This window comes from Musca autumnalis, unplaced genomic scaffold (genome assembly GCF_047663935.1).
Source record: "Musca autumnalis isolate F117 unplaced genomic scaffold, ASM4766393v1 scaffold_1, whole genome shotgun sequence".
NCBI lineage: Eukaryota > Metazoa > Arthropoda > Insecta > Diptera > Muscidae > Musca > Musca autumnalis.
In genome coordinates this window covers 283,735,152-283,879,330 of record NW_027411644.1, presented here as the reverse complement: position 1 = coordinate 283,879,330, position 144,179 = coordinate 283,735,152, and the positions used below count along the sequence as shown (strand labels likewise).

At 35.2% G+C, this 144,179-nt stretch overlaps 14 protein-coding genes and 1 long non-coding RNA gene across 26 annotated transcripts in view; 7 read left to right on the top strand and 8 right to left on the bottom strand.

The window, feature by feature from the left end:
* Positions 1-734: 734 nt before the first annotated feature.
* On the top strand, positions 735-3,158 carry LOC141389636 (major heat shock 70 kDa protein Ba-like). Its single transcript, XM_073961476.1, has one exon. The coding sequence runs from the start codon at positions 990-992 to the stop codon at positions 2,925-2,927; it is 1,938 nt and encodes a 645-aa protein (XP_073817577.1). The 5' UTR covers positions 735-989; the 3' UTR covers positions 2,928-3,158.
* Positions 3,159-7,176: 4,018 nt separating this feature from the next.
* LOC141391314 (rhodanese domain-containing protein CG4456-like) lies at positions 7,177-7,997 on the bottom strand. The gene is made up of 2 exons (XM_073964228.1): positions 7,891-7,997; positions 7,177-7,835 (listed from the first exon to the last, which is right to left on the bottom strand). The coding sequence occupies exon 2, from the start codon at positions 7,819-7,821 to the stop codon at positions 7,285-7,287; it is 537 nt and encodes a 178-aa protein (XP_073820329.1). The 5' UTR covers positions 7,822-7,835; positions 7,891-7,997; the 3' UTR covers positions 7,177-7,284.
* A 9,960-nt stretch (positions 7,998-17,957) lies between these two features.
* LOC141391313 (rhodanese domain-containing protein CG4456-like) lies at positions 17,958-18,592 on the bottom strand. The gene has a single exon (XM_073964227.1). It carries the CDS (start codon positions 18,521-18,523, stop codon positions 18,023-18,025), a length of 501 nt encoding a protein of 166 aa, XP_073820328.1. The 5' UTR covers positions 18,524-18,592; the 3' UTR covers positions 17,958-18,022.
* A 199-nt stretch (positions 18,593-18,791) lies between these two features.
* Positions 18,792-22,555, bottom strand: Xpd (general transcription and DNA repair factor IIH helicase subunit Xpd). The gene is made up of 7 exons (XM_073964226.1): positions 22,425-22,555; positions 21,767-22,355; positions 21,479-21,699; positions 20,498-20,631; positions 20,193-20,440; positions 19,578-20,138; positions 18,792-19,513 (listed from the first exon to the last, which is right to left on the bottom strand). The coding sequence occupies exons 1-7, from the start codon at positions 22,427-22,429 to the stop codon at positions 18,962-18,964; spliced, it is 2,310 nt and encodes a 769-aa protein (XP_073820327.1). The 5' UTR covers positions 22,430-22,555; the 3' UTR covers positions 18,792-18,961.
* Positions 22,556-26,301: 3,746 nt separating this feature from the next.
* Positions 26,302-28,888, top strand: LOC141391310 (uncharacterized). The gene is made up of 3 exons (XR_012409617.1): positions 26,302-26,674; positions 26,730-26,813; positions 26,875-28,888. It is a non-coding gene; the product is annotated as an uncharacterized lncRNA (long non-coding RNA).
* Positions 28,889-33,159: 4,271 nt separating this feature from the next.
* Positions 33,160-33,993, bottom strand: LOC141391309 (rhodanese domain-containing protein CG4456-like). The gene is made up of 2 exons (XM_073964225.1): positions 33,859-33,993; positions 33,160-33,769 (listed from the first exon to the last, which is right to left on the bottom strand). The coding sequence occupies exons 1-2, from the start codon at positions 33,861-33,863 to the stop codon at positions 33,229-33,231; spliced, it is 546 nt and encodes a 181-aa protein (XP_073820326.1). The 5' UTR covers positions 33,864-33,993; the 3' UTR covers positions 33,160-33,228.
* An 18,056-nt stretch (positions 33,994-52,049) lies between these two features.
* On the top strand, positions 52,050-54,695 carry LOC141389635 (uncharacterized). Its single transcript, XM_073961475.1, has 2 exons — positions 52,050-53,734; positions 53,967-54,695. The coding sequence occupies exons 1-2, from the start codon at positions 53,680-53,682 to the stop codon at positions 54,545-54,547; spliced, it is 636 nt and encodes a 211-aa protein (XP_073817576.1). The 5' UTR covers positions 52,050-53,679; the 3' UTR covers positions 54,548-54,695.
* Positions 54,696-63,221: 8,526 nt separating this feature from the next.
* On the bottom strand, positions 63,222-66,464 carry Pisd (phosphatidylserine decarboxylase). Its single transcript, XM_073961474.1, has 2 exons — positions 66,175-66,464; positions 63,222-66,096 (listed from the first exon to the last, which is right to left on the bottom strand). Exon 2 carries the CDS (start codon positions 65,660-65,662, stop codon positions 64,340-64,342), a length of 1,323 nt encoding a protein of 440 aa, XP_073817575.1. The 5' UTR covers positions 65,663-66,096; positions 66,175-66,464; the 3' UTR covers positions 63,222-64,339.
* Positions 66,465-77,241: 10,777 nt separating this feature from the next.
* Atg6 (Beclin-1-like Atg6) lies at positions 77,242-78,808 on the top strand. Its single transcript, XM_073961482.1, has 3 exons — positions 77,242-77,469; positions 77,525-78,569; positions 78,628-78,808. The coding sequence occupies exons 1-3, from the start codon at positions 77,346-77,348 to the stop codon at positions 78,734-78,736; spliced, it is 1,278 nt and encodes a 425-aa protein (XP_073817583.1). The 5' UTR covers positions 77,242-77,345; the 3' UTR covers positions 78,737-78,808.
* Positions 78,748-79,987, bottom strand: LOC141389644 (splicing regulator SDE2). The gene is made up of 2 exons (XM_073961483.1): positions 79,811-79,987; positions 78,748-79,745 (listed from the first exon to the last, which is right to left on the bottom strand). Exons 1-2 carry the CDS (start codon positions 79,898-79,900, stop codon positions 78,993-78,995), a joined length of 843 nt encoding a protein of 280 aa, XP_073817584.1. The 5' UTR covers positions 79,901-79,987; the 3' UTR covers positions 78,748-78,992.
* A 286-nt stretch (positions 79,988-80,273) lies between these two features.
* LOC141389631 (ribosomal RNA processing protein 36 homolog) lies at positions 80,274-81,863 on the top strand. Its single transcript, XM_073961472.1, has 3 exons — positions 80,274-80,491; positions 81,038-81,578; positions 81,646-81,863. The coding sequence occupies exons 1-3, from the start codon at positions 80,435-80,437 to the stop codon at positions 81,774-81,776; spliced, it is 729 nt and encodes a 242-aa protein (XP_073817573.1). The 5' UTR covers positions 80,274-80,434; the 3' UTR covers positions 81,777-81,863.
* mRpL11 (mitochondrial ribosomal protein L11) lies at positions 81,779-83,044 on the bottom strand. Its single transcript, XM_073961473.1, has 3 exons — positions 82,794-83,044; positions 82,447-82,731; positions 81,779-82,012 (listed from the first exon to the last, which is right to left on the bottom strand). Exons 1-3 carry the CDS (start codon positions 82,926-82,928, stop codon positions 81,842-81,844), a joined length of 591 nt encoding a protein of 196 aa, XP_073817574.1. The 5' UTR covers positions 82,929-83,044; the 3' UTR covers positions 81,779-81,841.
* A 2,984-nt stretch (positions 83,045-86,028) lies between these two features.
* On the top strand, positions 86,029-121,841 carry spas (spastin). Of its 6 annotated transcripts, XM_073961467.1 has the most exons (8): positions 90,023-92,082; positions 107,767-108,069; positions 108,991-109,161; positions 109,378-109,746; positions 110,106-110,275; positions 118,894-119,170; positions 120,016-120,772; positions 120,944-121,841. In XM_073961467.1, exons 1-7 carry the CDS (start codon positions 91,041-91,043, stop codon positions 120,759-120,761), a joined length of 3,078 nt encoding a protein of 1,025 aa, XP_073817568.1. In that variant the 5' UTR covers positions 90,023-91,040; the 3' UTR covers positions 120,762-120,772; positions 120,944-121,841. The 6 variants fall into 6 exon arrangements, with proteins under 6 accessions (XP_073817572.1, XP_073817570.1, XP_073817569.1 ...); XM_073961471.1 differs by lacking the exon at positions 90,023-92,082 and adding an exon at positions 86,029-86,047 and having other exon boundaries at positions 120,016-121,841; XM_073961469.1 differs by lacking the exon at positions 90,023-92,082 and adding an exon at positions 89,406-89,971 and having other exon boundaries at positions 107,664-108,069; positions 120,016-121,841.
* Positions 97,069-98,034, bottom strand: LOC141391307 (uncharacterized). Its single transcript, XM_073964223.1, has 2 exons — positions 97,365-98,034; positions 97,069-97,291 (listed from the first exon to the last, which is right to left on the bottom strand). The coding sequence occupies exons 1-2, from the start codon at positions 97,561-97,563 to the stop codon at positions 97,182-97,184; spliced, it is 309 nt and encodes a 102-aa protein (XP_073820324.1). The 5' UTR covers positions 97,564-98,034; the 3' UTR covers positions 97,069-97,181.
* An 11,679-nt stretch (positions 121,842-133,520) lies between the features above and the next one.
* Positions 133,521-144,179, top strand: part of shf (WNT inhibitory factor 1) — a 58,287-nt gene continuing 47,628 nt past the window's right edge. For 3 of the 7 annotated variants that reach the window (XM_073964219.1, XM_073964216.1, XM_073964214.1), the window contains exon 1: positions 141,384-141,515. The gene's annotated coding sequence lies outside the window, so the exon portion shown is untranslated. Of the gene's footprint in view, positions 133,594-140,802; positions 141,516-144,179 lie in introns of those variants that run through there. The other 4 variants (XM_073964221.1, XM_073964217.1, XM_073964215.1 and 1 more) reach the window with 3 other exon arrangements.

Genomic DNA, 144,179 nt, shown 5'->3' with positions numbered 1-144,179 from the left:
AAGGGTGTTTCTATAGACCCTTTTTGAAGGAAAGGGTGCTTCTATAGACACTTTTTGAAGGAAAGGGTGCTTCTATAGACCCTTTCGGACTGAATGGGCGCTTCTATAGACACTTTTTGAAGGAAAGGGTGCTTCTATAGACCCTTTCGGACTGAATGGGCGCTTCTATAGACACTTTTTGAAGGAAAGGGTGCTTCTATAGACCCTTTCGGAGTGAATGGGCGCTTCTATAGACACTTTCGGAGTGAATGGGCGCTTCTATAGACACTTTCGGAGTGAATGGGTGCTTCTTTGGACCCCTTCTTTGTCATCTTCCACACCTTAAGAACTTCTTTCGCTTATATCCTTAAATAATATATTCTAAAGTTCAACCTTTTTGGCTCTGATTGTGATTTCAAAACATCCACATACATATTTCGATTTCTACCTATTAAAAATTTACAAAGTTGCAAATGCATATACTCTCCATTACCCACTCTTTGTGCCTCAAATAAGAGGATGCACAAACATACATACATGCCAATGTACACATACCCATCTACGTACAAAGAAACATTCATTCATGGGCAATGCACTTATTTCATATGATACGAAGATTTTCATGAACTTTCCACACTCATCGAGATACTACCACAACAATTGAGAGCTTGTATTTGTTGCCCAGGCATATATCAACATGCCGGTTCGTCCAAAGAGAATCCAAGTATAAATAGCGGTCGTCGTTGCACTTGGACTTCAGTGAATTACAAGAAAGCAACGAGAAAACAAGTAAAATAAAGTAACAGAAAAGCGGAAGTAAAGCAAAACAAAAGTTAAAAAACAGTTTTTTAAATAAAAAAGTATTATTCAAAGAAGACAGACACAAAAGCAAAAGAAAATAAACGTTACAAACAGCAGAAGAACAATTTGAAAAAAGTTTTAAAAGTTGAAAATAAATTATTTGTAAATTTCATCGTTCGTGAAAAGCAACAGAGAAACACACAAACAAAATGGTAGCAGCAATTGGTATTGATTTGGGTACAACCTATTCCTGCGTTGGTGTTTTCCAACATGGCAAAGTCGAGATCATTGCCAATGACCAGGGCAATCGCACAACACCCAGTTATGTTGCCTTCACAGACTCGGAAAGATTGATTGGAGATGCGGCCAAGAACCAGGTGGCCATGAATCCCAGCAACACTGTTTTCGATGCCAAACGTTTAATTGGTCGCAAATTTGATGATCCAAAAATCCAAGATGACATGAAACATTGGCCATTCAAGGTGGTCAATGACTGTGGCAAGCCAAAAATCAGCGTGGAATTCAAAGGCGAACAGAAACGTTTTGCTCCAGAGGAAATCAGTTCAATGGTTCTGACGAAAATGAAGGAAACAGCCGAAGCCTTTTTGGGTACCAGCATACGTGATGCAGTGATCACAGTGCCAGCCTATTTTAATGATTCACAGCGTCAGGCAACCAAAGATGCGGGAGCCATTGCGGGTCTAAATGTGTTGAGGATTATCAATGAACCAACAGCGGCAGCCTTGGCCTATGGTTTGGACAAGAATTTGAAAGGAGAACGCAACGTATTAATCTTCGATTTGGGTGGTGGTACCTTTGATGTCTCCATTTTAACCATTGATGAAGGATCGCTGTTTGAGGTGAGATCTACTGCCGGTGACACCCACTTGGGAGGTGAAGATTTTGACAATCGCATGGTTACACATTTCGCCGAAGAGTTCAAGAGGAAATACAAAAAGGATTTGACCAAAAATCCAAGGGCTTTGAGACGTCTACGTTCAGCTGCAGAGCGGGCCAAACGCACTTTATCATCCAGCACAGAGGCCACCATTGAAATTGATGCTCTCTTTGAGGGTATTGATTTCTATACGAAAATAAGTCGTGCTCGCTTTGAAGAATTATGTTCCGACCTGTTCCGCAGCACTTTACAGCCGGTGGAGAAGGCGTTGAATGATGCCAAAATGGATAAGAATCAAATCCATGACATAGTGCTCGTCGGTGGTTCAACACGTATACCAAAAGTTCAAAATCTTCTGCAACAATTCTTCTGTGGTAAGAGTTTGAATTTGTCCATTAATCCCGATGAAGCAGTGGCCTATGGCGCAGCCATTCAGGCAGCCATATTGAGTGGTGACAAGAGCAGTGCCATACAAGATGTCTTGCTGGTGGATGTGGCTCCTCTATCGCTGGGTATTGAAACTGCAGGTGGTGTCATGACCAAACTGATAGAACGTAACTCCCGCATACCCTGCAAACAGACGAAAACATTTACCACCTATGCTGATAATCAACCTGCTGTAACGATACAGGTGTTTGAAGGTGAGCGTGCCATGACCAAAGATAACAATCTTTTGGGTACCTTTAACTTGACCGGCATACCACCAGCTCCTCGAGGTGTACCCAAGGTGGATGTTACCTTCGATTTGGATGCCAACGGTATTCTCAATGTTACGGCCAAGGAAATGAGTACCGGTAATGCCAAAAATATTGTCATAAAGAATGACAAGGGTCGTCTGTCGCAAGCCGAAATCGAACGAATGCTCCATGAGGCTGAACAGTATGCTGAGGAGGATGAAAAACATCGTCAGCGTATAGAATCACGCCACAAATTGGAATCTTATGTGTTCAGCGTAAAGCAGACACTCGAAGAAGCTGGCAGCAAGATTCCAGAATCCGACAAAGATCGTCTATTGGCCAAATGTAAAGAAACCATTCAATGGCTTGACAATAATACCACTGCCGAAAAGGAAGAGTTCGACTATAAAATGGAAGAATTGTCGAGGAACTGTTCACCTGTTATGACGAGCATGCATCAACAGGCTAATGGTGGTGGTAGTTGTGGTACCGGTGGCAGCGCGAATTGTGGCCAACAGGCTAATGGCTATGGTGGAGGCTATACTGGTCCCACTGTCGAAGAAGTGGATTAAGTTGAACCTGAATTGTATTGTAGATAAAATGTTTCCTAAAAATTATTTTAAAATTTGAGCTGTGATTTGATTTTGTAAAACGACTGAAGAGAGATCTCCAAAGAGCTATAAATTGTAACAATTTGTTGTTAGTTTAAGTTATTTATTTTTGGTTTAGAAAAAAATTAATTTTGTTTTAAAAATTTTAATAAATAAGTATGTTTTTGTTGTAAAAACAAAAGAAACAAAAAATTTGTTTTTTCTTTTAACAAAGAAATGGGATAGGGATGTGGGCCAAGAAGAACCATTAAGTAGCAATAATATACATGGGACCCTAGAAATATGAACATCAATTTTTGAAACTGAAAATTTGCAAATAAGATTGATTTTATCTTAGTTTTAAAACCTTAGGGGTCGATTATGGATAGCAACCCAACTCCAATTGCGTTGCCCACAGCTAATTTAGTAATTGAATTTTCTATTTTCGCATTAAAATTTATAATTTTTTACAATTAAATTAGTAGCTGAAGGTTCAAAACACTGATATTGATTGAATTTGATAAACATATCCGTCTTTTTACTCATTTTAATTGAATGATTTGCTCTTCTGGCAACGCAACTACAGTTGAGTTGCTATCCATAATCGACCCCTTAAATAGTCTTTCAGAATGGTTATACAGTAGCGCCATTTCTTTTAGAAAGGGTCAATAGAAGCAGTCTTTCTTTCAGAAAGGGTCCGTAGAAGCAGACTTTCGTTCATAATCGGTCAGAAGGGGTCAATAAAAGCAGCCTTTCTTTCAATAAAAGCATCCTTTCTTTTAAAAATGGTCTGCAGAAGCACCCTTTCTTTTAGAAGGTATCTATAGAAGCCCCCTTTCTTTCAAAAATGGTCTACAGGAGCACCCTTATTTCAGAAAGGGTGTAAAGAAGCAGACTTTTATTCCCAAACGGTCTAAAGAAGCACCCTTTTTCCCAAACGGCTCTAAAGTAGCATCCTTTTATTCCCCAAGGGTGTAAAGAAGCACAATTCTATAGAAGAAGCCTTTCTTTCAGAAAGAGTCTATAGAAGCACGCCTTCTTTCAGAAAGAGTCCAGAAGCAGCCTTTCTTTCAGAAAGTGGTCATAGAGGCACCCTTTCTTTCAGAAAGATCTATAGAAGCATCCATTCTTTCAGAAAGAGTCTATAGAAGCACCCTTTCATTCAGAAATGGTATATGCAAGCATCCTTTCTTTCAAAAAGGGTCTATGGAAGCATCCTTTCTTTCAGAAAGGGTCTACCGAGGCAGCCTGTCTATCAGAAAGGGTCTATGGAAGCAGCCTTTCTTTCAGCAAGTGTCTATGGAAGCACCCTTTCTGTCGGAAAGGGTTTGTAGAAGAACACTTTCTTTCAGAAAGGGTCTATGGAAGCATCCTTTCTTTCAGAAAGGGTCTACCGGAGCACCCTGTCTATCAGAAAGGGTATATGGAAGCAGCCTTTCAGCAAGGGTCCATAGAAGTACTCTTTCTTTTAGAAAGGATCAATGGAAGCACCGTTTCTTTCAGAAAGTGTTGTGTATTTAAATTGAAAGTAAGCACGCGTTGATTAATGTTTAAATAATAATGCTTTATTTAATAAATAAGTAACAACAAAGATATAAAAGATTAATAATGGAGTCGAACGGTTTGATCTGTTTGATGGTTGAAATCGAAGTGAACAAGCTAATCATAACTAGTAAGTAAAATGGCAGTAACTAAAAATGTAACGAATACTAATTAGTACAAAAGATACATTGATAGAAAGAGAATTTATAACATAGAAACAGAGTTGCCATGAGTTTGAAATAACTATTGAAATACACCACAATCTCCCAGGCTTAATAAGGACTTGGTCCGTCAGCAGAGCCGAAGGTAGTTTCCTTAGACTTGATCGTCATCTGGCGCAGCATGCACTTGCTGTCTTCCATTTTGAAAAATGTTGATGATTTTGATTAGTTGATGATGATTTTGATGTTTGAATTGATGATTTTGATTTGATGAATTCGATGATTGGTTATGTTGATGATTTTGGAATGGTTGTGTTGTTGTTGTGAGTTCCAGGAATTTGCACGTTTTGTGTGTATGGAGTTTTTACCCCATTTTGAAAAAGCCGGAGATTTCCCTTTGCACTCGGGAATATGCACTATTTCTCCCGGGCTTGAATATTTTTTTGAAAATGATTGATTTTTGAAGTTTTGATTGATGTTGATTGAATTTTCGAATTGATGAATTTGAATTGATTTGATGAGTTGATGTTCGAATTTGATTGTATTGAAGATGTTGATGCTTTTGTTTATACCAACACACCCGTTGAGGTATGTTCAGTGAGTGCCAAATGATTTGCATTGAACAGCTTATTGCACTGATCGTCCGTGTGTGCATGTGTGTATTGTTGCTTTATTTTCTTTTTGATTTTTTTTTCGTCTTCACCTGACTCCGTACTTGTTGTACATGACAACTTCTTCCTCATACCCACATACACGGCACTTTAGCATCGATTTGTTTACTTTAGTCTTCATAAATTTGCAATTTGATTGGAAGATGTTGCTGAAGGTTTTGATGGGTTTTCTTCGCTGTTGCCATTGTCGTAAAGACATCCAGTATTTGCGCCAATTGAGTTGCATCCATTTTAGGTTATGCGTTTATCGAATTAGAAAAAAATTATTTTTTTGCACAAAATTTTATTGAAAACTCTTTGAACTTGAGTTTATCCTCGTCGCCAATTCTTTGTTGTGTATTTAAATTGAAAGTAAGCACGCGTTGATTAATGTTTAAATAATAATGCTTTATTTAATAAATAAGTAACAACAAAGATATAAAAGATTAATAATGGAGTCGAACGGTTTGATCTGTTTGATGGTTGAAATCGAAGTGAACAAGCTAATCATAACTAGTAAGTAAAATGGCAGTAACTAAAAATGTAACGAATACTAATTAGTACAAAAGATACATTGATAGAAAGAGAATTTATAACATAGAAACAGAGTTGCCATGAGTTTGAAATAACTATTGAAATACACCACAGAAAGGGTCTATAGAAGCACTGTTTCTTTCAGAAAGAGTCTGTAGAAACACGCTTTCTTTCAGAAAGGGTCTATAGAAGCATGCTTTCTTTCAGAAAGGGTCTATAGAAGCACCCTTTCTTTTAGAAAGGGTCTATAGAAGCACCCTTTCTTTTAGAAAGGGTCTATAGAAGCACCGTTTCTTTCAGAAAGGGTCTATAGAAGCACCGTTTCTTTCAGAAAGAGTCTATAGAAGCACACTTTCGTTCAGAAAGGGTCTATAGAAGCACCGTTTCTTTCAGAAAGAGTCTATAGAAGCACCGTTTCTTTCATAAAGGGTCTATAGAAGCACCGTTTCTTTCAGAAAGAGTCTATAGAAGCACGCTTTCTTTCAGAAAGGATCTATAGAAGCACCGTTTCTTTCAGAAAGAGTCTATAGAAGCACGCTTTCTTTCAGAAAGGATCTATAGAAGCACCGTTTCTTTCAGAAAGAGTCTATAGATGCACCGTTTCTTTCAGAAAGGGTCTATAGAAGCACCGTTTCTTTCAGAAAGGGTCTATAGAAGCACCGTTTATTTCAAAAAGGATCTATAGAAGCACCCGTTCTTTCAGAAAGCGTCTATAGAAACACCCTTTCTTTCAGAAATGGTCTATAGAAGCACCGTTTCTTTCAGAAAGAGTCGATAGAAGCACCGTTTCTTTCAGAAAGAGTCGATAAAAGCACCGTTTCTTTCAGAAAGGGTCTATAGAAGCACCGTTTTTTTCATAAAGGGTCTACAGCAGCACCCTTTCTTTCAGAAAGGGTCTATAGCAGCTCCCTTTCTTTCAGAAAGGGTCCGTAGAAGCACCCTTTCTGTTAGAAAGGGCCTGTAGAAGAACCCTTTCTTTCTGAAAGGGTCTATAGGAGCACCCTTTCGTTCAGAAAGGGTCTATAGCATCACCCTTTCTTTCAGAAAGGGTCCGTAGAAGCACCCTTTCTGTTAGAAAGGGCCTGTAGAAGAACCATTTCTTTCAGAAAGGGTCTGTAGGTGCACCCGTTCTTTCAGAAAGCGTCCGAAGAAGCACCCATTCCTTCAAAAGGGGTCTATAGCACTCAAAGACTTTCAGCCAAAATTAGCAGTTCTTAACATTTTAACTTCTCCTTTGTATTTGCATCTCCGTTGTCCGGATGTTAAGCGATCATACATTTTGTTACATTCTTATTGGAAATATTTATTTTATGTGGAAAGCGATAGTTGTCTGTTTTTAACTTCAGTTTACATTTAAATTTATTTGCATTTTTTTCTATATTTAACATAAAAAAGTTTAAAAAAATAATCTCATATTGTATTGCAGAAATCGTGAATACCTCAATATCACTTTCATTTAGGTAGACCGTTCTTTTCAGCCCATTCTAACCATGATCCCACGTAGTTTTTAACATTTACATAACCCAATTGCTTTGCAATTTCTGCTGCTTTCTGGGATCTTATACCACTTCTGCAATGGAATATTAGTTCGGTTTTCAGCTCCGGAAGATCACGACCATATTTGGTTTTAAATGCACTGGCATCTGTATCATGGGACAATACAGTAATCACCTGATCCAATGGTATATTTATGGATGTGGGAATTTTTCCAGATTCTTGTAACTCCTGAGGTTCACGAACATCAATGAGCATCTTATTAGGATATTCCTTTAATTGCTTGATTTCCTCGAACTTTGCTATGGGTATGTTATTTATTGAGGTTTGCGAACAAAAATGTTTCAGAAATACTTTTTGTTGGTTGAATTTTCCATTATCCAACGAAGACGAGGTGTGAGTGGCAAGTAGTTTTGTTGTCAAGTTGTTAATGGATCCACCAAAACTAAGGGTTTTAATATGGTGTCTTGCAAGTACTAGAGCTCGTCTGGACATTATGTTTATTTGTTCTGAAGGAAAGGAGTTATTTAAGATTTTTATTTCGTTAAAAACAAAATACCCCACCTTGCTTCTTGTACTTCTTGTAGTAGTGTGTGTAGTGATCTAAAAATATCAGCTGCTTTTGAATGAGTGAAGAAACTACATCAGCTGACGTAAAAACAAATGCTGGATATTATTTTATCCAGAGTTGATAAGGTATGATTTACAGTGAGGGACAAAAGTGTGCATACAACATACATACATATATTTATGAAATTCCCAGTACATATCCTTATTTCATCTGCCTAATAAAAAGGTGTACAATAAAAGAATATTCTATAATACAAATAACGGTAAATTCCACAAAAAATATAGGGACAAAACTATACATACACTCCAAAGAAATATGCAAATTGCCGTACAATTTGTAGAATTATGATCAAAGGTCTTAAGGCCTGCGTACATAAGCTGCCTTGCCTGCTTACCTTGCTTACTTCTGATAAAAGAATAAAAAAGAAAAGGGCAACCCAGTTCGAAATTTCCTCGGCCTTCTTTATTCTTTTATTTTAATTATGTCAAAAATGAAGCAGGAAAGCAAGGCAATCAGGCAGAGCAGCTTATGTACGCAGGCCTTTACATTTTCTTGTTTTAGCGAATGTCTCTGGTCATCTGAGATATGTACCTTTCAGAAGTATGAAGCACATTTGTGGTTAATTACTGTTAATTAAGATCAGACTTCGCTTATAGCTCGCTAAAGAGGACCATCGCAGATTTCTTTGCGTTTTTTAGTGTACTTTAAAAAAAAACATAAATCACAGTTAGGCTGTATATTTTGAGATCCTTGAGCGATTGAAAGCTGTCGTTGTGCACAATATGTATTCCTGGGAGTCGCTAAATGTATGTTATCCTGAAATTTCTCGTGAAGTTAATAATTCCCACGGCTTTCCAAGCCCCAAATTACATACAGAAGGTTTAGAATTGCCTACAAATAAGGTCGGATATAATAGAGGTGTCTTTTTACTTACTAAATGTTGCTGAAACATCTTTTTCAGCAACTTTTCCTTTATACAGCTGTCAAAATCTGCAACATTAGTAAAAATTATTACTAATTATCAGTAAAAAGACACAGCTAATGTTTGGACCTTTATTCAATCAAAAATGTGAAATATTGTTAAGGATTGTAGCAGGCCATACAACTAGGCAATTCAAGGATATCTGTATGTAAAGCTGTGGAATCTATTAACTTCTTTAGAAATCTCAGTGTTCTTCCTCATGCCTAAAACATGGGTGAACACCATAAGTTTTGAATTACGCAATTCAAAACTTACGTTAGTTTTTAATCGATTTCTTACTCTCCAGCAACAAAAATGCACTCAAATGTCAAATAGACGACCTTAAAGTTGTCTCAATAGATTACCTTAAAGTCGTCTTAATAGACGACCCTAAAGTCGTCTTCATAAACGATCTTGAAGTCGTCTTAATAGACGTTCTTTAAGTCGTCCTTATAGACGATCTTTAAGTCGTCCTTATAGATGACCATAAAGTCGTCTGAATAGACGAACCTTAAGTCGTTTGAATAGACGACCTTTAAGTAGTCTGAATAGACGCCCCTTAAGTCGTCTGAATAGATGACCTTTAAGTCGTCTGAATAGACGACCTTTAAATCGTCTGAATATAAGACCTTAAAGTCGTCTGAATATACGAACCTTAAGTCATTTGAATAGACGATCTTAAAGTCGTCTGAATAGACGTCCTTAATGTCGTCTGAATAGACGAACCTTAAGTCGTTTGAATAGACGAACTTTAAGTCGTCTGAATAGACGACCTTAAATCCGTCTTTCTGAATGAAAAGGTGCTCCTATGGACTCTTTTGAAAGAAAGGGTGCTTCTATGGACACTTCCTGAAAGAAAGGTGGTTCTGTAGACTTTTTCTGAAAGAAAGATCCTTTCTAAAAGAAGGGGTGCTTCTATAGACCCTTTCTGAAAGAAAGGCTATTTCGATAGACCTTTTTTGATATATACAGGGGCCTAATTATGTGATTCGATATCGAGTTGTTGCGAGAAATTACTCGCAGCTAAATTGCCTATCGTAAACTAACAAAAAGAAAAATTTCTTAAGGCCTGCGTACATAAGCTGCCTCGCCTGCTTACCTTGCTTGCTTCTGATAAAAGAATAAAAAAAGAAAAGGGCAACCCAGTTCGAAATTTGCTCGGCCTTCTTTATTCTTTTATTTTTATTATGTCAAAAATGAAGCAGAAAAGCAAGGCAAAGCAGCTTATGTACGCAGGCCTTTATTGTCTTTTTGTTTAATATGTAAAAATTGTTGTTTGTTGTCGGTTTATATAAGAGAAAAATAAAAAATAGTAAATAAATCTCAGCATTTTTTTACACAAAATAACAAGAAAATTGGGAAAAGTCCTTTGCACTCGTTTGTGAAATAATGTGTGTTCGTTTACTCAAAATTTGTACAAATTGTTACCGGATGTTGTTCGTTTACTCTACAGTACAATGCAAGAGACCTTAGTCGATTACAAGAACTTACTGGACTTGTACAAATTTGTACAAATTGTTGAGTAAACGAACACACCTATAGTATTAAAATAATTTGATTTGTTCCAGAACCTGCAAGAAGCTACTATTTTTTACTACGATAACATTTTTTCCTTTATGTTATCGGAAAAAATAGTAAAAATTAGTAGATTCTTGCAGTTCTGGAACAAACCAATTGTTCTGTTCCAGAAACTGCAAGAATCTAAAATATTTTACTACGATAACAGTTTTTCCTTTATGTAATCGGAAAAAATAGTAAAAATTAGTAGATTGTTGCAGTTCTGGAACAGACAAAAATATATAAATTTATGCATTCATTAGCCAAAATTTACTGTTTGCAGTCTTTAAATATAATTTGAAAAAAGTAAGCATTTTCGCAAAAAAAAATAATATAAATAGCCTTTTTTATAGGTAAACAACATTTCATAGAATACATCCGCCGTTGTTTACCAAATGAAAGATTCTCTCAGAAGGCTAAGCAAAAACCCACCAAATTCTCTCTCATTTATTTTGACGGAGAACTATTAAGGTATATGTATTAGCAATGTTTACAATGTCAAAAAGGTTTTGAAAACATAGTCAATTTTCTTAGCACTTCTTCATTCCGAAATTATTATTCAATGTATTGTTCAACAAATTCCACAAATATTTACATTTTTTCATTCAAAATTTTGGTTTTTAGTTCTTGTTTTAAAATAAACACATACCTTCATAATATTCCCTGAGGATTACATGGGGCCTAATTCCAGGTCAGGCAATGTGCGCTTGCTGAGAGCAAGTGAGCGAAAACTTCAATGTAAAATGCATTGAAATGTATGCTCACTTGCTCTCAGCAAGCGCACATTGCCTGACTTGGGCCTAATTACAAAGACATAAATACAACAAGATAAGACATTTCTTTTGCTATCATTCTTCTGTGAATGGCTTTTGAATTTAACATAATGTTATGTTACGATATGGTGACATAACATATTTTTCTTTTATACATTTTTACGTATTTAACCGAATAAACCGACCCAATTGACATGGAACTATTCTTGAATAGATCCTTGAATTCTTAAATTTCGTTTCTGATACCATTACATGAAATGTTCCTCCTTGGTTGCGATTTTGAATTAACTGCAATCTGTTAAGGGTAATGTTTCTATACATAGTTTCGTAAACATTTTTTTGTTGCATGCATTTTGTCAGGTCTTTATTACTTTATGTCTTTGCTAATTACGTGATTCGATTCGATCGAGAATTTGCTCGTGAATACGTTTTCGACACGATAAAAAACGACATGACAAGTCTCGATCGAAAACATTGAAGCAATGTTATCGATAGTAACCGGTAATCGATCAAGCAACATTAGTTCTGTTCCAGAACTAAAAAGTTTTTACAATTTTCCGTTCCCGTACACAAAATTTATATGAAAATCGTTTACGACTTTTACAACTCTACGGTGCGTTGAGCGTCGCGCGTGTTTGTGGTACCACATGAAAAATGTGTAAGTGATGCCAAGTTCTTTGAAAAACAACAACATGGCTGACGCATTAAAGTTAAACATAAGCTGTGTTCCAGAACTAAAAAGTTTTTACAATTTTTACGACTTTTACACATTTTACTTGAAAAAGCGTTCCCGTACACAAAAAAGTTGTAAAATGTTCACTTCTCTTTAAACAAAAATGGCGCTGAATGACGCTCTCTTTAAAAACTTTTTACACGACAAATTTGGGCGAGTAAAAAAATAGTAACATGGTTGCCGGCGTCTGATTGGCTGATACGCCGACTTTGACATTTGTTCCAGTTTTTTTGACGTATTTTCCATTTTTCCGTTCCCGAACTATTTCAGAAAACTTGTGTGTAAGAACAAATTTTTTGCAGTTCTCTCTTTTACGAGTTTTACCATTAAAAAGTACGGGAACGAAGCTATAATTTAACTTTTTTGGGACAACGTGTGTCCCAACGTGTCACTAAACGGACCGTATGTGCCGAGGGCTTTACGACTTTTACCACTTTATAAAGTGCGGGAACAGGCCAATTATGAAGGTAGACGCCAAAAACGTTTTTTATGTTAAAACAAAAACTAAAAAAAAACAAAGTTATGAATGAGAAAATAGCTCTGTTCCAGAACCTGCAAGAAGATACTATTTTTTACTACGATAGCATTTTTTTCTTTATGTTATCGGAAAAAATAGTAAAAATTAGTAGATTCTTGCAGTTCTGGAACAGACCAAATGTAAATATTTGTGGAATTTGTTGAACAATACAATGTCGATGGTCAGACTAGCAAGGTTTCTTGAAACCAATTTCGTTAAAGTTTCTTTTCAAGTTTCGTTAGTGTCCACACACGTTAACGTGAAATTTAAGATTTTTTTGGTGTCCCTTTATTTTACTATTCGCATTTGTTGTGTTTCTCATACCAAAAAACAAAGCAAACATATATAAATAAACTAAACAACACAAAATAATTAATAAGGCGTTTATATTAAAGTTTTTTGCAGGGTTAACCTTCTTTATGAGGATTTATTTGAAGTATACACAATGGAAATGACATTTGAAACCCAGACCCACTGGGTTAACCCGGTTATATGTAAACGGCCTATAACATTAATAATTTAATTAATAGTAATAGCTAAATCTCGTCTATTTCATTAATGAAATGTTTTTGTTAAATCTTTTTATGCTTGTTTCGTTGTTAACGTTGGCTTGAGAAAATCACAATGAAAGAAAATGGAAGAAAAAATCTTGCAACGAACAACAAGAAGAGGCAACACAACAAACACAGAAAATCGTGTACATGGGTTTCACTACTTCATACCCCTCGCCTATAAACTTGACGTCGCCATGTTGAAATCGTGCTAGTCTGACCATCGACATTGAATAATAATTTCGGAATGAAGTAGGGCTAAGAAAATAAGAAAATTATTTATGTTTACAAAACCTTTTTCACATTGTTGTAACAGATTGCTTAGACATCTACATTAATAGTTCTCTCTCAAAATAAATGAGAGAGAATTTGGAGAGTTTTGTGCTTAGACTCTCTGAGAGAATCTTTCATTTGGTAAACAACGGCAGATGTATTCTATGAAATGTTGTTTACCTATAAAAAAGGCTATTAATATTATTTTTTTTTTGCGGAAATGCTTACTTTTTTTAAATTCTATTTAAAGACTGCAAACAGTAAATTTTGGCTAATGAATGCATAAATTTGTATATTTATTTTAATTCACTTTTGGCAGTTTTGTTGAGATGTGTATTATTTTATTGTTGTAAAATATTAAAATATTGTAAGTCTGTCTGGTTACTTTCCCAGCAAGAATTGTCCAGCAAGAACTTTCTCAGAGAGTAAGGGGTTTTTATTCTCTTTTGCTAGAAAATTGTAAAAAGTAAACAGACGCCTTCCCAGCAAAAACCAGCAAGCAATCAGCTGACTTGCCAAAACAGAACAATTTGTCCGCCAACAAAGGAAGCAAACACGTTGTATTTTATTAAAAATAAAAAAGAAAATGAAACAAAAAAGTATTTTTCCACTTTACAAATTTGTTTTCCATAAAACAATACAATTAGACTATGTTATTTTCACAATAAAATTGTTTTTAATGTTCACAAACATAAATCAACAAAAAACTAAAAACGGCTGATTGATTGTTTTCAGGAAGAAGAAGAGCTTGCAAGTGCTTGCTAGAAGAAATTTGTCCAGCAAGAATTTGCAAGCTCTCAGTGAAAGAACTGTCAAAATGTCTCTCTCGAATCGCTCTCTTTTGCTGGATTTTTGTGTTAACAGACGACTTCCAGCAACAATTGGTACAAATTGTTACAAATTTTAGGGTAACCAGACACAGCTTGTATTGAAACAAAGAACTCTTCCCCAATTTTATGACGACCAGAGCTCAAGAATAAACGTAACTGATAAATTTGTTTAAATGCGAATTCAACAGAAACATTTAAAAAATCTCGTTGCCACATATGTAAATGAAATAACTACCTCCCACTGTTGTGGACTTTGCATTGCAAAGAAACGCATAACAAATTTTGATGGTTTGTTGTAAACAACAACAAACTATCGTCACCGTGCTGTGTGTCTATGTTTAGATTCACTTTTGGCAGTTTTGTTGAGTTGTGTATTATTTTATTGTTTTAAAATAATGCAGCATAATCTCGGGTTTGTTGTTTTTAAATTTTAAAAACAACAAGTTGTAATTAAAGTGGGATGTAGTTAAAATTAATTTAATTTCGGGAAAGGCAAAGAATACTAGTTTCGTCCAACGCCACTTGGACTCATCAGTTCTCTTAGTTCTTTGTATTGAAATAAAGAACTCTTCCCCAATTTTATGACGACCAGAGCTCAAGAATATTTTTTTTTAAAATTTAAAAACATATATTGTCATAAAAACGCCATATTTGCTTCTGTGCAAGACAATTAAAAACTTCAGAAATTTAAAGTCGGACGATACAGACTACGACTCATATACTCCGAATCCTTCTCGCAGTACTGTATGAGGTACAAAACTCATGTTTAGCTATGCCAAAGCATGGTCGAACAAATATCTCAGAAATCAATCGGCAAACTCTTTGCTAAATCGTGACAAAACACTTTAAGTCGAAAAAATTACATGATTGTTGTTCCGGCTGTATTCTCTATTTTGTGTATAATGTACAGAAGGATCATTCATTTTTTAATTGTACGAGTGGACTTTTTGGACTCGATGATATTAAACACTTTGCTGGACTTAATTCTTGCAACTTATTGGAACTAGAATTTAAATATTTCTTAAATTAAATGTATTGCTTCAAATGTTACATAGTTTCGACAAATAACAATCGACCCTTTAAGAATCCCACATAATTATTCGCTAATAATAAGCAAATTAATCAAGAGTTTTATATTTGTCATAACTTGTAATCGGTTGGAAACTAATTAAAAAAATCGTATTTTGAGCTTTGTCAGGAAGCGTGGACTGGCCACGAAAAATAGGATATCGCAGTAAACAAGACTACAAGTGTCAACAAAAAGAAATGTCCAAAGGATCCTCGAACAGTCTTTAAGCTGCGCTTATTTTGAACTTTTGTGAGGGATATAACTGAAGATGTTTGTACATTTGGAAGTAATGTTACGATATTTGAAGGAATGGACCGATATAACCCATATTAGGCTCGATCTATGTCAAGGAAGAAATATTGCGATGTGCAAAGTTTAGCGAAAATTTTATGGCGGAGGTACCGATATTACTTAAACTTAAAATATTACGAGATTCAAAACTTTCACCAAATCAGTTGATCAGAGATACAGACAGACGTATTGTGCTGAAGGCCCTAAAGGCTGAGGGTACACTAAAAATGCAAACAACTTCTAATAGATATTTTTCGTTTCCACTTTTCATATCCGGTTCGAATTTTATGGTTTTATCTTAACCAATCTAAAACGACCTTTTTCGCTTTATTTATTTTCCAGTCTTTAGGAATATTGTAGCCCGCCCTCAGGCAGCAGAACTTATATGTCATAAAAAAATCGATCTAATATAGAACATTTTACATTATTTCTGAAATTATAGCTAATAGCTGCTAAACCATATTTCTCATATTTGGCAATTCGTGGTGAATTATTGGCTTTAAGATATGGTCCAGGTAACAACCCTCATACATTTTATCCAATAGAAATTTTTTCATGCACGTCCATTGAGTATAATGCCTCGAGACCTCTATATACCTCGAATATGATATAACAAACATGGAGTATATTCATTACGGAATTTGTATTTAATAGTGGAATGATATGACATGAAGAAGTAATTCAGATTTCATTAGAGTATAGGTCCAAACAAAAAATTTGAAAACATTTCTTAAAAAAAACGTGGCGAACAATGCCAAATCTTTTCCACTAATAAACTAGTTGTTTTAAAATATTAGATGTGATTATTAAATGGGATTAAGCCAGACTATTTTGACAAAAAACAAAATTTTCTAATTTTATTTTTCTTTTATAAACCGACAACAAACAACAATTTTTACATTTTAAACAAAAAATCTTTCATTTTGTTAGTTTACGATAGGCAATTTAGCTACGAGTATTTTCTCGCAAATTTATGCTCAATAACTCGATAGTTTTACTCGATAACGAATATTGTCATCCCAAATTTGAGTACTCGCTTCGTACACACGGTCCAACAAAACTGACAGTCATCGAGGTCTATTTCGTTAATATCAAAGTCTAGCTAAATAATTACTTTCCTAATCACTAAATTATACCTTAAATGTTGTATTTCAATCATTTTTAGCTAACAAAAAGTTTTTATTTGCCAGAAAATTGCCGTAAAAGTACGTTGACTGTCAGTTTTGTTGGACCGTGTGTACTATGCTAAACAACAAGATATCGAATCACATATGCTCTGTTCCAGAACCTGCAAAAAGCTACTATTTTTTACTACGATAACATTTTTTCCTTTATGTTATCGAAAAAAATGGTACAAATTAGTAGATTCTTGGAGTACTGGAACAGACCAATAATTAGGCCCCTGATCGATTACCGGTTACTATCGAAAAAATCGATTTTTATCGTGTCGAAAACTTATTCACGAGCAATTATCGATCGAATCGAATGTCTCTAAAGCTGGGTACACATTAGAGCTGGCAAAAAATCGATGGCACTATCGATAATATCGATTATTATTTAAAAATTCAATATCGATAGATAGTTTTGTCTATCGATATTATCGGAATAAAAACCCCTAACCTGAAATTCGTTGAAATAAATAGAAATTTCGCCGCTTTTCGCTTATGTGTGTATAAGAAAGTAAGTCCGCAGCCACACGTACACATTTGTCGGTAAAATAAAATGTATTTTTTACATTTTTTATAAAATAGAAGCAGTTGTTTATTCTCCTTTACATTTCTGTGAACTACTTTTGCATAAATTCAAGAAAACCATTTACATTTCCGCCATTTTCATCTCCAAATTAATGGCGATGACAACTTAACGATAATATCGATATTAATCGATATTTTAAAACATTATATCGAAAATATCTAATGTTGGCAATATCGATGGTTTGCCAGCTCTAGTACACATTGTCAGTTTTGAATGACAGCTTTGTTGTTGCTTGCTAGTGTGGCCGTTAATTTTTGTCAGTTATCAGGCAACCACAAAATATGTATATTGGTGTTGCTGGACAGTTTGACAGTTATCGATATTTTCGAAAAATCGACAGTCAAAACTGATCGTGTGTATCCCGCTTTAAAGCGAGCAAAACTGACAGTCAAAACTGATCGTGTGTACTCCACTTAATTTTGGTGAATATTTTAATGAAATTGAAAATGCATTTTAAAAATATTATACAAATAAGGAGCGTTTGCAAAGCAAAACTATATATGTATATCATCAAGGGCACTCCGACTATATACCATTTCGATTCTGCAAATCGAGTCGATTCGGTTTTCATCACATACCTGATAGACTTGTTCTATAGACCCTTTCTAAAAGAAAGGGTGTTTGTATAGACACTTTTTTAAAGAGACTTTCTGAAAGAAAGGTTGCTCCTATAGAGCCTTTCTGAAAGACAGGCACCTATAGACAGGTTCTGAAAGACCATTTTATAAGCGAACGAACATTTTCCAATCATTTTACATAGTTCAACATTCTATACTTATTTTATTTCAATGTTTAACAATTTCATTAGTATTTATCTACTTTGGTAATCCCTCCTTTTCAGCCCATTCGGTCCATGAACCCAAATAATTTTTACTATTTTCAAAACCCAATTTCTTGGCTATTTCGGCAGCGCTGTGGGAACGTTTGCCAATTTTACAATGGAATATTATTTCGGTGTTCTTTTTGGGAAAATCGCGGCCATATTTTGCTTTAAAAGCACCAGCATCAACAGTGGGAGCCAATTCTGTTGCCACTTGACCCAGTGGTATATTAATCGATGTGGGAATTTGTCCAGTCTCTTGTAGCTCTTTGGGTTCTCGAACATCAATCAATAGTTTCTCAGGTTGTTTGGGTAGCTGTTTAATTTCTTCATAGCTAACAATTGGTATGTTGTTGGTGTTGGAACAAAAATACTTGGCAAATGATATTTGGGAGTTTTGGTGATGGGACAAGGGCCTGGTTTCAGCAAATTTTGTAACAGCTCCATAACGCAAAGCGTTTAAATTTCTAAGTAAGAGTAATGTTCTGCCCAACATTTTGGTTGTTGATACTGTAAAACTTTTATGAATTATGCAATTAACAACACAAATAAATAACAACAGCGGGCCAACTTACCGGTTAATCAGCTGTAGAGTATGAACAAGTACATGTTTATGTATGTATGTTTAGTACATGTTAACCTAAATGCGGCGTAAAAGAGTCTTGGGAAAATTTGTATTTAGTACAGACCGTTAAGATTTTTTTTTTCCAAAATTTAGGGGTATAATAGGGATCCCTTTGGTTACTGATTGCCAAATTCAAAGATTTTATATTGAAATAAGTTTTTTAGTTTTATTGATACCTCTTATAAAGAGCCATTATTCTGAGTGAATTTCAAAATTATTTACACAAAAAACAAGTCCTCATCTTCTATATTCCAATATATAGGTATATCGAATTAACACCCAAAATCAATGTTAATTCCTGCCTCCTCTTCATAGTTCCATAACTTCACCACCAACAGATTCTTTTCCTTGCGCCTGTCGTTCAAGCTTATCTTTGGCAACACTTTCCAGCTGTTCCTTTGTCAGCAAAGATATACCCAATTGATCTTCCCTTGTAAATGGTTGAGCCATACGTTTCAACCATCTTCGTGCCAACTGCATTGCTTCCTCGGTACTTAGATTACAAAAACTATCCACCAAATGTTCTTGTATCCATTTGGGAAGACGGCTACGCTTATCTTGCCGCGAAAAACGTTTATCGGCAAATATCATAATACCATAATCTGTTTTACCTCTTAAGGCACGACCAACACACTGGGCAGCATGGCGCATAGCATCGAATGTGAGGAAATCATTTTCTCTAATTTGAAATTGATCGCGCAGATAGTCGAGACGGGCTTTGAGGATTCTCGATTGGGTAAAGACATAGGGTATACCAAACATGAGTACGGCGCGGCCATAATGGTGATCGAAATCAACACCCTCAGAGACTTTACCACGGGCCACGGCAAGCAGCACTGCTCCTCGACCGCAGTCACAGGCCTAGATTACAAAACACATTTTAGTAAAGGAGCAAGAAAAATGATCTCGCTCCATCCCAACTTACCTTAACATAATTCATAAGGGCATAACTTGTTTCGGCATTATCCTGAGTTTCAATAAACAGCAATTTGTAACGTAACAGGGTATCAACAATACCTTGATCATACCATGAAGCCACAACTGATTCCAAATACAAATATGATGTAAAGAAGCACACAATGCCATCGGGTACTGTTTTAGCCGTCTCCACCAAAAGCTGGCCATAATTACGTATGACGGCAGTATCTTCACGTGTTTCATATTTTGATGAAATTGCCACCTGATCATTACCCTTGGAGACAATCATTGGCAACAGACATGGCCTGGCCAGGGTCATGGTAAAGGAACTCATAACCACGGGATCAAAATTTAAGATTTTCGGATACATATCCATGGGTGACAGGGTACCCGATGTAATAACCACCGATTGGAATCTTTGAAACACGGGAGCCATTGCTATCGACGAGTCTAAACAACTAAAATGTAATATGGGATTTGCCACAGTGGGAGTTTTATCATCAAACGGTTCAATGATAATTGTGAAACCCTTTGTATATGTACTGACCAAGGTGGCGAAGTGGGTGATCTGAAACAGAAAATTGTTAAAAGTTGCCTTTTAAATAAAATTCCAAAACCTTACCAGAGTCAAGGCTCCATATTCGGTCATATCTGTTATTTCCAGTGTCCTCAGCAAGCTAGCCAAACGCTCGGCACAAAACCGTAATGGTTTACGTTCTATGCAAATTTTGGAAGCCACATCTTTAAGGAAACCCGCTGGAGACTCTTGTACCACGTGATGGACTTTTAAACGTGTCTTTATGTATTCAATGAAACGACGCAGGAAGCTAAGGAAGTGGTCGGCATTACGTATGTTACCCGGAACGACCTCTGGAAATGTTAAACAATTGGAAAATTAAAATGGTCCTTAAAATTAACTTTTCTTACCCTTTAGAATATCCGTTGGCAGAATAGGATTGGCCAAAATCATATCTGTATCCCTTTGAACACTGGCATCTTTGAGTCCCTGGACCATACGTTGATATTCGTCGTTTAAACGTTCGGCATTATCATCTCGAATTCTAAGAGGAAAAGACAATTATTAGAAGTTTGAGATAGACAAAAATAAGTTAACCTTTCCTACACATTAAGGCGCAATAAATTATGGCTAACGGAACTTGAATAGGAGCATGTACTTAATTTGAATAGCAGCATGTACTTAAAGGGTACTTTTATAGACCCTTTCTGAAGAAAAGGGTGTTCCGATAGAACCTTTCTGAAAGAAATTGTGCTGCGATCGGCCCGTATCTGAAAGGAAGGGTGCTGCGATAGACCGTATCTGAAAGAAAGAGTGCTTCTGTAGCACCCTTTTTTAAAGAAAGGGTGCTTCTATAGCAGGGTGCTCCGATGGACCCTTTCTGAAAGTAAGGGTGCTCCGATAGAGCCTTTGTGAAAGAAGGGGTGTTTCTATAGACCATTTCTATGGAAACTATCTATGACTATCGTTTTGATTACTGTCTGAAAACAAAGGTTACGCCGGCCACCAACATATAATATTTGGGTTATCTGTCATGAATAATTTAAAAGATAATAGCTTCTGAGTCCGATATAAACAATGCTTTACGACAGTGATCAAACCGATAGTCACACTATCGATAGTTTGCCAGCTCTATTTCATAGACCCTTTCTGAAGGAAAGGCCGCTTCTATGTATATACCCTTTCTGAAGTAAAGGATGCTTCTATAGACCCTTTCTGAAAGAATGTGTGCTTCTATAGACCCTTTCTGAAAGAAAGGGTACTCCGATAGGATGCTCCTATAGACCCTTTCTGAAAGAAAGGGTGCGTCTATACCAAACAACCGTGGCTCAGTCCATAATATCATCTGAAGCCCTAGAAAATTTCATTAAATTTGAAAAAGAAATACTCACTCTTGAACTAATTTCTGTAAATTGTTTAAAGCATTTGTACTTCGTTCCACGGTTCGTCTGTTGATCTTAACACTCATGGAGTCGATGCAAACATTATCAATGTTGTGGGCTTCATCGAAAACAATACAACTTTCGCGAACCATTTCTTTGGATACAACTTCGGCAATTTTGGGATCCAATAGATAATGATAACTGTAGACTACAATATGGGCTTGAGCAATCTAATGAAATAGGAACAAAAACAAAGTCAAAATCCAGCATATCACACAACAAACAAAAAATACCCACCGCATATCTTGCCAAAAAGTAGGGACACCAATTTCGCATTCTTCCAAATTCCTTAAGATCATCCAAACTGTAAATACCAACAGGTAATGACGACTCTTTTCCTTCCATAGAGAATCCTTCGAAATACTGGCATATTGGTGTCTCACCATCATGTTCATGACGCTCCCGCACATAACTGGCAGTTAAACCATAACATTTACCATCTACCGATTTACCTTCACGCTCCTTACTCACTTCCGGATGTATACACATATTTTTACGTGAACTTAATACCAAACCCACAAGGGGTGGTGGTTCCGGAGCATTTTTCTCATAATAAACCATCAGATTTTGTAATTCTGCAATAACCTTTTCAATTTCGGGAACGGTACGTGAACAATATATTAACTTTCTTATTGTCTCTGGCCGCTCAATCATATAAGCCACAATCAGCGATAAAAGGGTTGCTGTTTTACCCGTTCCCGAAGGCATTTCCAGCAGGCAATGTCCCTTAGCATCCAATGTACGTTTAAGCTCCAACATGTAGGCATATTGCTCGGGATAAATATACTCGTATGGAAAGTACACCAATAAACCATCAACACTGATTCTATTTGTGGTATAAAAGAGAGAAACGTTAAAATTATTGAATTATTGTATTATTTAATTATACAAATACTTCATTTTTATCTCCTGTTCTGATTTGTGTTGCTTTCTGCCGGCTTAAAAGAATTTCAATTGTTTACATCGCAGCTGTCATCTAGGCATATCAACATGTCTCGGCTGTCAAATAATAAAGGTAGCAGTGTTACCAAACAAATACCAACATATTGAATTTTTGTCTGGGGAAAACGGGGAAGATTAACCTCCTGTTTTTGTAAAAAAAATTATTCTTCTTACACGAATTGTCAAATTTTTTAGATCCATGGTATAAGTAAAGAGGTAGATTTAAATGAAAAAAATCTATAGAACCCTTGTTTTTCTTGAATTCCTAAAACTTCAAAATAAAAGCAACAAGTGGGTTTGTTTACAATGCATTTTTTTGAGCATTTTATAAAAAACGCGAAAAATGAATGAAGAGTTAAGTTTTCTCCACATAATCGAGTTGTGAATATGATAAACCGATTGTTTCAATGCAAATCTCACCAATTTCTTCCATACAAATGGTTTAAAAACAATTTTAAAAATCATTGAATTCGATTGTTTTTAAAATTGTTTGGCATATTATTCAAACACCACACATACATACACAGTTTGTTTATATTGTTTTGAAGTTTTAGGCATACTCGAATGAAAAAATTTAAATTGACATAAAGCTTTGGCTAACCTTTCTTATTAAACCATGTTTAGATCGATTTACTCGCTTTAGCTCAAATGTAGAGGGCTGATTTTTAAATAAGGAATCCTTTACGATATATGGAACGGGTATACGAAAGATTAGGTATGTATGTCTTCTTGGGGCTGAGATATGGATGGCGAACAAAAATTAGTTACAAAAAGAGGGGGTAAAATGTAAACACTGAACGCTTTTACACTTGCACTTAAAACAGGTGTTTTGGGAGTTTACTTCGTTTATTTGACAGATATTGTATGGAATTGATAACTTAAGTGATGCATGTTGTATAAAATAGTCGATGGTCAGACTAGCACAATTTCAACATGGCGACGTCAAGTTTATAGGTGAGGGGTATGAAGTAGTGAAACCCATGTACATGGTTTTCTGTGTTTGTTGTGTTGCCTTTTCTGGTTATTCGTTGCAAGCTTTTTTCTTCCATTTTCTTTCATTTTTATTTTCTCAAGCAAACGTTAACAACAAAACAAGCATAAAAAGATTTAATAAAAATATTTTATTAATGAAAGAGTGAAAATTTAAATTTTTAATATTAATTTAATTATTAATGTTAATTATTTGGTGTTGTTTTTTAGTTTATTTATGTTTGTTTTTTTATTGGTATGAGAAACACAACAAACGCGAAAGGTAAAATAAAGAGGATACGCAAAAATCTGAAATTGCACGTTAACGTGTGTGGACACTAACGAAACTTGAAAAGAAACTTTAACGAAATTGGTTTCAAGAAACCTTTCTAGTCTGACCATCGACATACGTTAAATGTAAAATGCGTTTTACATCAAACTAGATTTAAACCTAATTTACACCGACACCTAAATACAGAATTTTGAGCAAATACATAATAGCTTTGTTCCCGTACTTTTTAATAGTAAAACTCGTAAAAGAGAGAAAAATTGTCCTCACATAAAAGAGTTTTTTCATTAAGTTCGGGAACGCAAAAATGGAAAAAACGTCAAAAAAGCGGGAACAAATGTCAAAGTCGGTGTACCAACCAATCAGACGCCGGCATCCATGTTACTATTTTTTACTAGAGTTGTGTCGTTCATGAACGAACCTGTTCCAAGGAACGATTCCGTGAAAAGAACGAACGGATCCGTATCTACCACATTCGTTTATGTCGTTCATTTAGATCCCTGATGGCCAAGACATTGCTGCCTACAAAATTAGCAGCAGAACCACCATAATTAGTTTTAACACAAAATCTACTTACACAAGCAGCGTTAGAGCAAGCATCACAAATTTGCACACACAAAACAATCAATAGCTCTGTTCCAGAACTAAAAAGTTTTTACAATGTTTACCACTTTTACACATTTGGCGTTCCGTTACACAAAATTTATATGAAAATCGTTTACGACGTTTAAAACTTTTACCACTTTTTAAAGTACGGGAACAGGCCAAATGATTCATTTAGCTCATATCGTTCAGTAAATCATATCGTTCATATCATTCTTTTAGCTTCTTTCGTTCATATTCAAAACCACCACCACGTTCAGAAAACCGCCACAATTTTTTGCAAACAAAGTGCTGTTTTACATTTAAGCGATTTCTCTTACGATTTTTTGTCTCCTCTTTGTGGTGGTTATTCTTGTTAGGCAGAGTTGCAAAACATAGTAAGAGAAATTGAAACAAAATTTACCCTGTAGGAAATGTCAATAGTGAATCTATACTGACTTACTACTGACATTGTCAACAGTACTACTGACAAACTGTAGACAACTAATGTAATTTCCTATAGACATTTTGTATGAACGTGTCATTCGAAAGTCAGTACTGACAATGGAACTAGTATGTCAATAGTAAGTCAGTAGTTCCTGAGGAACCATGTGTTGACATTGGAGGTAGTGAGTCAGTATAGACATTGGAGGTAGTAAGTCAGTATAGACATTGGAGGTAGTGAGTCAGTATAGACAATGGAGGTAGTGAGTCAGTATAGTCATTGGAGGTAGTGGGTCAATAGTACCAGATTTACAATACTAAATTTTTTAGCTTATTTGGAACTTTTTATAGATAAAACAGCTATATAGTACGTTTAATAAGAAGATGAAGTTACACAATTGTTTAAATACTATATTTCATTAAAGAATAAAACAAATAATATTGAAAATGCTAAAAATTTACAAATTGCGTATTACAGTATTTTTATCTTTTAAATGGCTAAGCCAAAGATTCCACATAAGTAAAAATTAGTAAATAAAAACAATGTTTTCAAGGCTGCTTAAACATTTTAACATATAAATAATAAAAAAGTTTTCGTTTTATTTTCTTGGCCAAGTCGCACTAATGACTTGTCTGCTTAAAATAGTTCTTCTGTTGCACTTAACGTTTTATCAGGCGATTCGCTGAATGTTGATATGACATCTAGGAATTGAAAAGAATAAACATGTATAAATAAACATAAATAAAAAATATGTCCTTAAATTTGCTTGCCTATTACAGCTGTATAACATTGGAAAAATCGCACAATCGATTTTTGCCAAATAATTCTTCAACATTGTAATTCATTATTATGTTTAGTTGCATTCCAGCGAGACGGGACAATATATACATCAGGCTCCAAAATCTTCTCTAAAGGTTCCACATAATGTCTAATTGTCGAAATTTCACCACAATTGTTGTTAGTCGCCTCAGAATTCGTACTTTGCTATAGAATTGTTTATTTTTCACATGCCTTTTATTTTTTCTTTTGCTCATACTTGTTTTTGAAATTATATGCTTTAAGTTTTCACGATATTCTATTGATTTTTACAAAAACACTTTTTTCACCAACCTCAGAAATTATTTTACGCCAAACAATTAAGAAAATTAAAAAAAAGATCCTTCGTTGGGCTATCATCTGTCAATATACACAATGCTTCTTCTTATTAAGGTAAAGGTATCAATAGTTGACAACCTGGTGACAAAGTGTTGACTTTGTCACCATATTAGTAGACAAAGTGGCGACATGTCAACACATGACCCCACACTTCCTACAGGGTAGTTTTGCAATGAATTTTGTGCATAAAAAATCATTTAAAGCATAAAATGATTATTTGTTATAAGCATTTTAAAATTTGTATAACATATTTTTTTTATAAAATACCTTCTTTTTACATTAAGTATTTTTAACAAAATGTACACTTGGTACCACGGTTGCCACAGTTGGTAGAAAGTTACCAAAATTGGTAACTTTTTTTAGAGTTGGTAACTTGGTAACTTCGTTTTTGGTTTGGTAATTTTTTTAAGGTTTGAACAAACTATCAAATTGTTGCTTTTATCATTTTTCGGATTTATATATGTTTTAGAATATACCGTTGTACGATGTTCAAGTTCATTGTTCTCCACTGGAGTTGCGATACCAATCATAGTCTAAACGAGGTATAACTTAACACTAAGAACAGAATCAACAACTGTGTGAATGTACGCAAACTTATTCAACGGCGTGATAACCAAATGTCATAGGCAGGGGTTTTTGTTCGCATGGGCTTTGATGTTATGTTTGTTTATTTATTTATCTATGAAAAGTGGCATAATAAAATAAGTTTGAGTTTGATGTGAAAATTTTGAGCAAATTAAAAATATTCTTCAGCTTGTGTTTTGTAAGTTTAAACAGTACTGTTTTACGACAAATGCATTGAAATGTTTTTCGTTTAGGTTTGTCATAAAAAAGAAAAAAGTGACGGAGGACGTGCCGATTTCGAGTAGCGATGATGAACAGGGAACTTCCAAAGAAAATCGGTAAAATGAATATTGTATGCACAATGCACAAATACGTGATATATTTGTATACTTCTTACAGAAATGAAGAGGAAAATACAAAGCGAACTAGGAAGTTTCGTTCGGATTGGAAACAACAGTTTCCGTGGCTTTTGGAAAAAGCAGGCCAATGTTACTGTTCAGTCTGCGAAAGGACATTGGTTAACCATTTGTCACATTTAAAGAATCACGCAACAAAAAGTGCACATGTCCAACGCTTAGAACAGAAGAAAAATCAAGTTCAACTTGACCATTTTTTTACCGAGGAGCAGAGATCTCTGGACATTTGCCATAACCTACCATTCCTTTTAATGGATTTTTTGCCTTTTTTGTTGCGGGAATGTTGTCCAGATTCTCGCATAGCAAAATTGATTAAATGTGGTCGCACTAAAGCTACTCAATTGGCTGACACATTAGGTGGAAAAGCCCGTGAAAACATAACATCAACAATGCAGTGCTCAAAGTTTTCCCTTATTGTGGATGAAACAACGGACGTATCAGATCGTAACTGCTTGGTATTGGTCGTGAGGTACTTCGACAAAATGTCAAAATCAATCAAGGATAGATTTTTAACTTTACTGGAATTGGTTCGAGCTGACGCCAATTCCATATACGAAACAATCAAAGCATTTTTTGATAAGAATAATATTCCCATAGAAAACCTTATTGGTTTGGCAACGGATGGAGTGAGCACGATGGCTGGAGAATTAAATGGCTTAAAAACGAAACTTAGACGTGACACAATTTTTTTTATATAAAATGTACATGCCATTCATTGCATTTATGTTCAAGCTATGCAAGCAAAAAACTGCCATTGGACGTGGAAAATCTATGCCGAAAGATTTACAATTCTTTCGGGCATAGTTCTAAAAGAATCCACGAATTCAAAGAATTTCAAGAATATTGTAATTCTGAGCCGCATAAAATGTTGCGACTTTCCTTAACTAGATGGTTAGCGCTTGAAGCGGTAATTTCAAGAATAATTGAGCAGTGGATGCCCCTACAGTTGTATTTTCTATCATGTGTAATGGAGGTAGACGGAGATAAGCCAATTGAAATTTCAAATTTATTAGCAAAAGAAGAAATAAGGCTGTATATGATGTTTTTGTCATACATATTAAAAATTATTAACAACCTAAATAAGGAATTTCAATCCGAAACGGTCCGTTTGCATTTTTGTTTCAGCAACTAGATATTAATTTTAAGCTTATTGCTTTCAATTATATTAAAAACAGTTATATAAAGAGCATAGAATGTTTAAACAATTTTGTAACTAATAATTCTAAAAACTTTTTACCTACACTTGAAGTATTTATTGGTAGTGAAGCGGAAAAGTATTTAAAAGACAAACATTTCTCGGAATCGCAACAAATAGAAATTAAAGTCTGCTGTAGAAATTTTTATATTGAATTTCTCGATCAATTAAAAAACAGATTTGATTTTAGTAGAACTGATTTAAAATCGTTGTCCATTATTAGACCAAACTACATAGTGAATCAAACCAATGATTCTTTTTTACAACTTTTGAATGAATTTTCATATCTTAATGACTATAATAACGACACAATAATTACACAATGGAGGCATCTAACTCTATTAGAAAATGATCTCAATAAAGCAGATGATATTCTATCATTCTGGAAAAACATCAGCGTTTTGAAAAACGGACTTAATGAATATAGCTTTAAGGAACTTACTGATTTTATATTTAATTTAATGTGCCTTCCTCATAGCTTAGCAGCTGCAGAAAGAAAATTTTTTAGTCTAAGCTTAATCAAAACCAAACTGAGAAACAGGTTGGAATTCAATAAATAACATAACATAATAACATAATGCTTGCTAAAGAATTAACTTTAGCTAATGACCAACATTATGTTTGGTCAGCAAAAGATTATTTTAAATGATTGAAATATTAATTTATTTATTTAAACTAAAAGCGGATCTCGTAGTTATAATGAATTTAAATATTATTTATGTTCTGAAATGAATTAAAACGTTTTATGTTATGTTTTTTTTTATTAATAAAAGTTGTTTTTTTTTTTATCAACATAACAAAAGATTATTGTATTTATTAAAAAAAAAATTTGGTAACTTTTTGGTAACATTTTGGGAAATTTTTGGTAGACAAATTTTTTACTCAGTGGCAACCGTGCTTGGTACCATGTTACAAAAAAATGCAACCCTGTGTGTGAAATTTACGAAGATGAGCAAAGAGGAGACAACAAATCGTAAGACAAATCGCTTAAATGTAAAACAGCACAAACTCACACAAGCTGCGTTAACGCAATGCATCACAAACTGACGCACACAAAACAATCAATGTAGAAAAGAGGAACCATGAACGATTTTTAAAAGAGAATTAGGGACTAAAATGTTTTATTGAATGAAAAAGAGCCAACGAACGAAGTGAAAGACCTGGATCTTTTTGGTGAACGGAATGAAAAACTTTTTAGTTCTGGAACAAAGCTAATGTTTTCGGCTTTTGACGTTTCGTGTTGCCAAAAAGCAATAAAGGCCTGCGTACATAAGCTGTCTCGCCTGGTTGCCTTGCTTTCCTACTTCATTTCTGACATAATAAAAATAAAAGAATAAAGAAGGCCAAGCTAATTTCAGACTGGTTTGCCCTTTTCTTTTTTATTATTTTATCAGAAGCAAGCAAGGTAAGCAGGCGAGGCAGCTTATGTAGGCAGGCCTTAACTACATTGCTTGCTTTTTAGAAATTTGGCAGCACTTTTGCTGTCTTCACATAGGGTTTGTTCCAGTACTGCAAGAATCTACTAATTTTTACTCTTTTTTTCCATAACAAAGGAAAAAATGATATCGTAGTAAAAAATAGTAGCTTCTTGCAGGTTCTGGAACTGAGCAAATAATTGTAGCAAGAATACGTGCAAGAATCTTTAAGTTTTACCACTTTTTACTTGAAAGCGTTCCTTTACTACTTTTGCCGGTTTTACCATTTTAAAAGTAAAGGAACAGACCATGTGTTACAGAACTAACAAGTTTTTACACACTTATACCCCGTTTATATATAATCGGATTTAACAAACCGACTGGGTTTTAAATGTCAATTTCATTGCTTATATTTCAAACAAATCCTCTTATAGAAGGTTAACCCTGCAAAAAGCTCTAATATAAACAGCATATTAACCACATTTGCACAATTTCTCAAAAATTAATTTTTTGTGGAAAATAGCTTCTAAACAACCTTTCCCGAGGAAAGGGTGCTTCTAAACAACCATTCCAAAGGAAAGGGTGCTTCTAAACAACCTTTCCAAAGGAAAGGGTGCTTCTAAACAACCTTTCCAAAGGAAAAGGTGCTTCTAAACAACCATTCCAAAGGAAAGGGTGCTTCTAAACAACCATTCCAAAGGAAAGGGTGCTTCTAAACAACCATTCCAAAGGAAAGGGTGCTTCTAAACAACCATTCCAAAGGAAAGGGTGCTTCTAAACAACCATTCCATAGGAAAGGGTGCTTCTAAACAACCTTTCCAAAGGAAAGGGTGCTTCTAAACAACCATTCCAAAGGAAAGGTTGCTTCTAAACAACCTTTCCAAAGGAAAGGGTGCTTCTAAACAACCTTTCCAAAGGAAAAGGTGCTTCTAAACAACCATTCCAAAGGAAAGGGTGCTTCTAAACAACCATTCCAAAGGAAAGGGTGCTTCTAAACAACCATTCCAAAGGAAAGGGTGCTTCTAAACAACCATTCCAAAGGAAAGGGTGCTTCTAAACAACCATTCCAAAGGAAAGGGTGCTTCTAAACAACCATTCCAAAGGAAAGGGTGCTTCTAAACAACCATTCCAAAGGAAAGGGTGCTTCTAAACAACCATTCCAAAGGAAAGGGTGCTTCTAAACAACCATTCCAAAGGAGAGGGTGCTTCTAAACAACCATTCCAAAGGAAAGGGTGCTTCTAAACAACCATTCCAAAGGAAAGGGTGCTTCTAAACAACCTTTCCCTTAGGAAACCTTATAAACTTATTAAAGGAAAGAGTGTTCCTAAAAACCTTACCAAAGGAAAGGGTGCTTCTAAACAACCTTTCCAAAGGAAAGGATGCTTCTAAACAACCTTTCCAAAGGAAAATATGCTTCTAAACAACCTTTCCAAATGAAAGGATGCTTCTAAACAACCTTTCCAAAGAAAAGGGTTCTTCTAAATAACCTTATTAAAGGAAAGAGTGTTTCTAAACAACCTTACCAAAAGGTAAGGGTGCTTCTAAACAACCTTTCCAAAAGAAAGGGTGCTTCTAAATAATATTTCCAAATGGTTCGATCGGATACTAAATTTGTAAGTTAAGATGCTCATCGGTTGTATTAGTTAGACCGCAAGGACCACCTTCGGTAAAAAATTTAATAATAATTCATTAAGTCCCGGTCCACACTAGAGTGAATTTCTTTAAAAAATTTCATGAAATTAGGTGTTCTTAGATTGAATTCCTCACTACAACAATTTCATGACTTTACTCTCCTATGGAACTCGATCTAGAAACGCATAATATCACAAATGTCAAAGATGTCAATATTATAAGATAGGAAAAGTCAATTGTGAAAAATTAACTGTAGAGGGAGTTAACCTCTGTTGCTACGACATCATAGCAACATTCTGTTAAACGAAAACTGTTACTCATTGGAATATTGACAAGAAAAACATTAAAACTCAAGTTTGACGGCATTCGCTTTTGATTTTTTCATTGAATGAACAATAAAAAAAGAAAAGAAATAAATTTCAGCCACAAAACACGACGTTAATGTTTTCTGCCGCGAGAAATGGGAATCAAAAACGATTGGCATTGCTGTTATCAATTCCAGTGAGTTGTGTAGCCATCTGTAACCAAAATGTGGAACTATTAGCATATGTTTTTGGAAAATGAATTTGTTCGGGTCTTTATTGGGAGCAAGTTGAATGTAGTGGCTGGATTTGAAACTTTTTCTACAAAAAGTTTTCAAAAATTAAATTTTTGTCGAAAATAGCCGTCCTTCGGCCGGGATTTAAGACTTTCTCCTATGGACAGATGCTAAACAGGGCTAACGCGATCATAATTTTTTCAACATTATTTTTTTTTTCAAAAATTATATGTTTTTTCGGAGCCTATATCTCGGGAAATACGGAATTCCCATGCATGATATACATATTGGCGTAATCAGCATTCTAAGACCTACCTGTGGACAAAATCTCAAAACTTTCTGAGTCCAGCCACTACATTCATCTTATGCCAAAACTTGATGTTTTTATATTTTAAAAACAACAAAAATGAGATTAATACCCTAGACAGACGGCTTCGTTACTAGGCGTTTACACACAGACAGTACTGGCAAGACAATAGCAAAGTACAAACCATTTTCACCAACACATTCATACTTTTCTCTATACATATTTAAAAATTTATAAATGTATTTGTGAAAAAGGTTTGTATTTTTGCTATTGTCTTGCCAATACTGGCATTTGTAAACGCCGGGGTAATTTGCATTAAGAACTGTATTTAATTTCACCCTGACAAACGACAGTTTCTGCATTTACGAAACAGCTGACTGCCGTTTTGTTGTTGTTTGCACTGTAATGTTTTGGTTTTCTTGTGTCTCAGAGCATGAATATGTCCTCATATGAATATAGGCTCTCTTTTACGGTATTGTCATATTGAAATACCTAAATGCCGTTGAAATTCAGTTCGATTTTGTGCATTAAGAATGTGGATAATGCACGAATTAATTTGAATTAAGGCAGTTAATGCAAATTAACGCTGCTGTCTGTCTAGGGTATAAGCTGAATTACCTTAAAAATAATGAAGAATAATACAGTTAAATTTGACGAAAAATTGGAGATTGGCAACCCTTTTCATTTTTGACTGCCCTCGATGGGTTAATTTCTACAGGAAATGTTACGTATTACCTTGTAACTCGTTAAACCGGAACTCATCATCAAGTAGTGTATGCATATATGTATGTCCTATTGCAAAATATATTTTTAGAATAAGAACACAGCATATATACATGCATATGTTGTATGTGTTCCAGAACCTGTTTTTGCATTTTCTCCCTTGAAAAGTGTACCAACATGTTTGTGTACATAAAGACATTTCCTGATTTCCATAAAGACAGGCATCCTTTTGAATACAGAATTAAATTTCAATTACTGAAAATGTTCTTATTTATTGAGGTAATACCTCATGTTTATCCCACTTCAACCATGAACCTATATAGTTTATAAATCATATGTTCCAAAACCTGCAAGAATCTACTATTTTTGAAGATTTTTAACAAATTTATAAAGAAAAAAAATGTTGAAATGTCAAAAAAGTGGACTTCTACAGTCCATTAAAAAGTCTACACTTGACTTCCGTACAGACATACATCTTTATTGAATCCAGTATAAAATTTCACAATCAATTATCGAAATCTCTTACTTATTGTGGTAATCCCTCATGTTTGGCCCAATCCAACCATGAACCTTTATAGTTCATAATGTTAGTATAACCCAAGGCAACAGCAGTTTCGGCGGCTACTTGTGATCTTCTGCCCGAACGACAATAGAAAATAATTGGACTGTCCAATGCTGGCTTTTCTCTGGAGTATTTTTGCTTAAATTCTTCGGCAGATGTTTGTTCTCCTAACGCCTGTTTCACTGTGGCCAATGGTATATTAATACTTGTGGGGATTTTTCCAAGCTCTTGTACCTCCTCGGGTTCACGTACATCAATTAGCAGAATTTCGGGATGAAGTTGTGGTAAACTTTTAACAAATTCATAATCGACAATTTCAATTTTTCCACTCATTGCCTTGGCCTTATCAGCTTGCGTTGACGATGTTATACCCATTGACGCTGCTTGGTTTTCTTTGTCACTGGTCAGTTTTTGACCAAGCGCAAGAGTTGGTGTAAAAGATAAGGCAACAATTGTTGTTATGATAAATATTGACAGTGTCTGGCACTGTTTTTGATAAATACAACTACAAGAAACAAACAATAGATTTTTGTTAGAATTTATAAATTGATGTAGATACATGAAGTGGAAGTTTGTACTTGTTGTTTTGCCTACCTCATATCTTGGTTTTGCGTTTATGTAAGAAGTACGCGTCTAAACTGTGAAAGAAGCTCGCTTAAACTAAACTCAAATGAAGTACATACATACGACAAGTTTTAAGCTGACATTGAAAATCAGTGAAGAGTTGCGAAATGACTTCAAAGTATACACAGCGATTACGAGGGCAGAGATTTGAAATCTGGTTTTTCGACTTGCACGTGATGCGCAAAAAGCTTACGAAAAATTAATTTTTATACAATTGGTAATTAGCATTATTAGTAGTGCAATTCTGTAACATTTTTTTTTTATTAATATGACTGAAATTAAATACTAAAATTTTGAAATAAAAGTTTAAATATAAATTGGCAGTACTTTTGGGAAAATAATATTGGTCAACAGATACTACTTATGTCTAAATAAGCATGGTTTATTGCAACAAGTATTCTTGAAATTGGAAGCAGTAAATAGGTCTGTACGATAACTCAAAAGTTTGTACAAATTTGTACAAACTTTTACAAAATGATGTTCGATAACAAACTTGTACAGTGAAAGAAGACTGGGAGGTGTTGCAAGTGCTTGCAAGAACTTGCAAATACTTTTTACTTGCGATGTTATCGAACAGGCCTAATATTTTCATAGCTACCATAGCGTTGTCTAGCCCTCACTTACTGGTGCTTTTTGCTCAGTAAAGTATCCGAGAGCGTAAGCGTAACATGATAGTCCATTGGATGTGTGTAAGATTACGAAAACAGTTTTTTTTAACTATTGATTATCCATTTTTAAGGTTCCCAATTAAAAAAATCGACAACTTTAATTTTTATACCCTCCACCATAGTATGGATGGTATATTACGTTTTTTTTTTTTATTTGTGACCATATAAACTTTATATGGTCGCAAATGAGAACACCCCAGCAAAATTTGCAGGAAGGGGTTCTATGCGATGACGTGATTTCATGGCATATTTTGCATTGGTTCAAAGCAAGTCGTGAAAGATCCGATCTTTTCATTAGCATTTAAACCCATGCAAAGGAAGTCGTGAAAGAACCGATCTTTTCATTAGCATTTGAATTGCTTGTACAGATCACTATAAACAAACAAGTAGATTTGTACATCCCTACAAGTAGCGACATCAAAACAAAAGAGTATACATTTCCAAAATTTTTGTTATAAAATTACAAATTAAATGTAGGTTCACGAACTAGAAATTCTTGAAGAAGTGTTGTTGGATTCCATGTCGAAATCTGAACTGGTGATGAGAAGATAATAGAAAAGCTTTTGTAAGATGAAACAAAATCAGTGGCTGAGAGTGGACGATGTAAACTCTGTTGCGGTGCAGCGGCGGTGATTAAATTGAAATTTTGGGTGTAGACTTTATGCTGATAAATTAGTTCTAGTTATTTCATGAATTAGTTTGAATTAATAAAGAGTTTGGTTTGTCATGAAAATCATATTTCAATACAGAATTTTTCCATTTTCCAAACAAGACATGAAAATGTCATGCCAAAGGGTTGGTGAAAATGACATGTCAAAGCATGACAATGACAATGAATGTCATCTTAAGATCCGAAAATGAATGTCATCTTATGCAGAGATGGTCTGTATGACGATTTTTTAGGTTTTCGACGGTAAGAAAGTTGTAAACGTCGAAAACGTCATAGACCCGTAGAAAACGTATAAAAAGTAGTAAACGTCATAAACCTCAAAAAATGAATGTTACCATCATATTTTTCACTTAATAATAATTTTGCTAGCCTGTCGTTGTTATTGCAGCGCGTCGGTACCTTTTTTGAAAATAACATAATAGCTGTGTCTGGTTACCCTAAAATTTTTAACAATTTGTACCAATTGTTGCTAGAAGTCGTCTGTTAACACAAAAAACCAGCAAAAGAGAGCGATTCGAGAGAGACATTTTGACAGTTCTTTAACTAGGAGTTTGTAAATTCTTGCTGGACAAATTTCTTCTAGCAAGCACTAGCAATTCTTCTTCTTCCTGAAAACAGTCAATCATCTGTTTTTAGTTTTTTGTTGATTTATGTTTGTGAAAATTAAAAACAGTTTTATTGCGGAAATAACATAGTCTAATTGTATTGTTTTATGGAGAATAAATTTGTAAAGTGGAAAAATACTTTTTTGTTTCATTTTCTTTTTTATTTTTAATAAAATACAACGTGTTTGCTTCCTTTGTTGGCGGACAAATTGTTCTGTTTTGGCAAATCAGCTGATTGCTTGCTGGTTTTTGCTGGGAAGGTGTCTGTTTACTTTTTACAATTTTCTAGCAAAAGAGAATAAAAACCCCTTACTCTCTGAGAAAGTTCTTGCTGGGAAAGTAACCAGACAGACTTAATATTTTTATTAATATTTTAATTTTTTAAATAACTGAAATAATTGAACAATAAATTGGATTACGCACTTAGCACGCCATCTACAATATATTCCGAACACTACCACTACTTTACGTACCCAGCAAAATGTTTGCCTCCAAAGATGCAGTTAAATTATATGTACAAGTAATCTGGAAGTGCATCCAATTATGCATTTTCACTCATGATTTTTACTAGAGCGTGACTACTGAAAGATGCACTCCATAGCACTGCATTTTAACTACCCCTTTGGCACTGCATTTTAACTGACCCTTGGCACTGCATTTTAACTGCAAATGGATGTGATTCTTTGGATTGCATCCAAATGCGGTTAAAATGTGAGGAATGGAGTGCCTTTTTCATGACTCCGTTTGAACTGCATCAAAACATGCCGTGATAGAAGTAGTCTACATTGCACTGCTTCCAATTTATTTTGCTGGGTATGATTCAAAGAATTTGCGGGTGAAATAATAAACAAACATATGCATAATGTCCATATAATATGAAAAAATATACATATATAAAATGTACATTTTAGAGTGAAATCTTTTTATGCCTGTTTTTTAATAAAATAGAATCTCAAAATTTATAATTTTTAGGTTATAAAACTCTTTTGTTTATTCCGTCAAAAACCTTGTTTGTTTGGCTAAGTTTACGACGTTTCCGACGTATGTAATATACGTCAGAAATGTATGTCAGATACGTCATAATTGCAGACAGACCATCTCTGATGTTATGGTGGGCACGGTCATATAAAATTCATGAGTGAAAATGCTAAAAAGATGACATGCCAGATCACTTGCACCGATGATTCAATAGCATCCTTGGCATCGAACATTTTGCTGGGTAATTAATACAATTTTTTCTTTTCCTCTTCGCTTGCTACTTTGGTAACCAAAAACAAAGCACGAAACACACGTCTTGGCCGCATACTCCACCAAAGCTTCTGCGTCTCCTATTACACCATATACACAGCTCTTTATTATAAAACAGCATTCCACAGCTGCGAGAGCCCTGTTGTTACTCTCTTTGACAAAAATCCTCTCTCCACGCATTAAAAATATGTTCTAACATAAAAAATATGTTGGTATACAAACAAATAAAATTAAGATGTTACAAAATATTGCAAACATATATTTGTTTGGATACAAACAAATTATGTTTTGATCCAAACATAAATTTGTTTGCAACCAGGCCCAAAGAAATATTTGTTTGGATCCAAACATATTTCTAACATATATTTTTCTGCGTGTATATACCAGTACATCCTGGTCGAATACCCGAATTGATACCAAATTTCCCAGCAAAGGCGACGGTATTAGCTTCGTCGTGCCAACCCCATTGACCCCAGAGTCAGTTAACAGGTTGGTCGGTGAACATAAGCGGAACAAGTGGTTAAATCATCTGAAGAGTTGTAACATTGGAGCTGGAATAAGTGAATTGTGGGCAACGGTTAAGTAACTCTCGCACCCTGGAAAGAAGGAAGTTAAGACCTCAGTCACGTTTGCCTACATTACGCTGACTGATCCGAAGAGGTGCGCATGTTATTTTATTCGATATTTTGTCGAACAGTTTAGAATAGATGATGTTGCGAATGCCATCAGGAACGCTAAATCATCCAAATTGTTGGATATCCGGGGAGTTGAGTATCTCACCAAAGTTCTCAACCTTTTATGTGATTTCTCTATTATTGGCTTTATATGTTGGGCTTTATCAGTCTTAACATATTTTATAAGTTCTGTGATGGTTTTGTTGGGGAAATCATTCATTCTCAGGATTCCTCTGATGTCATTTTCATTTTTAGAATGAAATTTGTTGTCGCTGATCTTAAAAACTCTTCGTATGAAGTTGGTCGCGGTGTTTATTTTTATCCTTCGAGGATGTTTTGAGTAGTAGTTGATTAATCGCCCGGAAGCAGTGGGCTTCTGATACCAATCCAATAATATAGAGTTTTCTTGTCTAATTACTTTACAGTCAAGATACGGGAGGTGATTATTTGATTCACTTTCCATTGTGAATCGCAGCTGATGGTTATAAGAGTTTAATGCCTTAAGTGTATTGTCAATTTGGTCCTTTTTTATGATGCAAAATATGTCATCGACATTTTTTGTCAATAGTCTAGGTGTTTCATTCAGGTTTCTTGTAACTGAGTCAAGTAGGGTTTCCATAATTATGTCGGCAATTACTGGTGAAATTGGTGACCCCATGGGCATTCCCTTTTGTTGCTCATATATTTTGGCCTGGTACATAAAATATCGGGAGTCCTTGATGCACGTAGTTAATATATCAATAAATAATTTTAATGGAATATTTGTACATTCTTTGATTATGTTCCATTTTTCCTTAATTGTGTTGATTGCCAAATTTACGGGTACACTTGGAAAAAGTGATATGACATCGAATGAAACCAGAATTTCTTCTTCGTCGATGTATTGGTTATTAACCCTGGATTTGAATTCTACAGCGTCTTTGATTTTGGCACTATGCGCCCACGACTTGGCGTAAAAGCAATAAATAATAATAATAATAATAATAATAATAATATGTATGTGAATTCATAAAGGAGCATATAGGTCTTATACCCTAGACAGACGGCAGAGTTAATTTGCATTAAAAATGTCCCAATTTGAATTAACAGCCTGTTTCTGTATGTCGAAAGAAGAATGTGTGCGAATGAACCGCGTCCAAACTCTTGTGTGTTCTTCAAATTAGTTTTTTGTTTTGAAACAAAAGCAAAGGTAAAATTATTTCGAAAAGTAAAGTTTGGGCATGTTTCATTCGCCCACATTCTTCTTTCGACATACAGAAACAGGCGGTAATTTTTCACCCTGACAGACGATAGTATCTGCATTTATGAAACAGCTGTTTGTGTAGTTTCTTTGTACCCAGCAGACCATTTCATAAAGCTTTACAAAAGTTTGCCAAAATATGCGAAACAAATACACTTTCTAGCTTTGATCTTTTCACCACGATGAAGCAAAAATAAATTTAATTTATTCGCGATATTTTTGAGTCTTTTTAATATTATAAAAATATTGCAAAACTTTAAAAAACATTTGAGGAAGATATAATTTTCGATAGAATTGGTATGGTGGGTAATGGCATTTTTTGTGAAAATAAAAATTTGATTTGTTAAAAGGCGTGAAAAACGATTAGCTGCTATTCTACTCGCGAAAGACCACTACTTATTTTGAAGAAACTCGAAAATTGCTGATTTGCTTTCCCTTTTTATTTTCTTAAACATGGAAATTTGACAAAAGACAATTGATTTTCAACAGCATTGCCATATTGAAATTGCTTAATTCAGTTTAAATTTCCTTTGATTTTGTGCATTAAGAAAGGGGATAATGTTCAAATTTATTTGAATTATGGCTGTTAATGCAAATTAAGACTGCCGTCTGTCTAGGCTATTACGGGGATTCCTTCTTTATGGATTTTCGGAAGTCCATAGATTTTTGGTGGCACTGACGTCTTTTTTATTAGTTGAATTTTAAACTCAAACGTGAACACAACATAAAATGTGGTGCTAAAAAAGAAAAATAAATGTAATTATTATAAAAATGTTAACGTTTTTTGCTTAAATATTAATTTAGAACCATTTGTTATTGTTTTTATACTTTAAAGCCAAAAATCCCTGATGACGATCATAGGATATGATCGAAATATTGGAAAAATAAATATTAAAAATCAAAAACAAAATCTTGTTTTTTATTTTTCATATGACCTCGAGCCAAACAAAACTAAAAAGAAGATACATTTATAATTTTTTAAATACCTCCCATACCAGTTGTGTGATATTATTCAATTTTATGTTGTTTGTATAAAATTCCCATTTGCTTTTTTCAAATAATTTCGATATAAATGCTACGTATAATATAAACCAAGGCACATTTATACAAGGTAGAAGTGGCAATCAGTTGTATAATTACTTTTTTTGTAAATTTGGTTTTCAAAATGTAATAGGGTCTACTCATGAAATTTGGAACTTCGAAATTTGCTACCATAAAATACTGTTTTCATCCTAAACGTGTAATAAAAATTGCCTACGAGAGTTCTGAATCCATTATATTACATTTTGATAAAATGTGTTTTATTTTAGAGGATTTTCAAAATGTTTTTATGTTTTTTCCTGAAAAAAATTTGGAACGACCCTAATATTCAATATTTCCTTTGACAATTAATTTTCAATAACAACAAGAAATGTCACCCTGCAGTATGGCTTAAAACGTCAAATGGCATGGTACAATAATAATGGTAGATGTACCTGCATAGCTATCCCGTATTACAAAAACATATGGAACTTAGAGCTTCACTTTTTATATGTTAAAAGTGCCATATAGTGTAAAAACATTTCTTTAGCTAGGTTCCAGAATATTCTTGTTGGAAAAGTGTTCCAAAAATAGCAAAAGTTCTTCCCAAACTTATGACAGAGAAAAAATGTCATTCACTTATTTTCTACTTGACAAGTTTGGCTAATCTGACATCGTGATTGCTGGCATCCGATTTGCAGACAAATGTCAGCAGAATGTTTACAAAAATTGTAATTTTTATATTCCCGTAGTTTTGGAACAAATTTAAATTAATATCAATATTTGATAAATAGTTCATTCGTAAGTTTTGCTAAAAAAATGAACAATTTTATTTTGCCACGCAAATACACATTTTTTGTCCTTGTTTTCAATTTTAAGGTATAGTGTTACAGCAGAAGTTTTTTGTTGGAACAATTCAGCGATACATCTACCTTTATGATTGCATAATGTCAAAAACAGTACAAAATGTCAACCCTGCTTTTGACAGATTAGGCCATAAAAAGAAAAAAAATTGTAATCAGATGTTAGCTGTGGCCTACCTTTACTTTATTCTACCATGCATATACCTTATCATGGTACAATAATACATTATCATGCCAGCTGATGGTAACATAATGTGTCAATTGCATTGAATTGATGTCAAATTTTGACATCTTATGTTGCCAACAATTGCCGATGCGGCTACCTGTGTATTTGTACCATGTACCTTATATCAAGGCACATTTATAGAAGGTAGAAGTGACAATCAGCTGTATTTTTACTTTTTTGTAAAATTGGTTTTCAAAATGTAATAGGGTCTACTCATGACAGAACAACCAGGTAGTGGTATCACACCAGCTGATCGAATATGAAAAGTCAAATCCCTTTATAAAAAAATTATTTTTGTTGTAATTTCCCCAACAACATAAAGAACATTTTGACATAGCAGCAGCATATTCAAAATTTTACGATGCCACTACCTGGGTAATTGTGCGATGGGTCTACTCATGAAATTTGAAACTTCGAAATTTGCTACCAAAAAATATTTCTTTTCATGATAAACGTGTAATAAAAATTAGCTACGAGAGTTCTGGATGCGTTATATTTACATTTTGATTCAAATTTGTTCTATTTTAAATGATTTTCAAAACGTATTTATGTTTTTCCTGAAAAAAATTTGGAACGACCCTATTACTCAATATTTATCTTTGACAATTAATTTTCAATAACAACAATGTTGTTTTTGCAAATTTGTTAGTTGTTGTAATTCATGCATATACCTTATAATAAATATACCTTGCCTTATATGAATTTGCCTTGATATAAAGTCCCAATTTACATTAGGCGAGCTTACTTGCGGCAATTGTCAGTTTGAAGGAGAGAGAGGTGAGGCATATGGTAACCCTTTGCCTCTCAGCCCCCTCTCTCACCTACAAACTGACAATTGCCGCAAGTAAACTCGCCTAATGTAAATTGGTACTAACAATTGGTCTGTTCCAGAACTGCAAGAATCTACTAATTTTTACTATTTTTTGCGATAACATGAAGGAAAAACTGTTATCGTAGTAAAAAAATAGTAGCTTCTTGCAGGTTCTGGAACAGAGCAAATATGTGTTAATAAATGGTCTGTTCTAGTACTGCAAGAATATACTAATTTTCACTACTTTTTTCGATAACATAAAGGAAAAAATGTTATCGTAGTAAAAAATTGTAGCTTCTTGCAGGTTCGGGAACAGAGCAAAAGACAACATAAGGGTGGCTTTCCAAGCACAAGACAACAATAGGTATGTTCGTTTAGTCAAAATTTGTACAAATTGTTACTGGATGGTGTTCGTTTACTCTTCAGTACAATACAAAAGACCTTAGTCGTTTGCAAGAAGTTACTGGACTTGTACAAATTTGTGCAAATTATTGAGTAAACGAATACACCTAATGTTTATAAACAGTTACATATCAAGTTGCAAACATATCAAAGAAATAAAAACGGAAAAATGCACAACATAAACGTCAAAAATGTTTTTCGCCACTATCGTAGAAACTATCGTCATTCATTCGCTAATAATATTATTGCCGATATTCGAAATCGAAGGTTTTCCTGTCACAAACTGAGCGACGAATGAATCGTTTTCAATTCATTCTCGTGTGTCGTTCTCGGAAGATTGTTTTTTTTTTTTCAAAAATCACATTGAGGGGCAATTTTAGAGTCCTTTTGGTGATCAAAAAATGATTAAGTCGCTTGTATGATCAGAAAGGGACTCGAAAATGACTCCCTGTAACGATTGAAAAGAGTTCAAATTAAAATACAACAACAAATGTGTAGTAATCACAAATAAATCATTTAGGCGTTTAAAATGTGACTATTTTTCGTTATTTATTGTCACATTTTGATCTTCATGAAGATTGAAAAATGCTTAATCAAAAAATGGTCATCCAGGTGTTTGAAAAGTGATTATAATTATGTATCTTTTGATCATATTTTGAACAGATAGGTGATTAAATACTGATTGTTTTGTTTTATTTTTGTTTTGTTGAAAATAATTCTCATATACACTTTCTAAAAACTTTGATATAAATGTAACGTATAATATTAAGAGTATAGACAAACATAACACATGTTCAGGTGAAGGGGATAATTAAAAGTCATAGCAAAACAGAAAAGACAACACAACAAAGGAAAGGAACAAAAAAAACAAAGAAGAATAAAAAGAAAATTCTTTTAATGTTTTCGTCTAATAAAAAGACTCATAAATAACTCCCTAAAGACTCATAAACGATAATAAACATGACTCAAAAAATACTCGAAAAAGAGTCCCAAATTAATCAACAAATCACCAATAAATGATTAAAATACGACTCGAAAAAGACTTTATATAGCATCAGAAAATGGGCAAAAATGACTCGAAACTAATGCAGAGGAATGCCAAGTTTACACTTGCGCTCCAAAATCCACTGAATTTCACGAAATCCTGAAATACACCCTGGTATTTACACTTATTTTTTGTTGATTTCAAACATATCACAATGATCAAGGTAGATGCATATGGGCAGCTGATCGAACATGAATTTTCAACACAAGTTGTTGTAAATTGAATAAATAATCAAAAACTATACGACAATATAGAACTTTACAACTTTATTTGGAAAATTATCTATATATCGTATTAATTGTGTATAGTACTAACAAATGAAAAATAAAACATGATTTTATCGTTGAGGCATCGTTGCACAATATTAGTACTAGCTAGTTTCCCGTTTAGTGTTAAAAATGCGTTCCCGTACTCCGAAATTTAGCAAGACTTGCACTTCTCTTTAAACAAAAATAGCGCCGAATAACACCCTCTTCTCCTGTTTTCTGACATACATACAAGCATGTTCATTGGCATATAATATGATAGCTGATACGTTGATTTTGACATTTATGCTGGAGTTTTTGCAATTTCCGTCATTTTTCCGTTCCTGTATTTTTTTAAGAAATTTGTATGGGGAAGCAATTTTTGACAATTCGCTCTTTTTTCTAACATTACCATTAAAAAGTACGGGAACACAATGAAAAATAGCATTGTAACAAAGTAATTTAATATTTTTTTACATTGTTTACAAATTTTGATACTAAAATTTTTTGTTGCAGCAATTGACCATCTACCTTGTTTATTGTGATACGTGAAAAGTGTTGCAACTTTTGGTACTTTTTTAGGCATAAACATGGTTGTATATCATGTGTACTGTGATTTCGATGTTGATTTCGCTGAAATCACGAAATGAGATGATTTCATTTTTGTATGCGAAATCATGATAAATTTAGCTTGATTCCGCGCGAAATCACGAAACGCCTTCGAAATCACGAAACGACGCCAAATGTAAACTAAGCAGAATGCTCATTTGTGATTTGTTTAGAAGAGTCGCCTGAGATTACGTTTTCCTCCCGACAAAGGAGTCATTTATGATCAGAAAATGAGCTCATATTCCAGCTTTTTAATCATGCAGTCGGATCAAAAAAGACTCGAATTTGATTAACGTTTTAAAAAATGCTGGCTGGGTTGTTTTTGAAATGAAAATTTTCAATACACACATTTTTTCCATTACATAAGACAACCCAACAAACCAACATTACTCGAACAAAACATCATATTTGAATTATAAATTCTTGTAGCCACTGGAGAATAAACGAAACTTGATTCTCTTGAAAATAATGAATGTGTATGCTAATTATTAGCTTATCCGTCTAATTGTAGAATGTATTTATACGAATTGTTTTTCGTAAATTTTATAAAATCAGACTGAATGGTATGTTTGGAAACTATCAAAATGTTTGTGTTTCAAAACCAACCCAGTTGTTCAAGAAGTAGCAATTGTCTACTTTGACATAGTTATGTAACTAGTTACTCATTGATCCTAGTTACTTTACACCCAAAAATGACACACAAAATAGCCTATAGCCTGCTTTTGTCACTAAAAATGGCTTCCCTGCCTACCATGTCAATTCACTAGTTACTGGTAATGCGGAGTGTAATATATTGACTATTTTATAGACTACCGATGGATAGTGTAATTAACAATGTTTCTCTCTTGTAATCTCTTTTCAAAATTATTATTTCGCTTTTTGAAAAAAAAAAAATAGAAAAAATGTCAATTTAATTTTTTTCTGAATTTATAAAAGACGTATTTTGATGCTTTGATGTGCAAAAATTGGTTGTTATATTACAACAAACGTAAAGAACAGAAGAATATTTGGTAAGTATCGATATTTTTGGGACAATAGATTTTTTTCTTATCTCATTACATTTTGTACATTTTATTTCAGGTACTTCTTAATTATCTGAAGGACACTTGAGGTGAACATTCCCAGGACCAAATATACAGTTCTAGTTCATGGATCCACACACAAGTTTCAATAACAAGAATCAAAAGATTAACATTAAATTGTCCTCTGTGATATATGTACGTATATACACGTCATGTAATTAAATAAAGCGTGGTTAGCGCATATACAGATTAACTGTTATAATTATATATTTTTAACTGATATAATACACACGTTAAGCATTTACCCATTTAGCTGATCGATTTAACTGGTTACTGGTATTGCAATGATGGGACAATTGACTTTCCAAGACTATCGAATTGCCTGGTTACTGGTAAAGCAGTGAGGGGGCAATAGGCCCCTTCCTATGACATCTGCATGTTAAATTCACCAGTCTATAACATTGCGAGTAGATTGGGCGGTAACTAGGGGTGTTTACCAGTAGCCTGCAAAATTGCTAGTTATTCCCTAGTTACCCGAACAACTGGGAAGCCAATAACAAAATGTGTTTGTATGTGTGTGAGCAGGCCTAGTGTAAACGCCTAGTAACAAAGAATGCAATTCGAATTGTAAAGTACTGCAAGAATCTACTAATTTTTACTATTTTTTTTGATAACATAAAGGAAATAATGTTATCGTAGTAAAATATAGTAGCTTCTTGCAGGTTCTGGAACAGAGCAGTTATAATTGGAATTACAAATGGAATAATTCGAATTTTAAATGTAATAACTTGAATTACAAATGGAATAATTCGAATTACAAATGAAATTCTCGAATAACAATTGAATTGTTTCAAAATACAAATGGGATAATCGAATAACAACATTAGGAATTACAACATTGAATTACATATGAAAAATGTGCATTTAAATCAACTTTCAACTTCCCCATGTTGGGCGCCATATTGACATCCAAATTATTACAGTAGAACTTCGATAATTCGTAATTCAAGGGACCAGACAATTTTTACGAATTATCGAGGATTACGATTTATCGAGATTAGCAAATTAACGAGGTTAAAATAAAATAATACGAATTATCGAGGTTTTTTCTAAAACAAATGAAATTAAACATGAAAAAAGCCTGTGATATGTGGTTGTAATAACAACCAACATTTGAAGCCATTCGTCAAATATTTCAGTTGTCATTCAAGCTTTTTTATTGTGCCGGTATTCTACTTGGAAAGTTCTTTTGTTCTTTAAGCATCTGGGCTTTGCTGACTTTCCAATCAATAGAGGCTTTAGTTTTTCCATGCCATCCATGTTTGCAGCAAATAGTAAAGTCACTCTTTCTTTACTGTTTTTTCCACCATGACACTTTTCATTCTTGAAGGAAAAAGTGCGATCTGGTAAGCATTTATCAAATAGTCCAGTTTCATATGTGTTAAAAATGTCCTTGGCATTATAATCTTTTATGAGATCCTTAAGTTTTTATTTCCATTCTAAGCTAACATTTTCGTCGACGGCAGCACTTTCTCCACTAATTTTTTTATACGTGATGTTGTTTCGTTTTTTTACGTTATCAAGCCAGCCGTTACTTGCTTTAAAATTGTTCACATTTAACTTTTTGGCGAAAAATTGGGCCTTTTTCATTAATAATGGACCTGAAAGTGGCATATTAGACTCTCGACATTGTCCAAACCATACAACTAAAGCCTTTTCTACATCGGGATATTCAAGACAAAACATCATCAAAAAAAAAAAAAAAAAAAAACTAACGGTAAAAGCCATTGACAGCGCTTAGTGATTGTGTAATTTCGCGAGAATTATTGATGCTGTGCATTTGGTGCGTAAACGTTTGTAATAAAAAGATGTTAACAACAAAATTATAAAGTTTTTATAAAATTAGAAAATGTTTTGAAGTGAAAAAATTACGAATTATCGAGGGGACCAAAATGCATGAAATTTTTACGAAATATCGCGATTTTTTCAAGGGACCGTCAGTTTGTTACGAATTATCGAAGATTACGAATTATCGAGGTACGAATTATCGAAGTTCTACTGTACTTCTAAACAAAAGAAACTGCATACACTTACAATAAAATTATTTTTTCATCAACAGTCTACATCCATTCGTGCAATATGCTGACTTAAATCTGATTTCATTCCATTTTTCTGCGGGAGAAATAGGAAATGTATTTATGTTAAAAACTCTCCTCAATATAGGATATAAAAGTCGATTATAACCGATTATAACCGAATAATTTATCGTTTTGGTGGTCAAGTTGAAAATAATCAAAAAAGAATACTCGTTTAGAGTTAAGCTTGATGATCGAAAAGTTTTTGCAAGTGAAAAAGGAAAGCCAAGGTCTCGAACCCACACAGTCACCAAGGTTTCGCTGTTAGATGAGCAGTACTCCAGCATTTCTTCAAAAAAAAAAATTTCGATCATCAAGCTTAACTCTAAACGAGAAAATTAATAAAAATCATCTTCGCCCTAATAGGCACAATTTCGGCTTGGATTTGAACCCGCGTCCTTGAAAACATAGGAAAAAATGTTGTCTCGGCATGTTAGCTTTCAAAGCCATAACTTCAAAGGCAGCGCAAAAAAGCGTTTGTAATGAAGAAATACAATTCAACGGCCAAATATCCGTGAATGTATAAAAACACATTTGCATTTGAAAAACCAAAAGTTCTAGGACAGAGAAGCCATCCCACAGTCGATACGTCTGAAGAGCTGCTCAACTAACAGCGAAACCAGGTCAGGTAATTTGGTGACTGTGTGGGTTCGAGTCCTTGGCTTTCCTTTTTCACTTGCAAAAAATTTTCGATCATCAAGCTTAACTCTAAACGAGAAAATTAATAAAAATCATTAAAAATGATCTTCGCCCTAATAGGCAAAATTTCAAAACAACAAAAAAGAATACGTTTTTTTTTAATTATATTAAACAACTAATACGCAAATCTACATACGTATGTACGTATGTATGAAGATGTACATACAACCATTTGTATGAATGGACATGAAAGTTTATATTTCTTTTACAAATATGTATGTATATTATCACTGTACGAAAGTGCCACGCGCTTCCAATAGTTTATTTGATAAGAGTGTTGGAATTTAGCACATTTAGGGTCGTTCAACTATTGTGGCACATTTTAGCTCAAAAGGGAGCATGCTTACTTCTAGGATATGAATGTGTGTATACATTTTTTTGGATTTCCTACCTCCTAAATTTTTTCTAGGAAAAACTTTATATATGAAATTTTATGGCGATCGGTTAACGTTAACCCGTGCCAACTTTTCGCTCTTTGTTTCCATAACAATTTGTATGGGACCAAAGGCGCATTTGCACCAAAATTCTCTAAATGCCACAATTGTGGTCCGATTGATGAAAAAACTTTACTGTGACTAAAAAAGTTTTTGGTGAAAATGCGCCTTTGGTCCCATACAAATTACTATGGAAAAAAGATTGCTAGGGTTAACGTTAACCGATCGCCATAAAATTTCATATAAAAGGTTTTTGGTTCAAATGGAAAAAATAGGGGGTAGGAAATTAAAAAAAAAATGATTTTTGGGTCATCCTAATATACATGTTCAACACGGTGCTCTTGAAGCAACTTTAAATGGAAGGTGTTTACACCTGGGAAGTTTTTGCGGATTCTGAAATTAGAATCTTCATAGATGGTAAAAATCAAAAAACAAAATAAAATCTGGTATGTTCCTTTACTCTTAAAAGTGGTAACAATGGCAAAAAATGGTAAAAGTGGTAAACTGTTCTCATATAAATTGTATGCTTTTTAAAGTAAGGGAACGCTTTGCGGGTAAAAAGTGGTAAAAACTGGTAACCTCAGGCACGTAAAGGAACAGGACTATCGCCGGAGCGCTTTTTACATAAATCGCGATTCAAGATAGCATTTTTTTTTAGATTTTCACAATTTTGCTTGAAAACCGCAAGTCCTATGGAAATGGGACTAAAGACATTGTTGTAGCTAGGAAAAAAAAAAGATTGACCTTTATGGTATTTTCGTAGGTTTTACCATTATTGAGATATAGAACTTCAAATTGAGACAATGCACTCACTGTATTATCTCCTTATAAAACAGTGTCATGACTGAAAATTCCCAACTTATATAACTTATATATCTCAAAAATGGTACAACCTAGGAAAAAGATACGAAAGGCAATCTTGTAAAGAATTTTCACAGCTACAACATTTTCTTTAGCCCTATTCCGATAGGACTTGCTGTCTTCAAGCAAAATCCTGAAGACCTGAGAAAAAAATCTGAATGATTGATCCGAACTTCTATATCCCAAAACGGAAAACCTACGAAAATATTATGCAAGTCAATCTTGTACAGAATGTTTACTGCTACAACATTTTCTTAAGTCCCATTTCGATTGGACTTGCGGTTTCCAAGCAAAACCGTGAAAACCTAAAAAAAACTAAATATTTAAACTTGAATCGCGATTTATTTTAAAAGCGCTCCGACGATTTTTTTTTATTTTTCTCATCTATGGACATTGTAGTTTCAGAATCCCCAAAAACTCCCCAGGTGTAAGCACCTTCCATTTGTAGATGTTTCAAGAGCACCGTGTCAAAATTTCCATATAACTTATTATGTTCTTAGAACTTGCACAAATTAGGATGGAATTTGCTACTAATAAGTACGGTACATGCCACTAGTGATTGTTTGAAGCCTCGTTTATTACTGAATTATATGGAGAGATTTTTTCTTTCCAACTGCTAAACGCTTTGCGGCTGCCAATCTCAGACATAACATGACGAATATGAATCTATTTGAAACATCCAATACAAATAGAAACACCCTGAAAACATTTCCCTAAAGTCTTGTATAGTACAAAGATTAAATAGAAATCTAATATGCACAAAAAGGTCAGTGACTTTTCGATTGACAAAAAAATAAATTTTTGATTAGATTCCCATTAAAAACCTTGACATTCACTAAAGAACCAACCCCCCAATGAAAATGTGTGCCAGTCGAAAAATTGTGGTTATTTTTAACTGACCCTATATAATAATTGTCACAATTGTTATTGACTTTTGTATATATGTACCAAAGACATAAAGTAATGTTGTATTTATGTCTTTGTATGTACTACATATGTATATACAGACATATAAACAAATTGATTGTTCGTACATATGAATGTACAAATTTCTATAACAATTTATTTAACAAACCATGTGGAGAAAGTGCTGCCGCCTTAGTTTCTTAATCAGACTAAGGGTGATGCTTTGCTGATATAAAAACAGACCACAGCAGACAGGCATACTTGCTGCTGGCTGGCGGATGTTGGCTGAGCAAAAAATCCAGTAAAATTGTAGGTACACATTTGTAGGGAAGTACAATTCTAATCAGATGTTACTACGTCACAATGTGAGTATGGCGTGAGGTCTGGTCAATTTAAGTCCGGGTTCAATTTTATTTCACAGCATTTCTCTTTTTTTTGAAAATCTTTGATAGTTCGCTCTATTTCCATTGTCTGCTTCAATCTAGTTAGAACAAAATAAAAATGCTTAGGTTATAATGTTATGTATTTGTAAACAATTAATGATTATTAATAAAATACATTTTAAATACATTTAATGTTCTCCCCTGCCGGGTCTGGATAACAGATTCAAAGCTTTAACTTCATCTTCATGTACGCGTTGTTTTTCCTCCATCAAGTGGGCCTCACGTATTGCCTTCTGCTTGGATTCTTCCTGACGATTTTCTGCTTCAATTTCGGAGAGAGTTCTATGGCGAAAAGCTCCATAACCAATTCCAGCAATTAGCATGGACCAACGTGCCAATTTTATTAGCGGAGAAACATTAACAGGAGCTTGTGACATTTTTTTTTGAAAATAAATTCAGTTCTTGATTGCAAAATTTTCAAATTCAACTGATAAAATTAGAGATGGTAAATTTCCCAATTTGAAATTTTGAAAACAAAAACTATCGATTACCAAGGATGTGTTATGCGCCCCACTCACTCATCAAGCATGCTTGACTGATAAAAATAAATTTTTATTTATTATTGTCTTTTTAGGACGAGGTTTGAACCTGGGTCCTCTCCAACAAACAGACAATGTTGTCGAGATCTCAGCGTTCTAAGCCACTGCCAATGTATCATATCAACAAACTAGTCGACATGATGCCAATGTATCATATCAACAAAACTAGTCGACATGATATCCAAAACTTCAAAAACTGAAGGCATTACAATTCATGAAGGAAACCCCCCTTCGATTGTATATGTGTATGTATTGAGAAAATGATTCCTAGACAAGACACTAGGGTGACTTGATAAAGAAAAAGACTTCCATAAATACTTCATAATTACAAAATTGTAAAAATGTTTGTATAAATAGAAGTTATCAAAATCAGCCTTTGTCTTCTAGCCATTAGCATTCAAATACGCCTGATGAGCCTGGCTTAAACCACCAGGCGAAACGATCGTAGCGTAATGGTTGAGTGTGTGGTATTTCGCTAGAATTCATTTTTCAATACAAAACTCCTTAGGCCATATTAGCTCGATTAATCCAATAAATTAATTAAAAAATAAATTTTTTTTTGAGTTTTTAAAATGAAAATCCTCCTCATGAATTGAGTTTGTTCAGGCTAGAAATCAACATTTCAAATACCAAGATTATGCCGACCGAACTCTTTTACACACATAAGGTGTTCGATAACTTCGCAAGTAAAAAGTATTTGCAAGTTCTTGCAAGTACTTCTCATATATCTTTTATTTAACAAGTTTGTTATCGAACAGCATTTTGTAAAAGTTTGTACAAACTTTTGGGTTATCGAACAGACAGACCTATAAGCATTGAAGATGTCATTGAATGGAAAGACAAATTCAATTATCTTGGTAGTCTAGTCTCTACAAAGGGTGGATCTGAAGAGAATGATCAAATTAAAGTCTGCTTTCAGTATCCTTTGGCCCATATGTATGTATGTATAGAGACCCGACAAATATCAACTCATGCTAACTAGGCGTTTACACCAGACAGTTTGTCTTCAAATACAACTCTGATTTACTAATGCCGGGCATACACTATGGGCATGCAGGACAGCATTTGTAATAGTATTAGTAAATTTTGAAGTTTTTGTCAATGTATTTGGGAGTAGTTTTGGCAGGATTGAAATCAAAATAGTTTTGATTTTGTAAATGAACCCCTTTCAATCCGATGAATTTTGTTTATTTTCCAAGTAACCAACAAATAATTTTTGAAAACAACAAATATTATTTGTGAGGAAATTAAAAATTTGGAAAACTTCAACCCAAAATCGAGTTCTGGAGGAAAATTCATCATTTTTGCAATATGGATTGAAGGAATGCCACACACTATTCAATCACACACTTACACAAGGGTTCATCGGTTTGCTGTCCTGCATGCCCATAGTGTATGCCCGGCATAAAACATGCATACATTTGTCGTTTGTCTCTCATCTGTCCATCAGTTTTTCACAGACAGAAAAAAAAAAAAATTTACGATGTGCGAAGTTCCGGCTAAATGGGATTCTCAATTCTTAATGTCATGTTCACACGAGCGTTTCAACGCCTGTCGCGAACGACGTACACGAATTAACCCGTTTCCACGACACCATTCGTAATTAACAGAAACATAAACAAAATTTCCTTCATTTTTGTTTCCTTGTTTTCACGAAAATTTGAACCGAAAACACATAAAATATACATTAAATGAATAGGAAAAGCAATAGACTTTCCTTCAAATATATCTTCTATATTTAACTAAACACATTTCATTCATTTTTTTCCATAATTCTGAATAATTTTGTATTTTCAATATATTTTTCATGGCATAATAAGAGAGGTAAAGTCAGGCAAACATATGATTACAATTTTTTTAAAAATTTGTCTTTGACAACACTCAACTTTCAAATGAAATGAAAACATGCAATTGTCAATTGTGGCAAATAGTATTTATGTATACATACTTTTATGACAGTTACCTTTAAAATTAATTTGAATTTACAAATTGTGATTTCAAACGAAATATTTTCAATTTTTCAAAATGAGATCCTGCTTTCTGTGTGAAAAAAAGGACTGTGGAAGAAATAGTTCCTTCTTCCACATCCCAACAGATGAGGTAATGCGCTTGAAGTGGTCAGAAGCATGTGGGATTAATTTCAGTGGTAAAGAATTTATATGCGGAGACCACTTTTTGCCATCTGATTTCCAGAGGATGTTATTACCAACTGCCGTACCATTTGTTGTTACATCCGGATATGACGAGCTTGAGTAAGATTACAAATATTTCAAGAAAAGAAATAATTAAACGAGAATTTTTTGGTATTAGTGAATGTCCTATGGCCGTAGATGAAGAACGTGAAATCTTGGAAAGTACTGAAAATGTTATGGGCTCATATGATGAACTTGAATTCTTGGAAAATACGGAATGTTTTATGGGTATGAATGGGGAACGTGAATTCTTGGAAAATAATGATACCGTTGACTCAATTGAAAATGGGTAAATATTTATTTAAAACATGATTATTTAAGTCGTTGACATTGTCTTCATCGAAACAAACTAAGTCACTATGGCGTATACTAAAATTGTTTTCATACCCTCCACCATAGTATGGATGGTATATTAAGTTTGTTTTTCCGTTTGTAACGCATTGAAATATTCATTTGCGACCCTGATTGTGTACCATTACACTTGTTTATTATAATACATCATTCGTCATTTATTATTCCAGCTCGAAATACAGAAATTCTTCAAGAAACTAAAAATGTTAAAAATGACCCCACTGAATTTATGGTTTTAGGATCCAATGATCAGATCAACCAGAATATAATGAATTCCTCTAATTTCAAAGAGCCTGAAAACGAAGGCGTGGCTTTATCTTCAAATAATCAGGTCAATCCGACTGCAATTGATCCCTTGAATTTCGAAGAGGCTGAAAATGAAGATGTTGCTTTATGTTTCAATGATCAGATGAATACTAGTGAAATTGATCCCTTGCTTTGTGAAAGTTCTGAAAACGAGCTGGTGCCTTCAGAATCCAATGTTCAGATCAATCCCAGTGCAGTTGATCCATTTATTTTCGAAGGTATTGAAAACGAAATGTTGGGCATTGAAGATGTACAAAGAGAACCAGTTGAAGATGTCGGGCAACTCCAGAGAGACGCTCTCGAAAAAATGGCTGGGTACGTTATTTGGAAACTGAATTCGAATGAATACGAAGATCACGAGAAAACCGGCTCATGGCTTGATCAAATTTCTTTGGGCTTCCTTAAAAAACCTAATCAAGAGTTCTTAACACGTTCGCGGACGTGAATGCTATAGCATTCCGATGCAAAATGACGTGAATGCTATAGCATTCACATTGTCAGCCAATTTTTGTTCATTGACTTGTATACAATCTTAAGTTTTGGTGATTAATATAGATAATACGATTTATTTCAACAAGATACATTCTATAATAAATAAAAAATAATAATAATAAACAATAATTAATAAATAAACACAAAAAAAAACTGATTTCAAAAATAATTGGGTGTCATTTTTTTCACCTCTCTGAATTTGCTTGCGTCCGCGAACGTGTTAAAATACAAAAATAGATCATAATAACAATTTACAGCGTAGACTTTTGCAACTTAGCAATCAAGTAAATTTACCAGAGAAGGTAAAAAAATTCTTTTTTAAATGCCGAATGCATTTTAGAATTAGACATTTAAATAACAATTTAGGAATAGTGAAAGCAAAATGCAAATTGAAAGGATATTCAAAATTGGCAAAAATGAAACTATAATCGTTATTAAATTTATCTTCAAACTACTAAAACTTTTCAAATGTACGGTTTAGGATTTTAAGTTGTCATCTAACGCATAAACTATACAAATATCCGATATGAAATACTGCTGAAAATTAAATAAAAATATATTGTTCTAAAATGTTTTATGTATATAAAAAACAAACATTTTTCTGTTGGTATTCATTTTAAAATAATCTAAGAAGAGGTACGTGCGTTTGATAATGGTGTCACGCGGTATTAATTTTAAATACATGTATTTTGTCGAATTTTCATCTACCACGCAATATTCAGACTTCCATTTACACCATACATGTTCGGACATATGGCCTACAGACGTTCTATAACCCCACCATTGAATTAAACTAGTTCTACGAAGATATTTTTATTGAAGTCTCATATAACAGCATATCCATGACAATACCTTGTGTCAAATGTGATTTAAATTTTCAACGTATCGCTCATTCACTCAGTGAGTTTCTTATTTGAAGGTTCTCGAAAATCATCATAAAGAATCGTCAAACAATGCTTAATCTTCTATATATTTAGCACTCATGTCTATTTAGTTGTATGCCATTGATGGCCTGAGTTTGTAAAAGCGAAGTTGTTGTGTACATTAAAACTATAACAAAATACTCTTTCTAGCTCGTTTTCACGTTACCGACATAAACTGGTAAAATTAAACGCTTATAATTACGGTAATTGAGCAAATTCAATACTCTCCAGCTGGAGCTTTTCATCCTAATTACAAAAATAACAAGTGAGAAAAGGCTATAGTCGGGACGGGGCTGACCATGTGATACCCTACACCACTACCCCCGTGCATAAGCTTTTCACTGGTAAACATTTATTTTAGGGAACATAATCCGAAAAATCGGAAAATTGGATGCATTATCGGCTATTGCCATTTCTCTGCTATTTTACCACCTACGACAACCTACTTTACATCGTGGTAAAGGTGATATTTTCTACTTTCCTTGTCAGATTTTGCTTTTGATATACCTCCTAAAGAAACAGAGATATTGGCTTTGAAATAAAACGTTGTCTTTTTATCCACCTAAGTTTTTGGCCCTTTCCGACCCCTAAATATTATTCGACCATCACCAAAATCAATAGGCTTCTTCCCCTCCGGGACCCCCATCAATATCCAAAATTTCGTGACGATCCGATCAAAATTGCGACCTGTAGCGTGATTACAAGGTTTAGATGGACAGACGGACGGACACACATAGCCATATCGACTCAGCTCGTCGAGACATTCATTTTGGTATATTATTTCGATGCGTTACAAACTTTTTGGCCAAAACCAACTTATAATACCCTCCCCACATAGTGGTGTAGGGTATAAAAAGTTCGTCGAATGAAATAATCCCATGCTTCCCGGGATATGGGCCTTTCAAGTTCAGAAAATTCTCTTGTTTATAACTTCGCAATTTTTCAATGGATCATGATAATATGATTACTATCGTAAACTTTAAGGAATATCATACACAGTATAATGTATATCTATATTGTCGGGCTTCGGTCCGGGATGTAAGACTTTCTCCTATGGACAGGTGCAAATCTGGGACATGAGAACAAACTTTTCTATTCCAAGTAAACAACGGAATTTTCGGAACTTCAGAGGCACATATCTCGGGACGTATGGATGGAGTTTTTTGTTGTTTCATTGTCGCAGTTATCAACCCAATAGAGCTACAAACGAAATTATTAAAAATTCAGACTTAAATGCACTAGATTGACTTCAATTACAAACATCTTACCCCCTAAATAGGTAGAATACCAGAATACCATACATTGCTCATTGTTTATCGCCAAACTTATTCGGTGCAAACATATCTACTGGGTTTTTAATTGCTGAAACCACCAAATACATATTTTAGATGCTTTAAAGGCGCTTAATTGCACACCATCACTTTTTTTTACATGCATATATCACATGTCATACTAATGTTTGTATTATTGTTTGTTGCAAAGAAAAAACTTTACTTTTAACGTTATATGACTTGAGCTCCAACAATTTTTATTATTACACACCATTGAAGTAATTGGAGCCAATTTCATACATGATTACATTACAAATTATTTCTGCCAGTATTTTGTTTATTTACAATTGGATGTTGTTTTTGTCATTTCTTGTCATATCTGAAAACGATGACGCATATACGCATGGCTGTATTTGTATTTTTTTTGATTGATGAGTTACAGATTTACAGAGTTGTATTGTCATTATTCTAATGACTTTACCTATATTATTATGCCATGATATTTTTATATGTTTCTATTTTCAAAATGTTTGTGTATACAGACTTTCAGTTATTTGTTTGCTTTTTGTTTCTGATTTTTTACGCGATTTTGAACTAATGGACAAGAAATATGTGTGGAATTAAGAAGGAAACACAACCATCTTCCTTCTGCATCTGTACAAAATGTTTAATTTATTAATTTTCATTCATTTTTTTCCTTTTTTCTAAAAATTTTTGTGTTTTCAACAAATTTTTCAATTTTTAATTTAGACATGTCATAATTAATTTATTTCGATAAATGCTCTCATTTGTTAGAGATGGGACATATTTTATCGTTGTTCGAAGAGTATTTCTACTTGAACAACGTAGAAAAATCGTCGTTCGTTCTCAGAATTTTGTATGGGGAATCAAGTAATTTGTTCGTATTTGAGGGTCGAACAACGAATAGAGAACGAACGACGTACCGTGGGAACGGCATATAAGTTATCCTGTTCATCAGTTGTTGGCAGATTTTTTAGTTGGCTGGTTTTTTCTACTGTTCTAGGAATGTGGCTGCTTCGATGGGTTGTAACCATAAAGCTGCTGAGGTTAGGTGAGTAGAATTGACAAGGCAGTTGAAAAGGTGCCGCACCAGCCTGTGCCGCACTATGTCGCGAATTCTTATAAACGGTGGCCAAATATAGAAGGAGTTGACGTGAGCGAATGAATTTTGCTACAAGTACTTATTGTTGGCTGACAATATCGAGGGCAAAAAATTGGGAATATCGGTACACGTTTTGGTAGAGCCCCCTTATAACAGTACATCCCGATTTTCGGTATTTTTAAGATTTCACCTATGTTTCTCGACAAAATTGGCTGAATTCTTGCATTGAGGGTTCCAACTGATAAAAAATTATGAGCATTGGCCCACGTTTTGATGTAGCCCCCATACAACGGTACCTCCCGATATTCAGTATTTTGAAGATTTTACCGAAGATTCTCAGTCAAATTAGCTGAATTTTTGCATTGAAAGTTGCATTGATTAAATGGCATCAAAATTTTGTCTTTAAATACGATATGTAATTTTCTTGAAAAAAGTTATTTTGACCAATGGTCAAAAACGGACCATTTGTTGATAAAAATCAAATTTCTTATATTGACTGCTTATAATTTTAATTTTAAAATCGATATTTTAAATTTAATTTTTTAATTTAATTTTTTTTATTTGACAAACACAGTAACCTAGCCCATAGGGCCATGAGCGGTTCCAAAAACAGCTATACAATTTCCCTCTTTTAAAAACAAAGATTATTAGATACCTAATAAGCCCCCATGGTAGAACAAGAAAAGGTAATAGTACGTTTATATATAACCAGATTTAACAAACCCACTGGGTTTAAAATGTCAATTCCATTACATATACGTCAAACAAATCCTCATAAAGAAGGTTAACCCTGCAAAAAGCTATAATATAAACATGACTTTACAGCAATACCCAGCTGACTGAACTGGTCTGTAATGTTAGTGTCAAAACTATTTCCCATAAAGACTTCTTCATATCATTGGCAGGTAATCTCCTCCAAGTCCGAACGACATGCCGCACACTAAAACACCGCTTATAGAGGCGGTACAATATTTGTTAATATGCGTGGCATTTTGTTAAACATGAAAAGAATAAAGCCCCAATAAACGTGTGCTATTTTGATTTCATAAACAAAAGTTTGAAGCAGCTTCTCTTTTTTTCGATGAATTACCAGAGACCCCAAACATTTTTGCAAGAATTCTTCTTTCTGCGAGAAATTATGCATTCAGTGGACTGACATGGAAACATTCAAATTAAAAATCTAACGAGTTTTCATTCATGTTTTCAAAAATATTCAATCAAATGCGAAAAATTATTATTTTTTTTAAATTCCAATCATTTATAGACATTTCCTTATTTTGTTTACAGGTCTGTACGATAACCCAAAAATTTGTACAAATTCGTACAAATTTTTACTGAATGCTGTTCGATAACAAAATTATCCAGCAAAAGAGAGCGAGTTTGGAGAGTTTTGTGACTGAGAACTTGCAAATTTTTGCTAGGAAAATTTGTCCTGCAAAAATTTGCAATTCTGATCAGCTGACTTTTAATCACCTGTTCAATGTAAACAACTCGAATTATTAACATTTTTGACCAAGAAAATTTCACAATTGCACATTTTTTTAGATTCTAAAGCGATGTGGATAGGATTAAAGCATTAAATAAGTAAACTGCAATTTTAAAATTTATGTTTTTGTTCCGTTTGGTTTAAAATATCAAAAGAAACAAAAACAAATTTTATACATTTTCGGAAACAGCTGACTTTCTTGCAAGTTTTTGCAAAATGCTGTTCGATAACTTTCTGCAATTGTTCTTGCTTAAGAGAGTAAAATTCACTGAGAGAGGTTGCCGGAACTGACTGAGTAATTATTGCTTGAAAAGTTATCGTACACACCTTTGGTCTGTTCCTTTACTTTTAAAAATGGTAACAGTGGCAAAAAAGTGGTGAACTCCTCCCATATAAATTGCGTGCTTTTTAAAGTAAAGGAACGCTTTGCATGTTAAAAATGGTAAGAAATGGTAACCTCAGGTACGTAAAGGAACAGAGCACTTACATTTATCTTTGGCAGTAACGTTACAAAGAAAAACAAATTCCTATGTGGTTCTTGTTGAGTTGTATTTGTTGTAGTACTTACATACTTTACCTGGTTTGTTCTATTCAAAAGGATTAAAATTCAAAAGTGTTGGGGAGGAGGTACTTAAGGAATGGACCGACATAGTTCATTACGAAAGTTGATCTTATTTTTGATAGATATCGCGCCCACTAGTCATTTCAGTGGGTCATCGCATAAATTTTGGACCAGAAAATCGATATCGGTCATTTTGGAAGTTAAACTAAATTTGAACAACATATTAGGATCGGCTCATCCGTTCGAGAGTTACCGTGTGCACCAATCAGACAGACGGACGGACAATCCTAAATCGACTCCAAATTGTCTGAAACACATTTCGTCCAAACATACTTGGGGTCTAAAACCATTATTTCCATTATTATATACTATATACCCTCGTTAGCATAAATGCTGAAGGTATAAAAAGGAGGCGTCGGCGTAAATTAGCATGTTTACGAAACACATTAGGTGTGTACGATAACCCAATAATTTGTACAAATTCGTACAAATTATTGCTGAATGCTGTTCGATAACAAAATTATCCAGCAAAAGAGAGCGAGTTTGGAGAGATTTTTGGAGAGTTTTGTGACTGAGAACTTGCAAATTTTTGCTGGGAAAATTTGTCTCGCAAAAATTTGCAAGTCTGATCAGCTGATTTGAAAACATTTGTTTTGTTTTATTTTTTATTCTTGTTTGGCGAAAACAAAAATAAACATTGAAATATCAAAAAATTAAACATCAAAAGCTGAAAAATATAAAAAAAAAATCATGGAAAACAAGAACATCAAATTGATGCAAAAACTTTTCTTATTCTTCTTCTTTTTCAAAACAGTTGATTCCTTGCAAGTTTTTACAAATTGTTGTTCGATAACTTTCTGCAATTTTTCTTGCTTGAGAGAGTAAAATTCACTGAGAAAGGTTGCTGGAATTGACTGAGTAATTTTTGCTGGGAAAGTTATCGTACACACCTATTATTTATTCGTCTTTGCTAAATAGAACTGTTCGGTCAATTTGCTTAATTTCCCTCATTATCTGTTCCCAAAGTGTATTCCTTTTTTCTTCTTGGCTGCAAAATCTGACTCATGTCTCAAACGAACTTCCAACATTAACTTTCTTCTTTCGTGACTCCGTCTTTTATCACTAGATTATATATAAAAATCAAATATAAAAGTTTTAACAATTTTTGAAAATAAATGTACTATATTAAATAATTACCACAAATCCGCCATTTCTTCGCAAATATCAGTTCGCATAACAGTACTAAAGAAATGTCAATTATTGTGCAGTCCAAGTGGTAAAACTGCACAAATTTGTCAATTACTGCGCAATGTGACGTGTCGCGCGACATTTATGAAGTCGCGATAAAAAGACGTGCTGCATTTATGAAGTCGCGACGATGTCATTTGACATATCACACTGCATTTATGAAGTCAGCCTGTGTGTATTGAGTTTTTCGAATTTGTACCGGCATGTGTAAACACTGGGTAACTAATTTCGAAATTCCTTCTCCCATTGCATTAAGGATAAGGGGAGCGGAATATTCAGAATAGGACTGAAAATGTTTTTCCCCGTTGGACGTGTCATGTTGGAAAACTTATCTTCGGTTGTTTGACAGGATATGTCTCAATCTAACTTATTAAAGTTTCAGAGGGAATGTGTGTTTTGTCAGCTTGGAATGGAAGATGACAGGATTGACAGGAATGGGAAGATGGTCTGAGTTTAGCGCTAGAAATATGATGCCCACATTTATCCCAAATATAATATACGAAGTACTACAAGCAGGGGCCTAATTACGTGATTCGATATCGAGTTGTTTCGACCCGAGTACTCAAATTTGGGATGACAACATTCGTTATCGAGTAAAATTATCGAGAAATTGAGCATAAATTTGCGAGTAATTTCTCGTAGCCAAATGGCCTATCGTAAACAAACGAAATGAAAGATTTCTCATTGTATTTTTGTTTAAAATGTAAAAAATTGTTGTTTATTGACAGCTTATAGAGGAAAAAATGATATTAGTAAATAATTGTGAGCATTCTTTACACAAAATAACAAGAGAAATTGGGAAAAGTCCTTTTCAGTCGTTTTGAGAAATTGTGATAAAATTAGAATTAAAATAAATACATATGCAAGCCATCATTAACCAAAAATTAGTGTTTGCAGTCTTTAAAATACAAGTTGAAAAAATATGAATTTCTGCAAAACAAAAAATTACTTAATATTAATAGCCTTCACTTTATAGGTGAACAACTTTTAATAAAGTGCATTTTAAACAGTTCATCCCCCGTTGTTTACCAAAGGAAATACTCTCTCAGAGGGCTAAGTCAAAACACCCACCAAATTCTCTCATTTATTTTGAGAGAGAATTATTAAGGTAGATGTATTAGCAAACTGTAACAAGAATGTCAAAACAATTTTGCAAACATTACTAATTTTCATATTTTCTTAGCACAACTTCATTCCGAAATTATTATTCAATGTATTGTTCAAAAAATTCCACAAATATTTACATTTTTCATCCATAATTTTGTTTTTTAGTTTTTGCTTTGAAATAAACACATTTTTTTGACATCTACCTTCATAACATTCCCTGAAGAACACATAGTTCGATTACCGGTTACTCTCGAAACATTCGATCAACGATTTCGATCGAGTCTTATCATGCCGTTTTTTTCTCGTGTCGAAAACTTATTCACGAGTAAATTTACGATCGAATCGAATCACATAATTAGGCCCCTGAGCTCCGAAAACTCGCTCGAATCCCCCACCACCAAACTAAAACTTACCCCAAACCCAAAAAACTTGCCCAACTCACACAAAAAAAATTGTCACCTTCCCCCAAATTTTCACTCGCGAGTAAATCAGAGCTCCGATTACAACTACCTACAAGTTTTAACCAAAGAACTGCAAATTGGGAACAAATTTCCTTTACCGACCTTTCGCAGAAAAAATCAAAAAATTTTGTTTTAAATCGCAAGTATTCTTAATTAGCCGGCCTTCGGCCGGGGATTTAAGACTTTCTCCTATGGACAGGAGCGAATTTCGGCTACGCGAACAAACTTTTTTTTAAATCGTAAATTTTTTCCCAAGTAAACAAGGGAATTTTCGGAACTTCGGAGGCCTATATCTCGGTAAGTATACATTTCCTCAACAAAAGAAATACATTGTTGGAATCGGCATGAAAAGCACTATCTGTGGTAATTTTTTAATAATTTTCTGCGGTGGGTCGGTAAAGGAAAGATATGCCCCAAATTGCATTAAAATAAAAAAAAAACAATTGTTTTTATAGTCGTAAACAAACTTTATTGCCATATTATATTATTTATTTTACAATTGCCTAAAAACAATATGCAAATTTGTAAGACTTAAAAAATAATACAATTAAAAATATTAATAAATTATTTATAGAAAATGTCTTCTTACAATAGGATAGGGACATTTCTAAGTATTGACAGAGTAAAGCAAATAAATTATAATAAAGCTGAGGTTTTTTTTCTAGTATGAAACTCAAAAAGAACATTAGGAGGGTGATTAAAAAAATAATTACAATATAAATAAACATAATTTATACTTAAATATTAAATAATTTAAAATAAGTTTTTTTTCTTATCTCAAGGCACAAAGTGCGGGTGGTATTTCATTACCCACAACAATAATAGAAGTATAAACATTTACATTTTTCTTATCATTGTGGGAAACAATTTGTTTATTGAGGAGGATTAGGTTTCTTTCTAAATCGCCTACCGTATGACCAGCAAGCAGTTTGACGACAAAGTTCAATTACAAAAACTCTAGGGGATTTTTCTGATAAACCGTTCATGTGATAAAAATTAAGTAGACTTTTATGCGTTCGTTTTAAAAGAAAACAAAATGATTGATTTAAAATTAAATTACAAACGATGTGAATTATTGCAAGTGCAAGAAACATATTTTTGTATGATTGTATATGGGTATAATAGCAATGGTTTGTCTTTGTTTCTAAACTAATTTAAATCACAATATACAAAGCATGCTGAATATTCACATTAACTGACCTAAAAATCAAGTCTTTCCACACAAAACAAAATTATCTATCTTCGATTTGAGTCATGACGTTAACTCCCGCAATCACATAAAAAACAGCGCATTTTCGAACGGGGGAAAATGCAAATTCCAAAACTTATTTACATACACCATTTAAAAAATGGCCAAAAAATACATACAAATACTATATATGGAACATACATAGTAGCCCATCATCATCATCCAATCCATCAACATCATCTACATTTGCTGATGTCTGGCATTTTCTTTAGAGAATTAATCTCTCGTTTTCTTTCTTTCAATAAGCAGAACTTATTGAAAATTTGTTTTTTTTGTTAAGACTCTTGGCTTAAATGTTAAAGTTATCACTTCATTCTACTCCAAGTAACCCAACGGTTGTCCAACCTTAACTTTCTGACCAGCCTCAATGTTAAATTTAAAGTTTGTTGGAGCCTCGAATAGCAATACAATGGTACTGCCCATATTGAACAGACCAACCAATTCACCTTTTTTCAACTTGGGTTTGTCACTTAGGGCCAACTCTTCATAACCACGTTGATTTTTCCATCCCACCCAGCGGTTGGTTTTCAATTGTTTATCCATAACAAATTCCATTGAGCCCACATTTGTGGCACCCACTGCAGTGTAGCTGAAGAAGCCATGTTTCCATTGACCCAAATAAAGGGCACGTTCGTTGAGACAAAACAAACCAGGCAACCAAGTGGCAACTTTGGGATTAACTGACAACAATTCGCCGGTAAAGTGTCTGCGTAAGACCGCCTGCCATTCAGTGGGGGAATGGAAACGATGATAGTCGCCAGGAGCCAAATATATTACACATTGATAGAGCGTAGTGGAGCCATCACGTTTGTGTTTGATCATATCAGCATAATCCTCGCCTTCGGCAGCAGTTTTATTATCCACCCACGAAGCTGGACCCAAGAAATCTTGTATACTATAATCGACACCTTTGACTTGTTCAATTAGCGATTTAGATGCAGTACCAAAATGTAAAATTTTTCCATCCGCCGGTGATACCAGCGGTGATTTTTCATCTATAGGCCTTACACCATCCTTTAGCGGCCGCGTAAAGAACTCCGATAAACTTCTATAGTGTTTATAGTCCGGATATAACGCCTCTTCTATGTTCACATTAAACGCATTCGAATACCAGCCGTAAATATAGGGCCTAAAGTTTTCGGGTATTTGACAAGCTGCCAACCATCCCCATGCTCTGCTCAATAGTCTCAATGGCAAGGAACAATAGATTTTCGCCTGGAAATGTGATGCGGTATGGGGTATTTGTTCTTTAACGGCATTCTGTTTGTGTAACTGCCATTCGATGGCACCAAAAACGCATATTCCAACGGGAGCAAATTTGAGCAAAAATCCAGTCCATCTCAAGAAGGCACTGAGGCGTTGTTTCTGCAAATCCTGTTGACGTTTAGCCTGAACCGAGGGAGGAGTTCGTGGTGTCTGTGGTTTGTGTAGCGTATTCGACTTGATCAAATTCTCCACCTTGGCATCAGTTTGGTTTATATTTGCACCAGCCTTTTGTGAAAACGATTGACGGAAATTCTTTATCAATGGCCATTTGCCGGCTTGTTGTTGCGATTGCTGTTGATGTTTTTGATGTACTTGGCGCCAATTTCCAGCCTTCATAAGGAAACGGCCACGGGGTATAAAGTAGGAAACCATTATTACAATCTGCCAATCAGTAATAACAGAAGTCTCTACAAATTAATTCAATTAGGAATTTCTAGACACGCAGCCTAAATACAATCCAATTGCTTTGTCAGATGAGCAAATAAAGACGTCCTCTTCGTAAGAGGTTCCAAAACTAAATGAACGTTTGATTTGATTTGTATTCACAAATAAAAGTTTCAGCTGCCGTGCGCCTCCCGTTTGAATTACTCAATATTCTGAGATTTGTTTTTCTTATCAGTAAATGTTCTGTATGTTATTCGTGTTACTTCTTTGTACGGCTATTCGTAGTAATTTTCGTTTCTGTTATTATTCTTCTTTCGTCTTTAAAGCTCTGTAGGAAGGTTTTTTCAAGGTTAGTTTTTTTCTCGTTTGTTTTGTTCCGTTTTGTTGAGTAACATGTGAATCCAAAAATGAAAACTATTTTTCTGGAGCATTCGAAAGGGAAATAGATAATGTTGTGTATTAATTGCAACATCAAATTGTTGTAAATCAATCTAATTTACCTCTTCTGGTTACTTCATTCAATTTATAAATAAAATCTCCAATTTTTCATAAAACAATTGCAATTTCAATTTTTTTAAAAACACTTTCGGCGAATGACTTTTAAAGAAAGGAAACCAAGTCGGGAGGATGATAAAAAAGATCGGCGCTACTTTTCTTTAATGTTTTTGACAAGCAGAGGCGGGAGTTGTTTTTGTGTTGACCCAAATAACGGAGATAAAAGACTGAAAAGTTCTGGAACACAAAATAAGATTTTGAGCGTTGGCGGCGTTCAGATGATATCTTGCACTTCATTCTTGAATAACGGCGTATGACATTTGTCAACAGACTGTATCCAAATGATATCTTAAGTGGCATGATGACATGTCGAGTCAAAGTTATGGTAATAGTTTGTCCCGTTCCACACTAGTGTGATTTCATTGAAAAATTTCATGAAATTAGGCATTCTAACTCTTGTGCCAGACTATGGAAATTTTCATGAAAATTGTTTGAACTCATGGTTAAGAAGGGAGAAAAGGAGCCCCCTCACCTCCGCTCTCACCTAAAAGCTAAAATAGTTTCATGTGTTGTTTTCAATGTCTGAAACAAGAGTTAAGGCCAGAACAGAGTCAATAGTCGCTTGCTTTGCTTGCTTCCCAAATGTCAAATTAAAAAGGAATGCCAGAGCCTCCTAAAGGAGATCGCAGATGTATTTGCAAAGAGGCTCTGGCATTCCTTTATACTTTGACATTTGGGGAAGCAAGCAAAGCAAGCGACGATTGATTCTGTTCTGGTCTTTAGATCGAGTTCCCCACTACAGGAATTTCATGATATTACTCTACTATGTCCCGGTCCATACTAGCGTGAATTTCATTAAAAAATTTCATGAAATTAGGTGTTCTTAAATCGAATTCCCCACTACAGCAATTTTATGATTTTACTCTACTATGGACGTCGATTTAGAGACGCATAATTTCATATCAAAATTTCAGTGAAATTACTGTAGTGTGGCCCGGGACTATGGAACTCGACCTAGGAAATCAAGTAATCAAGTGGATTTCTTAAATGTTAACCAAGCATTAGCATTAGGCTAAAAACCGTCAAACTTTCCAAAAAATGCCAAATGACGGCGGCGACACTGCGTGTTACCTTTTTAGTGACCCTACAACAAATACAACTCAACAACAACCACATAGTAATTTGTTTTTGTGTGTTATGTTAGTGTCACCAGTATATGAAAACAAAATAAGACAATTCCAATAAATTATTGGAATTTTAAAAAATTAATAATTTTTCACATTTGATTGAATATTTTGAATGAAAATTCGTTACATTTTCAATTTGAATGTTTCCAAATTATTCCACTAAATCCATAATTCCTCACAGATTGTAGAATTTTTGCAAAAATGTTTGGGATCGCTGGAAATTCATTGAAAAAGAGAAGCTGTTTCAATCTTTTGTTTTTGAAATCAAAGAATCACATATTTATTTGGGCTTTATTTTTTTCAAATTTAACAAAATGTCACTCTTAAGCCCTCGGCACATACGGTCCGTTTTGTGACACGTTGCGCGTTGAAAACAACAACCACATGAAAAATGTGTAAGTGATGCCAAGTTTGTTCTTGCAGTTTTAATGTGGTTGTTGTTACGCAACGCTCAACTCGCCGTATGTGCCGGGGCCTTTATTAACAAAGGTTTTACCGCCTCTACATGGTACAATTAGAAAGGTAGATGCCTCAGCCCAGCTGATCGAATTTAAAACGTCAAAAAACTAGGAATTCGCCCTGAAAAATCAAAACAAAAAACCATATGATTCGGTAAGTAAGAGATAGCATGTCTACACTTTATAGACAAACACAAGCGATAAAAACAGACAACAGGAGACCATTTGGCGAAAATTTTGACAGCTTATATTACAAAAAAAGTTGCTTTGTTGTAGCAATTCGCCGATGCATCTACCTTTTTAATTTTACCATGACGGCGGCGACACTGCGTGTTACCTAGACCGTGTTTAGACATTCAAACTGGAAAGAACATTTTTCTTCTCAGTTTCTTTAAAAATTTCCTCGTTGTTTAGACACGGAAATCATGTTTGTGTCAATTTTTTAATTTTTCTTATTCTTCTTCACACTCATTTTCTCATTGCGCCGTTCAAAAACAAATCCAAGGAAAAATTGTAATGAAAAGTAAAAATGGACGTGTGTGATAAACAATTAATTATTAAAGGAACCCTTGAATTGCATTTTAATTTTGATATTTCCACATATTTCGAATTGTTTTTGCTTAAAAAAATAGTTTTTCCTCCAAATGGTTTTTTTTTCAATTGTCTCCGCTGTTGTTTGTTTCTCGACAGAGAAAATAAAATGAAAGAAAATGCAAAAACAAATCTGCAGCCAACTTCAGGTTGTATACGAAGAAAAACGAAACAAAACAGAAATTGCCAGTACAGAGGTGTGTGTACCCCCTCTTGTTCCTCTCTACTCCCTCGCCCATAAACTCAATTTTCTTTCCCATCAACTTTCCCTGTATAAACAGGGACCTATGTCAGAAGGCTATTTAGTGACCCTCATGGTACAAATACACAGGTAGCCGCATCGGCAATTGTTGGTAACATACGATGTCAAAATTTGACATCAATTCAATGCAATTGACACATTATGTTACCATCAGCTGGCTTGATAATGCTACCTGTATTATTGTACCATGGTGACCCTACAACAAATACAACTCAACAACCACATAGTAATTTGTTTTTGTGTGTTATGTTAGTGTCACCGGTATATGAAAACAAAATAAGACAATTCCAATAAATTATTGGAATTTAAAAAAATTAATAATTTTTCCCATTTGATTGAATATTTTGAATGAAAATTCGTTACATTTTCAATTTGAATGTTTCCAAATTATTCCACTAAATCCATAATTCCTCACAGATTGTAGAATTTTTGCAAAAATGTTTGGGATCGCTGGAAATTCATTGAAAAAGAGAAGCTGTTTCAATCTTTTGTTTTTGAAATCAAAGAATCACATATTTATTTGGGCTTTTTTTTCAAATTTAACAAAATGTCACTCTTATTAACAAAGGTTTTACCGCCTCTACATGGTACAATTAGAAAGGTAGATGCCTCAGCCCAGCTGATCGAATCTAAAACTTCAAAAAATTAGGAATTCGCCCTGAAAAATCAAAACAAAAAACCATATGATTTGGTAAGTAAGAGATAGCATGTTTACACTTTATAGACAAACACAAGCTATAAAAACAGACAACAAGAGACCATTTGGCGAAAATTTTGACAGTTTACATTACAAAAAAAGTTGCTTTGTTGTAGCAATTCGCCGATGCATCTACCTTTTTAATTGTACCATGCGCCTCTATAAGTGGTGTTTCAGTGTGCGGCACGTCGTTCATACTTGGAGGAGTTTACATGTCATTAATATGAAGAAGTTTTTCTGGGAAATAGTTTTTTTTTTTTCGAAATTATTTTTTCTCCTCAACAAAATATATATCCCTAATGTACACCGAAAATAGATATAAATATTTTAAATGCAGTATGGAATTTGACACTAACGTTACAGCCCAGTTCAGTCAGCTGGGTATTGCTGTTACCTTATATTGTTATACCATGAAAAACCCCTAACCTTAAATTCATGAAAATAAAGAGAAATTTCGCGTCTTTTCGGTTTTGTGGGCGCATAATGTAAGTCCGTAAGTAAGTCCGAAAAGTAAAATGTATTTTTGGTATTTTATTAAATAAAAGCATTTGTTTTTTCTTGTTTATATTTCTTGAACTACTTGACATTTCCGCCATTTTCATTTCCAAATTAATGTTGATGACAAATTAACCGTAATATCGATATCAATTGGTTTTTTGCAAGGCATATTCATATAAGGTAAATTCATGAATTACAACAACTAACAAATTTACAAAAACCACATTGATGTTATTGAAAATTAAGGGGAGTACACACCATCAGTCAAAACTGACAGTCAATGAACTTTTGCTACAGTTTTCTGGCAAATAAAAACTTTTGTTTAGGTAATAATGCTTGATATACAATATGTAAAGTATTATTCAGAGATTTGGAAAGTAATTATTCAGCTAGACTTTGACATTAACAAAATGGATCTCGATGACTGTCAGTTTTGTTGGCCGGTGTGTACTATGCTTTAATTGTCAAAGATAAATATTGAATAATAGTATCGTTCCAAAAATTTGTTCAGGAAAAACATAAATACATTTTGAAAATCCTCTAAAATATAACAAATTTGAATCAAAATGTAAATATAAAGCATACAGAACTTTCGTAGGTCATTGTTATTACACGTTTACGGTGAAAAGAAGAATTTTAAGGCCGCGGCACATACGGTCCGTTGAGCGTCGCGTTACAACAACCACATGAAAACTTTAAGAACAAACTTGGCATCACTTACACATTTTTCATGTGGTTGTTGTTTTCAACGCGTGACGCGACTCGCAACGGACCGTATCTGCCGGGGCCATTATGGTCGAAAATTTCAAAGTTTCAAATTTCATGAGTACACCCTATTACATTTTGAAAACTAAATTTACAACAAAGTAAGAATACAGCTGATTGTCACTTCTACCTTGTATGAATATACCTTTGTTTTTTGAAATGAAATATCGAAAATATCTAATGTTGGGAATATCGATAGTTTGCCAGCTCTATTGTGTATTTGCACTGTGGTTGCAATGTAGTAAAAGTTTTGAACTGCCATCATAGAATTTATTTTGCATTTAGGTGTAAATGAATAGAATAATAATAACCTTCTTACACATTATTTTTTAATAGCAAAGTGTCAAAAGAGAAAACCGAAAATGGCGTTTTCAGCGCCATTTTTGATTAAAGAGAATTAACATTTTGGTGTCCGAGAATGCTTTTTTGTGGCAAATGTTAAATGTGTAAAAACATTTTACTTCTGCAACACTACTATTATGTCATTGGAACGCTCTTTGATTATGGCTTTATTACACCATATGTATGACATCAGCTGGTCTGTATATTCCCTGTAGGAAACGTCAATAGTGAATTTATACTGACTTACTACTGACATTGTCAACAGTACTACTGACAAACTGTAGACAACTCATGTAATTTCCTATAGACATTTTGTATGAACGTGTCATTCGAAAGTCAGTACTGACATTGGAACTAGTATGTCAGTAGTTGAAATTTGCTTACATTACAGCTGCATAAACATTGGAAAAATCTCGCCATCGATTTTTGCCAAATAACCCTTCAACATTTTAACTCATTATTATGCCGTGTCCAAATATCAGATGTAAGTTGCGTTCATTTCCAGCGAGACGGGACAATATTGTTACGGAATTAGATTTAACTAATCTCCGTGTAGACGTTGTTTTATTCCCCGATACGATTTGTACCAAATAAAACAGGGTTCGTTTTAGATTACGTTTCTACAATGCTTTATTTACTTTATTACACTTATTCAGAACCGACTTTAATTACAAAGCACACAGGAAGTCTCTAGTTAGCACGCAGCTCTTATTTAACCGATCTGTTCAGTTCAACGCTTAAAACACAACTACTCCGTCATTGCCATTTCCCCGGTATTTATACCCCAAAGTCTCCCTGTTCTAGAGTCCTCCAGAACACATATGGCAACATCTCGAATCTATGCAGCGAACACACAGACGCACATTCGCACTAAGCGAACAACCAGACTCACATACATACATGGGGGAATACAATTGGACGACAAGCACAGTAATGACGTAACTACAACAACAAACAAGTGCAATAAAGAAGTAACAAACTAAACAATAATCACATGATTGTGGCAAAACAAAAGCACATTAATGAAAGGTAAAGAACATCTAGAATAATGAAGATAATTCTACATGATAATTGTTGTTGCTTAAATAAAGTAACTGCGTAATAAAACTTTACGTTACAATTCAAATTTTTAAATTAACGGAAATTAAACTAAACTAACTTAAACCTATCAGTTACATTCGTAACAATATTGTTACGGAATTAGATTTAACTAATCTCCGTGTAGACGTTGTTTTATTCCCCGATACGATTTGTACCAAATAAAACAGGGTTCGTTTTAGATTACGTTTCTACAATGCTTTATTTACTTTATTACACTTATTCAGAACCGACTTTAATTACAAAGCACACAGCAAGTCTCTAGTTAGCACGCAGCTCTTATTTAACCGATCTGTTCAGTTCAACGCTTAACACACAACTAACACGTCATTGCCAGTTCCCCTGTATTTATATCCCAAAGTCTCCCTGTTCGAGAGTCCTCTAGAAAATGTCTGGCAACTCCTCGAATATGTACAACGAACACACCATGGCACAAATACACAGGTAGCCGCATCGGCAATTGTTGGTAACATAAGATGTCAAAATTTGACATCAATTCAATGCAATTGACACATTATGTTACCATCAGCTGGCTTGATAATGCTACCTGTATTATTATACCATGGAACACACAGACGCACATTCGCACTAAGCGAACAACCAGACTCACATACATGGGGGATGATCAATGACGTAATTACAACAACAAATAAATGCAAGAAAAGAAGTAACAAACTAAACGATAATTACATGATTATGGCAAAACAAACAAAAGAACATTAACAAAAGGTAATGTAACGACTAGAATGATGAAGAGAGTTCTACATGGTAGTTGTTGTTGCTTAAATAAAATAACTGCGTAATAAAACGTCACGTTACAATTCAAATTTTTAAATTAACGGAAATTAAACTAAATTAACTTAAACCTATCAGTTACATTCGTAACATTGCCTCCCGCTTAAGCCTGTTCGTCCCGAATAGGCACAGTTCCCTCTCTGTGGTATGGGCATTTGTAACACTGCCTCCCGCTTAAGCCTGTTCCTCTTGACTAGACGCAGTTCTCGTTCCGTAGTGGTGGCAACCGATTTAGATGTACCCTCTACTGCGTCAGCTTTGGACTTCTGCTCTTCTGGACGTTGCTTTCTCTCCAGGAATCTTGACGTTATACCTTCTTTCTTTGTGGTCACCTTCCTAAGTGCCACCTGGTCTTCATCGGACTTGTCCTTCCTTGTTGTACGGCCGCTTTTCGATGGACGTTTCCTCGACGTACATCTTCGCTTTTTCCTCCTCGTTGCGAGATTTTTCCGCTTTCGTACTGGCCATTTTTCGGCGGCTTCCACCTTCAGCGTACGGACATCTACAGCGATTTCGTCAGATTCTGCGCTAGGGCGACACATGCTTTTCTTCTCTTTGTAGCCCACATTAATCGGTATTTCCACATTGGACCAAGTCATCACACGGTGCTTTATGTCCATGTTTATATCGAAGGCAATCATGAAGTCTACACCAAGTATAACTTCGTCCATAATACCGGCCACTACAAAATCGAAATTTACCGATTTTCTACCCATGCTCAGCCTTTGGTAGGCCTTTCCATGCACCGTTGTAGTCTCGCCTGTGGCCGTCCGCAACTTGACTCCATTTAACGGCAATACCTTCCCTTTTACCAAATCCGGTCTAATAATGGACTTCGTTGCACCGGTGTCCAATGTCAAGGTACGCAATACACCATTGACGAAGCCTTTAACCGTTAAGTTGTGATTCTTCTGCTGGACTATGGCTATAGAGATTGTGGGACCATCATTTTCATCCTCTGCCAGCGGCGTCTCGTGATTGACGGAATTCATTTTATTTGATTCACCTGATGTCTCTCTTTCCAGATTCTTGGCCACCGGTTGGTCGTCGCTTTTTGAGGGCGGTGAGGTGGATCTGAGCCTTGGTCGTTGCAATATGCATTCTCGTGCAATGTGTCCAGCTTTACGACAATTATAACCAGTCTTTTTCGTTCTAGCACGTTGTAAGCTTTAGGTTTCACCAGCATCTTCGCGGTTTCTTGGGCCAGGGCAAACGACACGGGTTCTGCAAATGTTCCTATCGGTGCCGCATACGTCGCAAATTTTATCTCTGGATCACGAATACCACTTGCAAATGTCTCAATCTTTATGCGGTCCACCAATGGATGTGTCTCTCCTGGATATGCCAACTGCGCCAACCGCTCTATATCAGCCGCAAAGTCTTGTAAGGTGTTTGGCTTCTGGACTCTTCCCCTCAGTTCCATTCGGTAGATCTCTTGCTTGTGTTCACTACCGTACTTACGTTCAAGAGCAACCATTATATCTCCATAGTTGTTCCTAGAAGCGGCGGGAATACTCTGTAATACGTCAGCAGCATCACCCTTCAATGCCATAAGGAGTGATACCGACTTTTCGTTGTCGTTCCAAGAATCTCTAGCAGCCACTGTCTCGAACTGTAATTTGAACACATTGAAAGAGGTAGAGCCGTCGAACACTGGAGGCTTAATTTTTAACGCGTTATGGATAGCTCTCACTGGACCGCCTTTAATTTCCAGTTCCGACATTTTCTTTTCTATGCCCAGAATCTTCTCATCTTGAGCCAGAAATTTCTCGTCAACAGACAAAATCTTTTTATCCAACTCTTTAATTTGTACCTCCACGTTTTCTACTCTCTTTTCAATCACCATCGTAACGAGTTTCTCGTTAATTGTTCTAGAATTTACCTCTAATTTTTCCTTTAATTTCCTGGAATATTCTTCACTTTTTCTGGAATTTTCTTCCATTTTAGCATCTAATTTCTCCATCATTTTACTGGATTTTTCTTCAACCATTCTACAATTTTCTGCTTTCATTTCCATCATAAGTCTGGAAGTTTCTTCATTCTTTCTAGACATCTCTTCGTAACAATATATTCGTCAGGCTCCACAATCTTCTCTAAAGATTCCATAAAATGTATAGCTGACGAAGTTTCACCACAAATGTTGTCAGCCGCCTCAGAATTTGTATTTTGATATAGAATTGTATATTTTTTCACTTGTCTGTAGATTCATTCCATGACACAACTACCTAGGTAGTAGGGATAGGTAATGGAAAGCAATAATCGATTTTTCGACTATTCGATTATGGTCTAAATATAAAAATGCGATTTTTCGGTCTTGCGATTATTTCAGTTGTCTTAAAACTCGACTTTCGACTTTTCATAACCACAGAAAATCGATTATAATCGACTATTCGTCGATTATCGAGTTTTCTTTTGAAACTGTAAAACCGCCAAAAGTGTAAAACCGCCAAGTCAACAATCTATGGTCAAACTCGAAAATCGATCACAAGATAATCGATTATGCGATTTTCCTTCCAGATAAAAGTCGACTACGATTTTTAGATTTTTGACTGCAAAAAATCGATTAATCGATTAACCGAAAGTCGACTTACCTATCCCTACTAGGTAGATGCATCGGCGAATTGCTACAACAAAGCAACTTTATTTCTAATGAAAAATTTCAAAATTTGTAAACAAGGCGAAAAACAAAACAATTTGCCTTGGCACTGTGTTCTAGTTGTCTCCATGGCCCAATTATAGGTCCTCCAGCAACCGAAGTCAAAGAAAAACAAAGATTTTAAATGTCAAAATTCATAAACAGAGGCGAAAAAATGTTTGAGGCTAATTTCTTTTCTGTCAATTTATGTAGATACATACAAAACATTTTCCGAGAAAAAGTTGTTACCGTAATTATTTTTGTTTGACGAAACAAAAAATACCAGCTGATCGAACTTGAACTGCTAAAATAAGTCATTGTAAATGAAATTTTCATACAAAACACAGCAAATGTTGACATTTTACGTATACAACATTAAGTTTATTTGCTTTCTTTTTTCGGGATACATCTACCTGTTTCTATACAGTTCGACATTTCAATACCTCACAGCGAATTCAAATGACAAATATGAATTTTGACAGCTCAAATCGAAATCATCTGATTTTGCTGGAGGACCTATAATTGGGCCATAGTTGTCTCTTTTTTATCGCTTGTGTTTGGTTATAAAGCGAACACATGCTATCTGTCACTTACCGAATCATATGATTTTTGTTTTGATTTTTCATGGCGAATTCCTAGTTTTTTTTTTGACGTCTTAAATTCGATCAGCTGGGCTGACGCATCTACCTTGCATGGTACAATAAGAAAGGTAGATGCATCGGCGAATTGCTACAATAAAGCAACTTTTTTTGTAATGTAAACTGTCAAAATTTTCGCCGAATGGTCTCTTGTTGTCCCTTTTTATCGCTTGTGTTTGTCTATAAAGTGTAGACATGCTATCTCTTACTTACCGAATCATATGGTTTTTTGTTTTGATTTTTCATGGCGAATTCATAGTTTTTTGACGTTTTAGATTCGATCAGCTGGGCTGAGGCATCTACCTTTCTAATTGTACCATGCATGGTACAATAAGAAAGGTAGATGCCTCGGCGAATTGCTACAACAAAGCAACTTTTTTTGTAATGTAAACTGTCAAAATTTTCGACGAATGGTCTCTTGTTGTCCCTTTTTATCGCTTGTGTTTGTCTATAAAGTGTAGACATGCTATCTCTTACTTACCGAATCATATGGTTTTTTGTTTTGATTTTTCATGGCGAATTCATAGTTTTTTGACGTTTTAGATTCGATCAGCTGGGCTGAGGCATCTACCTTTCTAATTGTACCATGGTACCATGCTACCTTGGTAATTGTGCCATGAATCATTAAGATAATTTACCAAGGCGAATTTAACAAGGTGATCCAATAGTTGACGCTAGGTTGTAGTCTTCATTTGCTGTCAAATTTTTTTTGCCCGAAACATCCACAAAAGTTACACCATGGTAATTTACCATCATGGTACAATTAGAAAGGTAGATGCCTCAGCCCAGCTGATCGAATCTAAAACGTCAAAAAACTATGAATTCGCCATGAAAAATCAAAACAAAAAACCATATGATTCGGTAAGTAAGAGATAGCATGTCTACACTTTTTAGACAAACGCAAGCGATAAAAAGAGACAACAAGAGACCATTTGGCGAAATTTTTGACAAATTACATTACAAAAAAAGTTGCTTTGTTGTAGCAATTCGCCGATGCATCTACCTTTCTTATTGTACCATGTTTACCATGAAACCGAGCTATTGTAAAACAGCTGTTTTTAACACCTTATTGTTTGTTTTCATTTTTATTTTTATCAGTTACTTCTTCTTCGTTTCTTTTGCTTGAGTCTGTATTTTTTTCTTCACAATAACAAAAGCGAAAAAATCCAATTCCAAAACAAATTCCAATTAGACATAAAAACAAATAGAAATGAGTCAGTCGGGAGAGGTGGAAAAAGTTCCGGTGTCTTTTGCATGCCAAAGATGTTTGCAACCCATATTATTAGATGAAAATCTGGACAATATCAGTGTTCATGCAAAGGCCGAACTATCGCGTAAGTTGCAATATTTTTGGTTTCCAACAGAAATCAATACATGATTTCCTTTCAGTTCCCATATATGCCAGCAATGTCAACACCCTAGATAATCAGGACAACAGTTTCGATCATTTCGTACCACCCTATCGTTTAACAGATTCCATTAATGGTACTGGTTTTATGCTGGTGTCCGATGGTCGTGACAACAAGAAATGGAGTGCTGCCTTTAAACTGAAAGCCGAACTATTCGATTCGTTGTCCTCCAATTCGGAAATTGATCATCCATTGTGTGAAGAATGTGCCGATTCCATGCTGGAAATCATGGATAGAGAATTGAAAATTGCCGAAGATGAATGGAGTGATTATAAGAATTATTTAAAACAATTGGAGCAACAACAAGATTGTCCAAATATAACAGAATTGGAAAAGGAATTGGCGGAATTAAAGGAGAATGAGCAGACGCTATTGAATCAATTGAATGAGCTGAAGGTGGAAGAGCAAAGTCTCAATGAAGCCATTGAAAAGGAAGAGGTGGAAAAGCAGAAGCTGCAAGAACAGGAAGCAAGTTATTGGCGTGAATATACCAAACATCGTCGTGAGTTAATGTTAACCGAGGATGATAAACGTAGCCTAGAGTGTCAAATAGCCTACGCCGAACAACAATTGGAGAAACTCAAAGATGCCAATATTTTTAATATAACCTTTCATATATGGCATGCTGGACACTTTGGCACCATAAACAATTTTCGTTTGGGTCGCCTGCCTTCGGCCTCCGTTGATTGGTCAGAAATTAATGCTGCCTGGGGACAAACGGTGCTACTATTGTGTGCTTTAGCACGTAAGATTGGCTTGACATTTGAACGTTATCGCATTGTACCTTTCGGTAATCATTCATATGTTGAAGTATTGGGTGAAAATCGAGAATTGCCATTGTATGGCACCGGTGGTTTTAAGTTCTTTTGGGATACAAAATTTGATGCTGCAATGGTGGCGTTTTTGGATTGTTTGACACAATTCCAGCAGGAAGTGGAAAAACGGGATCCTGAATTTCTGCTACCCTATAAAATGGAAAAGGGTAAAATCATAGATCCATCAACGGGAAATTCATATTCCATAAAGTATGTTTTTGTGAGAAAAGTATGGGGATGATTTTCTAAAAATGTTTTACTCTTTCAGAATACAATTCAATTCCGAGGAGCAGTGGACAAAGGCTTTGAAATTTATGCTTACAAATCTCAAGTGGGGCTTGGCTTGGGTTTCCTCTCAATTTGCTAGTAATCAATAGTTGTATAGAAATAGGATATTAGTATATAATCAATTTATTTAAAATTTAAGAAATACATACATTATTAATAATTATTTGTTATTTTGTGAATTTATTACTTAGAATTATGCAAAACTCTCGGAATCATTTGAAATCATAAGTGACGATAACTATAACATTTTGTGTTTTAATAATAATGGTATGGTAATAGATGTATACCATGCTAATCGACGATTTCAAACAATTCCTAAGTGTCTTATCGAGTGTGAAACCAAAATTATTTACTAACTACGGATGCTGCCGATGTTGAGTCATCTGAAGCATTTGCTTCCTCTGGTGCCTTTTGCTGTTTACGTGCAACTGTTTCAGAATCATTTGAAGAACTTGCCTCATCACTCACAATTGGAGTTTTGTCTGTTCCAGTGGCCTTTTCCTGGGCCTTGGAATCTTTCTTGTTCTTGCAAACGTTATCATCGTCATCACTACTATCATCCGAGTCATCAGAATCACCCGATAAATCATCATCTATCCATAAGGCAGCTTTTTTAGCCTTAACTCCTCCCGCTGCAGCTTGTTTAGAGGTAGATGGTTCATGTTTACGTTTCAAATCACCAGCCCCCTTTGCTTTCTTAAAGCCCTCCTCAACAGCATCACATACTTTTTCGGTTAACTTGGATCTTGCTTCCTCATATTCCTCATCTTTGAATTCATGTTTTGGTACAGCGAGTAATTTTTCAATTTTACGTTTTTTCCTCTCCTCAGCTTCACGTTCTCGTTCTCCTTGTTTTTCCAACCAAGCTTTTAGGCGCTTTTCTTCATTTATGTCCCTTAATCTACGGCCACTTAAATCTCGGCAAGCTTCTCTGTTTGTGGTCTTTTCAATTTGGGCACCAATTGCCCGAAGCATAGAACCGAAACCACCTTTACCACCCAAAAGGCGTAGGCGAACATATACAGGAGCATTTTGCTCTGCATCATGTTGCAAACGTTTGCCATTTTGTTCCAAATAGAAGGAGTCGGGGGAAAAGTTCTGAAAGTATAAACATAGGAACACTTAGTGAACTATCCATATAAAATCTATATTTTCACTCTTACCGTTTGATGTGTCACATAATCTATAAGTTTTTCGCAGTTATGTTCGGGAATTGCCACAGAATTACTTGCATTTATAAAAAGATTGACCATTTTTCCAACTTTTCCTATTTTTTCCACAAAAAAAAATTTGTTTGCAAACAACAGACGTCACTCGAAAAATGCGTTTTTAATACGTTGTCACTTCGTGGTGATTAACTAGAATAAAGAAACGGCGACACTGATTTTAATTGATAGACTTTGACATTCGGCAATACGAAACGAATTATTGTTGGTAGTGGACATAAACTGCTTGGAGAAATTGACAATTTTTTCCAATTTCCTCACAATTTGTTTGTAAACAGCAGACATCACTCGAAACATTAATTTTGAATTATAAAGATATCCAATTTATTGTGTTATCATTTCCGGGTGAATAGCTAACTCCCCGTTTGAACAAAGTTATGGAACGGCGACACTGATTTTCGAAATAGACTTTGAGATTGGACTATACAATGCTAGTGTTGGAAAACGACATTAACTTATCATATGTTTTTATATTGGAAAAAAGCAACAACAAGTGTAAACAAATACACGTGAAAGGTCAGAAATAATAGAATTAAAAACAATTAGATTTTTAAAATAAATATGAGTTCCTCCTCTGATGAGCACAACTCTTCTGAAGAAGATGAAGAGCAACAAAGAGTAAGTAAAACATCTGTCTAACGTTTAGAGGCACCACTCGGATAGCTACGCAATTTCAATTTTTACCAGCATAATTCAACTAGATATTAATTCTGGACTAAATATGATCTCCTAGAAGCAAAATCTTCAGCGAATGCGCAGATATATTCCAATCCGGGGAAGCCAGTTCCACATTGCCAAACGTTTGGTGTTGTATGCCGGAAAAAGACTATAATCTACAATGAAATTCTGGATGGTGCCCTTAAACTTAGGAGTCGATTATGATAGAAACTCAACCATAGTTGCGTTGCCAGAAGAGAAAACCATAGAATTAAAATAAGTGAAACGACAGAATTTTTTGTCAAATTCATTCAATATCAGTGTTTTGAACCTTTAGCTGTTAATTTCATTGTAAAAAAGTATTAATTTTAATGCAGAAATGGATGTTTCTATTATTAAATTTGCTGTCGGCAACGCAGCTGGAGTTGTGTTGCTATCCATAATCGACCCCTTAGCCTTTTCCGAACCTCCACATTTTTAGTAATTCTTATTTTCAATTTTCTACAGAATGAAATTCGTGAAGATCTAAAGTCAATGTCTTTTGAAGAAATTATGAAGCTGAAAGAGGAATTAGGCGCTAAAATTTACAAAGAAGCCGTTCTTGGTATTGATAGCAGTAAAAATTCAAAGCCTAAAAAAGAAGCTAAAGACTTTAAACGCCTTAATAAAAATCGACCACGCGAACAGACTACAAAACGTCAAGTTCCATTTTTGGGTGCTGAATTGCGTACAAAACGTAAGAAAGACAATGAATTGCGTGATCCAAGATTTGATGAAAGGGCCGGTGAATATGACGTAAAGAAGTTCAAGGAAAACTATAAATTTGTAAGTGAAATACGTGAAAAGGAAGTGGTGCAATTAAAGGAGGTCCTTAGCAAAACCACCGACGAAGATGAACGTCGTGAATTGAAAAAAACAATACAAAGGTTAATCAATAAAAATGTTGAAGATAAGAGATGGCATCAGAAACAGCAACAACTGAAGGAAGAACAAAGTGAAATACAAAAGGCAATTGCAGAGGGTCGACAACCACATTTCATAACCAAGAGTAAGTTGAACATTTATTGAAGGCCTCAGTTAAGGTTTATTAATATTTGTTATTTTGTCATTTGCAGAGGAACGAAGAACCAAGGAATTGGTTGCCCAATTCGAGGAACTCAAACAGAAAGGCAAACTGGCTAAACATTTGGAAAAGAGACGCAAAAAGAATGCTGCCAAGGATCGTAAGAGGATTGGTTTTGATTAGGATTGTAGTTTTAAATATCTTTTTATTTTATATATACTTTTAAACAATAATAAATTTTAGTACATTTAACCAGTACGTAACATCTTAGCCTCACGTTTTTCTTGTAATTCACGTCTTTGAGCTTCAACAATAGCACGTCGTTCTTCCAAAAAGACAGCATAGTCTTCAGCTTTTAATTCTCGCACAATTTTAATACCGCATGTACGGGCAATACCCACCAGCATTTCACACATTTGCTGAAAAAGAAAAACAAAATTAAAAAAAATGATACTTGGATAATATAAAAGCTACACGTCTTGTTTTGAGGCTTCACTTTGACAAAAGAAAAAAGTTTCAAAATGGTTACACAAACATCAACGAAGGAACAACATCATATTTGCATAAAATTTGACTGAAACTATGATGTTCACTTATGGACAGGTGCAAAACTAAGTCAAATTTATTTCTTTTAATTCGTTTTTTTATTTGACCAGCTTTCGAGCTTGGCACCTATGGACAGGTGTAAAGCTCAGTTACGCTTAAAGTTTTTTTTCTTAAAATTCGGTTTTTAAATTGTTTGGCATTCGATCTTGGAATAAATGATGACTAACATATCCGGTTTTATCGTTGCTAAACATTTCAAACCGATCCATGAAAAGCCCCTAAACCGCAATTACTCTAAAAATCTCACCTGCATGGTAAGTAAAGCATTTGGAGGATCTTGAATTTTAATAGCGGCAATTTCATATAAGTGCTTTAATGTAATCATACCGGCAACTTCACGCCCGGCACTCATAGCACCTCTTTGTATGCCGGCAGCTTGTTTCAGCAAAAAGGCAGCAGGTGGAGAATGTATAACTAAATTATAACTACGATCACTGTTTACTGAAATGCGACAGGGCAATGGGATGCCTTCCTTCATATCAGCTGTTCGTGTGTTGAAATCCTTGCAAAAGGCTGCAATGTTAATGGCACGCTGGAAAACAAATGCAATATAGAATTAGAAGCATAAATACAAGTGAAATTTAAAGTATTTACCTGACCCAACATAGGGCCTAATGGAGGACCGGCTGCGGCCATACCAGCGGGAATATTTGTTTTTAACTTTGTGGTATGAGTTATCTTCTCAACACTCTTCTTTATATTCTTCAATTTGCCCGCTGCCTTGGACATGTTGCTTTTGGTTACTTTTTATTTAAAAATTAATTAAAAATCGAAATATTCAGAGATATCTCGGCTTGATTGTTGGTTATGCAAAATATTGTGTCAGTGTTGGAAAGTGAATGCATTTAAATCGGCCAGCTGATGAGGCCAAATAACGAAGATTAATGATTTTATCGGCGGCGGCGCAATAAGTACAAAGAAATAGGCGGCTACTAGTGGCCAAATATTATAAACAATTGCTTTGTTCCAGAACCCGCAAGAAGATACTATTTTTTACTACTAGTAGATTCTTGCAGTTCTGGAACAGACCATATATTTAATAATTTAAGTATGATAATATAAAACTATTGTAATAATATTCTTATATTTGCTTTTTGGTCGCCAACATTCGAAAATCGAATAGGCAAATAAAGAAGAAGAAGAAGTGGCCAAACAAAAAATGTGTAAAAATATAAGTCCCGGTCCACACTAAAGCGATTTCTATGAAATTGGGCGAGTTCCTCAATACTTTAACAGCAATTTACTAAGGCCGCCATCAGACCATCTGCTTTTTCACATGTATGACATCAGCTGTTCTGTAGTATAAGTATACCCAAAGTGACAACATACATGTGAAAAAGCAGACGGTCTGATGGCCGCCTAATACCCCGGTTACACTATTGAAGGTTAACCCACTGGGTTTAATAGATCCAGTGGGTTAATCTTTGCTGGTTACACTTTGCTTTTCGAGGATATAAACTGTCAGCTGATGTTTGTTTACGTATACATACAAAATAACTAATAAAGTCGTGTTTTACACTTTTACAATTTCTCGTATGAGATATCGTCCCCTCTTTGCTAATATTGGTATATTTTACACACAGGGATACATTTTTGTATCATGGTATCAAGCGTACTTTTTGCTAAAAGTGTCTAATGTAAAAAAATAAATAATTTCATGATTTTCAAATAACTTTAGCTTTATTAACTCCATAAAATCTCATGTGACCAATCGTAAACGTGTAAAACACGACTAACTCTGTTGCAAAAACAGTTGCAACTTTTGGTACTTTTTGAGTAGAGTTGGATTTTTTTGCACATATACCGAATACAACACTGTATTTTTGGTGGATTTGTGCCGGATTTAAAATAAACCCAGTCGTGAGAGGATTTAATTTTTGTATGGCAAATCTGGTCAGATTTGACCAGATTAAGCAATAAATCCTCATGAAGTGGGTTAACCCGGCAAAAAGCTGTAGTGTAACCGTGCTATAAATTAAAAAACAAATTTCCTTGTATTTAATTGTTCTGTGTGACAAGAGCTTTCTCACTTCCCAACATCTCTAACAATGTGAACACCCCTTAATGTGTCATCTGGTAGTTGTAGGGTTGTATTTTGTTAATTACACGATTCAGCGTTGCCAGTATTTTTTAGCCTCTTTTCCCCAACTTGTCCAAAACTTTTCCCCAAAATTCCCCAGATTTTATTGAATTTCCTCAAAAAAATCCCCAAAAATTTTTTAACAAATAATTACAAAAGAAATCAAAAGTAGTCTTATGCTATGTTTACATTTACGAAATCCACTCGATTTCAACTGTCAATTCCATTGCTCAAACGGCAAATGAAATCCAATCGATTTCAAATGAGTTTTCATTTGACGTATACACAAAGGAAATGACAGATGAAATCGAGTGGATTTCGTAAATGTAAACATAGCCTTATTTTACTATTGAAATTCATATCATTAATCTTGTAAAGTATTCTATACATTTATATATGAATTAAAATAACGATACTGAAAACTTCACTTTCTAGTGATTCAGAATCATACACTAGCGGCCATCTGAATAGGTTTGAATTTTTTTCTTTTTATATGTTAAGGTATCTTCTGATGTGTTCGTATTACAGATCCATACTATTTAGTTTTTGAGAACTTTCAGATAAAATCAAGAAATACTCAAACAAAAACGTTTTATAAACTTGCTTTAAATGACTTTGTGATTTCGTAAGATCTCTTCTGAGCTTCGAAAATTGTCTGAAAGCCAATACCAAGTGTAACCATATTATTAGGATCGATAAATTAGAAAGGTAATTGAAAATAGTTGGTATTTTAGTTAAAGTTTAATTTTTTAACTATCCTTGCAGTACAAATTTAAGTACTATCATGCTCACAAATCCACCATAGTGGACCACATGTATCATTAATGTTCGAAAATTGGTCTGGAAGAATGTTTCTTCGACGACAATAAAGTTGAAAATTGTAATTCAAATTTAACTCAAAGGGGCAACTATTTTTTCAATATCTTCTTAATTTTGTTAAAATGGTTTCAATATTTGAGTGTACAGGGAAAAATGCATATTAGCCTACTTTAAGAAAAATAAGGAATAAAGTTCGCATTACCAGGGATTTGTTATTACATCTTCCATTTCCCATCAATCCAGAAATCATTTCTGCAGTTAAGTCCTCTTCAGCAGTAGAAATGATGGAAAATGTTATTTTAATTCAACCCACTGTTTCAGTACGCTGTCAGTCGTCGAACCGCATGATAACACTTCAAATCTGTCATAAATTATTACTGCTGCGACCAGTTAGTATATGATGCACGCATGATGAAATTATAAGGTGGCGTAAAACGGCCAGCTGATTGGTTTCAATCTGTCAAATATTTTGTTATTGTGAATAAATTGTATGAAAACGTAAACAAACATTTTGACATATTGAAGAATTTTCGGCCAAAATAGAGTTGTTGTTGTGCTACTTACGTGACCTGTTAAATAGATCTTGGATGCACGTTATTTGTGCGTCACGCATGCGCTACTACTATTCACGTATTGAAATTAAAAAAGATCAGATAATCTGAAGTAATTAGTCAAAAAAGAAATTCCCCAAAAATCCTCAAATATTTTTCAGATTTCCTCAACATTTTCCCAATTCCCCAAGTCGAAATTTTTTCCCCATTTCAAATAAAAATTCCCCAATTTGGGGAAAAATCCCCAATACTGACAACGCTGACACGATTTATTCTGGATGACAAGTACTCGGTATTTAAATATATATCAAACCGACACTTCAAATGTATAAACAATAAAATTTAAACTATTTTGAGATAGAAAGCACGAAGGAAATGTAAATTCTTTGGTATAAGCTGTAAGTACGGATTTTAAATTAGTTGTTTTGTACATCAGCCATAACGAATTATTATTAATATATAATTTCTTGTGATGGCGCCAAATTATCCGGCTTACATCCGTCACACCAAATTATTCAATATCTTCATAGCACTAGTTGTTGTTTTTTCTAAGGGTTGAAAAAAGGGGGTTTGACATAACGACATAACGCAAAAAATAAACATCAAAGTATGACATATTAAAAAAGAAAGCAAACTATCTGAAAGGAAGAAAAATAAGTTTTATCAATTGATGTTAAGTGATAAGGTGAACTGGTTAACCTTCTTTAGTCCCGGGCCACACTAGAGTAATTTCACTGAAAGTTTGACATGAAATTATGCGTCTCTAGATCGAGTTCCATAGTAAAGTAAAATCATGAAATTGATGTAGTGGTGAATTCGACCTAAGAACACCTAATTTCGTGAAATTTTTTAATGAAATTCACTCTAGTGTGGACCGGGACCTATGAAGATTTATTTGACGTGCACAATGGAATTGACGTTTAAAATCCAGTTGGTTTGTTAAATCCGACTATATGTAAACGTACTATAACTAAATTTTCTTTGACTTAATATAGGCAGCACTTATCTTTGTTGTAAGGGGACTGTAGTTATGAAATATTTACTTTTGTTTCTTTTGTGTTTTTGTTCTTTTGTTTTGTGTTTTGTCTTCTCCTTTCAATCGTAACATCACATCAGGCGAAGAGTTTAATACTCGAGTTGAGAGTTACTAATTCAGGTGTCACCAGTAGTGGGATTCTGTAACTTTTTTTTCTACCGAACCGATATTGGTAATTAACGAAAATTTTCGGTTGAATTACCGAAAGTGCTATTCTGTAACTCGATGTTATCGATACAAAAATTTTAGCGACGAATATCGGTAGAATGACGGAATTTAAAAGAAGATGCACGTTATTTCAAAATGAAAAGCGTATAAGAAGTATATAAATTATTCTAATTTTTAAACGTTTCTTGTTTTAGGAGAAATAGAAAAAATCACACCGTAAACGAAATAATGCTCATTCAAATAATTCAAATTTCTAATGAAATTATTTAAATCACTATTGTATATAAAATAAGTATGTTTCAAATTACATGTAGAAAAATTTATCTTTAGGACATGTTTATATTATATATATATATATATATATTTATATATAACTACGTTTACATACAGATAACTATATCTATTTTATTTTTTATTTATTCCGGTGGATTTTAATTGTCAAATCCATTGGATATACGTATAAATTCTCATAACCCGGCAAGTTCTAATATAAACATGGTGTAATATTGGTTGAATTGTTTGAAACAGAAGATTTAAAATATATGTATTTTGAACAGGAATATTTAAATTGTTCAATATGTTATATCAGAATTACGCATTATCAGGAAATATGACGACCATGGTGATATTCCTCTTTCTTTTAATGTTGATGCTAATCGAAACCACCAATACATTTTTATATGGGTAGCAACTTTTACGGAATATATCCTTCAAAATATTTTGTCTGTACTGAAAATAGTTATTATTTTCTGAGAGATTTTTCCCGCAATTCTGGAGGTTTCCAAATGACCCCCAATTTCATCCATTACTTTTTTTAAAATGTATCCATTTCCAATTTGTTATAAGCTTCCTATTATTTAGATTAAAAGGATCCTCCATATGTCGCAGAATTTTCTTTTTTATGCGTAAAGAAATGTATCTCAGCTTACCTTTTTATTTGCCATGAAATATATTCCAAAATCATTTCTTAAAAATTTGATTTTCATTGATTTTTTGTTTAAAATATGAAAATTCTTTTATGTCGGTAGACTTAACGACTCCTTTTTTTTCGTCGGTAACTGACCGATGATTTACAATAAGTACCGACATAAATTACCGACAAAAATTGGTAAAATTTGTATACAGAATAGCACTTACCTACAAATATCCCTAACTATCGACATTTGTCGTTAATTCCATCGGTAGAGAGTTACAGAATCCCACTACAGATCTAGTTTCATACGCTCTTTTTGCAATGAATCGTTCAATTGAACTAGTTCGTTTATGAACTATACAACTCTACGCAAAATGTCATATTTAATAGCAATTTTTCAGATTATTATGTGCAGTATTCCATTCCATTTTTAATTTTCAAGCAATTCTTTTGGCAAATTTGCGTATGTATACGTAAACAAAGATCAGCTGACTGAAACCTTATATCATTTTAGACTAGTCTAAACAACTAGGATTTGAAAGTTGGATTTAGAAATCGAGTCGATTTAAAATGGCTAGTCTAAACGGGCTATTATTTTTAGAATAAATGATTTCGCCAGCGGTGGGTAGGGATCAACCAACTGTGTTTTTTGTAGGGATCTCTAAAGTATCTGCTTATAAATTGTATCCAACGGAGTGCATTTTTCATAACTCCGTGTAAACTTTTGGTTTGTTCTCATATGAATTGTATGGTGTCTGAAGTAAAGGAACGCTTTTCGAGTGATAAGCCGCTTTTTGGCTTCAATTAACTAAGATTAGGTCGAAACTAATTGCAATATATCGCTTAATATTCAAGGTAGATTGAAAAATCAATACTTTTTGAATGCAAATCAAATGTTATAATTAACTACAACCCTATTATTGAAGATTCTTCCACGTAAAGGAACAGAGCTTTTATCACAAATATACAGAAAATGCAACCCTACAATCGTATACACCATTATATTTTTTTCTTGGTATTCCCCTTTCGACGCGCCAAAAGAATTCGTAAAAGAATCGTAAAAGATCGTGCTACTTATTCTATTCTTGAGTTTAGCTTGAAACGGAACGGAAGTAATAAATAATATATTAATAAATAAATAGAAATATCTATATATATATATATATATATATATATTCATTTTACAGAAAAATTATGGGAAGCTTTTGGACCAAAGTTGGCAGAGCCGCTAAGAAACTCCTTCTTAAGATGCTGGAGAAGGCTTTAGAGGCCGTCAAGAATTGACTGCTAAATTTAATAGCAGCCTTTATTCTAAGAGTAGTGACCAACATTTTGCGGGCGATTGTTAAAAAGTTTTGCGCATTTATTGCCCAAATACTTTTAAAGTTATTTATTAACCGGTGTAACCGATGTCTTTAAGCATAAAAACCGATGTCTTTAAGCATAAAATAAATAAGTAAATAACTAACTAAATAAATGGAATTTCTAATTTCTAATTGGACAATGCGTTTTTTTTTGGTTAGCATCTTTATGCTATCAATGCCAAATACAACCATGTGCATTGGAAACAAGTGGAAGTAAGTTGACAACAGGTGAACAGATGTTGTTTGTTTATGTGAAGAATACATCCAGCAGAGACGCCAGTGGCTTAATTTGTATTGTGGGAAGGAATGTTGGGAAGCAAATGCATTGGCCGCTGATGTGGATAATATCGACACATCAGCAAAGGATGCATTAACAGCCACCGCCTCCTCCTCAACAACAACAGCAACAACAACACATTTTGCAAAGTCCACAACATCAGATGCAACCCCAGACGTTACAGACAACACAACAACTTCCCCAACAGCAAGAACTTATTATGAGGCAACAGCCTCGTGTTGTCTACGGGAATCGAATTAATTTCACACCCCAACAACAACCACAGCAGCAACAACAGCAAGTCATAATGCAGCAATCTCAACCGCATCGACAACAGCAACATATACAAATCCAAACTAATGCATGCATCACAATCCAACGGGCCACATGGTGCAACAACACCAGCAACAGGTGCAGCAACAACATACACCACAACAAACCGGAACTGGGCAAACAAATAATGCCCCGGCCCAACAGGAACAGAGCTCAGGAGTACGACGGGGGCCAATTCGGCCAATTCAAACGTTGCTACAACAACTGCTTCAAGTGCTTTGTCAGCAGTTAGTGAGTGCATCATCCTCAGCGGCAGCGAAAACTCACACAAGGCTTCTACGCAATATGCCAGAGTTATTCAAAATGTGAACGTTGTAAACGGGTATTCTTGGAACCACCTGTAGTGCGAAAGAATTAATGAGGAGTGTACACAAGGTAAACTCTGCCTTATTGAGAAAAATCTTCTTAAAGCTATGATAACATGGATCAGGTTCGCCACTGCTGTGCTTTCGCCAGCGCAGATTTTATTGAAGCTGCATAAAGACCACCAAAGAGAAAGTTGTAGAACTTCGATTAACTCATAACTTTCCCTTGGAGGCTGCGCTAACCTTTGTCTTACTTATTAAAGAGGAAAATCGTAAGCTAACGCTTCAAAAGAACTCAAGTGTGCTACTTGTGCTACTGTTATGTAAGGCTTATACCAATTCCTTAACACTATCTTTCTAAGAGGCGTTCGTTGGCTTTTATGCCATGTGAAACTTCAAAGTTCAATTTTTACATAGCTCTTCTGCGCTGTTCAGAATTTTCGCACAAAGCGCCATTTACGTCCTAGAAGTACTCACTTACACACTTGACGTTTTTGAAGTTGAAGTTACTCCTGGGTTTCGCATTGCAAGTATCCCAACTTGCAGGCACTAATTGTAGGCACCTTCCTTCCAAGAGAAGATATTTTTACTCCTTTGCGCGTTTTATATTCGTAATTGCGAAGAAATAATATTTTTAACATCCCATCTATGGCTTTTTTTAAAAGCCCGAAAGTTTTCCTTGGAGCCACTGTTTTTAAAAAGTCATTTGTCAAAGTTGTCAAAGTGATGAAAAAGTTTGAATGAAAAAGTGAGAATTGAAAAACTGAGAATTGAAAAAGTGAGAAAGTTAAACGTCATTTTAAAACGTCATTTTTTTAACGTCATTTTAAACGTCATTTTGAATTGTTTGTTTGCCAAAGCTGTTATCCTGTTCAAAAAAAAAAAGAAAAAACATAAAAAAGTGTCGGGAGTATTTTATGTATGTATTTAGAAAGAAAACATAACATGAATTACAACAATAACAATGTAATAAATAATGCAATAAGTTAAGTGCTATGCACAATATTTTTCAAAGCCAAACGGCAGCGTTGGCAAATTTGTTAAATAATGTCATAACCTCATTGCACCAACAGCAACAACATCATTTGTTGTATCGCCGCCCCCAGCAACAAAATCATTTGTTGTATCGCCGCCCCCAGCAACAACAACAGCAACAAAATCATTTGTTGTATCGCCCCCAGCAACAACAACAGCAACAAAATCATTTGTTGTATCGCCCCCAGCAACAACAACAGCACCAACATCATTTGTTGTATCGCCGCCCCCAGCAACAACAACAGCAACAAAATCATTTGTTGTATCGCCGCCCTCAGCAACAACAACAGCAACAAAATCATTTGTTGTATCGCCGCCCCCAGCAACAAAATCATTTGTTGTATCGCCGCCCCCAGAAACAACAGCACCAACATCATTTGTTGTATCGCAGCCCCCAGCACCAACAGCAACAACATCATTTGTTGTATCGCCGCCCCCAGCAACAACAACAGCAACAAAATCATTTGTTGTATTGCCGCCCCCAGCAACAACAACAGGAACAAAATCATTTGTTGTATCGCCGCCCCCAGAAACAACAGCACCAACATCATTTGTTGTATCGCCGCCCCCAGCACCAACAGCAACAAAATCATTTGTTGTATCGCCCCCCAGCAACAACAGCACCAAGAACATTTCTGGTATCGCCCCCAGCAACAACAGCACCAAGAACATTTCTGGTATCGCCCCCAGCAACAACAGCACCAAGAACATTTCTGGTATCGCCCCCAGCAACAACAGCACCAAGAACATTTCTGGTATCGCCCCCAGCAACAACAGCACCAAGAACATTTCTGGTATCGCCCCCAGCAACAACAGCACCAAGAACATTTCTGGTATCGCCTCCAGAAACAACAGCACCAAGAACATTTGTTGTATCGCCTCCAGAAACAACAGACCATGCATATGCGAAAAAAAGAAAATTATTCGATCGGTCAACACCTCAGGGAGAGGGGAAAATACAAATCGAAAAACTTGAATATATTTATCCAGAGAGTACCGCTGGTAAGAGTTTTGAATTATTTTCCTTGTAATAGTTAGTTTTACCAAAATAGTTCAGGTTAGGTTTTGTTTAGTCCTGAACTTGTTGGCCTGATCTCATAGTTCAAACCACCGTAAAGAGCCAAACGCGACAAAAATCTTAACAAAGCAAGCAGAAGAAGATGGAAAAAGTCAAACTAGGTCCAATCAGAATTTTCGCTGACAAACAAAATTAATAAAATACAAGTAAGCAAAGGCTATAGTCGGACGGGGCCGACCATGTGATACCCTACACCACAACCTGTAGGTATTAGCTATGTACAACCGCTAGAGCTGGCAAACTATCGATATCGGCCCCATTCGATTTTTACGATATTTCCGTTTCAAAATATCGATAAAATCGATACTATCGTAGATTTCCTACTCCTATTTATTTAGAATCCAAAATTGCCGACAAATGTGTTTTGTTTACATTTCGCATGTCAGTGAAATACGAGGCGAATTAGAAAAGTTTGCGTCCTAAGCAACACGCAGTGTCGACAGTCGTCATTTGGCAATTTTTTGGAAAGTGTGAGCGTACTCAGGACAGTTTGACATACGACCATGTGTTGTGTTGTTTACAGTGACTTGAAAAATTGAATTTACTTGTGAACATTTTCGTCCGATCATTTTTCACAACTTTCACGATCCGAGAGGAGCTCTTAAACTTCACATGTTCCGAATTTTCTGTGGGAGCTACCCGAAGGAGTGAGCCGTGATAATCCATATTCGAAGTCGATCTATATCTGGAAGAAATAATACGATGTGCAAAGTTTGAGACAAATCGATTGATCTCCATTTTACAGAAAAATGTTGAACTTTTGTGGGGTAGGTACTCAAAGAATTGGACCGATGTGGCTCATATTCGAACTTAAACTAAGTTTGAGCAAAATGTTACGAAATGCAAAATTTGGTTCGAATCGCTCGATCCATTCGAAAGTTATCGTGATCACCAGCCAGACAGTCGGACGGACGTCGCCTCGTTTGCCAGAAAATCCCCTTAAGGGTCAACTTACGGATTGGCGGCGCAAGTACAATCTGCTGAAAAAAAACAAAACGATTCGAGAGGACTCTTAAATTTCCCTTTTCCGAATTTTGTGTGGGAGGTACCCTAAGGACCGATATAGTCTTATCCTATCTATATCTGGAAGGAGTAATAATATATGGAAAATTTAGAGCAAATCCATTGCTCACTTCGCCAGTTATCGTTCACACAATTTTTCGAAAATAATTTTGAACTTTTTTGGGGGAGGTGTGGACCGACATAGCCAACATTCGAACTTAAACAAATTTTGAGCAAAATATTTCGTTGTAGAAAATTTGGTTCTAATCGGTAGATCCGTTCGAGAGGGACAGATGAACGGACAGCGCTAAAAAGACTCCAAATTGTCTGAAACGAATTTCGTCCATATATACTTGAGGTCTAAAACCAATATTTCGATGAGACTCATCTTTGGTCGTATTTTGTTTGTATCCCCTTTACCCTAAATCCTGAGGTACAAAATAGGTGGCGAGGCGACCCGTTGTTGCAATATTTGTATAAAAATCCAATTTGACAACTGAACTGAAAATTTCTCTGTCATGATAGAGAGAATTAGTAGCATGGGAGGAAATTGTGGTTCTATACACAAAACACATTATATATCAGGCAGTAGGTGCGTTTTCTAGCTGACACATTATTGCAATTTGCATCAGGGGAAAGGTCAGTAGTTATTTTTCCATATGTAGGCTACTTTGGCGGTATATTTCTCCAGGAATGAAAATTTGGACCAAAAATAAAATTTGTATATTTTTCATACAAAATAATGGTCTATGTCAACCGCTAAATAATATCAGATCATCATGCAAAATTATAGGCATTTTCGTCAACCTAAACTCTTACCTCGTGCAAAATTTCGTGACTATTGAGCTATAATTGCGACTTCTAGCGGCTTTATGATTACACTACAAACAAAAAACTGGAAATATTAGGCTGTAACTCTGTTATCTGATCACGTACATCAACATAATTGACATCAATTAAAAAGTCAAGAGATCGCATTGTAAATATAACTCACGAGTGGGGAATGTGTCTTTCAGGAACAAAGATATAAGCTGTTTATTAAAAATTTTCACAATTTTCACACAAAAGTTGTGGTTCATTTAACCCTCTAAATATTATCTGATCGCCATCTTAAATTGCAAGCTTCAAGTTTGTCATATACTCTTGCTTTATTTAAAATTTCGAGGCGATCGGACAATTATTGCGACCAGCAGAGCAGCTACAAAATCGGATAAAAATTATGTTTTTGGTCCATTTCACCCGCTAAATATTTCACGATCATCACCAATTAAAATAGCGATCTATTCTGATGTGAAACCGACCTCCATACCAAGTTTTGACGATAGGTCTATAATTGCGGCCTGGAGTTTGATTACAATTTATAATGGACAGACGGACGGACGGACGGACACACATCTCAAAATCGCTTTATCTCGCCGAGATATGAAGATTGGTATACCACATTGGGGGTCTCCGACGAATATTTCGCGGTGTTACATGAATTTTTCCCAAAACAAACTTATAATACCCTTTCCACATAGTAGTGTAGGGTATAATAATTTAAATTTTTAAATTTTTAGTAAATACATTTTCTTTGACCTCTGAGAACAAAATTATAGTCAATTTAGGTCGAAAATTTAGATAAAAACTTTAAAATGAGTGAAATAGTGTAGTACCCAAAACCTGGACATATGTCCATTCCCAGCAAAATTTAATGTAAGTGGTTCCATGAGATGCCATGATTTCACTGGATCTTTTGCATTGGTTCAATTGAAGTCGTGATAGATCCGATCTTTTCTTCAGCATTTGAATTAATTCCACGAATGATAAATCAACTCGTGAAAGATCCGATCTTTTCTTCAACATTTAAACCCATTCAAAGGAAGTCGTGAAAGATCCGATATTTTCATCGGTATTTGAACCCATTCCATCGATCCAATTGGGATGAAGTTTATTTTTAGGTATATTTTCTTTTATTTATTACACTGTGCAACAAAATGAATGTGAAAATCTGGGTCACGGGAAATTCCTCTTGGGGAAGAAATGCCTTGATGAGTATATTAAGAACCCCGAAGGACAGATCCGCCGTGAGTTGAACTTCCCCGTTATGGCGTGATGGATTTTTTGCTAGAGGCCCTGTAAGTCATCAGGAATTAGCATTGTATCTTTGTTCACTTATGTTTTAGCTCTTAAAATGAAGGACGATTAGGACATCGAAGGAAGCGAGTTAGAAGGTCGAAGTACTCTACGTAAATAATCCTCATTCGATTTGACTGAAGACATATTATCTCAAAAATAAGCTAAAACAACAGTGAACAAATATATAACGCTATTTCCTGATGTCTTACAGCGTCTCTAACAAAAACTTTATCACGCCATAATGCGAAAGTTCGACTCAGGGCGGATCTGTCCTTCGGGGTTCTTAATATACTTACCAAGGGCTTTTATCCCCAAAGAGAATCGTCCATGCCCCAAAATTTTTGTTCACAGTGTTATTTATAGGAAGTCTGCAATATGGAGTCAAAAAATAGAATCGAACTGCACTCTTTGATACTAAAAGAGTTTCCTTGTCTGTGCTAGGATCTTATTTGTAAATACATAAGTATATTTTATAAAAGGTTTTAATTAGTAGTATGTCCTTATACATTTCTTGCAAATGTTTGCTTGAATCCTATTTCAAGTACATAAATACATATATGCAAAATCTGTCGAATCAAGATGAAACGTTGGATATGCGACTAACTCTGACTTAGAATGAAATCAATCAAATCTTGTTTTCGAAATTTGACCAAAAAGCCCGAATCGAAGAAGAACAGGATTCTGAAAATGAATGGTAAGTGAAGGTCGAGTTAAGCATGACCTGATTATGTAGTATTTTTCTACAAACGTGCCTTCGTGGACAAGGAGGCTTATCCCACATCAATTAATATACCTCGATTCAATTTTAAACTCATTGGTAGTGATGTACTTCTATAGCCGTGATGTACTTCTATGGAATTGGTAAAAATTCCATGCTAGAGGGTTCATCAAGATGACATGCCAAAGGGTTAGTGTAAATGCTATTCTAGGAATTGGTTAAGATGTCATGCCAAAGAATCGGTTAAAATGCCATTCCACGGGGTTAGTGAAGATGACATGCTTAGGATCTGAAAAGGAATTGCATCTTTTGGGGGTCACGCTCTTGTAAAAAGAATGAATGAAGATGCTAAAAAATGACATTCCATATCACTTGTACCCATTCTTGAATAGCTTCTTTGGCATCGAACATTTTGCTGGGTTATTATACCCTATACCACAATGTGGAAAAGGGTATAAGTTTGTTTTGGTGAAAATTCATGTAACACCGCGAAATATTCGTCGGAGACCCCCAATGTGGTATACCAATCTTCATATCTCGACGAGATAAAGCGATTTTGAGTTGTGTGTCCCTCCGTCCGTCTGTCCATTATAAATTGTAAACACGCTCCAGGCCGCAATTATGGACCGATCGTCACGAAATTTTGTATGGAGATCGGGTTCAGATCAGAATAGATCCCTATTCTTATTGGTGATGATCGTGAAATATTCAGGGGATGATAGACAACTTTTTGGTTTTGGTCATAAGTATTATACATTACATCTCTGATATTTGATAATTAATTTTTCACAGTCATTGAAAAGAAGTTCCGTGGAGAGCGATTGTCCAGGGATAGTGGTATAGGGTATCCCATGGTCGGCTCCGTCCGACTATAGACTTTTCTTACTTGTTTTTGATGGGGAAGTTTCTGTACCATTGGGGCTCCATGTGCCAAGTTACAGCAAATTCTGGCTAAAAATGAAGATAAAATCCTTAACCTTAAATCGGACCCAAATTGATTTTGATTTCATATTCGTGTATTGTCATCCAAATCTGAGAAGTGTTCAAACTGCAACCGTGTTAAAAATTAGTTACCAGATTTGAACTAAACACACGCCAAGGCAAGTTAAATAAAACACTTTAAAAATATGCAAATATGCAAAATGCGATGTCTAATAATAATAATAATAATATAATAATTAATTGTTAAACAATAATAAAATCCTCGGGAGAGCTTCTCGTTAGGGCATCTTCTCTGGCATTTTGATAAATTTTAAGCAGGAAAATTAAGGACAACAAAGCCAGCAGCAAGGAAACTGCAACAAAAATTAAACAAATTAATACTCCCTCAAAAATCCTTAAAACATAACCACAAATCAAATCACTTACCCAAACACAAAAGACCCAAACTTGTTAATGCCTCCCAGGGACCAGGACCACTCTTCGACTTATTATGATGCGTGGTTGTTATATTGTGATTTGTTGTATAATTGGGTGTTTCCATTACCATTTCCGGTAAATGTGGTAATTGTAGGTGGTGGTAGCAGGGGTGGTAATAGTTGGCCAAGCCGCGTTTGTGTGCCACCATTATTTGTATTATTTGTTAGTACGATGGATATTAGTGATATCATATTGTATGTGTTATTCTAATTATTTATTTCATATCTAAACTCCTTTGGGAATTCACACTCATTGAGAAACAAATCATATGCGTCTGTAATCATTGCGGTACACTCCACCGAAGCGTCGAAACGCGCCTTCACATAATCCATGGTCTGTGGCGTTGGCGTTCCTTTGGTTCTTTCCCTTATTTCTGCAAAAAATTTTTCTATCGAATGGTGAGTCGATAGATGTTTCAAATTTATATCTGTATACGTTTCCAACAATTTTTGCCACGCAGTGAGTGTGCAATACAGATATTGCTTGTTGGTATATGTAACACTTTCCAAGAAGCTTTTAAAATCTAGGCAAAAAGCTTCCTTACTCTCTGGACTTCCGCCATTTTAAGCATTAAAACAAATCTTGTGGTCATTTCCACAAATTTAAACGTATTTGCCTTGTTTACGTCAGCTTCGTCACGTATGGCCAGTCCTTTAAGATAATCGACAACGTTTTCGTTGAAGATTTCTTCATACCGCTCAATTGCAAAACGCTCATAGTAGTAATCATCTAAGAAATAATTTACATTTTGCGTAAAGTTCAGCACACGTTCATGTTGAATCCTATTACCGTCCAAACTTATTCCTCTAGTAAGGAATAGTTGAACCAAATGTACCAGCAGATGGTACGCGTCGAAAAGGAACAGTTTTTGCCTATACAGTAAATTTTCCGGAGTATAATTAGGCACCAATCCTACATGCTTACTGTCCCCGTCACACACATTGCCAACGATTTCGATACCTGCATTTTGTGCGGCATTGTATATATGTCCAATCATCTCGTCAATTTGGTCTGTATTATAACTATTACGAAATTCTGTACCAATTAAAATTGTCCAGTCGTATTTAAGCCCCTTTAACAGGAAGGCGTATTGGTCACCCCTTCCTCCATTGTGATGTACCCGCAGCGCGTCGAATGACAGAATGCACTTATTAACCTCATGGTATTTAGGGCCTAACATCGCAAAGTAATCGGACAACTTTCTTCTGGTTGATTCAGAGAAGCCCATTCGGCTTCTAGGGTACCATTCCTCGACTATATTTATTGAGGGTGTTCTTGTACGTAAAATCTGTTGGTCTAAAGTATACGCCTTCTTAGATAGAAGGGCTTTCGTCGTTATTACTTTTTGCACCGGTGGACTGTATGGATCTTCGAAGATTCCCTTCGCTACCATGCAGAAATTATCTTGATCTTCTTCCCAAGTCATGTTTCTGTAATTAAAATTTCGCCAAAAAATTGTAAGCAAAGGCTATTGTCGGACGGGGCCGACCATGTCACACCCTACTCCACTACACACGGGCACTACCTCTCCGTGAGATTTCTCTTTAATGATTACGAAATTTTATTGGAATACACAATGGACAATGGACACACATCGAAATTTGCTTTATCTCGTCACCACTTTTTCACCTCTAATTTGATGGTTTTAAATTAAATTAAAGTGAATGCATTTAAATCGGCCAGCTGATGAGGCCAAATAATACCCCGGTTACACTATTGAAGGTTAACCCACTGGGTTTAATAGATCTAGTGGGTTAATCTTTGCTGGTTACACTTAGCTTTTCGAGGATATAAACTGTCAGCTGATGTTTGTTTACGTATACATACAAAATAACTAATAAAGTCGTGTTTAATACCCCGGTTACACTATTGAAGGCATGGCAGAACTACCAGGTAGTGGTATCACACCAGCTGATCGAATATGAAAAGTCAAATCCCTTTATAAAAAATTATTTTTGTTGTAATTTCCCCAACAACATAAAGAAAGTTTTGACATAACATATTCAAAATTTTACGATGCCACTCCTGGGTAATTGTGCCATGATTGAAGGTTAACCCAATGGGTTTAATAGATCCAGTGGGTTAATCTTTGCTGGTTACACTTAGCTTTTCGAGGATATAAACTGTCAGCTGATGTTTGTTTACGTATACATACAAAATAACTAATAAAGTCGTGTTTAACACTTTTACAATTTCTCGCATGAGATATCGTCCCCTCTTTGCTCATATTGGTATATTTTACACACAGGGATACATTTTTGTATCAAGGTATCAAGCGTACTTTTTGTTAAAAAAGTGTCTAATGTAAAAAAGTAAATAATTTTATGATTTTCAAATATTTTTAGATTTGTTAACTCCATAAAATCTCATGCGACCAATCGTAAACGTGTAAAACACGACAAACTCTGTTGCAAAAACAGTTGCAACTTTCGGTACTTTTTGAGTAGAGTTGGATTTTTTTGCACAAATACCGAATACAACACTGTATTTTTGGTGGATTTGTGCCGGATTTAAAATAAACCCAGTCGTGAGAGGATTTAATTTTTGTATGGCAAATCTGGTCAGATTTGACCAGATTAAGCAATAAATCCTCATAAAGTGGGTTAACCCGGCAAAAAATTGTAGTGTAACCGCACTATAACACTTTTACAATTTCTCGCATGAGATATCGTCCCCTCTTTGCTCATATTGGTATATTTTACACACAGGGATACGTTTTTGTATCAAGGTATCAAGCGTACTTTTTGTTAAAAAAGTGGCTAATGTAAAAAAATAAATAATTTTATGATTTTCAAATAACTTTAGATTTGTTAACTACATAAAATCTCATGCGACCAATCGTAAACGTGTAAAACACGACAAACTCTGTTGCAAAAACAGTTGCAACTTTTGGTACTTTTTGAGTAGAGTTGGATTTTTTTGCACAAATACCGAATACAACACTGTATATTTGGTGGATTTATGCCGGATTTAAAATAAACCCAGTCGTGAGAGGATTTAAGTTTTGTATGGCAAATCTGGTCAGATTTGACCAGATTAAGCAATAAATCCTCATAAAGTGGGTTAACCCGGCAAAAAACTGTAGTGTAACCGCACTATAACGAAGACTAATGATTTTATCGGCGCCGGCGCAATAAGTACAAAGAAATAGGCGGCTAGTAGTCGCTAAATATTATAAACAATATATAATAATTTAAGCATGGTACAATAATTCTTAGGTAGGCCACAGCTAACAGCTGATTACAATTTTTTTTTGTTATGGCTTAATCTGTCAAAACCGTGTTGACATGCAGAGTTGATATTTATTATTGATCAAAAAATTCAACCCTGTTTTGTTTTCATTTCAACATTTCGTTCTTCTTCTTCTTTGTTTACTCATCCATTATCATTCATCAAAACAATTTTGACGTTTTAAGCCATAGCGACAGGGTTGTATTTTTTTGGCGATTCTAATACCTGGCCTACCTATGAATTATTGTAGCATGAATTTAAGTATGATCATATAAAACTATTGTAATGCCAAGTTTAGACTTGCGCTCTAAAATCCACTGGATTTCACGAAATCCTGAAATACATCCCGGTGTTTACACTTATTTTTTTGTTGATTTCAAACATATCACAATGATCAAGGTAGATGCATATGCGCAGCTGATCGAACATGAATTTTGAAAACAAGTTGTTGTAAATTGAATTAATCATCAAAAATATACGACAATATGGAACTTTACAACTTTATTTCTAAAATTATCGTAAAATTATCTATACATCGTATTAATTGTGTATAGTAGTAACAAATGAAAAAATAAAAAAAAATGATTTTATCGTTGAGACATCATAATAATAAATGTCGATAGATAAAGGTTGTGTTCAGAACTTGCAGCAGTTTTCCCGTTTAGTGCTAAAAATGCGTTCCCGTACTCCGAAGTTTAGCAGAAGTTTTCGTTCCATTATTTTTTAAGAAATTTGTATGGGGAATCAATTTTTGACAAGTTTACACTTGCTCTTTTTACGCTCTTTTTTCTAACATTACTATTAAAAAAGTACAATAACACACTGAAAAATAACATTGTGACAAAGTAATTTAATATTTTTTCACATTGTTTACAAATTTTGATACTAACATTTTTTGTTGCATCCATTGACCATCTACCTTGTTTATTGTGATGCGTGAAAAGTGTTGCAACTTTTGGTACTTTTTCAGGCAATAACAGGGTTGTATATCATGTGTACTGCGATTTCGATGTTGATTTCGCTGAAATCACGAAATGAGATGATTTCATTTTTGTATGCGAAATCATGATAATTTTTGCTTGATTTCGCGCGAAATCACGAAACGCCTTCGAAATCACGAAAAGACGCCGAATGTAAACCAAACATAATAATCTATACTTATAAAAGAGTTCAGTAATGATGACTCACTGATTCACTGACTCACTGACTGACTGACTGATAATCAACGCCCAGACTAAACGGCTAAAGAAAGAATCTTGAAATTTTGGGTGAGGGTCACTCTTGGTCCGAAGGTGTCGGATAAGGCTGGATTTTTGGAAATTCGAACTAGAACTGTACTAAAAGTACTAAAAGGTACTAAATATGGTACCCTTTGTATTAGGCAAACGCGTAGAGCTAGAATTCTGAAATTTGGAATGAGGTTCACTGATGGAGAGTTAGAAAGGTGTACCAAATGGTTTTTGGAAATTCGAACTATAAGTGTACGAAAAGTACTAAAAGTTACTAAATTTAGTACTATTTGGTATTACGTGAACGGATAGATCTAAAATCTTGAAATTTGGAATGAAAATCAAGGTTTAGAAGATGAGTTGATATAAGGAGGTGGTTTTGAAAAAGTGTACTCATGTGTACGAATAGTACTAAATGGTACTAAATTTGGTACAATTTGAATTTGGGCGAACCGATAAAGTTGGAATTCTGAAATTTGGAATTACTATTACTGTTGGAGCGTAGGTTTGAGATATGGAGGTAGTTTTCGAAATTCGTACATATGGGTACGAAAGGTACTAAATAGTACCAAATAAGGTACAATTTGGATTTGGGGGAACGGATGGAGCTGGAATCCTGAAATTTGGAATTAGGATTACAGTCGGGGTGTAGGATAGAGGTATTTTGGAAATTCGTACTTTTGGGTACGAAAAGTACTAAATGGTACCAAATTTGGTACAATATGAATTTAAGTGATCGGATAGAGCTGGAATAGTGAAATTTGGAATTAAGATTACTATTGGAGTGTGGGATTGGGATACTTTTGGAAATTCGTACTTATGGCAACGAAAAGTACTAAATGGTACCAAATTTGGTACAATTTGGATTTGGGTGATCAGATACATTTGGAATCCTGAAATTCGAAATTAAGATTACTTTTGGAGTGCTGGATAGAGGTAGGTTTGGAAATTCGGACCTATGGGAACAAAAAGTACTAAATGGTACTAAATTTGGTACAATTTGGATTACGGTAATCTGATGCAGCTGTAATTCTGAAATTTGGAATTAAGATTACTGTTGGCGTGTAGGATTGAGGTAGTTGTGGATATTCGTACTCTTGGGTACGAATAGTACTAAATAGTACCAAATTTGGTACAATTTGGATTTGGGTGAACGTATATAGCTGAAATTCCGAGATTTGGAATAAGGAGTACTATTGGAGTGTAGGATTGATAAAGTTTTGGAAATTTGTAGTTATGGGTAGGAAAAGTACTAAATAGTACTAAATTTGGTACAATTTGGATTTCAGTGATAGGATACATTTGGAATCGTGAAATTCGGAATTAAAATTGATATTGGAGTGTTGATAGAGGTAGGTTTAGAAATTCGTACTATGGATACAAATAGTACTAAATGGTACCAAATTTGGATTTGAGTTATCGGATGTATCTGGAATTCTGAAATTCGGAATTAAGCTTATTGTTTGAACATAGCACTGAGGTAGCTTTGAAAATTTGTACTTATGTATGTGTACGAAAAGTACTAAATGGTACCAAATCTGGTACAATTTGGATTTGGGTGAACAGATATAGCTGGAATCCCGAGATTCGGAATAAGGATTACTGTTGGTAAGTAGGATTGATGAAGTTTTTGAAATTTTTAGTTATGGGTACGATAAGTACTAAATGGTACCAAATTGTAATTTATGTGATCGGATACATTTTGAATCCTGAAATTCGGAATTACGATTACTGTTGGAGTGTTGAAAGAGGAAGGTTTGGAAATTCGTACTTTGGATAAGAAAAGTACTAAATGGTATCGAATTTGGTACAATTTGGATTACGGTGATTGGATGCAGCTGTAATCCTTAATTTTGGAATTAAGATTACTGTTGGCTTGTAGGATTGAGGTAGTTCTAGAAATTCGTACTCATGGGTACGAAAGTACTAAATGGTACCAAATTTGATACAAATTTGGAACGGATATAGCTGGAAACCCGAGATTTGGAATAAGGAGTACTGTTGGAGTGTAGGATTGATAAAGTTTTGGAAATTTGTAGTTATGGGAGGAAAAGTACTAAATAGTACTAAATTTGGTACAATTTGGATTTGAGCGAACGGATACATTTGGAATCGTGAAATTCGGAATTAAAATTGATGTTGGAGTGTTGATAGAGGTAGTTTTAGAAATTCGTACTATGGATACGAATAGTACTAAATGGTACCAAATTTGGATTTGAGTTATCGGATATATCTGGAATCCTGAAATTCGGAATTAAGCTTATTGTTTGAACATAGCACTGAGGTAGTTTTGAAAATTTGTACTTATGGGTACGAAAAGTACTAAATGGTACTAAATTTGGTACAATTTGGATTTCGGTGATCTGATGTAGCTGCCATCCTCAAGTTTGGAATTAAAATACCTGTTGAATTGTAGGATTGATAAAATTTTGGAAATTTTTAGTTATGGGTAGGAAAAGTACTAAATAGTACTAAATTTGGTACAATTTGGATTTGAGCGAACGGATAGAGTTGGAATCAAGAAATTTGGAATTAAGATTACTGTTGGAGTGTAGGATTGAGATATGGAAGTAGTTTTTGAAATTCGTACTTATGAGTACGAAAAGTACTAAATTTGGTACAATTTGGATTTGAGCGAAAGGCTAGAACTGGAATCTTGAAGTTTGGAATTAAGATTACTGTTGGGGTGTAGGATTGAAGAAGTTTTGGAAATTCGTACTTATATGTATGAAAACTATTAAACGGTACTAAATTTGGTACAACTTGGATTTGAGCGAACGGGTAGAGCTAGAATCAAGAAATTTGGAATTAATATTACTGTTGGAGTGTAGGATTGAGATATGGAAGTAGTTTTTGAAATTCGTACTTATGAGTACGAAAAGTACTAAATTTGGTTCAATTTGGATTTGAGCGAACGGCTAGAGCTGGAATCTTGAAGTTTGGAATTAAGATTACTGTTGGGGTGTAGGATTGAGAAAGTTTTGGTAATTCGTACTTATAAACTAAACGGTACTATATTTGGTACAACTTGGATTTGAGCGAACGATTAGAGCTAGAATCTTGAATTTTGGAGTTAATATTACTGTTGGGGTTAGTTTTGGAAATGCGTACTTATGCTTACAAAAAGTACTACATTTTGTACAATTAGGATTTGCGTGAAATTATAGCGCTCGAATCCTAATATGTGGAATTAGGTACACTTAGGGGTACGAAATGGTTCCATGTATGGTACAATTTTGTATTGGATGAAAGGATAGATCTGGATTCATGGGATTTGGAATTAAGATTACTGTTACCATTTGCTTATAACGTCCGATTTAAGAAATATGTGCCATAAATATACGAAAAGTTGTAAATAAGGATTTGGTACAATTTGTTATTGTGTAAAGGGAATTTTGAAATAATAGGAGGAGGTTCGTATTTATCTATTTACATGTAAACTACTAAATAGTTCTATAATTCTGGGAGAACAGATAGTGCTGGAAATGAGGATGGCGGTTGTTGGGTTAGGCCGTATTTGCGCTGAGAACCTCAATTAAACTATTTCAAAAAATGTGGATTGCTCTTGATGTGTAGGCGTGACGAAAATCGAACAAAAGTGGTACGTATTAGTACACAAAATGTTTCCACCATTCTATATTATATATTGTTTATTTGTTTTGTATATTTAACGCATACGAAGTAGCGGGCACTTTGCTAGTATTCTTATATTTGCTTTTTGGTCGCCAACATTCGAAAATCGAATAGGCAAATAAAGAAGAAGAAGAAGTGGCCAAACAAAAAATGTGTAAAAATATAAGTCCCGGTCCACACTAAAGCGATTTCTATGAAATTGGGCGAGTTCCACAATACTTTAACAGCAATTTACTAAGGCCGCCATCAGACCATCTGCTTTTTCACATGTATGACATCAGCTGTTCTGTAGTATTAGCATACCCAAAGTGACAACATACATGCGAAAAAGCAGATGGTCTGATGGCCGCCTAAATTTAAAAAAAAAAACAACCCAGCAAAAAGTTTGCATCCACGGAAGCAGTTAAATCACTGGTGCAAGTGTTACGAAGTGCTTCTTTTTCTATGAATTCCTCAGTGAATTTTACAAGGGAGCGCGCAGAAAGGAAGCACTCCATTTTGCTTCCGCAGCACTCAGTTAGGAAGCACTCCATTTTGCTTCCGCAGCACGCAGCTAGGAAGCACTCCATTTTTACAATTTTTACCACTTTTACGAGTTTTGCGTTCCCGTACACAAAATTTGTATGAAAATCGTTTACGACTTTTACCACTTTGTAAAGTACGGGAACAGGCCATTAATAAGATATTTTAATTTTATTCTTATAGGCCGTTTATATATAACAAGGTTAACCCAGTGGGTCTGGGTTTCAAATGTCATTTCCATTGTATATACTTCAAACAAATCCTCATAAAGAAGGTTAACCCTGCAAAAAACTATAATATAAACGCCGTATTACTTTAATTTCATTTGTTGAATGAAAATTGAATTTTTTATCGTTTATACATAAAAGTGCTTGTTGGATGTAATCCAAATGTGAGGAAAAGGATTGCCTTTTTCATTAGTCCACTGGAAGCGCATCCATTCATGTAATGAAATCCTCACTCCAACTTGCACCACTTCCATTTTTTTTTGCTGGGAAATTTTCTTGTTAGTTGCTCTGTGTGACAAGAGCTTTCTCTCTCTTCCCAACATCTCTAACAATGTGAACACCCCTTAATGTGTCATCTGGTAGTTGTAGGGTTGTATTTTGTTAATTACACGATTTATTCTGGATGATAAGTACTCGGTATTTAAATATATATCAAACCGACACTTCAAATGTATAAACAATAAAATTAAAACTATTTTTAAATAGAAAGCACGAAGGAAATGTAAATTCTTTGGTATAAGTTGTAAGTACGGATTTTAAATTAGTTGTTATGTACATCAGCCAGAACGAATTTATTATTAATATATAATTTCTTGTGTTGGCGCCAAATTATCCGGCTTACATCCGTCACACCAAATTATTCAATATCTTCATAGCACTAGTTGTTGTTTTTTCTAAGGGTTGAAAAAAGGGGGTTTGACATAACGACATAACGCAAAAAATAAACATCAAAGTATGACATATTAAGAAAGAAAGCAAACTATCTGAAAGGAAGAAAAATAAGTTTTATCAATTACAAAATAAAGAAACACCTATAAAAATTACAAAAAACGAAACACAACGGCGAAATCTTTACAAAATAATTAAAATACCATTGATATTATTGTTGAAAGCAGTTCAAATATTAATGTAAAATCTATGCTGCTAGCGACGAAAAGGGGGTTGCAAAAAAACCTATTCCAAAGAAGATTTTTGTTAAAATTTTTTGGGGGTCGTTTTCGTTTTATTTTTGAAACATAAAACCCCAAAGCTGCTGTTGGTGGTGGTGTAATAAATAATAGAATAATATTAAATAATCAACAAAATATCCGATGGTGCGTAGCAAATCATCATCGTCTTCTTCATCGGGTAATGCCAGTAGTCAGAACAGCAGTACCAAATCACCCATACGTCAGTCTCATCGTAAAACTTCCAGTACATGTAGTGTAGCCCTGGATGATGTTAAACCATCCACTTCATCAAATCGTCGATCGCCCAACTCTTCGCCGGATGATGATTCCGACGATTACGATGGTGTTCCCATGAATACCCGTTCACCCTTTAGTTCCGTACATAAACAAAATCTCTATGTGGTTTCATTCCCTATCATTTTTCTTTTCAACGTTCTTCGTACGCTAATTTATCAGCTGTTCTGTATATTTCGCTATATCTACGGTGCGAGCACAAAAGTCATTTATCGTCCGCATAAACGTGAATGTAATATTGAAATTGTTGTTGGCTCCTCATCAGGTGGTGGACAAAGTTCAAGCTTAGTAGCTGTATCATCCAAGGATAAACATCAATTGTTGGAACAACAAGCGCACACAAATTCATCGCTAACATCGACAGCTATTGCCCCATACCCCTTGCCCGGTTCGAGAGTACGTCATCCACAACAACAATTGGAAATGTTTAATAAAAATAATACTGGTGCTGTGGCTGGAGCATCGGGACCTGGACCCGGTGATCCATTGTTGGCTAAACAGAAACATCATCATCGTCGTGCTTTCGAATATATTTCAAAGGCCTTGAAAATTGATGAAGAAAATGAAGGTGAGTTTTAGAATGTACAATGATGTAGTTTGTTGTAGTTGTTGGGGGTTCTTTGTTGTTCTTTATTATTGCATTTAATTGCGATATTTTTGTTATTGTTGCTTAAATGGTTAGACTACTTTATGAGTCATACTTACCAGAAGCTGTAACAAAAATGAAAAAAATAGTTATTAAAAAGAAATCAATGTTTATGTGAACGTATGAAGTAAAGGAACGTGGAATGAATGCATCATTATTAGGAACAAGTGTCGTTTAGGGACACCAAGTACCATTGGTACTTCTTTGGTATCCCGATTACAACGATATATAATTGTTTGGGAGGAAGTCCATTGTTCCCGAGACAGGAGTATTGACTTTTTGAAAAGGATTTCTTTAATACGGATATTTTGTTTAGGGGCACCGCTCTGATCGGTCTAAATGACCAGGTTTGATTCCAAACCAGACAACTTCATATTTTCAACGATAGCAAAAAACTCCTCAGCGTAATGTATGTACTTGACTTTCTCTATTATTAGAGCCATTCAAAGTTTTTATAGAAATGGTCTCTTAAGACAACTTTTTCCGAGTAGGCTATAAAAAAATAGCTTCCATTATATTGAGTGTTGTTTGGTTTCGGGTCCATCAGTTACCCTTGATAATTATCTTGCAAGGAGTCTCTTATGTATTCCTTTACTCTGACTATGTAAACGTTTGCAAATCGAAAATCCCATCGACAACCATGTTGATGCAGCGTAGACCCTAGCCTTGTAGTCCCGTAACCTCTGAAATGCAATCCGTACTGATTATCGTTCGATCCATATGTCGCAAAATCATGTGTTCATGCGAAAATTGTAGCAGTTTTTTTGGTTTTAGAATGCTTTAAGAAACGTTTCAGTTTTAATGAATTTATTAATATACATTTTCTCTTTTCATTCTTTGCAGGCCACAAGGAATTGGCTATTGAACTGTACCGTAAGGGCATCAAAGAATTAGAAGATGGCATTGCAGTCGATTGCTGGAGTGGTCGAGGAGAAGTTTGGGAACGTGCCCAACGATTACATGATAAAATGCAGACCAATCTTTCAATGGCAAGGGATCGTTTACACTTTCTCGGTAAGTATAGGAGGATGATGTTAATATAATCTTTGTAGTTAGCATGTTGTTGGTGTTGTTATTTTAGAGTTGTGTTGTTCCTTTTTTTTATTTTTTGTTTAAGTTCAATTTTTTTTTCTGTTTATTTATTTTTATATCATGTACATCATTTTTGTGGTTGTGTCATGTGTATGGTGGGGTACTGATTCAAACCAAAACAAAAAATACCCAATTTAGAATTGCGTGATGAACAATTACGTATGGAAGCATTACATCTGAGAGAAGAAGAACCAACACAACATAATAAAAAGATAAACACTGCAAGAAATCGTTCAAACCTTAAGAATAGAAAAAGTACTGGCACCGTTACTACTTCTCCGTCCACAACAAAAAATATACAAGTTGTACAGCCAATGCAAATGGAATATCATACAGCTACTTCATCAAATTCCAATAACAACAGTCCAAGTGGGGCAAATTGTTCCATACCCAAGGTGCGTATTAATAATACCACCAAATTACGCAGTATTGCTGCCCACAATATACGAAATAATAACTCAAATAACAACACCTCACCTAGTACGGGGTCGTCTGCTGGTGCTGCAGGTAAGATTTGTATGATTTGATCACACAATCGTTATGACACAACTCTCATATCACCACAGATAATAGCATAAAAATAAGGATTATATCTCCCGTCATAAAAGGAAAGGCACTCACTCATATTTTTGTATCAAAGTTTGGTTCATAATTCGACAGCCATATTAGAAAAGCAAAGCGTTTTAAATCTCATTTCATTACATTTTATTAACAGCACAATTAAATGTACCTAAGCACAGTTTTTATTTTTTAATTTTTTTTTTGCTTATTTTGCTTAACAAATAAAACTGAAATCTTTTTTTTGCTGTATTAAGTTGTTGCATTTTGAAAAAAAAAAACTAATTTTTTGTGTTTCTACTTTCCAGCATCTGGCCGTAAACTAACCGTTAGTTCCAAACGTCCAGGCAACTTAGCTGTTGTAAATAAATCACAAACCCTACCAAGAAATTTGGGCTCAAAGAATGCAATAGCTGGTGTTTCACAGCGTCAGCCCATTAAAACTGCTGCAACACCACCTGCTGTTCGAAGGCAATTTGTGAGTATATTTTGAATTTAAAGTTTATAAATGTTATTTAATGAGGAAATTAGGAGTTTTCGGGTCTACAGTAAAACTATATACAATCGAACTTCTGTATAAAGTTGCTGCTGAGGACGAATAAATACTCCGTTATAGAGAATTTTCGCTATAAAGCGGCAATGCTGTGTGAAAACCTACCACTTTTAAATTATTTACAGAGAAATATTTGTTTCAGAGGGGTTCGACTGTATTAATACGAGATCAACCGTGGCTAAATGTTAGGACAACTCGCTGCCTTGCAGGTACTATGACGAAAATGTTATCACATGCATCTTCTTCTTTATTTGCCTATTCGTTTTACGAATTTATGGTGATCAATGCAGTTACATAAAATGTATTACAGTATATTCGGTATATATATGTGTTTATAAGTTGTTGATTATTTCAGCAAAAGATTGTCGATTTCTGCACTCGCTGAGTAGAGTTGCAACATCATTAATACCGGTCCATTCCTGAATATTATTTATCCAAGATTTCTCTTTTCTTCCCCTGGACTGTCTTCCCTCTATTTTGCATCGGATAATGTTTTGGAGTAGTTTGTATTTGTTGTTTCGCATGATGTGTCCAAGATATGCTGTTTTTCGTTTCTTTATTGTACGTATAAGCTCTTTTTCTTGATGTATTCTTTGCAGCACTTCATTGTTCGTTACAAACTTGGTCCATGGTATTTTTAGAATTCGTCTGTAGGTCCAAAACTCGAAAGCTTCAAGCTTCTTCATGTCGGCTGCCTTCAGGGTCCACATTTCGACTCCATATAGCAAAACTGACCATACATATGTTTTCAGATATCTTAATTTTGACTTTATATTGATATCATGACTCACAAAAATTTTCTTGTATTTTATGAAAGCTTCTCTAGCCATTTCAATTCTGCTTCTTATTTCGTTTGAAATGCTCCACTTGTCATTTATTGTGGCACCAAGGTATTTAAAACTATGTACTCTTTCCACGTCGATATTTTTTATTTTTAAAGGCGTTTGATTGCCCATACTCTCTTTGGAAATAACCATATACTTAGTCTTTCTAATGTTTATCTTTAAACCGTAGCTTTCACTGTGTGCTGCCAGTCTATGTAGTAGGTATTGGAGTCCTGCAAAGCTATCAGCTAGTATGGTTGTGTCGTCTGCATATCTAATATTGTTGAGAAAAGTACCATTTATAAGAATTCCTTTTTTGATATCGTTGATTGATTCTTGGAATATTCTTTCGGAGTAGACATTGAACAATAGGGGGGATAATATGCATCCTTGTCTCACACCTTTAGATATTACTATGTCTTCTGTACATTCTCCATTTACGTCCACAGTCTGGTGCCAATACAAGCTTTTTATGCATCGAATTTCATTCTGTCCAATACCAATGGACGTTAGAACCTCTATCAATTTATCATGTTGTACTGTGTCAAAAGCCTTCTCGTAATCGATAAAGCATATGTATACATCTTTTTGAACAGTTTTGCATTTTTGGACTAGGATTTGTAGGGATGAAAGAGCTTCGCGTGTTCCCATGCCTTCTTTAAAACCAAATTGGGATGCACCCATAACTTTCTCACACTTCTCATATATTCGCCCATGAATTATTTTTAGAAAAATCTTCAAAGCATGGCTCATTAAGCTGATAAGTCTATAGTCACTGCAGTGTTTCGGTTGGTTTTTCTTTGGTATCGTTATAAACGTTGATCTCAGCCAATCATTTGGGTATTCTCCGGTCTCATATATGTAGTTGAATAGCTTGTTCAGGATATTAATGTTATCACCCTCTATTAACTTTAGTATTTCCGATGGAATCTCGTCAGGACCACATGCTTTTTTAACTTTTAAGGATTTTATCGCTGACTCAATTTCTTGCTTGGTTATAGATGTTCCTTCTGGCATTTCATTTCTCATCATCTCATAGGTAGATCGGTTCTGGTCGGTAAACAGGAGCTTTATGTAATCTTTCCATATTGCCATCTTTTCCGATTTATCAAAAATAGGTTCATTTTCATTATTGTATAACATTTTTGGTATTGATTTGTGGTATACGCCTGCCATTTCTTTCGTCATTTAACTGTTGCAATCTTTCAATCTCCTGGCACTGTCTGTTTATGAGATTATTTTTCGCATTTCTGATTGCAGATTGTATTTCTCTATTTAATTCGTAGTATATTTCGTAGTTTCGATTTTTATGTTTTCGACGTTCCTCCATCAGATCCAGTATCTCCTTTGTCATCCATTCATTCTTTTGTGGTTTTTTCATGATTCCTAGATTATTGTCCGCTATGGATTTTAGCGTATTTTTAACAGAATTCCACATCTGTTCACTATCTGTAGCTTCAATTCTTCTAAATTCTTGATCAATGATCTCTTTCATTCTGGTCTTAACTCTTGGTTCCTCCAGTTTTCCAGTATTGAGTTTTCCACGTATTGTTCTCTTTGGGTGTCTCTTCAATTTTGCTCGTATTTTTGTCATTAACAGGATATGGTCCGATGGAACATCTGCCCCTGGATATGTGGATGTCTTCATTACAAACGAAGAAAAGCGTTTATTGTATAATATATAATCTATTTGGTTTCTTATTATATTTGTTGGTTTGTCTAGGGGGGATTTCCAGGTATACAATCTTCTTTTTGGCAGGCAGAACATTGTATTTGTAATTTTAAACCCATATTCCTGACAGAATTGAATAAGTCTGTCACCTCTATCATTTCTCTCGCCTAGTCCAAATTTGCCTGTTATGCCTGGTACAATATCTTGTCCAACTTTGGCATTAAAGTCTCCTTGGATGATATTTATATCATGGGGTTTTGTCATATTTATTAAGTATTTTACATCCTCGTAAAAATCTTCGACATTTTCTTTACCCTTGTCTGCAGTGGGCGCATATATTTGTATAATATTTAGTTTTAAGGGTTTTGTTTCTAACTTTATAAGCATTGCTCTATCAGATTTTGGTATGAATGCTGTTACGCATTGCGCTATGTGGCTTTTCAAAATGACACCTACTCCGTTTCTATGATTTCTATTTAGGTTTCCTGAGTGAAATACTTTGACATTTTGAGATACAAATTCTCCATTATCAGGCCACCATGTTTCGCAAACTCCAAGTATGTCAATATTCATTCTATTCATCTCGTTAATGGTGTTAGCTAATTTTCCAGATTCATATAGACTTCGCACATTCCAAGTACCAATATTCAGGTTATTTTTTGTTTTACCTCCGGGGATTCTTAGCACCCTCGTTTGGCCGGAGACTGAGGGCCGTTCATTATTTATGTTCATTAAATTGCATGATTATCATGGGATAATACTTCAGGGGTTTCCCGTTGCCATCTGAAGGGTTTATAGTTTCCGTCTACATATTCAGCCGCTCCTCCTGGAATTCAGACGCTGTTTGCTGCCGCCAACTGTTGATCAGACGCTGCCTTTGTTTTCCTTTTTTTTCTTTGGTTCGCCCCGCATATTTTATTTTTGCGGTACCCGCCATATCTGATGAGCGTTCCCCTATCCACCACCTGGGGAGGCGTCCGATGGGAGAAAAAAATAACTCCGCACGGATCACATGCATAACGATGTCAAAATATTTCAGTAGTGTTGGCAGCATTTTTGAATTGCAGCACTTAATGTCTGTCTACCGAAAACGCAAACTCTTGACTGTCGTCAAGCTCTTCGCCTCACTGATGTACTTAAGAGGCCCTCTTAATGTTTCTAATTTGGAATGATTGAACATTTTTGCACTACATAACGATATTTCATTGACTTCCCTGTAAAAATGTTCAGAATATACATATATATTAGGGCGGTCCAAAACATGATTTTGATTTAGCTATATAGGGCCCAAAAACACTCAAAATCGGTCAATATGCCTATTGCAGCTATATCAAAATCCAATTTTCAAAAAAAAAATTTTATAGAAATCGTTCTTTTACCCACCACAATTAACGGTACAGTTTTTTCATCAATTGGTCCATAAATGCGGCCTTTAGAGAATTTTCGTTAAAATTCACCTTTGGTCATAAATAAAATTTCATATAAAGAAAATTTTTTTTCAAAAATATTGTAATTTTTTGGACCGCCTAATGTCAATGTTTTACATACCCCCATTATTATAAGTCTCCTTTTGTTATAGTTTGTATTTTCCGAACAGATTTATAGCGTTCTGGTTAACTAAACGTTAAAAGTGATCATTCAGTTTCAAGGAGGACATTTGTGGTATTAATTTTTTATGTGAAAATTATATTTTTTATGTCTCCAAATTGGTTTATTTTGCGTTTTCAAATCTATCCAATAGTAAAAGAAGAAATGCACTAGTGGCCCATAGTTTTTATTTTGAGGGTTCAGCCAGACAAAGTCCAAATAGAACAGTGTGTTTTATAGACCTGTACCATGCTGGTTAATTTTTTTGTATGATTTGTCAATCCTTAGTCAATATATGTTGAGGCTACTGCACCATTCAATTTAGATTCCTGTCCCCAACCAACGTATCCCATCCCCATAGGAGGATAACTAGGTTATGTACACTTTGGTAAATATACAAAATGTTCCTAATTGGAAAAATTGTTTTGGACCCAAAGTATGTTTGGACAAAATCCGTTATGGACAATTTGGAGCCGCAGTCTGGTGTGCATGATATCCCTCGAACCGATACACCGATTTGGTCCAAACTTTTCTAAATTTTCGCAATAGTGCAGTTATGTCTCGGATGGGTTTGAAACTTTTTAGCAGGTTGTGCAAACGGTAGGGGGATTAGCTTTCTTATTGCACCAGTCTGTTCAATACACACCAGAGGTCCGCAAAATGCCACTCGCTTTCCATTTTCCATTGCTTGCTATTGACATCACAGTTTATTGCTATTGCTTGTTTTGTTTTTTCTTTCGTGAGAGTGTGCAATTGTGTGCACATCCCTCGAAATGATAGCAGTGACAGTTACCACACTAAAAGAGCTCATTGCCTTTTTGTTTTGATAATGCATTCGCACAAGCACGCTGCAGTAAAATAAGCTGTAAATATTTCTAGTTGGATTTACCCCCTGTTTTTGTAACTATTTGTTCGTTCGTCTACATTCGTAATAATTTGGGCATCCATATCTCAGCCCCTAAATTACATACAGATCGAATTCTTCGTAGACACGTTCTATATATAGTTAAGAATTCCTCATTCAAAAATCAGCGTTCCACATTTCCGCTAATACGAGTAAATCGATCTACAAAATTTGACAATTCGTGTGAGAACATAATTTTTTTTTACAAAAACCGGGGGCTAACCCCCGGTGTTTATCATATTGTTAAACAAACTAAAAAAGAAGCAAAATTTGGAAAATGTCTCCATTTATTCAAACAGAAAATGATACAATAATTGAAAATGTTGTTATTTGTGTACACTGTAAACACATTTTAAAATATAATGGGAGGCAGACATCAAACCTAGTTCGCCACAAATGCTACGTTCGACAACGAAATGCTCCTTTAAACGTCGCTAGCAACGAAGATAAAGAAAAATTCTTGCGGCATGGGTTATTGAGGATTGTCGTCCGTTTTCAGTTGTTGACTTATAAAATGTTTATATTTAAAGCATTCAGTTTTCAATAATTTTGAAGAACTAAAGCAGTGAATATTTTTTAGAGGTGAATCTGCTAAATATGGTGGTGGTTGTTTTGTGGGTGACGATAATTTCGAAAGCAGTACTGTGCATACTGCATTCGCGAATCATGCGAATACAAATGTAAAAGCAAGCACTGCACGCACTAAAGCAGTGAATATTTTTTAGATGTGAATCTGCTTTTTGGCACAATCATATTTTTATGGGCAAGGCACTGCACTATTCGATTTTTGGAAAAAGCATGAGAGTGTGCCTTTTACATGCATTTTGCGGATCTCTGATTCACACCTATTTCGCATGAGCCTGGTTCTAATAACCTGTACAGGGAATGAATGGGGATAGCAGTCACGTGTGGAACGGCCGAGATAGAGTTGCTGAACGTATACATCCCGCCGATAATTAGCTGGTTACAGGGCCAACATTAGCCCACTTTTGGATGGTCATAACAATCTGATCTTGGAGGACTTTAATCCACATTATGAGTTATGGCATTCGGTCCTCTGGCTGAGCAGATTGATATCTACGTTATACACGGTCAATGAGGACACCCCTGGAAAGAAGGAAGATAGGGCCTCAGTCAAGCCGAGGATGAACTACCACAATGAATGAATGGGGGTAGCGTAGAACGTATACATCCCGCCGATAAATAGCTGGTTACAGGCCCAACATTACCCCACTTTTGGATGGTCATACCGTCTGGTCTTAAGCGGAACGAATGGTTAAAGCATTTGAAGAGTTGCAACATTGCATGTCATTTTCGATCCCTGGAAAGAAGAAAGATAGGACCTCAGTCACACCGAGGAGATACCACCACAATTTACAATGCATAATCTTGCAAGTGTCATTAGGAACGGAATATCTCAAACTGTCTCTAAACACCTCCAAAGTCTGGAAAATGGGCAAGGTGGTCCCGTTACTGAAACCAGGCAAGGATGCCAGCAAAGGGGAATAGTACATCCCGATTTCGTTTTTGTCGCACGTATCAAAGACTCTTGAGGCTTTACTGCTCCGCAGTGCAACAAATAGCTATCCAGTTGCCGATAATCAACATATGTTCCGTGATATAGACAAACACTCCACGCAGACTACCATCCGGCCATGTTTGAAACGTTGGATAATCAATTATATATCGTCACCTGAAATTCCCAAAGACGTAACCATCAAAGGGTTACGTTGAGGGTTGCGTCTTTGGGCATTTCAGGTGACGATATGTGGATGCCAGTCTTATGTAGAATTCAGGAACAATAAGTCCAAGACCGGTAAGGTGAATCAGAGAATTCCGGAACTGTTTAACATCTACCTCTCCTCACCAGCTCCTCCATTGTCGACATTGAGATCGTAACGTGTGCATCAGGTACCTTCCGTAATGTTATTTGTGAAAGCGTGAACTCCTATTTGACCTTTTTCCACATGAGGAGTATGCATATATCCGTCACTAAATCTGCGGCCACTCTGTTCTCCACGTGGAGTGTAGAGGTGAGCACTGAGTTGAATGTCATGGTCGATGGTAGCAGAATTCCGACCACTAACTACCCCAAGATTTTAGGGTACTCGATACCATGTTCACGTCGTCCGTGCATGCCACAGCTATCTGCGACTAGCTGAGATGTTGGAACAAGGTCCTCAAGTCCCTAGCCGGCAGAGCTTGAGGTGCACATAAAGAAATCTTGTTGAGCCCATATAACGCGATAGGTCGATCTGTAGTAAGCTATGCGGCGCCAGTGTGGTTCAAAGCGATGGAAATAATTCAAACCTGTTAAAACGCCGCCAACGGTGCCCTTGAACTAATTTTAAATGGAAGGTGCTTACACCTGGGAAGTTTTTGCGGATTCTGAAACTACAATGTTCATATATGAGAAAAATCAAAAAACCCAAAAAATCGCCGGAGCGCTTTTTAAATAAATCGCGATTTAAGTTGACATTTTTAGGGGGTTTTTAGGGTTTCACGATTATGCTTGGAAACTGCAAGTCGTATCGAAATGGTACCAAGGAAATTGTTGTAGGTATGAAAATTCTCTACACGTTTGACTTTTATGATATCTTCGTCCTTTTTACCGTTATTGAGATATAGAAGTTCAAATTAGGACAATGGATTAACTGTATCGCCTCTTTATATTACAATGTTGTGCAGAGTGCACCTTAACTAACTTTAAATGAAAACCACTTACACCAGGGAAGTTTCTGCGGATTATGAAAAAGCAATATTCATAGATGAGAAAAATCCAAAAACAAGAAAAAATCGCTGGAGGGTTAAATAAATCGCGATCAAAATTCAAATTTTTGGGGTTTTTTGAGGTTATCGCGATTTTGTTTGGAATCCGCAAGATCTATCGAAATGGGGCTAAAGAAAATGTTGTTGCCGTGAAAATTCTCTAGAGGATTGACCATTATGACTTGTTCCTAAGTTTTGCCATCTTTGAGATATAGAAGTTCAGGTCACATTTTTAGGTTTTTTGTTAGGTTTTTCACGATTTGCCTTAAAACGGTAGGTCTTATCGAAAAGGGACTAGGGCAAATCTTATAGCTGTAAAAATTCTGTACAAGATTGGCATTCGTAATATTTTCCTAAGTTGTACCATTTTTGAGATATATAAGTTTAAGTTGGGAAATTGCAGCCATGGCATTGTTTTGTAAAGAGACGATACAGTCAGTGAATTGTCCCAATTTGAAGGTGTATATCTCAATAACGGTGAAATTTACGAAAAGTCCCATTTCCTTAGTCCCATTTACGATTTGCGGTTTCCAAGCAAAATCGTGAAAACCTACAAATCCCTAAAAATGTTAACTTAAATCGCGATTTATTTATAAAAAGAACGTTCCGGCACCTTCCATTTTAATTTGGTTCAAGAGCACCGTGCGCCCTGAGAACTGTAACAGCGTGCCTCCTCATGTCTTCAGTTTTTAAATCATAGGCTGAGGGTATTTAGTTTTACTCGCAAAAGTTCAATTTTTTCTCTTTTATTGACGTTTCATTTTATGTTGTTTTCTTTATATTTCAGTCTTCCGGTCGAAATACACCACCGCAACGTTCTCGTACACCTATAAGTGGAATCGGAGGTAGTTCAGGTGGTAGTGGTGGTCAATCGAATAGTGGTGCCAGTACCCCTGTTGTCAGTGTAAAGGGTGTTGAACAAAAATTGGTACAAATTATTTTGGATGAAATTGTAGAGGGTGGCGCCAAAGTGGAGTGGTCCGACATAGCCGGGCAAGAAGTTGCCAAGCAGGCGCTACAAGAAATGGTTATATTGCCAGCTGTACGACCAGAACTTTTTACTGGTAAGTGTTATTTTTGATCAGCCGAATTTTAAATGTTTACTTGTGGGGGATTTTCCATCTTTCCATATCCCCTTTTCAAAAATGAATGTAACTGTTTTCATCAGTGAAGATTTTGAAAAATTAGTAAATGTCTGTAAAAGAAGGCTATACGAGACGTTAAAATAGTTATCAGCCCAATTATAAATGTTCACTTGTGGGAGATTTATCACTTTCACTACCTCGCTCGAAGCCAAAATTAGAGCGACATTTTTAAATTTTGGATATTGAAATATGGAACTATTGATCTGTTCCAGAACCTACAAGAAGCTACTATTTTTTACAGCATTTTTTCCTTTATGTTATCGGAAGAAATAGTACAAATTAGTAGATTCTTGCAGTTCTGGAACAGACCTAATAATAGATGAAAATTCTTTAATATTTGCTCTGTTTCAGAACCTGCAAGAAACTACTATTTTTTACTACGATAACATTTTTTCCTTTATGTTATCGGTAAAAAATAGTAAAAATTAGTAGATTCTTGCAGTTCTGGAACTGACCATATTTAAATTTCGGAAATCGAACATAATATAATTTTTTGGCTCCCCCTGTTCATTTATTCATCAATTGTAATATAAAAAAACCAACATGGCCAATAACTTATATTATCTTATTTATATTATTATTTTATTATTATCTTATTTATATTAGGGCTACATAGTTAAAGTGAGAAATCTCCCAAAAGTGAACATTTTTAGTTGGCCTGTATGCTCTTACTGTCTCGCTTTGCTTAGATTAATATAATATAAAAATATTTGTTTTATTTCCAAATTTTATTCATTAATATTTTTGTTTATCTGGTACCATAGGTCTACGAGCCCCCGCAAAAGGTTTACTCCTATTTGGACCACCTGGTAATGGTAAAACATTATTGGCCCGAGCCGTTGCCACCGAATGTAGTGCAACATTTTTGAATATTTCTGCCGCTTCCCTCACCAGTAAATATGTAGGTGATGGCGAGAAGTTAGTACGTGCATTATTTGCCGTTGCCAGGGAGATGCAACCCTCAATAATATTCATTGATGAAGTAGATTCCTTACTATCGGAACGTAGCAGCAATGAACACGAGGCTTCTCGACGTTTAAAAACAGAATTCTTGGTAGAATTTGATGGTCTACCGGGTAATCCAGATGGTGATCGTATTGTTGTTTTGGCTGCCACTAATCGTCCACAAGAATTAGATGAAGCTGCCCTAAGACGTTTTACGAAACGTGTTTATGTTTCATTACCTGATATGGAAACACGCGAATTGTTACTGCGTCGCCTACTACAAAAACAAGGCAGTCCCCTAGATACAGATGCTCTCAAGCGTTTGGCTAAACTCACCGAAGGCTATTCTGGTTCAGATTTAACTGCATTAGCCAAAGATGCAGCCCTGGAACCTATACGTGAACTGAATGTGGAACAAGTTAAATGTTTGGATATAAGTGCTATGCGTCCAATAACAGAAAATGATTTTCATAATTCATTAAAACGTATACGTCGTTCAGTTGCGCCCCAAAGCTTAACATCATATGAAAAGTGGTCTCAAGAATATGGTGATATTACCATTTAAAATTTAATTAGGTATTATTTTTCTATATACAGAAAAAGACAACAACTGCAACAAGAAAAACATCACACCCATCACACTCAAACATACAAAACATACACTTTAATATACTACTATCTTCGAATAAGTTAAGTTCCGTAGTATTTAATAATATTGTATTCTATATCTCTCCTATATAACTGCAGCTGCAACTAAACCGTTCGTTCGTTTGTTCTTATCCCGCATTTCCCCTCTAATCTATTGCCTGCACCCCTGGGCACACTGATTGAGTGATTTTTCATATTTCAAGGCATTTACGAAATGTGAGTTTATCCTAAACAGTTTCTTTTAAGTATTCTTTTAGTTTTTTCTTCTCATATCTCTATATGTTTCAGTTCCATGTTAGAATTTGTTTTATTTGTGCTAAAAAACATTTGCCTTTTACATTTCATAGAAAAACAAATTAGGCTAACCTTTCATTTTAGTGTTTATACATATATTTAATGTTTATGTTAATTAGTTTATACATTTCACGTGCAAAATATTTACTTGTTTTGCCAAAAATCTCATTGTATATGCCTTTCATCTTTGCTTTCTCGAGACATACATACATAGCCCCCCCAGTGTTTTCAGATTGATATTAGATATTATGTTCATTGCGGATTTGTTTTAAAATCTTCATAAGTATAGGTATGTAATTAATTATTATTATTTTTTAATTTTAAGTTACTTCTTTGTTATAAAAAAATAATTTGCCTTCAGACAAATCTTTTGTCATCAAAATAACCTGTTAAAATATTTTTACTTTACTTTAAATTTATCCCGATTCCATATACACTTGAAACCTGAAAACTTAGATTACTGTTCCATAAGATTTGTATGTTTAGTATTTTATATTAATTATTAATATCTATCGTCCTCAATAGAACAAGAAATCATCACATAACTTATTATAACATATTTCCTCTTTTATATTAATGTATGTCAATTTATGGTATTCTTCATGTAGAGCGTTCTATTTTCGCTACAAAATAGTGCTGTAATATATAATAAGATATTTTATCTATATACATATATTATCAAATGAATATGTTTGTATTTAAATGTTAAAGTGTGTTAATTTTTTACTGTGTTTCAAATTCAATAGCAGGCTCTATTCATTGGCAGATTATAAAAAAGGTGGAACATTAATTTGATCATCTAGAAGAAAGAAAGCCAAATGTTTTCTCTGTACCTGAATTCACTCTTTCTAACATTTTTACCTTCCTATATAAGACCATGTTTATATTATAGCCTTTTGCAGGGTTAACCTTCTTTATGAGGATTTATTTGAAATATGAGCATTTGAAACCGAGTGGGTTTGTTAAATCCGGTTATATATAAACGTACTATTATTAAAAAGTATTAAAAGCTTTAGTGTTTCGGAACACACTCTTTACTAGAATTCAATGGCTTTGGGGTAATCCTGATGTTGATTTTACTTTACATTTATTTTACAACAAATGAATTTGGATGATACTGCCTTTGAATTCGTTTTGATAATGGGGCTAAAACCTTCAAATGTTGTGAGCTGTCTATTGATTTCAACAGATGGTCAAGAATATATAAACTTTGTCTCCGGCGTTATTATAACTCACGAATGGAGCCATAACTTATGAACGGATCAACCGATTCGTTCCACATCGTGATATTTTGTTCAAACTTAGAGCAAGTTCGAAGATGGGCCATATCGTTCCACTTCCACGGTATATCTAACATAAACAGCCCAATCATGAATGTAAACTACTTAAAGGAGAGAGTGATAAAAATCACGGGGAGTTGATACACATGATTGGCCTGAACATTTTTCGCAACAGTACATTTTAGGAACATGTTAGGTTGTCTTCAGTCTCTATTAAAAATTAATAATCTTGAGATAATGGACCTGCCGACACTATAGTTGGGTAATCTAGTTCCTAGTTCACTGTCCCAGTTCTTAAATGTATGAGTGATTTGATACAAAAGAAATATAAAATTACTCATACGTAGTTTTTTCATACAATCGATATATCGATTGGAACTACATAGTGAACTAGATCGTTCAATTGAACTAGATTGCCACAATTCTATCCAGCACCAACTAAAATAACGATAACTTACAAATTGAGTATCCGATTTTGCAGAAACATTGTAAACATTGTAAAATTTGATTTTTTTAATAGTCTGTCTTAATCCCACTTTTTTTGTTTTAATATTATAAAACAACGAATTTATTAGAGGGAAAAAATTGGCATTATTCGCTAAGAGGTAAGGCAGGGAAGACTATAGTTACGATCCTCGCCATAGGATCTCATCAGTTCCCTTGTTTTTTGTTTGTGGATATTCTCCACCGAAGTTATTTTTCAATAACATCAACAACAAACTTTTTATTATCCTATAGCCTTAGATGCTAGTGCTATTTTTTATATACAGGGCATTCATGAAAAAATTACGTGCGGAACTTGTTCCCTTTTCCCAATTTCACAATTTTTTATTTTATCCAAAAGTGGATTTTTTTCGATTATGTGAAAATTTTGCATAATTAGGTGATTCTAGTAGTTTTTAAAATATTGATTTTTCAAGAATTTCACATTTTTAAATTATTTTCCGTGCGGAAAATTCCGAGGGAAATATTCATGATTGCCCTGATAATTTTATTGTAATTTTTTATCTTCTTTGAGTTGTTAGTTTGGCTTGAGGCCATCGGAAAATAAAAAAGCAAGTTCTATTTTTGGTTTTTTATACCCTCAGCCTTTAGTCTAAGGAGGGTATATACACTTTGATACGATGAAAATGTGCCTCATCGAAATAATGGTTTTAGACCCCAAGTATGTTTGGACGAAATGTGTTTCAGACAATTTGGAGTCGATCTAGCCATGTCCGTCCGTCTGTCTGTCTGTCTGTCTGTCCTGCTGGCTGGAGCGCACGATAACTCTCGAACCGATGAACCGATTCGGTTCAAATTTTGGCTTTCGTAATATTTTGCCCAAACTTAGTTTAAGTTCGAAGATGGGCTATATCGGTCCACTCCTTCCGGTACCTCCCCCACAAAAGTTCGAAAAAGTTCGGAAAATTTGTGCGCACGATAACTCTTTAAGGGGGTAACCGATTTGGTTCATATTTTGCTCATCGTCAAATATGTACCAGACTTAGATGAGGTTCCAATATGGACTCAATAGGTCTACTCCTTCGGGTGCATCCCACACAAAATTTCGGATAAGTTCAGTTTAGGACCTGCTCTCGAATCGCTTTCGTTTTTGTTTTAGCAACTTGTATTCACTGCCCCCCATACGACGGTACAAGTTTCAGCAGGGGCAAGTCCAAACTTCCTGAGAAAATAGCTTGAAAGTTTCACAAAACCCCTATGACACCGTGTGAGGTGGTTGGAGCGCAAGATAACTCTCGAACGGATCTGCCGATTCGGTCCAAAATATGGCCTTAGTAATATTTTGTCCAAACATAGTTTAAGTTTGAAGATAAGCCATATCGGTCCACTCCTTCAGGTACCTCCCCCACAAAGGTTAAAAAATGTTCGGAAAAATTGTTCGTACGGTAACTCTTGAAGGGAGTGGCCGAATTGGTCTATACTTTACACATCCTAATATATCTACCAGATATAGATCAGGTTCAAATATGGACTATATTTGTCCACTCCATCCGGTACCTCCCACACAAAATTTTCGGATAAGTTCACTTAAAGACCTGATATCGAATCACTTTGATTTTTGTTGAAGCAATTTGCATTCGCTGCCTCAATTACGATGGTAAAAGTTTTTTTAGGGGCAAGTCCATACTTCTTGAGCAAACAGCCCGAAGAGTGTAAAAACCCCCTATGGTACCATATGTTGTGGCTGGAGATCCACTTCCATAACGGTCAATGTCGATCCATTCCTTTCAGTATCTCCTCCGCAAAACTTTTGATCTTTAATCCTAATCAACATCTTTGTCGATTCAAACGACCAAAATTTTGAAAACCCCCTAAATACATACGTTTTTTTGGAAAAAAATTTTCAATATACACAGGCTGAGGGTATATCTCTGTCGGCAAAGCCGACTGATACTTTTTTACTTGTTATTTTATAACTTTATTTATCCAATATTTCGACCATCGTCGATGGTCATCATCAGGGTTGTAGCTTTAAACAGAAAAACAATAACACTTAGTTACATAATGGGTTTCCCGATATCACCAATATTCGCTGATATTATCATGGAAAAAATATTAGACGAGAGTATGGAAAAATTGACAACAAAACCAAGAATTCTGACCAAATATGTCGATGACATATTTTGCATCGTTAGAAGAGATGAAGTCGATACTATCCTCAATATTTTAAATGCGTATAACCAGCAACTACGTTTTACAATGGAGAGTGAGAAAAATAGTCTGCCTTAATTACATTGTTGTTTTAGCAAAGTCTATATGGGACAAAACCTCCCTCATAAAAATTTAAAATTTTTGCTTAAGTGCAGTTGGAGGTACCTTCTTAGCAAAAGTACAACACTTTTATATCCAGTTTAACGTCAAACCAATTCTTTCTGAGATATTGGCCTCAAAATGTCCCAATATTTATTTAGGGCTACTCCTTGATACACTTCTATTACACGGGTTTTTAGTAGTAGCCTTTGTGGTCTTTGTTACAACTCTAAAATTCTATTCTTCATACTTTTCTCGAAAACCCAGCCCAATGGTATTTAGCAATGTAAAAACGATTACGATTTCTTGTGTAGACGGTATTGATTGGGTCTGCGTATAGATGGGATTCTACCAGGTACTTACCCGGCAATTTTTAATTTACTTACTTACTTAACAGGCCCATTACAGATCATTTGTTCCATAGACCGAACTTAGAAAAGATCTCCAATTCTCTCTGTTTTTCGCTTCGCTTTCTGGAATACCGCGCCTTGTCATCTCTTCTTCCACTTGTTTGCGCCATCTATTCTTTGGCCTGCCAATTCTGCGTGCACCGCCATGTGGCTCGAATTTATACGCCTTTTTAGCGGGTTCATCATCGCTCATTCTTATGATATGGCCTAGCCAACGCAATCGCTGCATCTCGATACGTTTATCTATACTGATGTCGTTGTATAGCTGCTACAGCTCGTGGTTCATGCGACGTCGATATTCACCGTTAACGCAGATTGGTCCGTATATCTTTCGAAGAATTTGTTTTTCAAACACGCCAATCACTGCCTTATCTGCTTGCGCAAGTATCCAGGCTTCGGAACCATACATCAGCAAGGGTAGTATGTGTTTTGTAAAGCGTTATTTTTCTTTGACAAGTTGTGGCTTTGTTTTTAAAGTGCTTACTTAAGCCAAAGTAGCATCTGTTGGTCAATACAATTCTTCTTTTTATTTCGCAACTGATGTCGTTTGTTGTGTTTACGGCGGTGCCGAGGTATACGAAGTCTTTTGCTACCTCAAAATTATAGGTACCAACTTCAACAGTTGGTCCGAGCTCAATGGACGAATTGCGCGTCGACACCATCAACTTGGTCTTCTCGCCATTTACCACTATATCCACTTTAGCAGATTCTCCTTCGACCTTCATAAAGGTATCGGTTACTTCTTTTACTGATCGTCCCATGATGTCTATATCATCAGCATAAGCAAGTAACATGTGGCTATTGGTGTAGATTGTGCCTTTTCTAGCTGGATGTTGAAAAGATCACACGAAAGGCTGTCTCCTTGCCTGAAACCTCTTTTGGTACAAAACTCTTCGGAGAGGTTCTTTCCTATTTTATTTGGGTATTTATTTGGTTATTTAAAAATTGAAATCAAAATTTTATTATTCTGTCAGACAGAAAATCAACCCTCGCTGACTAAACTTTTTATAAGTCAAATCGAGCGTTGGAGTTGCATGTAGGAAGAAAATCAATGGAGACTGCAACAATTATAGCGAAGGGGGCTAACATTTCAAGATTATCAACTGAAATCATGAGTTAAGCTATCAGATATATGAAAAAATGGCTGACTTCCATATCGTCAGTTACTTTGTGTTGTTGCACACTCTTTCATTGTTCCTCGAAAATGCAACTAAACGCATCAGAAATAAAAATGATGAATGTTTGTTTTTTACCTAAGTTAAAAATGCGTATTTTTTACGTTTTGAAACACGTAGCTTCGCAGTTGTTAAGTACTACGGCGTTAAGAAACATAGTACTTCACACATTTGCAGTCATTTGCCAAGCAACTGACGATACGGAATTCAGCCAATGTGGATCTCGTTCCAACATTTATGTTTTTCAGTAAGGACGACTTTAACTAACCGCTCTAAAAGCCCTCATATGCCAAGAATTACGCTGTCACTAGATGAGAGATTTAAAAGAGAGAGAGAATTAAAATTTGCTAAAATACTGCCCCTTCGCATCTAAATGGAGGATTTTAGTATTTGTAGTGTATACCCTCATATTGAGTAAATTACCTGGGTATTTACCAAGGCAAGGCAAATTTATATAAGGTAAATGCATTAATTATTAAATATTATTCTCAGTGTAAGAACTACAGGGGAATATCACTGCTATCAATACCATCAACAATTCTGACACAAATCCTTTTAAACAGGATAAGCGCAACAATTGAATCTAAACTTCGTAAGCAACAGGTAGGATTTCGAGCAAATAAATCAAGCGTTGATCACATAAATACACTCCGAATCATAATGGAACAGACAAAAGAATGGCAAACCCACATATATCTAGCCTTCATTGATTATACTACTGCTTTCGACAGTGTTTACCGTAAAAAAAATTGGAGTATTCTTAACTCGCTTGCCATCCCCATGAAATTGACCAATCTCATAAAAGCGCAATACGAACTTTAAGGGGTCGATTATGGATAGCAACCCAACTCCAGTTGCGTTGCCCACAGCAAATTTAGTAATAGAATTTTGTATTTCCGCTTTAAAATTTATACTTTTTTAGAATTAAATTAATAGCTGAAGGTTCAAAACACTGATATTGATTGAATTTGACAAACATTTTCGTCTTTTTACTCATTTTAATTGAATGATTTTCTCACCAGGCAACGCAACTACAGTTGAGTTGCTATCCATAATCGACCCCTAAATGCAGAGTTCTACACAATGGTCGCCTCTCTGAACCGTTCACTCCTATGTCGGGTGTAAGACAAGGCTGCTTACTTTCACCCATTTTATTCCTGCTGGTCATCGACAAAGTCCTTACTGACACAATTAATCATAAAAATCGAGGAATTCAGTGGACTTTAACGGAGAACCTAGAGGACCTGGACTATGCAGATGACATATGTCTTTTGTCCACAAAACACAGCGATATGCAGTCAAAAATAAATGACCTAGTAACAGAGTCAGCTAAAGCAGGACTTAAGATCAATATAAGTAAAACAAAAGCAAAAGACGAACCGATTGAATTCGTGGAGAAATTCTGTTATCTCGGAAGTATAATTGCAATTGAAGGCGGAGCGGAAGCCCACATCGCAAGTAGAATTGGCAAAGCTAACGGAGCTTTCAATCAATTACGATGTATCTGGAACTCCTCAGTTATATCCACGAATACCAAAATAACTATATTCAAGTCGAACGTTCTATCAGTATTGCTTTACGGATGTGAAACCTGGTTGACAACAATAGCATTAAGTTCGAAGCTACAGTCATTTACAAATCGATGTCTTCGATACATATTAAAAATTTGGTGGCCAAATGTCATAACCAATTCCGATCTCTACCAAAGGTGCAGTATCGATCCATTAACAACCATCATACAAAGGAGAAAATGGAAGTGGATAGGGCACACGTTGAGGAAAAATAACGAAGAACTATGCCGGCAAGCCCTAGATTGGAATCCCTAAGGGAGCAAAAAAAAGGAAGACCTAAAAACTCCTGGAAAAGAAGTCTTATGAGTTAGAAAGCACCGGAAAATCATGGAGCGAAATAAAAGCACTAGCAAAAGACAGAACATCCTGGAGGTTGTTTGTAGAGGCCCTATGCTCCTCAAGGAGTTAAACGGAAAAGAAGAAGAAATGCATTAATTATAACAACTAACAAATTTACAAAAACTGCATTGTTGTTATTACAAATTTAATGTCAAAACAATTATTGAATAATGGGGACGTTCTAAAAATTTTCTCAGGAAAAACATAAATACATTTTGAAAATCCTCTAAAATAGAACAATTTAGAATCAAAATGTAAATATAAAGCATACAGAACTTTTTTATTTTATGGTAGCAAATTTCGAAGTTTCAAATTTCATGAGTAGACCCTATTACATTCCGAAAACCAAATTTACCAAAAAGTAAAATTACAGCTGATTGTCACTTCTACCTTATATAAATGTGCCTTGGTATTTACCCATTTGTTCCCAACTTACATATACGAAATTGATATTTTTTAAATTATGTATCTGTTCATAGTACCTTTAGGTCCACTACCCCAGTAATTGTGTTTTGTCAAAGCCGACCAATACTTTTAAATTTTAAGGTGTCTTCTTTTGACAATGTATTTGGAAATCATTCGTCCGCTCCAAATATATCATTAATAGGGTTTCAAAGAATTTTCTTTTATCGTTTCTGGCTGATTTTTTAGGTATTTTAATAACGTTTCAAGGATAAGAAATTACCGATTCTTGCAATCGTCCACTGTGTAGAACTCTACACTTAAAGGCTTAGACTTGTAACTTTATTAGATTTATCAGTAACTAAGGGTTCGCCTGCCACCGTGGTGCAATGATGTGCATACCCGCCTTGCACGCGAAATGCGCGGGTCCGATTCCCAGACCAGCTAAAATCAAATTTTCAGCGGTGGCAAAATACACCTCTGTAATGCTGGCGACATTTCCTGAATATTTCAGCCATGTAAAACTTAAGACATGCCGTTCCGTCTCGGTGATAAACAGTAGGTCCCATATCATTTAGCTAATATGAATCGTGGTAGGTTCACTCATTGATGCGAGAGAAGGGATACTTCTCTCCCTTTTTGGATGTTTGTGGAACAATTATAAACTAATATGTAATTGAGAATACTTTGTACTTTATACTTCGGAATCTTTGTTGGGTTTATTATCTGACAATATTTTTAATTTATTATATGTATGTTGAGAAGTGTTTTTTATGAAATTACCATCGCTTTAGAATTTCTTATTTTTAATAGCGGGTTAATGCCCCTTCTTTAAGGGAAAATAACTCATTTATTTGAATCAAAACATTCCATAATAAATCAGGTTACATAATGTATCCTACCTGTTATCTGTTTTTTTGTAATTATTATTAAAAAAATAAAACATACTCTTGTGCCAGACATCGAAAATATAACATGAACATTTTTTAAATTTTAGGAGAGAGAGAGGAGGTGAAGGAGCTCCCTTTCTCCCTTCTTACCCACAAACTCAAATCATTTTCATGAAAATTTTCATAGTCTGGCACAAGATATAAATAACGGTGAAATAAACAAGGTGGCAAAATAAGACCACCAATAGTGCGATTCTGTAACTCATTTTTGGTTAACGACTATGATCGATAAAATTAAAATGCTTATAATTTCGGCAATTAAAGAACTATTTCGACAATTCTGCAACCAAATTAAAATTGTCGCTAGCAGAAGTGTTGTCAACTTTTATTGATACTTCTCATGCATAATTTTGCCGATTTTACCGGTAACGTTACAGAATTCCACTATTGTAGTGCGATTCTCTAACTCATTTTTTGAGTTACCGTAATTAACGGTAAGTCAGCGACCAATACAAAGTAGTCGTAAAGTTCTACCGACAATAACAGTGTTGTTAACATATATTTAAACTTTGCATTCATAATTTTTCGTTTTAAAATTACCGATTTTTGTCGGTATCTCAAAAAATGAGTTAGAGAATCACACTACTGATGTCTTCTATTGCTGTCAAAACATATATTTTTAAATACAAGTAAATAACAAATATACAAAATATACCTTTCCAATATTTATATTTAAAATTCGTGAAGAATATTTTATTCCTTTCATCCTTTTTGATAGACTTTGACAGCAATGGAAGAGTCAAGGCCTCGACACATAAGAAGCATGGCATTCTGATAAAAGACTAAAGACAAAGTTCGACCTAATTCAAATGTGATTCTGAAATCTTTTTATTAGGCCGAACTTGGTCTTTAGTCTTTTATCACATATGACTTCAGCAAAAATGCCAGCTTCTTATGTGTCGAGGCCTTAAGGGCTGAATAAGCTTTTTATGTCGCCTGGTTAATTCGCCCTGACATACTCGTAAATCAACTTCCAGTTTATGATAACAACAATACAACCTACCTAATTCACTTTGAAAATAATTGTTAACTATTAACCTACAAAAAAAAAAAAAGCAAACTCTCAACCAACAATAAATAAAATGTACATTTCAAATAGCATCAAATCTAAAATCGAAATAGTACATAACCCTCTCTATATATATGAAGTATGTATAGCAAGCAGCAATTGAAAATATTGTTATTTTGTATATTTTCAAATAAAATAGTTTAAAAAAATATTAATTTTTTTACTAAAAATATGTATGTAAATGTTATAATATGTAATTGGTTTTTTTACAGTGTTTTATTTTTTCTGTTTTGTTTCATTTCACTTCCAGAACAATAACGAATAATTACTAAAAAATAAATCACTAATATTTATCTTTAGAATGTAGTTAAAGAAACGAATAAGGAAAAACAATCAGAATTGTAGGTATATATTATATTTTATGATTAGTTTACATACATACATACATAAGTACATACAATTATTATTATTAGCACAACAGCCTCACAATCTGTACATCCACAGCATCATTTTTTACCATTTATTCATTTCTTCTTTTATATTAATAAATTCAAATATTCTTTTGTTGGATGTTTAGAATAAAGTAGATCGTAACAATTTTTGTTATGAAAGTGGCTGTTGGTAAACCAACACTCACACATACACACACCTACACACAGAAACGTATTTTGGGAAAATATAATTAAAAGAAGAATTAAGAAATGAAATTAAGTGCATTTTTATTATTGTGGAAGAAAGTATTTGGACAGGTAAATATATATAAATATGGAGTATGCACCCGTAATGTTAATGAAAACGTTCAACTTAAATCATTACCTTCATCAAACTTATCACTATTCCATTATGTCCCGCGAATATTAACGAACTTTGCAATAATATATTCGGGTATGTTCTGAGACACACTTCACCTCTCACCTCACGCCTCATGCATTTTGTTCACCTCATTTACTCCTATTTTTTGCTTCTCTCTTGGGACTAATGGGCCGATTCCGTACAGCGAGGCGAGTCGTGTCGCGTTGCCAGTTGCAATTTTTCCATTACGTATTAGAGTTGTATAGTTCATGAACGAACTAGTTCAATTGAACGATTCATTGAAAAGAGCGTATGAACTAGATCAGTCGATATAGTTCATTATAGTTCACTGAACTATAATCAGTCGGTTACCGTACGATCAACGAACGATTCACAATCTAGTTCAACAAGTCGTTCACAAATACAGAAAGTGACGGCGTGGTCTATTTTAAGGGATGCCTTCGTAATGTGATCAGTTTGTTTACGTTTTGGATCAAGGTACATGGAATAGCAGTCCGAAAATGAAGATTTCTACAAAAACATAGAGACATAACATATTACAATATGTCGAATCGATTACCTAATGAATCTGCCTTTTTGGATAGAAAAAAAACGGAAAACATAAAAAGAAACACACACGCACAAAGCTTTTTCGCAATGACAATGACTACACACACACACAACATAAAATTTTTTGCCAGCCACCTAAATGAAGGATGTTTTTTTCTAAAATGAATTAATCTTTCTTTAAGAATGCAATAAAATTATGTAAATGTAATATTTTTGTTATGGAGTAGTTAAATTATATTAGTCTTTTGTTTGTTTGTATGTATTTAGTGTATGTATGCGTTTTCATCAAACGACCGATTAAGAGCCGCCGGTGAACGATTTTTATCCGAATGATTGATCTGGACAGTGAACTATGAACTAGATTGCTGACCTAGTTCAGTTCAAAGAGCTGAGCTATTGAACTAGATCTTTCAAATGAACTAGATTGTACAACTCTATTACGTATGGCAAAAGTCGCACGACGACGTCAAATTTTGTCGCCGTAATGTTAATTTTCCGGCGACAACAAATTAGCTGTCGCCGTTCATTTTTACTAACGAATAAAAATAAAAAAAAAAAAATAAAAATAACTTGTTATCGACGATTATTTTCTATCGCTATACGTAGTGCATTTTTTAAATTTTGTCACAGAGACGATAGACGACGCGACATGACTCGCCTCGCTGTACGGAATCGGCCCATAAGATTCATTAGGTTATTTAAAAAGAAGAGTACACGCTAGTCCATCCATAAAATACTCGATAATAAGCGTAAATTGTGTGAACAAAATGCTTGAGGCGTGAAGTGAGAGGTGAAGTGTGTCTCAGAACATACCCGATTAATTATATAACTTACATTTCTCACTTTCACTATCTCGCTCTATTAAAATGAACCGGATTTACTCGAAACCAAAAGCAAGCGGCTGCCAACCAAGCATTAAACCTATGCTGCCATAACAACAACCAGCTGCTCGAATACCCGAATAAGATCTTTGGAGGAAGAACACCACAATCTACAATTGTTGTCGCGACAGTAACGCTAAATCATCCAATTCCTTTAGACCTGATGGAATCTCCTTGGTAATGCAGAAAAAGCTCGATGAGCCTGGAGTTGAGTATCTTACCACATTTATTAACCTGTCGATAGCCAACGACATCGTTCCCGAAGTCTGGAAAATTGACAGAGTGATCACGCTATAGAAGCTAGGCAAGGATGCCCGAAAAGGTGAGTCGTACAGACCGATTTCGTTTTTTTCGTCCGTAGCAAAGACTCTTGAGGCCTTACTCCTCCCCAGCGTTAGCTATCCAGTTGCCCATCAGCATGGGTTCCGTAAGCAGCACAGTGCTGCAAGCCATCTACACACATATTAGTCGAGGGCTCAATCAGAACAAGTTGTGCCTCCAGACGGCATTATGGGCCTGTTTATGTATGTCGATAAGAAAATGAATACGCAAGAAAAACTACCAAATTTGGGTGTGCTTTCCGAATTTGTTTTTTGTTTTGAAGCAAAAGCAAAGGAAATAATATTTCAAAAACTAATGTTTGGGTGTGTTTCATGCGCACACATTTTCGGTTCGAAATACATAAACTGGGGGTAAGATCGTTACGTATGCGGGAGATTGTACGAACTTGGCGTCGGGTACCTTCCCTGATTTCATTTGTAAAAGACTGAAGTCCTGTAAATAACCGGTGCTCTGTTCACCACATGGACTTCAGATGTGAGAGATGGTAGCCGAATTCCGATCAGTAACTTCCCAAAGATTCCGTGCATGCCACATCTGTCTGCGACAAGCTCAGATTTACGAACAAGGTCCTCAAGTCCGTAGCAGGCAGCACTTGGGGTGCAGATAAAGAAACCTTCTTGACCACATATAACGCGATTGTTTAGTCTGTGGTAAGCTATGTGGCGTCAGTGTGGTCCGCGAATATAAGTGCAACGCGATGGACAAATATGGAAACCTGTCAGAATTCCGCTCTGAGAACTGCAACAGGTTGTGTCCTCATATCTTCAGTGGTCCATCTGCATGAAGAGACAAAGATTCTTCCAGTGCAGCAACACAATGGCTTGCTCTCGTTGCAACACTTGCTCCGGTGATACCATATGATGAATGGGGCCCCCATACCAATCCAGACATATCAGGAGAGATCTTCATGATTTAGAAAAACAACAAAACGACAAAAGCTGTGTTCATAGATATTTGCTAAAAGTAAAATACTTTACACGTCTTATAAGTTTTTGTATAGACCTTGGATTGGGCGCCAGAAATTAATTTTAAAAGATTTCAAAATTGGCTACCAAGAATTTTGCTTGCAATTACAATTTATGAAAAGATCCACGATAGGAAACCAGAACTTTCAAGGTCAATTAGTATTCCTATAGGAATCATATATGATTGATGAATGTGCGACCTTAGGAGGTGATGAAATCGATCTGTCTGCTGATAGAGAAAAATTTGTGGATATGGTCTGGTCCAAGAGAAATGACAGTCAGGTTGCCAGGTGATGTCATTTGTCAGATAAGGTGACACGATGGTTATGTCCGGCGAACTGTGACACTCTCCGCCAATTCTGGTGCTCCGAATAGTTCATGTTTTAGAAGAGGTAAGATACTCTCCCCATTACTAAGCAATGGCAAATGAGAAATAAAGAGAGAATACGTGTGGTTTGTTTTTACGCCACCGTAAGGAAGTGATCACCAATGGTGTAAAACAGGGATGTTTTCTCGCTGCTTTGGTGAGTTTTGACATACAGAAACCAACAGCCAACTGTTTTGAGGCAAAAATCGCTACAGACCTATGGTATGTATTGATTTTTACGTCGGAACAGTTGGTGTCCCTGGTGTAAAAAGTAGAGCTATCAATCTGCTCAGCCAGCACTATACCCCATCTGGTCATTTTCGGATACCACAGCATATGATGAGCATTAAAGTCCTTCAATACCAGACTGTTTGACCTTCCAAAAGCGGGCTAATGTTGGGTCAATAACCTACGTAGAATCATAGGTTTGATGCTGAGTTGGTGCAGTCGCTGGCCAAAACACTATGGTTTCGGGTCAATCCGGTACGAAAGAACCCGCTGCTGTGGGATTGCAAACTATAGTTGTGTGGTTCCGGGTCAATCCGGTATCGAAGAACCCGTCGCCGTGCGATTGAGCTTTATGGATGTAGCTACGTTTACTTCTTCCGAGAAGACATCCGATCCTACTCCATATAGTCCATTCCCGAACATGATTTAAGTTTGAGGGAAATATTACGATAGTTCTGCAACTACATTCGATAGTTATCGTGCCCACTAGCCATTAAAGTTGCTATCCGTTAGATTGTTTTTATAACATTACATATGTCAGGAAGGGAAACCAAAAGAGAGATGCGAATACGTATAAAACATTTGATGACATAACCAATCAAACTCCAACTACCCCCACTATTTACTTAAACTTGGTGTCCTCTGATCACGCAAACGAGGCTCTGGCGATCGATAATGGACGGTATAACTTTAATGCATGAAGGACACACCTGCAACAGCACCAAAATATCTTTAAGAGCCAACCCGAAGTACTTGGGAAATGGGGTCTACAGATGTATGCGTTAATATGGAGGATAAGACAGTAGGTATGGCAGCGGATGAATCCACATACGCCAAAGTTGGCGCCCACGATTCCTGAGGCCAGGCTCTCTTAGCTCTTCCTTGTGCTCACAAGCAGAGAATAAATTCTGATTGTGTTTTAGATACCCCCTGAGACTTCCAAGGAGTTAAGGGAAAATAAGAAAATTTCAGAAAGCAGGACTTTCCTAGGAAAAAATATTGTTCTAAAAGGTACACAAAGAGTACATTTGGTAAAGTTTTTAAGACAATTCCCCCAACAGCTTTCAAACTGCGATTAAGCGAAAATTTTGAATTCTTGTTCGAAGGTGTTCTCTGATAAGGGTATTTTGGAACTTGATGTACGTTGGGTAGAGATGTGAACAGTTTTGGCCAAATTGGACACTCAATTCGTAAGCTATTTTTAGAGCTTTTAGGCTATTATCTCAGGATGTATGGACTTACCCCTGAAAAACTGTACCGTCTTGCTAGGGGACGCGAGGACAACCTGCTGCAAAAAAGGAGTGGTCTGCTATTGTTCATGTGAAAACTTGATCTATGTATGCATATCTGGAAGGAATATTTGCGATGTGTAATATTTGGACAAATCGTTATTGCTTTCGAGATTTATATTTCGCACCAATTTTGCAAATTTCGTTGTGCTTTTGTGGACGAGTTTCCAATGGTCCAGCTTCAAACTTAAACTATGTTTGAACAAATATTACGAGATTCAAAGTTTGGACCAAATAGATTCATCCGTTCGAGATCTATCGTGCGGACCAGCCAGAGGGATAGGACAGGATTAACGGACGATTAAACCGACTCCAAATTCTCAGAAACGGATTTCGTCCTAAAATACTTGGGGTCTTACATCATTATTTCGATGAGGCGTATTTTTATACCCTACACCACTATGTGGGTTATAATACCCTCCCCACATAGTGGTGTAGGGTATAAAAATACGCCTCATCGAAATAATGATGTAAGACCGCAAGTATTTTAGGACGAAATCCGTTTCTGAGAATTTGGAGTCGGTTTAATCGTCCGTTAATCCTGTTCTATCCCTCTGGTTTTGGCCAAAAAGTTTGTAACGCATCGAAATAATGGTCGTAGACCCATACTTATACATACCAAAATGAATGTCTCGACGAGCTGATTCGATCTGGCTATGTGTGTCCGTCCGTCAGTCCGTCCGTCTGTCCATCTAAACCTTGTAATCACGCTACAAGTCGCAATTTTGATCGGATCGTCACGAAATTTTGGATGTTGATGGGGGTCCCGGAGGGGAAGAAGCCTATTGATTTTGGTGATGGTCGGATAATATTTAGGGGTCGGAATGGGCAAAAAAAAAAAAATATTTGAAAAAAAGACCAACGTTTTATTTCAAAGTTAATATCTCCCTTCTGTAGGAGGTATATCGAAAGCAAAGCCTGGCAAGGAAAGTAGAAAATATCACCTTTACAACGATGTGAAGTAGGTTGTCATAGGTGGTCAAACAACAGAGAAGACATTCAGAGCAAAGGCGCCAAGCTATCCCAATTTTAATATTTTGAATTTTATTAGTCAAAAGCTTATGAACAGGGGTAGTGGTGTAGGGTATCACATAGTCGGCCCCGACCCGACTATAGCCTTGGCTCACTTGTTATATCCTTAGTATTTATGTTAACGAGGGATATATAGACTTTCATGCGGCCAAAATGTGCTTCATCGATATAATGGTTTTAAACCCAGTTGTGTTTGGACGAACCCCGTTTCAGACAATTTGGAGTTGATTTAGCCATGTTCGTCCGTCTGGCTGGAGCGCACGATAACCCTCGAACGAATCAACCGATTCGGTCCAAAATTTGGCTTTCGTAATATTTTGTCAAACTAAGTATAAGTTCGAAGATGGCTTATATCGGTCCTTCCGGCACGTCCCCCACAAAAGTTCGAAAATGTTCGGAAAATTTGTTCACACGATAACTCTTGATCGTAAAATTTCTACCAGACTTAGATGAGATTCCATTACGGACTCTATCGGTCCACTCCTTCGGTTACCTCCCACACAAAATTTCGGAAAAGTTCAGTTTAGGACCTGCTCTCGAATCGCTTTGATTGTTGTTGTAGCAACATGTATTCACTGCCCTTCATACGACGGTAAAAGTTTCATCAGGGGCAAGTCCATACTTCCTGAGAAAATAGGCGGAAACTTGCAAAAAAACCCTATGACACCGTGTATAGTTGAACCGATTTGGTCAAAAATTTGGCCTTCGTAATATTATGTCCAAGCTTAGTTTAAGTTCGAAGATGGGCCATGTCGGTCCACTCCTTCAAGTACCTCCCACATAAAAGTTCAACATTTGTGTCTAACTGCAGTTTAGGGTCTGTTCGAAGATTCTTTTGAAATGTATACCGATGCTGTTCTTTGTGGTCGTGTTTACAGCGATATTATGTTTTCCGTGGACAAGTTTATGCTTTCTGGCATATTGGTCCAAATTGAAATGACTAGTGGGCTCGATATCTACCGAATAGATACGACTACCAAAATAAGATCCACGTCCATAAGGGACTTTTGAACTTTAATTCTAATCCACGATTTTGTCGGTTCATAAGCCTATAATTTTGAAAACCACCTAAATACATACGTTTTTTTTGTGAAAAAAGTGTTTCAATTTGCAAAGGCTGAGGGTATATCTCTGTCGGCTGATACTTTTTTACTTGTTTACCTGTTATTGTATCAAAGTGTATGTACACTAGTTAGCCTAAACATTAAGGGTATAAGCAGCAACAAGCCCTCAGCCTGTGTATATTGAAACAATTTTTTTCCCAAAATACGTATGTATTTAGGGGGTTTTAAACATTTTGGACGTTTGAACCGACAAAAATGTTGTTTAGGATTAAAGATCAAATGTTTTTTGGAGGAAATACTAAAAGGAATGGATCGACATTGACCGTTATGGAAGTGGATCTCCAGCCACAACATATGGTGCCATAGGTGGTTTTTACCCTCTTCGGGCTTTTTGCTCAAGAAGTATGAACTTGCCCTTAAAAAACTTTTACCATCGTAATTGAGGCAGCGAATGCAAGTTGCTTCAACAAAAATCAAAGTGATTCGATATAAGGTCTTAAAGTGAACTTATCCGAAATTTTGTGTGTGAGGTACCGTATGGAGTGGACAAATATAGTCCATATTTGAACCTGAAATATATCTGCAGCCCTATTCTATAACTTTTATCGATTGAAAAGTTGTTAAAATTTCTTTTGTTTTTGTAACAAATACAAAACAAACAAATGAAATTGTTGTAAAATAAAGAATGGGTGAAGTTGTTAAAAAGTTACAGAATAGGCCTACTGGTAGATATATTAGGATGTTTAAAGTATAGACCAATTCGGCCACTCCTTTCAAGAGTTACCGTACGAACAATTTTTCCAAACATTTTTGAACTTTTGTGAGGGAGGTACCTGAAGGAGTGGATCGATATGGCTTATCTTCAAACTTAAACTATGTTTGGACAAAATATTACTAAGGCCAAATTTTGAACCGAATCGGTCATAGGGGTGCCATAGGGGTTTTTTGCAACTTTCAGGCTATTTTCTCAGGAAGTATGGACTTGCCCCTGATGAAACTTGTAACGTCGTATGGAGGGCAGTGAATACAAGTTGCTAAAACAAAAATCAGACCGATTCGAGAGATGGCCCTAAACTGAACTTTTCCGAAATTTTGTGTGAGAGGAGTGGGCCGATTAAATCTATATTGAAACATTATCTAAGTTTGGTACACATTTTACGATGGGCAAAGTATGGACCAAATCGGTTACTCCCTGCAAGAGTTATCGTGCGCACAAATTTTCCGAACATTTTCGAACTTTTGTGGGAGAGGTACCGGAAGGAGTGGACCGATGGACATCTTCAAACTTAAACTAAGTTTGGGCAAAATATTACGAAAGCCAAAATTTGAACCGAATCGGTTCATCCGTTCGAGAGTTATGGTGCGCTCCAGCCAGCCAGACAGACAGACAGACGGACGGACGGGCATTGCTCAATCGACTCCAAATTGTCTGAAACACATTTCGTCCAAACATACTTGGGGTCTAAAGCCATTACTTCGATGAAGCACATTCTTGATTGTATCAAAGTATATGCACCCTAGTTAGCCTAAAGACTAAGGTTATAAACAACAACGATTGGGCGCCACAATTCCTGTATGAAAAAGTTCAACCCTTGGGCGCTAAAATTTGTTATTTAAAATATCCATGATTGTTCTCTATGAAAATGAATCGTTTGGGCGCCAGAGTTTGTTAAAGGAAATGCGTGCGCACCAGCCAGACGGGCAGACATACGAACGGACAGTGCTAAATCGACTCCAAATTGTCTGAAACAGATTTCGTCCACATACTTGGTGTCTAAAACCAATATTTCGATAACGTACATTTAAAATATACCCTAGTAAGCGCAAAGGCTGAGCTATATGATTAAATACAGTAAAGCCACATTTACACTAAACGTGTTTTAATAAAGTTCATCAATCCCATTTAATATCTCTCAATTAAATTACCTATTTGCCCAAAGCACTTGTTTTTAGGTGCTAGTGTAAATAAGTTTTAATGCTCTTGGCATTTCCATCCCTGGCTGTGTAACACATGATCCAGCCCAGTCGTCGTCAGTCAGTCTTCTAACCATGGCCATAATGTAGGTTGTGAATGTTTGTCTCATCATCGTCGTCATGGCACAACTTACAACAAGGTTTGAATCGTAGTTGGCCATCGAACCAAACAATGAAATGAATGACCGACCGACTGACGACGACCAACTGTAATGATCGATGATGGTTGCTGGTTGGTTGGGCTTTGGTGTTCTGTTATGAAGTTGATTCAGTTTATTCAGTTTCATCTTAAGTTCGAGTTCGAGAAGTAGTTAAAATACGCGTAGCGGAAAATTGTATCTCAGCTGGTGTTTTTGGTCAGAAAGGCAGAAAAAACAGAAGAAGAAGAAAAAAATATATATAAACTAAGTTTAGTTAATATACAAAAAAGTTGTTATAGTAGTTAGTGTTGTTGTTGTGATTCTTTGCACAAAACGCGAGAAAAAAAGTTAAGCTACGACGGGATACAGTGCGTGAGTGCCTATGGGCCAACAAGAAGCGTAAAGCCTTCGTTTGTTGGTTTTTAAGCTGTGATTTTATGGCCATTTAAGTGCTAATTAAAGTAGCAAAAATATATCAAAGAAGTGTTGTTTTTGTTTCGCATTTCGCATAAAAAAGTGGTTTATTAAGAAAAAAAAATACTAAACAAGAAAAAAAAGAAACCCAAACGACGTTAACTAATCGTTAAACAGATGGTGTAACATCATTATCACCTCCAAGCTTCAAGTGTCGCAGCAGCTGCTTTGGTATCCTCTACCAGAAAAAAGCCTAAATAAAATCATACGACATCAGCGCCATATATAGCACCCGGACGACAACTAGCCAGTCAACCAGATCTCATCATCATCATCGTTGTTGTCGTCTTGGTCGTCGTCATATCATCGACCACAGGCCAGAGTCACCTGGCGCGGCTTGTTAATAGGGTAATAAAAACAGTTAATGAGGTGTGTTTTGTTTAGCATTTTACATATGTTTGTGGACATTCAAATTAGTTACAACTGATCGACCGATCGTATTGAAAGAAGCATAAAAAAATTCGAACCAAATATCAAAAAAAAAAAAGAAAACCAATCAATTTACTAACGAGGTCCATTTGAAAATGTTAAGCAGCCGTTATAAAATACGCGTGTGAACACATGTGCGTATGTGTGTGTGCCGAATCCAATGGGTGATACCATAAAATGGAAATTAGAGCACACACTTCCCACAAACTAAACTTGTTTTCATATCTCCATTCCCTCCCATGCCACTGTAGCAAAGAAGTATGTTTTTCCCCAAGATTCCTTATTTTAACGGCCTACTCTGCCAAGCTGTGCCTTGTGTCTGCCCAAATGTCTGACAGTAGTGCCATCGTCGTTGTTAACCATGACTATCTTTTTGGATTTCTTTGTCTGTGCAAAACTCCCCTTCCCCCTCCCCACAAGCTAACCACATCATCAGACCATCAGCCTCATCCAGACAATTGGCAAAATTCATAATGGCTTTTTTATTGGATGACAGCGTTCGAGACACGGTGTCGTCTTTTGCGTCATCCTCCATTCGGATACCAAGAAGCAGAAGGCATTATTTAAAAACTCTCCCAGCAGTAGTTAGCAAAAAAGAAAAAGTAGGAAAAAAACAACACAAGATCGATCCTCTTCTCACCAAGAAATGACAATAATTTAAGATTCGTTTGAACGTTCGTTGGTTCTTCAATCGTTCTTTCCATCCGTTTATTTGGAGCAATTTGCAGTGTCTGCCCCCTCCGTATCATAAATATGTAGTTGTTGTTGGTTTTGTATTATTTTTGCCTTGTTGTTGCTGCAACGAATGTCATTCCTCCAAAAGGGGCAGTCAGCAGTGTACGTAGTGTAGCTGGAGTAGAGATCGGTATCATCATCAATGTTAAATTGATCGTTGTTGTGGTTAAAACCGGCCGGCAATGAAGACAAAGAGACATTCCCATACATCGTCTGTATGAGTGCCTGACTGACTAACTAACTGATTGTCTGCCTTATTTGCCCACTTATCCATTGTCCATTCAATTGCCTGTCACGATAGAGCTGTTATTATTATCCGACAAATCCGATTATGGTTATTTTATAACCTCAATCATGAGAAAGATGACGGGTATATTAAGGTGTTGATAAACACACACGTAAGGAAGATAAATGGGTCTTCTAGAAAAAACAAAACAGAAAGGATGCTTTTTAAGACACTTTTCTAAAGGAAAGGGTGCTTCTTAAGACCCTTTTCTAAAGGAAAGGGTGCTTTTTAAGACCTTTTTCTAAAGGAAAGGGTGCTTTTTAAGACGCTTTTCTAAAGGATAGGGTGCTTTTTAAGACCCTTTCTAAAGGATAGGGTGCTTCTTAAGACCCTTTTCTAAAGGAATGGTTGCTTCTTAAGACCCTTTTCTAAAGGAAAGGATGCATTTTAACACCTTTTTCTAACGAAAAGGGTACTTATTAAGACCCTTTTAAAGGAAAGTGTGCTTCTTAAGACCCTTTTCTAAAGGAAAGTGTGCTTCTTAAGACCTTTTTCTAAAGGAATGGTTGCTTCTTAAGACCCTTTTCTAAAGGAATGGTTGCTTCTTAAGATAATTTTCTTAAGGAAAGGGTGCTTCTTAAGATACTTTTCTTAAGGAAAGGGTGCTTCTTAAGACCCTTTTCCAAAGGAAAGGGTGCTTCTTAAGACCCTTTTCCAAAGGAAAGGGTGCTTCTTAAGACCCTTTTCCAAAGGAAAGGGTGCTTCTTAAGACCCTTTTCCAAAGGAAAGGGTGCTTCTTAAGACCCTTTTCCAAAGGAAAGGGTGCTTTTTAAGACCCTTTTCCAAAGGAAAGGGTGCTTCTTAAGACCCTTTTCGACAGAAAAGGGTGCTTCTTAAGACCCTTTTCGAAAGAAAAGGGTGCTTCTTAAGACCCTTTTCGAAACGAAAGGGTTCTTCTTAAGACCCTTTTCGAAACGAAAGGGTGCTTCTTAAGACCCTTTTCGAAACGAAAGGGTGCTTCTTAAGACCCTTTTCGAAACGAAAGGGTGCTTCTTAAGACCCTTTTCGAAAGGAAAGGGTGCTTCTTAAGACCCTTTTCGAAAGGAACGGTTGCTTCTTAACACCCTTTTCTAAAGGAAAGGGTGCTTTTTAAGACCCTTTTCTAAAGGAAAGGGTACCTCTTAAGATCCTTTTCTAAAGGAAAGGGTGCTTCTTAAGACCCTTTTCTAAAGGAAAGGGTACCTCTTAAAACCCTTTTCTAAAGGAAAGGGTGCTTCTTAAGACCCTTTTCGAAAGGAAAGGGTGCTTCTTAAGACCCTTTTCGAGAGGAAAGGGTGCTTCTTAAGACCCTTTTCGAGAGGAAAGGGTGCTTCTTAAGACCCTATTCGAAATGAAAGGGTGCTTCTTAAGACCTTTTCGAAAGGAAAGGGTGCTTCTTAAGACCCTTTTCGAAACGAAAGGGTGCTTCTTAAGACCTTTTCGAAAGGAAAGGGTGCTTCTTAAGACCCTTTTCGAAACGAAAGGGTGCTTCTTAAGACCCTTTTCTAAAGGAAAGGGTGCTTCTTTTCTAAAGGAAAGGGTGCTTCTTAAGACCCTTTTCTAAAGGAAAGGGTGCTTCTTAAGACCCTTTTCTAAAGGAAAGG

What these genes read in the sequence shown, in the direction of transcription:
- LOC141389636 (XM_073961476.1), top strand. Translation starts at nt 990, where the DNA reads ATGGTAGCAGCAATTGGTATTGATTTGGGTACAACCTATTCCTGCGTT.
- LOC141391314 (XM_073964228.1), bottom strand. Translation starts at nt 7,821, where the DNA reads ATGTCCAGACGAGCTCTAGTACTTGCAAGACACCATATTAAAACCCTT.
- LOC141391313 (XM_073964227.1), bottom strand. Translation starts at nt 18,523, where the DNA reads ATGTTGGGCAGAACATTACTCTTACTTAGAAATTTAAACGCTTTGCGT.
- Xpd (XM_073964226.1), bottom strand. An exon ending in AATATGGAGCCTTGACTCTG is followed by an intron (nt 20,139 to 20,192) that starts GTAAGGTTTTGG and finishes TTTCTGTTTCAG; the next exon opens with ATCACCCACTTCGCCACCTT. An exon ending in CCCTTATGAATTATGTTAAG is followed by an intron (nt 19,514 to 19,577) that starts GTAAGTTGGGAT and finishes TTTGTAATCTAG; the next exon opens with GCCTGTGACTGCGGTCGAGG.
- LOC141389635 (XM_073961475.1), top strand. Translation starts at nt 53,680, where the DNA reads ATGGGGAACGTGAATTCTTGGAAAATAATGATACCGTTGACTCAATTG. An exon ending in GTTGACTCAATTGAAAATGG is followed by an intron (nt 53,735 to 53,966) that starts GTAAATATTTAT and finishes TTATTATTCCAG; the next exon opens with CTCGAAATACAGAAATTCTT.
- Pisd (XM_073961474.1), bottom strand. Translation starts at nt 65,662, where the DNA reads ATGGTTTCCTACTTTATACCCCGTGGCCGTTTCCTTATGAAGGCTGGA.
- Atg6 (XM_073961482.1), top strand. Translation starts at nt 77,346, where the DNA reads ATGAGTCAGTCGGGAGAGGTGGAAAAAGTTCCGGTGTCTTTTGCATGC. An exon ending in TGCAAAGGCCGAACTATCGC is followed by an intron (nt 77,470 to 77,524) that starts GTAAGTTGCAAT and finishes ATTTCCTTTCAG; the next exon opens with TTCCCATATATGCCAGCAAT. An exon ending in GGAAATTCATATTCCATAAA is followed by an intron (nt 78,570 to 78,627) that starts GTATGTTTTTGT and finishes TTACTCTTTCAG; the next exon opens with AATACAATTCAATTCCGAGG.
- LOC141389644 (XM_073961483.1), bottom strand. Translation starts at nt 79,900, where the DNA reads ATGGTCAATCTTTTTATAAATGCAAGTAATTCTGTGGCAATTCCCGAA. An exon ending in ATTATGTGACACATCAAACG is followed by an intron (nt 79,746 to 79,810) that starts GTAAGAGTGAAA and finishes TTATACTTTCAG; the next exon opens with AACTTTTCCCCCGACTCCTT.
- LOC141389631 (XM_073961472.1), top strand. Translation starts at nt 80,435, where the DNA reads ATGAGTTCCTCCTCTGATGAGCACAACTCTTCTGAAGAAGATGAAGAG. An exon ending in AAGATGAAGAGCAACAAAGA is followed by an intron (nt 80,492 to 81,037) that starts GTAAGTAAAACA and finishes AATTTTCTACAG; the next exon opens with AATGAAATTCGTGAAGATCT. An exon ending in ACCACATTTCATAACCAAGA is followed by an intron (nt 81,579 to 81,645) that starts GTAAGTTGAACA and finishes TGTCATTTGCAG; the next exon opens with AGGAACGAAGAACCAAGGAA.
- mRpL11 (XM_073961473.1), bottom strand. Translation starts at nt 82,928, where the DNA reads ATGTCCAAGGCAGCGGGCAAATTGAAGAATATAAAGAAGAGTGTTGAG. An exon ending in TAGGCCCTATGTTGGGTCAG is followed by an intron (nt 82,732 to 82,793) that starts GTAAATACTTTA and finishes TTTGTTTTCCAG; the next exon opens with CGTGCCATTAACATTGCAGC. An exon ending in ATGCTTTACTTACCATGCAG is followed by an intron (nt 82,013 to 82,446) that starts GTGAGATTTTTA and finishes TTTCTTTTTCAG; the next exon opens with CAAATGTGTGAAATGCTGGT.
- spas (XM_073961467.1), top strand. Translation starts at nt 91,041, where the DNA reads ATGCACAATATTTTTCAAAGCCAAACGGCAGCGTTGGCAAATTTGTTA. An exon ending in TTATCCAGAGAGTACCGCTG is followed by an intron (nt 92,083 to 107,766) that starts GTAAGAGTTTTG and finishes GCTCCTCATCAG; the next exon opens with GTGGTGGACAAAGTTCAAGC. An exon ending in ACGACCAGAACTTTTTACTG is followed by an intron (nt 119,171 to 120,015) that starts GTAAGTGTTATT and finishes CTGGTACCATAG; the next exon opens with GTCTACGAGCCCCCGCAAAA.
- LOC141391307 (XM_073964223.1), bottom strand. Translation starts at nt 97,563, where the DNA reads ATGGTGGCACACAAACGCGGCTTGGCCAACTATTACCACCCCTGCTAC. An exon ending in TTTGGGTCTTTTGTGTTTGG is followed by an intron (nt 97,292 to 97,364) that starts GTAAGTGATTTG and finishes TTTTTGTTGCAG; the next exon opens with TTTCCTTGCTGCTGGCTTTG.